The 128,263-nt window shown below is 56.2% G+C and overlaps 20 protein-coding genes across 20 annotated transcripts; 11 read left to right on the forward strand and 9 right to left on the reverse strand.

Moving 5' to 3' along the window:
• Nucleotides 1-3,744: 3,744 nt before the first annotated feature.
• Nucleotides 3,745-5,231, forward strand: NCLIV_066520 (conserved hypothetical protein; the record flags this gene model as incomplete). The annotated part of the gene is made up of 3 exons (XM_003886203.1): nucleotides 3,745-3,897; nucleotides 4,378-4,455; nucleotides 4,770-5,231. The coding sequence occupies 3 exons, from the start codon at nucleotides 3,745-3,747 to the stop codon at nucleotides 5,229-5,231; spliced, it is 693 nt and encodes a 230-aa protein (XP_003886252.1).
• A 4,400-nt stretch (nucleotides 5,232-9,631) lies between these two features.
• Nucleotides 9,632-12,349, forward strand: NCLIV_066530 (conserved hypothetical protein; the record flags this gene model as incomplete). Its single annotated transcript, XM_003886204.1, has 2 exons — nucleotides 9,632-10,748; nucleotides 11,259-12,349. The coding sequence occupies 2 exons, from the start codon at nucleotides 9,632-9,634 to the stop codon at nucleotides 12,347-12,349; spliced, it is 2,208 nt and encodes a 735-aa protein (XP_003886253.1).
• Nucleotides 12,350-13,676: 1,327 nt separating this feature from the next.
• Nucleotides 13,677-15,606, forward strand: NCLIV_066540 (putative troponin c, isotype gamma.; the record flags this gene model as incomplete). Its single annotated transcript, XM_003886205.1, has 5 exons — nucleotides 13,677-13,712; nucleotides 14,163-14,298; nucleotides 14,586-14,756; nucleotides 15,207-15,309; nucleotides 15,591-15,606. 5 exons carry the CDS (start codon nucleotides 13,677-13,679, stop codon nucleotides 15,604-15,606), a joined length of 462 nt encoding a protein of 153 aa, XP_003886254.1.
• Nucleotides 15,607-18,409: 2,803 nt separating this feature from the next.
• Nucleotides 18,410-26,043, forward strand: NCLIV_066550 (conserved hypothetical protein; the record flags this gene model as incomplete). Its single annotated transcript, XM_003886206.1, has 3 exons — nucleotides 18,410-19,467; nucleotides 19,792-23,947; nucleotides 24,340-26,043. 3 exons carry the CDS (start codon nucleotides 18,410-18,412, stop codon nucleotides 26,041-26,043), a joined length of 6,918 nt encoding a protein of 2,305 aa, XP_003886255.1.
• Nucleotides 26,044-28,072: 2,029 nt separating this feature from the next.
• On the reverse strand, nucleotides 28,073-33,185 carry NCLIV_066560 (conserved hypothetical protein; the record flags this gene model as incomplete). Its single annotated transcript, XM_003886207.1, has 2 exons — nucleotides 28,073-28,660; nucleotides 29,145-33,185. The coding sequence occupies 2 exons, from the start codon at nucleotides 33,183-33,185 to the stop codon at nucleotides 28,073-28,075; spliced, it is 4,629 nt and encodes a 1,542-aa protein (XP_003886256.1).
• A 5,630-nt stretch (nucleotides 33,186-38,815) lies between these two features.
• NCLIV_066570 (conserved hypothetical protein) lies at nucleotides 38,816-39,798 on the forward strand (the record flags this gene model as incomplete). The annotated part of the gene is made up of 3 exons (XM_003886208.1): nucleotides 38,816-38,946; nucleotides 39,470-39,517; nucleotides 39,702-39,798. The coding sequence occupies 3 exons, from the start codon at nucleotides 38,816-38,818 to the stop codon at nucleotides 39,796-39,798; spliced, it is 276 nt and encodes a 91-aa protein (XP_003886257.1).
• Nucleotides 39,799-41,353: 1,555 nt separating this feature from the next.
• NCLIV_066580 (putative ATP-dependent RNA helicase) lies at nucleotides 41,354-48,130 on the reverse strand (the record flags this gene model as incomplete). The annotated part of the gene is made up of 7 exons (XM_003886209.1): nucleotides 41,354-42,122; nucleotides 42,645-42,858; nucleotides 43,393-43,516; nucleotides 44,013-44,103; nucleotides 44,733-46,011; nucleotides 46,578-46,781; nucleotides 47,470-48,130. Coding segments are annotated over 7 exons (3,342 nt in total), but the record flags the coding sequence as incomplete, so codon positions are not given.
• A 1,966-nt stretch (nucleotides 48,131-50,096) lies between these two features.
• Nucleotides 50,097-54,378, reverse strand: NCLIV_066590 (UPF0361 protein DC12 homolog, related; the record flags this gene model as incomplete). Its single annotated transcript, XM_003886210.1, has 6 exons — nucleotides 50,097-50,281; nucleotides 50,715-50,821; nucleotides 51,121-51,338; nucleotides 52,132-52,292; nucleotides 52,855-52,979; nucleotides 53,813-54,378. 6 exons carry the CDS (start codon nucleotides 54,376-54,378, stop codon nucleotides 50,097-50,099), a joined length of 1,362 nt encoding a protein of 453 aa, XP_003886259.1.
• A 1,439-nt stretch (nucleotides 54,379-55,817) lies between these two features.
• On the forward strand, nucleotides 55,818-58,039 carry NCLIV_066600 (DEHA2F06798p, related; the record flags this gene model as incomplete). The annotated part of the gene is made up of 3 exons (XM_003886211.1): nucleotides 55,818-56,282; nucleotides 56,880-57,260; nucleotides 57,521-58,039. The coding sequence occupies 3 exons, from the start codon at nucleotides 55,818-55,820 to the stop codon at nucleotides 58,037-58,039; spliced, it is 1,365 nt and encodes a 454-aa protein (XP_003886260.1).
• Nucleotides 58,040-59,665: 1,626 nt separating this feature from the next.
• NCLIV_066610 (putative ulp1 protease family, C-terminal catalytic domain-containing protein) lies at nucleotides 59,666-66,075 on the reverse strand (the record flags this gene model as incomplete). Its single annotated transcript, XM_003886212.1, has 5 exons — nucleotides 59,666-59,849; nucleotides 60,345-60,820; nucleotides 61,046-61,290; nucleotides 61,479-62,028; nucleotides 62,419-66,075. The coding sequence occupies 5 exons, from the start codon at nucleotides 66,073-66,075 to the stop codon at nucleotides 59,666-59,668; spliced, it is 5,112 nt and encodes a 1,703-aa protein (XP_003886261.1).
• Nucleotides 66,076-69,801: 3,726 nt separating this feature from the next.
• On the reverse strand, nucleotides 69,802-70,506 carry NCLIV_066620 (conserved hypothetical protein; the record flags this gene model as incomplete). Its single annotated transcript, XM_003886213.1, has 1 exon — nucleotides 69,802-70,506. The coding sequence occupies one exon, from the start codon at nucleotides 70,504-70,506 to the stop codon at nucleotides 69,802-69,804; it is 705 nt and encodes a 234-aa protein (XP_003886262.1).
• A 1,915-nt stretch (nucleotides 70,507-72,421) lies between these two features.
• NCLIV_066630 (uncharacterized protein) lies at nucleotides 72,422-74,118 on the forward strand (the record flags this gene model as incomplete). Its single annotated transcript, XM_003886214.1, has 2 exons — nucleotides 72,422-72,831; nucleotides 73,572-74,118. The coding sequence occupies 2 exons, from the start codon at nucleotides 72,422-72,424 to the stop codon at nucleotides 74,116-74,118; spliced, it is 957 nt and encodes a 318-aa protein (XP_003886263.1).
• Nucleotides 74,119-75,971: 1,853 nt separating this feature from the next.
• Nucleotides 75,972-76,931, reverse strand: NCLIV_066640 (Diazepam binding inhibitor, splice form 1b,related; the record flags this gene model as incomplete). Its single annotated transcript, XM_003886215.1, has 2 exons — nucleotides 75,972-76,249; nucleotides 76,922-76,931. The coding sequence occupies 2 exons, from the start codon at nucleotides 76,929-76,931 to the stop codon at nucleotides 75,972-75,974; spliced, it is 288 nt and encodes a 95-aa protein (XP_003886264.1).
• Nucleotides 76,932-78,211: 1,280 nt separating this feature from the next.
• On the forward strand, nucleotides 78,212-83,620 carry NCLIV_066650 (conserved hypothetical protein; the record flags this gene model as incomplete). Its single annotated transcript, XM_003886216.1, has 1 exon — nucleotides 78,212-83,620. The coding sequence occupies one exon, from the start codon at nucleotides 78,212-78,214 to the stop codon at nucleotides 83,618-83,620; it is 5,409 nt and encodes a 1,802-aa protein (XP_003886265.1).
• A 1,501-nt stretch (nucleotides 83,621-85,121) lies between these two features.
• NCLIV_066660 (Homology to unknown gene, related) lies at nucleotides 85,122-90,288 on the reverse strand (the record flags this gene model as incomplete). The annotated part of the gene is made up of 3 exons (XM_003886217.1): nucleotides 85,122-85,469; nucleotides 85,954-87,153; nucleotides 88,069-90,288. 3 exons carry the CDS (start codon nucleotides 90,286-90,288, stop codon nucleotides 85,122-85,124), a joined length of 3,768 nt encoding a protein of 1,255 aa, XP_003886266.1.
• A 2,575-nt stretch (nucleotides 90,289-92,863) lies between these two features.
• Nucleotides 92,864-98,258, reverse strand: NCLIV_066670 (putative protease; the record flags this gene model as incomplete). Its single annotated transcript, XM_003886218.1, has 6 exons — nucleotides 92,864-92,978; nucleotides 93,413-93,507; nucleotides 93,868-94,638; nucleotides 94,815-95,072; nucleotides 95,675-96,022; nucleotides 97,236-98,258. 6 exons carry the CDS (start codon nucleotides 98,256-98,258, stop codon nucleotides 92,864-92,866), a joined length of 2,610 nt encoding a protein of 869 aa, XP_003886267.1.
• Nucleotides 98,259-102,469: 4,211 nt separating this feature from the next.
• NCLIV_066680 (hypothetical protein) lies at nucleotides 102,470-105,624 on the forward strand (the record flags this gene model as incomplete). Its single annotated transcript, XM_003886219.1, has 6 exons — nucleotides 102,470-102,983; nucleotides 103,274-103,376; nucleotides 103,702-103,774; nucleotides 104,010-104,130; nucleotides 104,479-104,639; nucleotides 105,385-105,624. 6 exons carry the CDS (start codon nucleotides 102,470-102,472, stop codon nucleotides 105,622-105,624), a joined length of 1,212 nt encoding a protein of 403 aa, XP_003886268.1.
• A 3,411-nt stretch (nucleotides 105,625-109,035) lies between these two features.
• On the forward strand, nucleotides 109,036-116,322 carry NCLIV_066690 (conserved hypothetical protein; the record flags this gene model as incomplete). The annotated part of the gene is made up of 9 exons (XM_003886220.1): nucleotides 109,036-109,126; nucleotides 109,806-110,265; nucleotides 110,516-111,244; nucleotides 111,454-111,801; nucleotides 112,375-112,543; nucleotides 112,903-113,062; nucleotides 113,434-115,310; nucleotides 115,665-115,787; nucleotides 116,053-116,322. The coding sequence occupies 9 exons, from the start codon at nucleotides 109,036-109,038 to the stop codon at nucleotides 116,320-116,322; spliced, it is 4,227 nt and encodes a 1,408-aa protein (XP_003886269.1).
• A 1,526-nt stretch (nucleotides 116,323-117,848) lies between these two features.
• NCLIV_066700 (putative flap endonuclease-1) lies at nucleotides 117,849-120,228 on the reverse strand (the record flags this gene model as incomplete). The annotated part of the gene is made up of 3 exons (XM_003886221.1): nucleotides 117,849-118,535; nucleotides 118,928-119,654; nucleotides 120,005-120,228. The coding sequence occupies 3 exons, from the start codon at nucleotides 120,226-120,228 to the stop codon at nucleotides 117,849-117,851; spliced, it is 1,638 nt and encodes a 545-aa protein (XP_003886270.1).
• Nucleotides 120,229-121,584: 1,356 nt separating this feature from the next.
• On the forward strand, nucleotides 121,585-126,411 carry NCLIV_066710 (Cation efflux system permease, related; the record flags this gene model as incomplete). The annotated part of the gene is made up of 6 exons (XM_003886222.1): nucleotides 121,585-122,555; nucleotides 123,208-123,966; nucleotides 124,642-124,732; nucleotides 125,062-125,218; nucleotides 125,728-125,813; nucleotides 126,328-126,411. 6 exons carry the CDS (start codon nucleotides 121,585-121,587, stop codon nucleotides 126,409-126,411), a joined length of 2,148 nt encoding a protein of 715 aa, XP_003886271.1.
• Nucleotides 126,412-128,263: the final 1,852 nt, after the last annotated feature.

Below are 128,263 nucleotides of genomic sequence, written 5' to 3' on the forward strand. Positions count from 1 at the left end.
TGTGGTGAATAGGTATTGGGAATCCGCATCTGTCTAAAACGGTCCGGGGCTGTGTTGCTACACGGTATCATGCCTGTGGGTGATCTTGTAGCAATCCTCAACACCCAGTTTTTGTTGACCAAAGAAAAAAAACTATGAGCCGGCTTTGTGTAGGCGTTGAGAAACGGCCACTCAAGTGAGTGCATGTGTCAATTTGTTCATCTGCGTAACCGATCCTCAGGTGCTCGCACTCGCAAATCTGGCACACTATTTTTCGGCTCTTCCCTTGAACTCTGAGAAGCCCGATATCCCCGCATCAAACGTAACCTTTCCACACAGAAAACTCTTGAGGTTCGGGAGAAGCTTCGGAATAGTTTACTGGCGAAACGGACGGTCAAACGGTTTTCCTTCCAACCAAAAAAAACGCAGGACACGTGCAGCGTCGGCTGATCTGCTAAGTAATCTCTGGTAGCAGAATTCGCCCGAGAATTGCCCTTAATATGTCGCGCATGTGCACTTTGTGGATTATTCAATAGACTAACCAACGCCGGATCTGTAGGTCGACATATTCATGGGGATAACCAAAACAGTCCTCGACGTAAAAGGCGCACTAGCATTGGGTTCTCTGTGAGCGTTTTGCCCGACGGGATTGGTTTTCCCCTTATAGAACTGCAGGGGATCCATTATGAATGACCTGGACTTTTTTGTTGCTCTCTTCTTCTCTTGTGGCGCTGCCGCCCGCAACCTCAGCGGCCTCTTTTCGAACACGTTCTTGTGTTGCGAGTTTTCGTCCGAAGAAAAGTCGAGATTTTTGGCTGGTCACGGGGGACAGTAGAGGCTTACTTTTTAAGTACATGCAGGCCTTTGGAATTCTACGTTTTCTGGGCATGCAACCATATTTTTGCCATATTATTTTCACTCCCCGTATCTCTCACGAGCAAGGCGACCGAACCGGTCCTTGACCTCGTATTACAACACGGCAACTTTAAAAGAAAGGCGGCGATACGGTGCATTATCTAAAGGGGTCATATGGACGAATCATTTTTCTTTCTCTTTTGTGTGGATGCAAAATCGTTCAAAATTATCTGAGATGGTCTAACGCACATCGATTTCATAACCCGTTCACTCTCATACTGCGAGCTGGCTACAGAGAAAAAGGATGCTGCTCCGTTTCGTTGCTGCCGTCTCTATCCAACCGAAGAATATTCTCAGATGTTAAAAACACTGTGGACGCATCTTTAGAATTGTAAAACCTCTATTTAGGTCACATGGGGGCGTTTGTTTGTGTTGAAAAAAGGACAGTTGGCAGCGTGTTAAACTGCTAGGACAACCATGCAGATATGTGAATACAAATAGCAACTGCGAATCAAATAAGTAAACAGGTGTAAGTGCTCGAATCCACCGGAATCAAAGCCCGTTCTGTTTTGAGCAGCCTTCTGGCTGCGTGTTGCCCATGTAGACATGCCATGGCTTCCCATTTGTTCAAGGATGCGGTAGGTGAAGTTTAGCTCTAGGGACAGAAACGTTTCGCGAACATCTCTGGGATGTCAGCAGCATCACTGTCTCTGCTGAGGACTTACGCTGAGAATCGTAGATTCGCACATGGAGGAGCTTCTCATTCTTTTTACGGCAATTCCTTCTCCGGCTGTCTCGGCAGTTTTGATCCCTCTTTGTCACCCACATTTCACGTGTTCTGCATAGGCCTACTTTCTACGAAGAGCCGCGGTTTTCTCCCTGAATGCCGGAAATGTGGTTGTAATGCTGTTGCACATGAATGAACATTCAAGGCAGTTTCTTCACGTGTTTGCGTGGGCGTGAAAGCTCTTCTGACTTCCATGAGCGCAGTTACATTTTGATTCTGTTCGCTAATTCCTTAACGTCATATAGCAATATGTCAGCAGGATGGAGGACGAGGTAGTTGTCCTTGTTCCCACGTCTCTGATAGACTCCGAACAAGCTAGCCTTCGCCGACACTTTTTCCAGAAGCGTTTGCCTGCCATCGTTTCCCCCCACCCTCCGGTTTCACCCCTCGGGGCAAGGGAAACAGACGACTGGAGCAGAAATCTGGCGACACGGCGACCACGACATGCTCGCGGAAACTTGGAAGAAACCAAAAGTCGAGGGACGGAACGGAAGAGTCATGCTCGTCAGGTTGTCTTACCGACGCGAAGACGGCCTGTAACACAGCAGCCCAGCTGGGCACGTCCTCTACAAGGCAGAACAAGAGAGACCGGCACGCGTTCAGGCACACAAAACAGGCAGTTTCACCCCGACAAAGGACAGGATGCACTGGGAGGTTCGTCGCAGCCTCGATCGAGAGAAACAACGAGGCCTGCTGAAGTTCGCAGATTTGGGATGGAGGACAGTCGCATGGTCTTCTTCCCATTGCACTCCGTTTCCAGCGACAACCTCACACCTACGCAGGTTCTGCACGGACGCAGAGAGAGAAGCAGCGACACCGCCTCGCCGGTGCATGAGGGTCCTGCAGTGACCGCTGGAAAACATGAAGCGCGAGCACAGTGGAAGGACGACGACAGTCGACCGTCGAAAGTCTCGCAAAAAGGTGAGACTCCGCACCGTCGTACGTATGGTTGTATAACAATACGTACGCATGTGGGCATTTGAATAAAAGCAGGTGGCGTGGGGATTGTGAGTATGCATACTTGTATGTGTTGGACGGGCACCCTCAGCCTGTCGCCAAATGCTTTCAGGCAGTAGCTTGGAACAGTCAAGCACTCTCGTGTTTCCCGTCATGTTCCCCGCCGGGTTGCTTCGAATTCATTGTAGACCTCGGGAAGCTCGGGGTTTGAAGAGAGACAAGGTATAAATAGCGACGGGCGGTTTCCACCGCGAAGTGCAAATAGACTCACACAGTCGTCAGTGTTCTCTTCATCGTGTGCGATCACAAGTCGCAAAAAAAGTCGAGTCGAACTCTGTAGGTACACATTGTCGTCCTCCGTGAGAAGGCCCTAGTCCTCAGTGTCCCGTGCTACCGTTTTCATTCGATTTCGCCCCTCCTCTGTTCCCCTTGTGCGAGTAGAAGACGACCCGATGGCAACTGAGAACCAAACATCGAACCCGCCCTCGGCGGGTAACACTATGGACTGCAGGCAGCCGCGAATGGAAGATATTCGCACTTTACACCTACGCGAAGACAGACCGGAAACTGCCAAGCAAGATCGGTTCGCGCCTGCTGCACTGGAATGCGCCAAGAATCGCCTGAATCTTCTGCATAGTGTGAGGCTTTTGTGTGGGAGAAAAACGTTCAAGTTTTGTTATTCGACAGAGGCCCATACCCCCGACGTGTGGTCCTTCTAGACACTTCAATAAGTAGTGTGTTCTGCATGTGTATACAAGTATAAGCACATCTGTCAACGCTCACCAGTGTAGGAAGGCAGTATGTCTAGAGCAACGACTTCGACAACGGAACAGAAGAACGCGGCCGCAACAACAACCAGCGGTTCGCCCGGCAGTCGTTCGCCTTCCGTGATGGGTTTCAGATTTTGCAAAACGCGCCTCCTGGTGGGAGTCGTTCCTTGGGTTGCAGGAAGCGTAGACCTCTTGATGCTTCAGTCAGCAGGCTCGCAGCAGGTCGTTTTTCTTGCATGCACGCGAGCGCCGGAACAAAACTGTCGTTATTCCACACACACTCAGTGTAAAAGTAGTTAGGTCTGCCTACTTACATTTGGGATACCGGATTTGGCAAGGTTCTATTTATCGATATCTTGGGGGTCTTCAATCAGGGTATCAATAGATTTCCGTTACATGCTTGCCATACTGCAGGATGGAGACCAGCCGTCAGCGATACCGGAAAGGAGGGTTGAAGCCCAAGTCGCTTCTCCAGAGCCACCGCCGGCCGTACCTACTTCGCTTGTCGCTACTGTGAAATCGCTCGCAGAGGAGATTCAGAATTTGAAGGTACAAGGCGCGAAGATCGGGCATACTACGAATCGATACAGCCTAGACAAACCAGGAAACGAAAACTCTCGAAACACTGCGTACAGCCCTGTCGGCTCGACTCTCTCACAGCAAACAGCAGAGCAGTGGGAGACGGAAAGAGGAGCGGCACGGCGGTCACCAGAAGCATTGAGCAAAGGGAACTGCAGACGTGGACAGATACAGATCGGTAAAGAGGAGAGCGGATCCAGCCGATTCCAGTCGTGAGAATGGCTTGTGGAACGTCGACATGAATCTGGCCCCAGGAGAGATACAGGAAAAAAGTTGCGGACGCCAACGGCAACGCAGCCCCATGTTTTGCTACATAGCTCTCGTAGCAGGTACCCAACCCTGGCAATGAATTTAGGGTAGGAAGTGACCGTATGCCTGGAACGCCCAGGCGAAAATCTCCTTTTCTGACAGTCTCTAGCACTACAGTTGCATGGTGGTTTTGATCATCAGGCAACTCAGCAACAGGCCCTTGCCCGGAAAACCGAACAAGAGGTGAAGCTGGAAGAAGATTTGCGGAAACTCGAGAAGGTAAGGTGTCTGAACTGCGCCTCGAAACGGGTTCGACCGCTGTTTTCCGGATTGCCCTCATATGGGACCAAGCGTGTGCCTAGGGGGAAGGTATCTTTCCGCGAGTGTGCGAGCCAAACACACACAGAAGAATGCGGTTGTGGTGCATCCGGTTCGCTGCGGTCTCTTCCTTGCTGAGCTTGTTTCAGTAAAGTGACTCCGTAGAGCGCTTAGGTTGCTGACGTCGCTCCTCGCCTCTTCTTCAGTCAGATGATCGGTATGTCAGAGAATTGAATTTCCTCGTTGCCCCGCGTGTTTGTTCAATGAAACTGTAGCATCTTCTCTACACCCATCCTCTAACGAGCGCTGCTGCGACGGCTGCGGCAAACAGAACTTCCGTGCTCCTGGAGCAGTTTCTTTTTGGAGCGTCCAACGGTTTACGAACGAGCAAAACGCAGTTCGGTCCCGGGACAGGACTGAACCCGTGGCCAGCTGAAGCTGTCCCAGAATCTAGCAATCCACCGACGGCGCAGGCGATCCTCACCTTGGCCGAAAAGCAACTTGCTGGTGTCGTTGCGGCGTCGAACTCCACAGTCAAGGAGCTGAATTGCGAAGTGCAGGTTCGTCCTGCAGCCCCTGTCGAAGCGCGCATACAGGAGAGGAAAACGTTTTCCTTACGTACATCTTGTTCAATTTCTGGACAGCTGGTGCAGTCCACCGCGGGTCCACGGGTGACGTTTTCAGTTTGTTTCATTGTCGAACGGTCTGTTGCACTCTGCATGCAGACAACGAAATAAGCTGTGTCGGCGTCCCGTATCCCCACTTGCCTATCTACACACATGGATATGTGCACACTTAGTCCTGCGGAGGGCGAAGTTCTTAGAGTGGAACCGCCAGCGAGGGGGGGTGGTGTGCAGCGTTGTCGCCTTCGGATCTGTGCACGGCGGCTGCTGGCGCCCTTGCTGGACATTTCTGCTTCCGCGTAGAGAATTCGGAGAGACTTTGAGGTGCTAGCTGAGCAACTTATTCACCGCGAGAACGTCGCCAGTCTCGCCTCCGAACTCGGCTTATCGCCCTCCTCGCGAAGGAGTCAACTTGAAGTGCCCGTAGGCAGACCAGCGCCTGCCGAAATTAGCCCGTGGGCGTTACGGCATTATGAAAAGGGTGAAGGGATCCCGGAGGATTCGAAGAATTCCATGTTCGATTCCTCGCATCTCGCGTCCCAACAGAGAAATGGCAGCGGTCTCCCGCCGCCTCACGCTTCTCGACGGCCTCCGGCCGACCAACCGCCTCTTTCTTCGACTTCGGGGGCGCCTCGACACGAACAATCAGCTGAAAAGGAAACGTTGAATACACATCTTCGTCCTCCCCGGACAGTGGAGCTGCGAATAGCTCCGCAAAAAGTTCACCGAAAAGCAAATCGGCTCGTGGAGTCAGGCGAACGGCAACCGGGGAGGCCGGTGCAAATGAAGGCTTCTGAGGCTTCAAGTTGCAAAAAAGGTCTGTATACAACGCCTCAGGCAAGAACAATTCTGCAAGATCTGAACGGCGTGCTCAAGTGCCTGACTGCTGTGAATGTGTTTGACCCCGCGGCTTCATGTTTTGTGGGCAACGCGACCGCAAAGGCCCTTCCTGGAGCCTCAGACGCGCTCCCTCGCTCTGCAGCCGGAACGACGAACCTCGCCGTTCCCGGCTCCTTGTCCTCCGGAGAGAAAGAAAAGTGTCAAGACACTGTGTCTGGATGCGCGGCTGAAGCGAGACACCGGAACGATCGGGGCCGAGAGAACGAACTGAAGTCCCCTCTTCGCCCACAACCTACGCCTCATCGGCGCGGTGTCCTTCCCAGCATCTCAGGAAACCGTGCCACACAAACGGCGAGGGTCGCCTCGGTGACTGCATCTCGAATTCCACGCCCACCTGCAAAGTGTGCCGCGGTCAGAGGAACAGCGAGCGTGATTCAACGGACTGTCTCTCCCCGAGGTCCGACCGGAGGAGCGCGACTGGCGGCTCCTCAGCAGATGTCTTCCCATGTGTTGCTGAACTCGCCAAGTCGACTTCACGGAAGAACACCCGGGGAGTGTGAAGCGCACAGAGACCTTGGCTTCGCTTCCCTGCCGAGCGGCGACGGCGGTTTCCTCGACACGGCTCCCCTTCCGCCGCTGCCCGCCCTCGTCGCCCCCTCGTTTCCTCACAGTGCCCCACCCCCCCTTTTTCTCGAAGAGTCGACAAGAGCCAAGCCCTCGTACTTGTCATACCTGTCTCCTGGTAGTCTAGAAGTGCCGTGTGCAGAATCTCACGACACTGAGGCGGCGCTCACGCCAGGACAGAAAGTTCCAGAGATCCGATCCAGAGCTCCAGATGAGCAGAGACTCCCGCGCAGCAGAAAGCCAACACACGTGTCTCCCGATGCTCGAGTCGCAGTGGCTGCGGGACGCTGTCCCTGGCATGGGACAGGCAAGCAGCGGGCCCTAATCGAAAGAAGTCTCGCCTCGCAGTCCTCCTCTTGCATTCTTAGGCGGGCGGTGGCGCGGTCCGCAGGGCGATCGCTGGAGCGCGCATCGGGCTTCCAACGCCTTGGACCTGCCTCTCCGCCCGCGCCTAGACGGGATCTCCGTACCTACAGTGTGGCGTTTTCAGACACGGATTCTCGGGGGGCGCCCCATTCAGTTCCTAGGAACAGAGCTTCGTCTGTGGGCTCCGTTCGATCCAGTTGTCAACAAAATTGGCGGGAGGGAACTGAAGGGGGTCGGAGTCCTGGTCAGCCTCACAGGTCCGGGGACTGTTTGGAGACTGCCAGGCTGCAGTCCTCCAGTCGCCGCAAGGAAAGAAGTGTAGGTTGTGGGAGGAGAAGCGGGCCAAAAAGAAAATGTCGGCGTTGCGAAGCCTGTGACCCTTCGCGCCTATCAACTCCACGAACTGGAGGGTCGGTGGAGCGGCTTCGAGGACCAGTCATCGGTCCCCCTCCGAAAGACAGGCCGTGCGCTACCGCCTCAGTGAGCGTGGCGGGTTCGCCGCATGGCGCCGCTGGAGCCTACCGAAGACTGGCTGCAGGCATCGCACCAGTGCCACGCCACGAGGCTTCAGCGTTGAAGGTGATACAGGTCGAGAGGGGGGTCAGCCCCGTGAGTTCGGATCCAGCAGATGAAGAGATCCCTGGCGACAGGCCGCTCAGCGGGTTTGACAGTGTTTCGTTGACGGATCGGCACGACGACTCCGAGGCGTCGACCTCTTCACTGTCTCTATCTCCATCTTCCTCATCCCTCCTCTCGTCATTCGTCTCGTCCAGAAAATCTTCCCCGTCAAGCAGTTCACCTCGCTGGTCCTCACGGGGTCGGCGCACTGGCAGCCTCTCGTCCACTTTCCCTCCCAGGAGAAAGCGGCTCGGCCCCAAAACCAAACGCCGTGGCCGCGCCTCCAGGCGTCTCCACTTCGGCGCCCGTCTAAACAGCGGGGAAGACTTCAGGGTGCTGCCGGGAACGAACTTCTGGCGGGGGGCGCGGAGAACTCGAGCTCTCTGGTCCGACGCGTTTCCCTACTCGAGTTGCCTCCCGTGGGCGCCGCTTTGCGTCGCCGGCGAGCCGCCGTGGATGTCCTGGAGGTCGCGAGTGGTTCGCCACGAAATGGGCGTCCAAACTCGAACAGGGGAAAGAGCGGTAGGGCAGGAGTTTGACTTTGCGTGTCTCGCCTTCTTAGACGATGTGTTCCCACACTTTTCCTGGACTAGAGGGGTCTCACTGCTGGCGCCGCGCTCTGCCGGAACAGGCGCCAGGTTGTATTACGAAGGAGGAAGTCTGCCGATTTCGAGTGGTGAGGTGATGGAAGGTTCCGCAGCTGTGCGTCGCCGCCTTGAACAGAGAAGGTCAGAGATCAGCAGAAAAGCATAAAAGCATGCTTGTGAGTGGCCATATCTCTCGTTTCGACTGCGTTTTGTGTTGCTTTCTTGTCCAACCAGGCGACTGCATCCGATTCGAGAACACCCTCTTCACGCGGAAACAGGCGCTCGAGTGGCGGAACTGTCAGTAACGTGCAGTCGCCCACAGCCACGGAGTCGATCAAAGAGGCGCTCGGCCTCTGGCTGCAAACGCAAGTCCTGCCTTCTGGAGGTGAGGCTGGAGAATCCACCGTTCTACGCCCACCAAGTGAGGAGTGTGGACGAGGCGAGAAACAACTCGCCGATGAAGAAAAGACAGACTCCCATCCCGAACGCGAACAGGGATGTACCCACAGTCAGGAGGACTGTCTGGTGAGTACATCTTTCCCGGGTCTGGACGGTGAAGGACAGGACCTGCCAGAAAGAGAACCAGAAGCTCTGGGCGCCTACGGCAGGCCAGCTGGAGCCGCCGAGCAGAGGCCGTGTAGCCCCACGACCCCAGGAGATCAACGCCAGGGTGAACGTCGCGACGCGAACGCGTCGCCTCTCTCAAGTCGCTCTGAGGACCTCACACAACCATGCAACAAGGATGGACGTTTGCCGTCTCCAGGGGCAGAGAGGCAATCAGAAGCCTCTAGAGAAGGAGGAAACACCGCGAGTCCAACTAGCGACTCGTCCCAATGCGTGGTTTCTGGCGATCTCACGAAGCAGTCAGTTGACGTGCTGCGGGAGGCGGGCAAGCGCCAGGCTCAACAAAGCGCGTTAGCAATCCAGGAAGCGCCTGGCCTCGGAGCTGAGCCAGCAGCACATCGGTATCTGCAGTTACCAGGTTACATCGGGTCGGGAGATCAAGCGCTTCCTGCTCCTTCTCATTCTCTGCGTCCTAAGGCCCCCGCAGCGACCCTCGCCTGCTCGCAGTTTGTCGCCAACAACCCCCCCCAGACGTCCTCAGTGGATCGTTCCTGCAGCCCCGTGAACAGTTTGCCCCCCTTTAGAAAGGAACGCGCCATCAGTCCTGTGCAGTTCAGTCCCGTGCACGCAGTGCAGCGCGAGCAGCCGATGGAGTGTGATGCGGGCCCTGCACTGGACGTTCACCTAAGACGCACAAATCGCGAGTGCGGCGGAAAGGAAGGACAGTCGGAAACCAGTAGACAGCAGCTGCGTGAATCGGCTAGCCGCACAGACGGGCATCGTGTTTGCCCGCTCCAAGGTCTTTGCAGTTTGCCGTCGGAAGGAGAAGCGATGTCGGAGTCTGTGGATCCCTGCACTCTGTGCGGCTATTCGGTTCACGTGCAGGAGGTGGGCACGAGTCCAGTCGTCACAAGGATGGAAACGCCGCCGTTTCAACGAAAGGTTTCAACGGGACAGTCTCTCGCGGAAAGCACGCAGTTTGTGGATCTTCGGCATCTTCGAGGCAGCTCCGTTGATGTCCAAGTGGCTGTCGAGGCGGATTTAGACTCGGATTCGTCTCCTGGGTGCCAGCGGCAGGCAGTGGATCGATCCGTGGGACCGACCACGTCTGGTTCCATTTCGTCTCCTCGTTCCATTCACGTTAGCTTGGAAGCTGTCCAAACACGTCTGAGTCCGCGAGACGCTTCGAGTAGCGGCCAATCTTCGCTAGGCAGCGCACGCCATGCGGCGGAAGAACGTCGAACTTTCGCGAGGGGTTCGCCAAGCCCAGCCACGCCTCTTTCCACTTCACACGGCACCCCCGAAGGCAACGGAAGCTCACCAGTGTTGCGTACCGAACGAGGCGCAAGTCCGATCCTCGTTCCTAGCTTCGGAACGTGCACGAGCCTGAAACGGGACTCGATCGTTGAGAAAGACATCCTGTTAGCGGAATCGTCTCACACAGAAAGGTCGTCTGTTTCAGAGGGGTCTTCGGGTAGCGTCAGCTCCGGCGAGGTGTTTCAAGACCTCCATCGAGGCCGCATCCTGGCTTATTTCTCGCACAGTGTCAAAGCTAGCTGTTCCCACCGTGTATCAGTGCCTGCGCACGGGAACACCGAGACTCCGTTCCGCCCGCGCGCACACACGAACACGCAATTTACTGGCTGGTTAGGGCACCAGGTGTGTAGGCAGTCGGAGCGGCGAGAGTCGCACGACCGATCAGCAACCGGGCTAGACGGCACACTCCTCGCTGCCGGGAATCCTGGGCAGAAACACCAAAGCGAACGGACTTCAAACGCGCCACCAGAGCACGACCTCGTCCAGCCACGGGCTCACATCCTCGATGGAACGAGAAACACGTTCGGGAGATCATTTGGCGGCGGAGGTCAGGTACTGTTGCAGCTATCGGACGGGCGTCTCGCACCGGCGAAGGAAGCCGGATCTCTTTTTGGCCTTCTCTCGCCTGGCGAAGTTGTTGAGGGTGAACGACCTGCGCAGGAGGAGCGAGATCGGCTTCAGGAGGCGACGCGACATGGCCATCAAGAGAACTTGCGTAAGATTGACTCTAACGGATGAGACTACAGGGAACTTCTGTTCCGGACACGGGAGCGCCAGAGTACCTGGTTCTGACTTGCTGAGAGTTTACGCAGTTTCTTCTCAAGGCGATTGGCCCACGGTGGTACTTACCGCTGACATCGGGGTAGGTTCCATAACGAACCCCCCTTTTGCATGCTCTGGCCCGGCACGTATACAGACCATAAAGCTCGCTACGCGACCGCAGCGCTCCTCCACAACTGACGAATTTGAAGGGGGCGGGGCTGGAAGCTTTTGCCACTCGAGATCAGCTAACCGTTTGGTCCGAGTTAGCACTTTACCTCGTTAAACTTCATTACAGCAGTACAGAGATGCCACTCTGAAACGACTTCAAGATCTTCGGTTCGCGGTAGTCCTCGTGTTTTCCCCCATGGCGGGGCCCACGTAGTGCGCTGCTTGTTCCTCGCAGTACCTCGGAGAGAGGAAACCCTCCCGTCACCGTCACCCTTTTCGTGCAGCTACTGCAAAGGAATGGTAAGCTCTCCAGCGTTCACTTCACCAGGTTCTTCTGAGTCTCTCTCCTCTGGCGAGGTTCAACCTAATTCGGAACAGCCTCCCCTGCCGGCTTCTCCGGTAGTCTCTCTGCACGAGGTGACTCTGACTCAACAGTCATCCCGAGACAGATCTCCACTTTCTTCGAACGCTCCGTCGAGGTGTAGCATGGCACCTCTCGCATTACCGGCAACAAATATTGGACCGCGTCCTATCTCCTCCAGCCTAAATTCACCCCGTTCCCCAATCCATTCCAGAGTTTGCTGCGGAAAGAGCCTGGCATTCTCGGATTCAGCAGGCGATAAACTCTCTCGAGTCTCGGACAGAAAGCTCGCGACGCCGAATCCTGTTCCTGCATCCTCACATGCAGAGGAGAACGCGCGTCAACACGTGGTCACAGATCCCGGGCCAGCGCCGTCCTCTTGGGCAGAATCGAGGCCTGCTGGCACCCCACACATTCTGGAGCGCTGTTGCAAGGCGTCTTCATCGGATGGAGAGACACATAACCTTGCATACTCGCAGTTTAAAGCGGCTCACGCCAAAGACGCACAGATTATGAATTCGCTTTCTCTAGCATCTTTACGGTCGGCGCGAAGCGACAAAAGTTCAGATACCCCCTGTCCAAGTTTCGCATCTTCTCCCCCCAGAGGTTTCGCTGTTTCTTCTCCGAAAGGCCTATCCCAGAGGAGAGAAACAGCTGCATTTCTCGTTTCGCGAGGAGGAGAAAAGGGTGTGCCTGGCCACTCGCCCCCTTCTGACATAGAAGAGCTACCTGATGCAGAATCTGAAAACCGGTTGGATTCGCCCAGGCGGGCTAGCCCCGATCGGGCGACAGCACTGCGTTGTGCCGTTTCCGCGATATGTGCTCTTGCCACGACATCTTTCTCTCCACATCGGTTGCCGAGTTTGCCAGATTCACCTCAGCAAGTTCCGCTTCCTTTTCTGTTATCTCCAACCACCGCAGAAGCAGACGCTTCATGCCCCGGGGACGAGTTTCCTGCGAAGGCCACACATTTAGTTGAGGGTTCTGAGCTGACTTTCGGCAGTCCAGTTCCAGGCTGGCAGTGACAGCGTTTTGTTCACGCCTCACAAGAAGACCTCCGTGATTAAAACAACGCCACTAGAATGCTGCAAAGCGTGGCGTCTGCACGTGTCAGTCGTTTTTCGACGTGGATCCCCTTTTTTTTTATCCCAATAAAACCAAAACAAAAGAGCCACCCCCTGCTGGCACCGAGGTTCTGAATGAACTTCCCGTATCAACAACGCGCGTTCGCACCCGGAAACATGAACTGACTGCAGTCCATTTTTGCCTTCTTTCTTCCGTGCTGAGTCTCTGGTATCTTGTTGGGTCTGTTCACATGCAACTCTAGCAAAACTGACCTCAGAAGCACAGAACTCTGAAGCAATGGCGCCTGCTTCGTACCATTTCGACGCAGCGCTCTTTCCAGCTTAGAATGCAAATCTGTATTACAATTTCAACTGAGACGTGTTCCAAAGCCTATGTGGGTGTATTGGTAGCGCAGGACCTAGTGACGAATCTATGATCTAGATGCATCGTGGAATATTTCCTGTAGACTCCGTGACCTGGCACACAAATCAGCAGTGGATTTGAAAGTAAAGGCGCTTGCGGCATAGTCGTTTGGCGATGACGACTGCCAGCTTGGGGTCCCGATGGCGCTGGAAGAAATCGAGGGAAGTTGCTGCCGGTGGAAAAAGCCGCTCAGGTTTTTCTCTCCCATCTTCAGCTACAGTTAAAATCTATACATCTGTATGGAATATTGAATGAAGAGTCTTAGTTAAAGGTACACGGCACAAACATGCGCGCTCCTCCTAGCCCTGAGGCTGTCAAGAGGCTACGCACACGCAGCAACACCCTCTTTGGCTGCTAAGTGTTTTATGCAGAATTCCCTGTGCGAAAGAAATGCAGAGACACCACAAAACCTGGCGATAAAATGGACGAGCTCAGCTGAAGCAAAAAGTGTAAAAGTGTGGAAGATGGCAGACGTGCCGCAACGGCAGCCGCGGACGCGCCAGCCCACTGAATGTGCATGTATGTCTCTTCGGCTGCAAGACACGACAGGAAAGTGAGTTCTGCCCCCAATTTTGCTGAGCCTTTCGTCACTTCTTTCCGCGACTAAAAACACTTTAAAACGTGTTGCGTCTAGACAGAGAGTTAAATGGTGAATTGTTCTCAATTTCTCCTCCTTTCCGCCTGCATGTGTGTTCCACTCGGCCTCGAGCTTCGCTTTAACGAGGCCGCTGGTTTGCTGATGGAACTCAACTTCAGATTCTGATCGACTAACAGAAGGGCAGTTTTTTCTGCTCACGCGACAGTGCCGCAGCACTGCTGTTAACCTTTTCAAATCTGTTGCAGTATCGTCTTGAAGTTACCAGAATGTTTATCACGCCCTTCAGTCTCTCGCGACAACGGGTAAGAGTACTGCAGCCGCCGTCGAGCGCAGCGTAGGGGATACCGGCCTTTCCTGTTCGGCCGCACACAAAGAAGACGCTTCGCTTCCAATAAGGAGAGCCTGTGATTTTTGGAATTTCGTCCAGCAAAGTACTTACTGAGCCGCGCCGTTTTTCGTTCCATGTCGCTAGCCCAGCAGCGGTGCCTTGGTGGCCACGTCGTGTGGTGTGACGAGATTTTCTCTCTGTCTGGTGAGACCAGTTAAGGCGCTCGAAGGGTACGGCAAAAGAGTGTAGTCTGAATTGAGCGGAACTGCTGTGTCTGGATGTTTGGAACACGCAGCGTTTGCTCTCTCCTCCATGGTTCGCGGTTTCCAAGCCTTGATTTCGCATACATGCGAATTTAGTGGTGACTGAATCTGTCGGCGGAACCCGTGCTTGTCCGTCGTGTGTATGTGCTTCATGAGGACAGCGCGCGGAGCTGAGGCATGCCTTTGACGAATTCGACACCAAGAAGGCCGGACACTTGAGTCTGGATCGATTTATTTTCTTGCTCAAGTCCATAGGCGTGAACATATCCAGGAGAGATTTACTGGCCATAACTGCAGGTGAGCAGAACTGTGTCACGGCGTGGTTCATATGCGCTCAGTTCCCTTGTTGCTCTACACAGTTCGGGTACCAGCGCGAGAAGTCCCTTGTGCTGCTGCCTCAGTGGCGTCACGCATCATTTCCCTGCTTGAATTTGCCCGTATCGTCTTCCCAGAGGGTGAACGCGGACGGCATCTTCTGCCACGGTCGCGACGGGGGCTACATCTGAGGCAGCCGGTGAAGTCACTTACGTGGTACTGAAGATCAGAGCATTATCTGGTCCCTTTGGGGCTGCTGTCTGACGCAGAGAATCGAGAAAGAGGGGATTTCTCTTTCGAAGACTTGATGAGCGTAGCTTCGGTTGTGTACAACGACGTCGCAATCGAGCGCGGGCTTGTGGACGCTCTCAGACAAATCTGTCCAAAGAATTCCAAAACAATTCCAACTGCATCGCTCCGGGAACACCTTCTGAAACTTGGTAAGCTTCTTGACTCTGCCAGCGTCACACCCGCTGTGCGTCACCACCCGTCAGAGTGTAGCCTCAGGTCAGCCCGCTTCCGCAGAGAACTTGTAGTTTCGTTTAGTTTAATCTGAATCTCTGCTTTGTACTCCCATTTCCGACAACTCTTACTCTCTCGGCGGGGGATGTATTTGCTGGCAGTTTGAAAAGGGCCGAGCTCGATACTGTGCCAGCCCCCTCGTAGAGCCAAGATTCAACGTTGATGGCGAGTTGTCGCGGGGAAGGCGCCTCAGAGTCGACGCATAGACCATTCACGGAACGGCAGATGTGCAGCATGTTTTTAAGGCATCTTGTGTCTGTTGATGCGCAAGCTACCTAAAGCTTTGTGCATTGGTGCGCATGTGGCGCGGCACCTAGGAGCCGGTTTGATTTTCGCGTGTTGTGACTGGTGCTCTGTTATATGTGCAGGAATGGGAATCAAACTCACCGAAGAGGAAGTTGACATGTTTCTGCGCATTGAATGTGACCCAAACGGCAAGGGCGTCGTCGACTTCGAGACTTTTATTTACAGGTGAGTCGACCTGAGCGTCTGAACGGTGTTCAGGACTCAGACTGTCTCTAGAAAAAAGCTAGATCATGAAGCGGGAGCGCTCTGACTTGCATGCTTCGTCACAAGACCGTCAGTTTTTGCCCACCGGGATTTCCGTTAGGCTTTCAGACCCCATGTTTGCACGCCAAACACTCACCGAAAGCGATCCTGTCTTCCTGTTGGCCGGCGTGTGGAGCGGAAGTGACACGATTCTGACAGTTCATTCCGACACATGCGAATATTGGTGTGTGTGGATTCGTCAGGGTTTTACGCGACTAGCTACATCTCGTCCTTTTCTCATGTTGACGGCAACTCAGGCCGGTCACCGGCACCTTACGTTGCAAGGCTGCGTCGGAAACGCGTATGTAGCTAAGCCCTAGGGCCCGACTTAGTGCACGGAACTTTACCAATCACGCCATGTGACTGCCGAAACCAGAAATACCCACTCTGGCGGGAATCTGGGAACAGTTACAAAACATTTATACTTTTTGACTTTTTTGCGCTCGCGCTCTGAGCCAGACCGTTTCGTTCATTTAAGCTGTGTTGCGGTTCCACCGGTTCCGCTGTGCATCGAAATCCGTTACCAAGCATCGTTTCCTGTTGATTCGCTGAAAAGCTCTGTTAGTTGATCTGCGGAATGCGGATTTTTTGCGCCGCCGGTTCGGCCTTGGCGGGCCTCTGCCACGGCCTTCAGATATCGGGAGGTACCTGACTGTAAACTAGCGAGGGAAGACATGCGTCTCGTTGTGCGTCCTGGGGCCGATTCCCGATGAATCGCACAGGTCGGATGTTGAAGATCCGTCACCCGACGCTCGACAGCTTGCGGAATTTCGATCAAGGAAGAGTGCACATCTCTGTGTCCCACGCATCATTGAGTCCCGGGGTGAGACTCCGCGGCGCGTTCTTGTTGCCTCTGGCTACGAATGAAGAAACAACCTGTTCATCGCCTTCTTTGAAAGAAAACACGTGACATTTTGTGAGACTCTGCTCACTGCAAACCAGTGTTCCACAAACGGTCAAGATGTCTGCTCGTTTATTAGTCCCCAAGATAGATTTGTCCAGGAATGTCAGTCTTCCAACTTTGCTCCTGTTTTCCCAGTCCAAACATTCTTTTACTTACTGTCGTCGATGCATCACCAAACACGTCGAAAGCGATGTGCCGTCTTGACGTTTTCTCTTTCTAAATGCAGTAACACCACGTCCTGACTCACTGATGACCGATCCAGAGTTAGAACCCTGCCGAGGGGTACTGCCTTAAACAATACCTTCGCAAGCTCCTACTGCGTGAAAGCACACCTCCCAAGACAGCAAAGGCCATCATTTTTGAGTACAACTTTCGATCGGCAGCTGCTTCGACCGCGCCTTCACCTCGAGTGGATATCGGCGCGTACCGAAGTCGACGATCCAGCAGGTTTGCCCCCCCAAGCTCGCCGCGTCGACGGCCGGCAGAAAGGACACAAGAGATTCCCTTCTTTTCTGTGCACGAGTAGCTAGAGAAACGAAAATGCCCTACACACTGTCCTTCCTGTGCCACGTCAGTACTGTCGAGTTATTCGCTTTCCGGCCCTTGGTAGGGCAAGAAACTCGGCGTAAGATCGAGAGCCCGTTACAGCCGGTCTGCGGCCCAGCCGCTTCCCGATTGCACCCGCCACGCTTGCCGAACGATGCATCTGCATCTGTGACGGGCGAGCAAAAATAAGCGTCGCAGGTGTGAGAGTTTCGCGTCAGAATCGGTTCGGAGCTCGTCTCAGGCAGACAATTTGCTGAGCAAGCTGTTTGTTGCCTGACTTGTTCGCTCCGCGAGGACTTGCTTGGCACACAGCCCACCTGTCGTTCCCTGAGAGATGCTTCCATCTAACCCCCCCTGTGCTGGAACTCGACACAGCGCGCACGTTTTCCTGGGAAAAAGGCTCGGTATTCACGCTGTCAGACATCGTAAAGGTGTCAGAGAGGGAAACGCTTGCTTTCTCTATACAGTTTGTTCAGGCAAAGCGACTTTTTGCTTCCTTGGGCCGGTGAATTTTTCCTTAAACGCATTTGTGTGTTCATTCCACCCTAGACGCACATCCCTTGCAGCCAGGTGTGTGTGTGTGTCGCCTGCCGTCTCTCTTGGTTTCCTGTGTCCCGCCGCTCCTTGTCCGCCAACGTCTTAAAAGTTTTTGCGCCTCCGCTATTTGAACATCAGGCGTCACGCGTGTCAACGGCCTTACCGTCATATTAAGTAACAGACGAAAAATGCAGGATTTCCTTCACTGCCGTTCACACCCCAACTGCACAGCCGACTGTGCGTCGTACCTACAAACACAGGCGGCTCGTTGCTTACTTTCAGGTGTTCACTTCCTCTGAAATTTCTTTTTTTCTACCATCAAAGTGTAGCTTCGCATTGCCATCTCTGAAGAGAAAGCAGATCGGTTCCGTACCTCCCTGGTTACTCGGAAGTGACCCCGCCGCAACACCAGTCGCCCGTTCCGTGTCTCACGCACCTGCTTTCTCTCGCTTCACACACGTGCCACGTGCGCTTTTCGAGGTTTCCTCTAGAACGGCGAGGAACTCTTTCTCACGGAAGTTTCCCTCTTGCGTCATATGGACTCGCAGAAACGCGAGAACCTGGCATGCGGGCATCGCGCCCGCTCAGCGCGGAGCTGCCGCGCTCTGCTGTCAGATCGAAATTGCTGAGAATCGGAAAGCAGAAACCACCCAGTGCTCCGACTTCTTCCCCCGTCATCTCTGTCAAGTGTCGCCACGCAGTCGTGTCAGCGGCGCGTGCCGCCTGAATCACGATTCCTCGGCTTTTTTCTTTTTTCAACGGACATGTGCCAAGGCAGGCTGCAACAACCAGTGAGACACCGTCGGAATGATGCACTTGCATTCTCCTAGGGGCCCGTCTTTTCCGTCTCGCCAGCTATCGAAACGTTGAACTTTTCGGGCACTGTGAGTCGCTTCGACGGCTCGAGAGCGGTCACCACGGACTCAGCTGGACGTCTCAGCTGAGCGGCTTACCGAGTCGAATGTCACTGAACTCCACCGTAGCACCACCTCTCCGGCAGCTTTCCTTGTTGTATCTCGCTGGCTGGTCGCGAAGATGTGGCCAGCTACGGCGCCGCCGGCGCACTCTCTAGAGCGGCAGCGCGATGAAGTGCTTCACGACACCCCTCTTTTTTCTTCTCTCCACTCGTTTGAAGCGCAGGTGGACTTTCTAGTCTCGCGTACACAGACGAAAAGAAGGAAGAAGGTCGATTCTTCCCCGCCTCCCTTTCGGCCGACTCCGTTCACACAGGGAAGGCCAGCTTGTTCAAGGTCGGTTTCTTCGTCTCTGTCTGCCTCACCGGCGCCTGTATTCTGTTCACCTTTATCAAAAACGACTCCTGGAGATGGCATAATCCCCCCCTTGCAAGGGTCCTTTTTTGCTGGCGTTCCTCTCCCCCAAAATCTCCCGGCGTCCTTCACCTCTGCCCCTTCTCCGTTCTTTCCAGGGCAGACAGAGCCGCCTGCTTGCGCGCGTCTCGCGGGGTGTGCGTTTCGGGTTCGAACTGGAAACACGACCCAGAAAGATCCCGAAAGAAAATGCGCGGCCGGATTCACGACACAAAACGCCCCCTGGCTTCGAGATGTCGACGCCGTAGAGAACAGCCTCGCTGAGGAACTTCACCGCGTGAGGTGCTGCGTGGCTGCTGGCGAGAAAGCCGAGAGCTTCTTCTCTGAAGACCGAGGGCTCCTTTGTCTTGAAGAACCCGCTTGTGGTTTCGACGAGGAAGAAGACGCTGACGACGCCAGCGTCTCCAACCCAGGAGAGGGAACCTTCCTCCCGTCTCTGCTGCTGAGCAGCCGAAGAAGGGCTGCGTCTCGCCTGAGACTCGATTGTGGAGCGGATAAAGCAGTTTTTTTGGGGAGAGACAAACAGGTGACACGAGCGCCGAACACCTGTCGAGGTTTCGCGTCCTCACTGCTAGACCCTCAGGCTCCATTTTCTCTCTTGGAGGACCGGAACGGAGTGGCGACGAAAGAGCCGTGGTACACCGGCGCTCAGAAGCGGCGCGCCAACCTCGCGGGAAGAACATTCGAAACAGACGAGCGGAGGACGACAAGCTCCTGGACCGATGCCTCTTTCCGTTGCGCCGTTCCGGGAACTCCCAGAAGCCGGTGAGCTCCAAGTGCACATTTTCTCATAAAGCGACAAACACCGCGCGCTGCGGCGCTTCCGGGGAAGTGGGCGTGACATTTCTGTCGTTCGGGGCGGGCCGCTTCCTCTGCAGTGTTTGTACGCTTCAGGCAGGCGTGCGGCGGTAAGACTTCAGACTCCCTCGTCCGTTCGTTATCTCGGTTCGCCAACCCGCTGCATCCCTCTGTGCGACTGCCTCTGCCTACTTTTGCCCCACACGGGGCGGCGTGCGGGTGTTCAGTCTCTGTACCTCTGTGTCCCTGTCCGAACGGTGCCGGAGAGTTTGGTGCGTCTCTGCGTGTCAGAACTGAGGAGCTGCGTGCATTGACCCGGATGGCGTATCGTCGCTTTGGAGTCAGTCGTCTCTGGCCCAGCAAGCCTCGGAGAAACTTGGATCTTCCGGACTCGGTTCTGCACCCGTTTCCGTCTCTTCCCATGGACTGGTCGGCGAAGAAAGGTTTCTTCGCCACGGCGCTCCTCTCCCGTTTGTACACCGCCAACACGGACGACACCTGTGCTCCGGAAGGCGGGGCGATCTGTCTGTGGGACACGGCGGAGCCGCGAGGCGTCCACGACCCCCACGCAGGTCGGTTTCTTTCGCTGGCGTCTCTAGAGGCTTCCCATTCTGTCTCTTCATCTCGGCGAGCTGACGGGGGACTTAACCCCGTCGCTGCGTCTCAGCCGCCAGTCTTTCCTGCGGAGTTCCCGGGACGGCGAAGCGCGGGCGAGGCCGAGGAAGGCGGAGGCGAAGAGCGCCAGCGCGAATCCCGAGTGAGTGCGGCAGCGTACCTCCCGTCTCTCGCAAGCCAAGAATTCCCCCCCTTTGGGTACTTTTCCGCCTCTCAAGACTTTGCCGTTCTCTCGTCCTCCGTGCGGCCTGCCTGCGGAAGTTGTCACTCGTTTCTCCGCACCTCTTCCGGGCCCCCGGCCGACGGACTTGAGAGCCCAAGCGCCCTCGGCGGCGCTTCAGGATGCTGCTCGTCAGGTCTGGCCTGCGGCGTGTCTTGTTCGTGCTGTTCTCTCGGGTCTTTTCCGCTCCTCCCGACGCCGTTCCAGAGAGGCGACGAGAGCTTCGGTCTCGACGCTTGCTGGCGCGAGGGCAAAGCGCGAAGTTCCCTTCCGCAGCCTTCCTTCGTTTCACCCGGCGTGGCCACGCTGGCCCGGACAAGCGAAGCCCCGCGGGAAGGGCCGGAACGCCTTTCCGCCGCTGCGTGCTCGTTACCAAGTGCGTCGGGGGCCGCGTCTTCGGGCACGCCTCTCCAGGCTCTCCCTGCGTTCCTCCGTCCTGCGTCGCTCCCTCTGTCTTCTCCTCCCCCGCCCGGGTCTCCAGCGCGCGCAGACCTCTCTGCGTCCACGACATCTCGACCCGCTTCCTCCCCGTCCCTTGCTCCCCCCCCCCCTCCGTCGGGGCCGTCTCTCTGTCCGGCTTCCAGCGCCGCCACCGCTGCCGCCTCACCTCCCACCTTCAACCCCATGGTCACCGCTGTGCGCTTCTCGCGCACGGACGACGCCGTTGTAGCGGTCGGGTTCGAGAACGGCCAAGTCGAGATCTGGGCGCCTTTTCCCGCCCTCGAGGGCTCGCTCTCGACGCGCCCCGCGCGGATGACGCGGCCGCTCTGCTCCTCCAGAGAGGCAGTCTCCGACGCGCGTCTCTTCTGCGCGGGCTGGAGCAGCTTGGCCCCTGCGAGGCGCGCGCGGGAGAGAAACGGGTCGAGACACCTCCAACCCGAACGAACGGGGCAGGTAGACACGCGCCGCCAGGACAGAAGCTGGAGAGACGACGGGGAGCGAGAAGCCGCGAGAAGCGGCGGAACTGAGGCAGAGGGAGAGAAAAGAAGGGGAAGGCGGTTCACAGGGCGACGGGAGGAAGGCGAAGGCGGGGTATCCAACGCGAGAGGAGCCGCGCGAGATTGGGGCCTTGCCGAGGAAGAGCTGCGAGAAGGGGAAGGAACCAAACACGCCGAAGAGCAGTCGAGGCACTCTCCTTCCAAGACGACGCCATCGAAGCCAGAAGAAAACAGCCCCGTTGTCTCGCTCACATGGCACCCCTCGCTGCTTCTTCTCGCGTCGGGCCACGCCAGCGGCATCGTCGTCTTGTGGCGATTTTGCGGGAGCGAAAGACAGACGCGGCGCGCCGCTGGAACTCCGAGCGAGGCCGACGCTCAGCAGTGGACACAAAAAGCCCAAGAAGAGGACGCAGGCCTTGTCTTTTTCCACAAACGCTTCCCGCCAGAGGCCTGTCCTCACGACGAAGACAGGACTGCGACGAACCCTCTACAAATGGTGCGTCTCCACGTTCTTCGAGTCGACCTCGTCTCATCGTCTCCGTCTTCCTTATCTTCCTTATCGTCTTTCTCTTCGTGCCTCGCTTCGTGTTTTTCTTCGTTTCGGTCTTGGGCGTCCTCGCGGTCCGGGCACGTCTCCGTGCAGTCGCCGGTGGGTCCGACTTGCGCGCGTCGGCACTTTCCCGCGCAGAGTGCGGATAAGAGACTCTGGCGGAAGGAAGACGCGACGGGCGAGAGCAAAGAGCATTTCACGGAGTGGCCTGTCTCCCTGGCGTGGGACGCAAAGGGCGAGTGTCTGGTGGTCGGGGGGAGTCGCGGCAGCCTGATTTTTTTCGCGCTCTCGCATCTCCACGATTACCTCCGAGAGGTCGATCGCCTGCAAGCGCGCCTGGCGGGGCATCTGGAGGAGCTGAAGAGGGACTGGCTTTCCGAACGCGGCGGGCCGGGCTTGTCTCCCGGCGCCTCTCGCGCGGGAACTGCGTCGCTTCTCAGTCCTTACAGGGTGGACAGGCTCGCAGCGCGCGACACGGCGAGAGCAGCCGACGAACCGTCCCCTCTCGAGGCCGAAAGCCCTTCGTCCGATCCAGGCGAAGGAGCCAGCAGCCCCAGAGAGAGGGAAATTGAGGCAGGTCGGCGTCTTGGCTGCTGCTTGTCCCCGTCGCTCCGTGCAGTCTCGCCTCGCGGCCCATCCCCGAGGGCCAGCGACGCAAGTTCTCCGCGCCGCTCAAGGTTGCATGCCTCGCTGCCTCCCATCTCTTCGTCGCCGGGTGCGCTTCCCTGTCACGCTGCGTCCGCGCTTTGCAACTCGCGGTGCGCGCAGCCTGGCCCAGCAAGCAGGCGGGAGCGGGGCGGGGCTCCGAACGAGCCTGGCCAAGGAGACCGTCCCTCTGCCGCCGGCCACTCACCTTCCACGAGTTACGCGAAACCGTCCCTCCCCGACTGTCTCCCCTCGCTCGCCACGGTCAGCGACGTCTCCACGCGCACCGGGTCCTCGCCTCCAGATACACCCCAGGGTGTCTGTACCGGGAGCGGGAGAGAACCGGAGCGGGGGTCGGGGGTGTTTGCAGCCGACTGTCTGTGCAGGGAATCCGACAGAGGAGACGACCGAAAGGAGGCGGGCCGAAAGGAAGCCAGGCAGAACGCAGGCGACAACGGCGAGGGAGGGAAAGAGAGGGAGGCGGCGTGTGCAGAGAGGGAATGCGTCGTTGAGGAGCAGAGAGTGCAAGAGAGCCGCCAGAGGAAAGAAACAGACAACCCCTGTCTGGTGCACGAAGGACCAAGCCGAAGTGGTGAAACAGACGCTCTCTGTGGCTCTCGAAGGAACGACGACGGCCTTGTACTTGGCAGTGAGAACGCCACGCATCCGCGTCTCGCCTCGCCGATCGGCGAGCCCAGAGGGTGCGCGAAACACCTCCGCGGGGAAGAAGAGCGATGTCGAGGGGGACCGTTGGATTCAGCCTCACCCGCTTCGCGAGCGTGTGGAAAAGCGGAGAGGGACGCCTCATTCGACCAAGCGTCACATGCGACAGAAAGATCACGTTGGGTTTGGTGGCAAGACGGGACCCGTGGCCAGCGAAGGGAAAGAGACGAGGAGGGAGGTGAGAAAATCTACCCGCAAACCCGGTCAACGGAGGAGAGCCGGCGAACGGCGAGTATCCAAGATGAAAAGGAAGCGTCCAGCACGGAGTATGTACACCGCGCGAGCACGTTGCTTTCGCGCTTTCGACGGGCCAGAGAGGACATTCTCTTCTCTTTTCTCCCGGAGATACCGCCGGGCGGTGCCGACGTCAAATCCGAGCTCTGCGCCCCGCTTGCGCCGGCCTCCCTGCATGCCTCAAAAGAACGCCCACGCGAAAACGGCGAGGAAGAAGAGGAAGAACAAGGATACGAGTGTGTGCTCCGCCGAGGGTTCTGTCGGGAGGTGCTGGGCATTAAAAACATTTTGAGGCGCGCGCATGCGGGGGGCATCACCGCGCTCGAATGGTGCGTCCACGACGCATCTGTCCTTGTCTCGGCAGGCGAAGAATTCAAAGAGACAGACGCAGGGGCCGAAAAGAGACCGGAGAGCCTGAGGGACGAGAGACACCTGGCAGGCAGCAGCGTCGCACTCTGGAGAGTCAAGGAGGGAAGGCGACACGAAGCAGATCTTCTCTTCTCCATTCGCCTCGAAGGACTTGTAAGCTCCCAACCGAACCGATCGGCGGGGCTGATGAACAACCGGGCATGTAAAGATTTAAAGATAGAGAGAGGCATATCGACTGCATGGCTTTGCAATGCCTCCGCCAGCTCCTTCAGAGCTTACAGCGCTTCTTCCCGTCCACATCGAGAAAGCGTCCACGGCGATGTGCACATGGACATATATATATATATATATATATATATATATGTGAGTGTGTATGTGTATGTCCCCATTTTTTCCTCCTATCCCTTTCCTTCTGTCGCGCGTTCTCTCGCCCTCGTTCGTCATTCTCCTTGCTCTCTGTTGCTCTTTCTCGTTCGAGGTGTGAGTCTCTAAAGGTTCTTTTACCCGTCGCGCTGGTCGACTGTTTCGTCACTTTTCTGTTTCAGGTCACGTCGTTTCTCTGGAGCCATTTGACTGGGGAGTTGCTGATGAGTCACGCGAGTTGCGCGCGACCCTGGGCGCCGTCTTTGTCTTGCTACTCGCTTCCTCGTGTGGCGGACGCGTCGGATTCGCCTGTCTCCGCTCCGTCGCCGGCCCCGTTCAGCTTCTCTTCCGCAGACGAGACGGTTCGCGCGTTCCAGCGCGAGCTCTCGGCGTCCGGTTCGCGTCATGGCCCGCCGGGCTGTGAGCCGTTTTTTCGGCGATCGACGGAGACCGCCGCCGAGCCGCCGTTTCAGGGAGATCGCTCAGCGTGCGCGTGGAAAAAGAGCAGCAGTCGAGGCCGATGGGGGGTCACCGTGTGGAGATACGTGGACGAGGGCTGCTTGTCGTTTGCGCGATCAGATCAAGATCTCTCTCTGCCTCGTTTCGGATTCGGCGATCCTGTCAGTGGCGTCAGGAAAGCGGCTTTCCGTCTCCCTGCTCTGGTGAAGGTTGGGGAGTTTGGTACGCCGCCGTGTCTCAAGACGCGCCCTGCGTCTGCGCCTCAGACCTCCTGGCTCGTCGACGCCACGGGCCAGAATGCAGGATTTCATCCGCAAGAAACGGTGTTCTCGAGACGCACAGACGGCGGCGCTGATGGACAGAGTCGCGACCACCCCGCGCAATCGAGCGAGAGACACAACCTGGCGCAAACCGCTACCTCAGGGACAGAAGGTCCGAGACCGCAGTTCACGCCCTCTTCTGCTGCGTCGTCGTCTTCGTCTTCTGTGAACTCCTCTTCCTCTTCTACTTCCGCGTCTTCCTCTACTTCCGCTTCCTCTTCTTTTGGAGCGGGCGAGGTGGGAATTGGCGCAGGCCGGGAGAACGGCGAAGACGTCGCGCGTTCTGAGCCCCGAGCGCGGCTGCAGACGCCGCGGGCTTTCTTTGCCGAGGAGGATGTGTCTCTCGGCGAAAGGGGCGGTCTGTCTCCCAAGGCCTCAACCGAGGCGGCTCTCTACCTGGAAGTGGACAACGCAAGCTGTCTCATCCAGAGTGCCGACGGCAGCGTAGTCGCGTACTGGTCTCTGCCGACTGAACTCATCACCGTCTGGGAGTTCCCCGCGCCGCAGGCGACTGCAGCGCCTTCGCAAGGCGACCGAGACGAATCGGAAGAACGGGGCGAGGCCGAAGAAACGAGCGACTCCGACGAACGTGACACACAAGAGGGGGAAAGCGTTGAGAGGGAGAGAACGCCCTGCCGTGGCGAGACCGGAGAGTCTGAGGGGCGCGCGAACGCAGGACAGAGAGATCCGGGGGCGGTTTCGCTTGCGGCGCGTCCCACGGGTGTCGGAGGGATCGGCAGTTGCTGCAAAGGCGAGACTCGAGGCAAGTTCCCGGCGGTTGGTTTCGTGTCTCCTCAGCTGCTTTTCGCTCGTGGAAAGGCGGAGACGACGCTGCAACGGCGCAGGACGTTCCAGGGTTTGCCGAACCGACTGGAGGTGCGCGACGTCACAGGCCGAGAAGAAACGGAGACGTTCGAGCGCTTCCTTCAAACGCCCCGGTCGAAGGCTCTTTCTCTCTGGGAGGTTGCTGCACTGGAGAGACGGACGCAGACGAGGCCAGGCAGAGACCGAGACGCGACTTTTGAGTGGGCAGAGTGCACGAAGGCAGACGTCGATTTCTCCGACATCCGAAGCGAGGGCCGAAACGGACTCGCAGCCATGAGGTGAAGGTGTGAGCTGAAAATGGCAGAGAGGAGGGGGAGGGGCGGCTGGGCGGCTCGACCATGGATTGCCACATGCGTAGATCATCTCGAAACGAAAGGTCGGAGCGCGGGAGAAGAAGGAGGACCTCTGCTTTTCGAGACAAGAGGAAATGGAAGAAGGAACTCTGTAAGTGGAGAGAACCGAGACGCAGAGATCCTCTCTCTTTTGCGGCTTTCTCGAAGGCGCGCGAATCAGACAGAAGGACAGAGTGAGAAACCAAAGGAGGGAGAAAAGACGAGAAGAAAGGGAGAAGAGATCGCACCGCTCGATGTAGAAACGTCTGTGTGGAACTGTTTTCTCGCGTCTCTTGAACGAGGCGCGACTTCAGTAGAGATGAAACACTCCTAGCTTTGTCAGGAAACTCGTGGCAGGCTTTCCGTTTCCTTTTGAAAGGAGAGACGAGGGATCATGTTGCAGCGGAAAGATGTGTCTGGGTTTAGCAGGGGCGCGAACCGCTGCGAGGGAAAAGCGATACGCACTTGGGATCTGTCTCTTGTCAAGGATCTCTGTGAAACATGTCACCCCACACAAATGCATTTTATGTCTTCGCCTGGCGCCTCTCGCGCCGCCCTCGGAGACAGCGCAGGTTAACGTGCCACGGAGAAGGCCCCTGCATGCGCGTGTCGGGTCCTTTCGACTTTTTGACAAATTCTTGGCTGATCTCAGTGCGCGTTTCCGCGCAGTGGAGTCTGTGCACGCAAAACCTAATCAGTGAGAGGAGCTTCGCCCATCTCGCCCTCGCAGACAGAACCGTAGAAAGTAGACACGTGGAAAGGATCTCTTGCAGAAAAGGAGTATCTACAGAGAGGAGGCGCGTCACACAAAAAGGCGGCTGTGTCTCGCAAGGCAAAGAGCTGGAAGAGGAACGATAGCTAGACACTCGACTGCATGCACGCTCGAACGGGCCTTCCAAGTTTTGCTCCACTCAGCTGTCCGCGTTTCAAACGAGGAAGAGAGAAACTCGAGGTTCTGCGCGGAAGTGGCAACGTCCAGGTGTGCGCTGTAGGGACGCGCAGTCTCGTGAGAACTCACAGCCTTCCTCAGAGACAGGCTGCCCAGGGAAAACGGAAAGAGACACCCTCCGTGCGGCAGGGCGTTGCCTAGCTGTGTGTCGGGTAAAGAACGGTTTCCACAAGTTGAAGCGACAAAAGTTTCTCTCCTTATGGGGCGAAAAAGATTCGCTGCTCTTCATTTTCATGCCTGGCGCGCCCCTTTGAGAGGAACTCTCAAACAGCTGAGTAGACACCTGAAAAATTCTGGGCACTCTCTTTTCGACGGCTTTTCTTTTGCTCCGTCGCCCTCGTGTTTTCTCGCTTTGCACGTCTCTAGTGAAAAGGAACAAAACACAACTGCTCGGTGTGATCATCGCCGCCCGAAGGCGCTCTTTAAACATGTCTCCTTCTCTGTCGCCCGTGCTGCGTTGCCTCTTCTTCATTCACCTGCAAAGCGAATCACCGCTTCTTTCTTTTCGATTTTCTAGAGTCCACACATCTGAAAAAACGTCGACGTTGGAGCGAAGTTCTGCTGTCCCCCACGCCCCTCTTTCTCACTCTCGGGAAGGGGAAGGCGGGGCGAAAGAAGACAGCACAACACCGTCTTATCTTTTTTCTCTCCTCACCACGCATTGGCTTCAGTCTCTGCACTTCCTCTCCACGAGGCTTCTCGTTCTTGCCTCTCGTGGTCACTATCTGTGTCGATGAGTTTTTCCCTTCGTGTCGACGCCAGCATGTCCAGCTGGCAAAGCGAAGCAGCGCCGACAAAAACAAATCTTCTGCTCCCCCTCATGTCTCATCCACTCAGCATCCTCTCCCACTGATTCCTCGCCACTCTCCAAGTTCTCGTGTGTCGCCTCGTCTTCCATCTCCCTTTCCCTTCTGCCGCAGCTCGCCCGCTCCTCACTCTCCTCTTTCCTCACCTTGTTCTGTTCTAACTTCTTCCTCCTGGCCTTTTGACCCCTCCGCGGCGTCCTCGGGCGAGCACGGGCGTTAGTCCTCTACCTCTGTGTCTGCTTCGGGTCCGTTCCCATGAGGCACTGCTTCTTCCCTGACGTCGCCGGCGTCTCGTCCTTCACATTCTCCAGCTTCGCCGGCGTCTCGTCCTTCACATTCTCCAGCTTCGCCGGCGTCTCGTCCTTCACATTCTCCAGCTTCGCCGGCGTCTCGTCCTTCACATTCTCCAGCGTCACCGGTGTCTCGTCCTTCACATTCTCCAGCTTCGTCGGCGTCTCGTCCTTCACATTCTCCAGCTTCGCCGGCGTCTCGACCTTCACATTCTCCAGCTTCGCCGGCGTCTCGTCCTTCACATTCTCCAGCGTCACCGGTGTCTCGTCCTTCACATTCTCCAGCTTCGCCGGTGTCTCGTCCTTCACATTCTCCAGCGTCGCCGGCGTCTCGTCCTTCACATTCTCCAGCTTCGCCGGTGTCTCGTCCTTCACATTCTCCAGCGTCGCCGGCGTCTCGTCCTTCACATTCTCCAGCTTCGCCGGTGTCTCGTCCCTCACATTCTCCAGCTTCGCCGGTGTCTCGTCCTTCACATTCTCCAGCTTCGCCGGCGTCTCGTCCTTCACATTCTCCAGCGTCGTCTGGTGTGTGTATCTCTCGCGCGTTCTCGGTTTCCCCCTGTTTCGTGTCGCTCTGCTCCGATTCTTCCGTCTCCTTCGTTTCTTCCCTCGGCGTTTTTTCTCGTTCATCACGTGTGTCTTCGTGCTTCATGGCGTCGGCCTCTCCGTCCGCCGTCTCCTTCCCTTCTCCTGTTTCCTGGACGCCTCTTTCGTCCTCAGTTCCGCTGGTCGGGTCTTCTCCATCCCTTGCGGGACCAGGCAAAGGCGCGGACTCCCCTGGACAAGGACATGAGGAAGATGCAGCAGCCGAAGACGGTGGAGAAGACGGAGACAAAAATGAAGAAGACGAAGGAGAAGACGGAGACACAAATGAAGAAGACGAAGGAGAGGAAGACGAAGAGGAAGCAGAAGACGGCAATGGCGGTGTGCACTCAGAGGTAAAGGGTGAGAGAGGCGCGAATTCGACATGCTCCAAAGACACGCTCGCCCTCAGTTTTTCTCCAACTTCTCTCAACACAGGGGCAGAAGAAGTCGAGGGATCTCCAGCATTCTCAGCCTCGTCGTTTCCACTGAGAACCGTTGCCATCTTGGTCGCCTTTGCAGCGTCACTGACAGTGTGCACCTCAGACTCGCCGCGCGACGAGATGCCGGGATCAACTGGAGCGAGGAAATGGAATTCTTCACATTCGGCCTCGGGCCTCCCTCCACCTTCTTTCCCTTCTTCCACGCTTCGTCTTGCTTGCTCTTCGAACCGTTCTCCTCCAGCCTCGTCTCGACTTCTCTGTTCTTGTTGCTCGCCTTTCCGTCGCGGTTCCTCTACGCTCGATGGAGCAAACCCCAATGCCGAGGAAGAAGACGGAGAGGAACGCGTGAAAGAAGCTGAGGAAGAAGAGGAAAAAGAGGAAGAAGCCGAAGACGAAACCGAGGACGAGGAGGGAAAGGGAGAAGAGGAAGAGGAAGTCGGGCACGAGGAAGAGGAAGTCGGGCACGAGAAAGAGGAAGTCGCGCACGAGGAAGAGGAAGTCGGGCACGAGGAAGAGGAAGTCGGGCACGAGGAAGAGGAGGACGACGACGAAATGGAAGAAGAAGATGATGATGAAGAGGAAGGAAACGGACTCGCTCCATCTCTACATGACACCTCTGTCCTGCCAGTGGAGATCTCGCCGTGTTGTGTGCAGAGAGCACTGAAACCGAGAGACTCAGATTCCTCTTTGCTGCTGGCATGGACGCCATTCATGGACCCTCCCCAGGGTGGAGAAGATGACGCAACAGGCGCAGCATCTCTTAAACCCGGCGAGTGCTGGCTTGCTGCGCGTCCTCGCTCTTCTTCGATTTCACCTCCCTTCTCATTCAGAAGCGACTCGAGACGACGGAGCGCGTGCTGGCCGTCACCGACCTCGAACTTTCGGAACGCGGGATCTATGTCGAGTCGCTGGACAAACCCCTCAGTTGCGGATGCATTGCGAGAGACGATTTCTGATTCCAACACAGACCCGAGTTGGCGTCTCCCTTCTGCGTGGTCAGTCTCGTGCTCGCGGCTGTCGGGAACAGATGTCAGGCGGCCCTTGCTGTGTCCGTCTTCCTCATGTACCGCCTCCGCTCTGGAGCCGCTTACGAACGGATGGCCCTCTGTCTGCGGTGTACGGACACCCCGCGAGTCTGACTCCACAAGTTGGTCCTTCTCCTCTACCACTGGGTGTGCCGCCCACGCTGGCTGGACAGCAGCCGTTTCTTCGTGAAGACGCCTTTTGTCTCCGAGCTCCGTCTCCGCTCCACTCGCAAACGGGGCGCGCGCTTGCTTCTCGGCTTTGCTCGCCAGCCGGGAGTCGCCCGCGGCCTCCTGCGCGCCTGACCAGCAGCTCGACAGCGAGCCCAATTTTGATGCTTGCGCGTCTGCAAACTGTCTCTTTGCCTCCTCGCCGCCTCGCCTCATAATTTCCGAGCGAAGCCTCTCAGCCGCCAGAGTCGCGGCTGCAGACGCGTCTGAGAGCGAGGCTTGGATCAGCTTCTGCTCGAATTCCTGTTCCTGCTTCTCCGCCAGTTCTTCGCGGATACGCCTCGAGGGAGAGAGAGACCGATGCGAGGGGTTGGTGTCTCTTTCTCCCCACACGGATCGCGGGTCCTTCCCTGGTCGCCGCTCTTGCGGTGCCTCGGAGACCCAGAGAGACTGGACTGCGCAGGCGTCCGTGGGGCGCGCGCCATCCGGAGCGTCGCCAAAATTTTCTCCTTCCGCTTCCCGCACGCGCGTCGAGATGGCTGCTTCGCCACCTGCAACCTTGTTTCCGTCTGGGGGAAAAGAAGAGAAGTCGAGATTCAGGAGACTCGCCAGATTCTGGTCAAAGTCCGCCGGGCCCTGTACGTACACCCGCGGGACGTCACACTCCCTGAGAGGCTCAAAGAGCGACACGGGAAGTGCGTGGCCACACGTTTCCAAAAAGTGCAAGCGCGCAGCTTCCTCGCCGCTCCGCGCCCGATCCAGCTGCTCCTGAGCTGCCCTCGCCGCTGCGGTGTACGCACACCTGAACCGCCGCCGACGCTGGCACTCCTGGACCGCCAGGGCACAGGCGCGCGGGACTGCGTACAGACGCCCGAGTTGGAGAACGGAAATGGCCACCCGTTGGGAAGCCTCGTTGAGCAGCAACCCGACGTCGCGGTGGTGTTTCACTTCGATTTTCCCTTGGAAGGAGCGACGCAAAGCCGAGAGGAACTCGTCCCCTCTCCGTGCCCACAGACGCGCCACGCGCTCTTCACTCGCGGCCTGTTCTTCGGCGACTCGGCGCAGCTCTTGCAAAGCGGCCGACTGCCGTCGCTGGCGCTCGTGGAGCTGATCGGGAGAGTACTGCGAGTACGCAATCGGAGGCGGGGGCAGCGCCTCGAGGACGCGATGGAACAGCATTTCTTGTTCTTGTCCGGCTGCTTCGATCCGCCGGCTTTCTTCCTCGATCGCACCGCCACGCTCGGCCACAGTCACCGCCCGACGTCCTGCGGCGGACGCTGCCTCGCACGCCTCGCTGCATCGCCTCTCCAGCTCTTTCAGCTGTACGTACATCTGCTCCCGCTGGGCCTCGAGGCCGGCCACGTGCCGTTCGATCGTCGCCAGGTCCAGCGCGTCTCCGAGCGTGGAGGGCGCCGGGGCGAAGGAAGGCGCAGACGCGGAGAAGGCGGGGTTCTGCTGAGAGTCGTCGCACCCAAGTGCCGAGCAGTCGCCGGCCTGGGCATGCAAACTGCGGGGAAGGATGCATGACGCAAAGAGCGCAAACAGGGACGGGAGGCCGTCGAAGAGCGGCTGCTGGAGACGGCGGTCCTCTGCGAGGCGCGAGCTCAGAGTCGACAGCCAGCGCGACGCGACGTCCAGGTGTCTCTCCAGATTCCCCTGGACCACGAGGGCAGACTGTCTCTGCAGCGGAAGACGTCGAAGCAGGGCGGCGGCCGCCTGCGCCCGCGCGCGGCCCGCCGCCAGCAGCTGGGCAGCTGTACGTACACTCGCGGCGAAGTGCTGCAGCCCGCTGTCGGTGCAGAGCGCAGAGGCCGTTTGGACCGCTCGCTGCTCGGCACTCGACAGCCGTTTCTCGAGGGAAGGCGACGCATACGGGAGCGGGAAGGGGACGGCCCGGCCGAGCCTCGACCCCCACCCGCGGTGCTCAGACACCGAACCAGGCTCCGTCAACAGGGATTGCGCATGGTAGGTGTGGAGGTGGGTGGAGGCCGGAGCGAAAGGGGTGGCTGCGTTCGCCCCGTCGAGACCATCTGTCTGTCCCTGTCGCGCCGCCGCAAAAGCAGAAAGTGCATCAGGCTTCTCGGCACCGGCGCACGTAGTGTCGCCTTCTCGCGGCGCGTCAACAGGCCTGACAAGTGCCGCATCGAGAGGCGAGAAAAGGAGATCTAGGCGGTAACAGAAAATCGGACCCGGCTCGCCAGGCTGAAGACACGCGCCCGACGGGTGTGGGGAGCTGTCTCGATGTCTGTTCACTTCGAAGGCGAGGGACGTCGAGGTCCGTTCTAGGATCAGGACGACGCTTCCTTCTGGAAAAAGAACGTCGGCGCCTGCGTCGGCTGCCGCGCCCTTCCGTGAGCTTGCTCCGCCTTGACCACCCGAAGCGAACCAAGAGGCGAGACCCGAGGCGGGGGCGTGAGGACTCGGGGGGACGGGGCTGACGGCCCTGCCGCTCTCCCCTTTGTCCGCCGGCCCGGAATACCAGCGAGGGGATGAGGGAAGAGGCGACAGGCACGCAGTCGACGCAGCGTTTTCCGCAGAAAGTTTGCCGAAAGACCCGCTGCGAGTGGAGACACCCGGAGAGGGAAGAGCCGGGATGACGTGGCGAGTCAGAAAGTGCTGGAGGGACAGCCACGTAGGACGCGCGCCTGGCGGACTCTCCGGCGCCGATGAGGAGCGAGAGTGAGGAGAAGAGAGGAGAGGGTGGCGGAGGTCGATCGTGTAGACCTCGCCAGTGAAGCCGTCAACGAGGGGAAAGGTGTGGGGACAGACAGGCGGAGACGCCGCAGCCTGGCAGGCAGAGCTCGGGTACTTCCCTGCGAAGAAATCCATTGGAAACGGCGAGGAGGAAGGTCCACGGCGACGAACAGGACCGAAGAAGCAGCGGCATGCACAGTAAAAGAAGGGAGAGAGAAGGAAGACGCATAAAAACGAAGACGGAAGGCGGCAGGAAGGTGACACGGGACGAGCGGCCGTCGACAAGGCAGACAAAAAGGACGAGAGTGGGAGAAGAGGAAGCAGGCGGAAGAGAGGGAGAAAGGGGAGACGGGGGACAAGTGAGGAAACACGAGGAAGGGGTGAGGGACGACGAAGGGAGACGCAGGGAAGAGTGAGAGAGCGCAAGGAAACGAGTACCGAGAATCGAGGACAGAAAAGCCTGTAAACGCCTGCCTTCGGAAAGCAATCGTGAAAACGAGGCCAACGAGGAAGACGGAGAAGACGAGTGGAGACGACAGCGAGGAAATGTTTCTCGATTTGAAACGCGCAGTGCTGCCATCGAGACGGCTCGTGACGGAGAAGAGAAACAGACAGGGAAGGGGAACAGAAGCAGCCAAAAGAAAGGGGCGGGCCTTGGGACAGGAAAACGCTCCGGCTACGTCGCGCCGCCGGTGTACAGACACCTCCCGGGCTCCCTGCGTTTACGAGCTCATGAGCGCTGCGGCTGGTCCCTTTGCTTGTAACTGAACTGCCGCTTCCCGAAAAGGCAAAGCCGATGCACCCAGATCGGATAGAGACAGTACGTGCCGAAATGACGAGCGAACCCCCAACCCCTGTGGTGAGAGCCTTCGGGAAAACCAGAAATGCAGCCCTCAGTGAAGCAGGGGCTGTTCCCGATCAACTGGGACACGGCAGCTCCGCCTTTCGCGCCGGCAAGGCAACTCCAAGAGGGAAAAGAGGGACACGACAGAAGACACACTTTAAGATATAAGGCCGTTACAGCCTGGAGAAAATGGAGGGAGATAGTCAAGAGGTGGAGTTGAAATCGCATTGGCAGGAGATTTGTGTTAGCAGACAAAAAGAAAGAAATCCTGGAGAATACAAGGAGAGAGTTCCTAGTGCTTACTTCTACCTCTCCGTATGTGTACACATGTATACACCAACACACAAAAATCCCAGATGAATCTCGGTTTCAACAGAGCTCTGCGAAGGACAAATGCCATCCGCTCTCCCCTAATTGAGCAGTGGCGGGTTCTCTCGCATCCGATGGGAAAGGGTTCTACCCCGCGAAGAGAACAGGTCAAAATGCGCTGTTGACGGCTGGCGAGTTTTTGCTGGCAAGACCGCCGTAACAGCGCTTGCTCGATGAAGCCCCGCGGGGACGAGCATCTGGAAAAAAAGGCAACTTTCTCCTCATCTGGATAATGCGGACGGAAAAGGAACAATCCAAAAGAGCGTAGCTCTAACCGTAGCACACGGTTGATAAAGGAACGAAGGTGAGTCGCGGAGGCACCAGCCGCGACTCTCACATGAGACTGGACGGCGTCGGGAAGAGCGGCAAAGAAGCAGAAAAAAAAGACAAACGGGCGGAACGGCTTTCCGGACCTAACGTTTGTGAAAGGAAAGATCTGTTTCGGTTGTTTCGGTTCTGCGCCGTGTCACCGTAAACGAGAGCGAGTTCCATGTGACGTTAAAATGAGGACGAACGAATTCGCGGCGATTCGACAAACTGAATGCAGCCAAGAGGTCGGGGGGAGAGGGCGGCACATGTGCCGGGGAAACCGGAGGTTTGCGCTTGTGGTCCTTCAGCGATTTTTCCTAGTGTGAAAAGACACATCTGAACCGAGAAAAGACACAAACAAACACCAAGACGCACGCCACATACTCGGCCACGTGAGTAGAGAGCGCAAGTCTCGCAGAGAGTTTGCGTGGCACGGTGCCCGGATTCGTCCAGCTCTCTTCTTCGCAAAACGCAAGGACCTCTGTGCGCTTCCACTTGAAACGAAGAGAGTGCTGGGAGACACCCGCTTTACCAAGATTGCCAGCGAAACCCTCAGATATCCGCAGGCAGAGACTACTGTGGAGCCTCCGGCTAGGGGAGAGTTCCGCGGTTCGCCCCGCTAGTCACTGAGCATCAGGCGAGCACTTGTTTTGACAAGGGAGGACCTCAGGAACGCGTTTTGAGGGGTGCTGCAGTTCCCTTGTGAATCAAAGCGATGAGGCAGAAAGAGGCTAGCATGTTGCGTGCTGCTGCCACTGGTGTGTTCGCAAAGGCATCGCAACCTCTGGCAGAGGATGTTGCTAAATCCGTGGTCTCGTGCACTTCCCATGACGGTGTCTTCAATGGTTTTTGCAGTCTGGAGAAGCAAACACAAGTCTTTTCTGTCTCCATGTATGTGTCAGTAGGCGTTGCTCGAGGGTTTCGTTTGCGGTGCTTTCACGGGTTTCCTCAGACACAGATCGATGGATCTGCATCCGGAACATCAAAACTCTCGTTACAACCCGCCCCGGTTTTGCCCATTATTCTTAAGGCCTCATCGACACAGCTCCCATTTTCCCGGGCGTTCTCTCTTGCAAGAAGAGGTGAGGCCAGATGGTTCAATGGGGCGCTCACCTGAGAAACAACTGTGAAGCTACAGCAGAGAGGGGAACCCTGAGAAAGCCCGAAGCAGTATAGCTGCATTTCGGCTGTGTCTCTGGGGAGACAGATCGACGCACTGAGAGTCAGTCGTTCACGTCCACTCGTGATATTTCCAGGAAAAAGAGAGGCCTAACACAAATTGGATGCGCGACTCCCAAAGGTGGATTCCCTAGGCAGGACAGGCACACAAATTCGCTGATGAGCGAAGACGCTACTGGCGCTGATCGAGTCCTGCAACACGGTAACCCTCCAGTGGTGGTCCCGTCGACTGAACACGTTGTCACTCAGACCGGACAGAAAACGAGACAGTCTGGTCTCTCGTTCCCAGCAGGCTGCGCGTATTCTTGTTTCTTGTACCAAGGAATGTGTTGTCCGGATCTGTATATATATGAGCGGGCAAAACGCAGTGATCTGAAAGCCACGGCTGCCACGATGCCGTCTGGCGCAGAAACAAACCTCTCCGCTGCTACCCTGCGTACCCTTTGGAGTCTTCGCTACGTGTCGCATGTTGTATCTCCTCACCGGAAACATGTGGTTTCCCTGTTTGTGCTGTCCTCTTCACACGAGATGTCGCGGCACTTGCTAGTGCAGAAGCCATCCAACTTGATGTGCAACGTCCACAGGGAATCCGCATCTTCTAGGGGACCGTCGAAACGATCCCGTACCGTTCGTCTGTTCACGTGAACGCCGGAGTGTGTGGATGGCGCACAAATGCCTAGTTGCCGCACACGCCGGCTGTTTCACCACGGGAGTTGCGCGGGTGTGCCTGAAACAGTCTAGAGGGAGCGCGGGCTACTCGCCTCTTTTCGTGCGATTACCCGAACAACAGGCTATCCGATATCGATGCATCGGAATCTAAAGATACAAGGAGCGACATTTCCACGAAGCTGCACGGTAAGAGCTCCTTTCACGAAAGGCAGCGTAAGCAGTCCGGGCGGCGATGCAGCAGAGGGTTCTTTTGACGAACTGGCGCAAAACGGTATTTGTGGTCAGGATGAAACGCACAGGAAGCCTCGATCGCTTCCGTAATTTGTGTCAGCGTCTACACGAACAGGTTGTACGCGAGACGCTGGAATTCCCGCGAAAAACAAAGCGACAACGACACTGACGTGTGCCCGCTGCAAGGAGCTCTGGAACAAGGGCTCTCGAGGCGACGACAGCAAAGAATAGCTCGTTCCGCCGTTTTACTAACAGGGAGAGGGGTCGTACAGTTGACTGGGTTTCACCCCCCAGAAAAACGGCACACGAATGCCCCGTCTGTTTCTTGAGGTCGCGTCCCCTTACACATCACCCAACTCCTCGGCGCTCGCGTACCGGAAGACAGCCTGGTTACGCCTATGCAGCAACCAGCCGCCTGGTACGCTTCTTTTTAACAGCAAGAGCCCAAACAGTTGTTCCAAAGTCCAGGCAAACTGCGCAGCAGATCCAGAGATCAACACCGTTCTGAAAAAAGTGTGACGTGTGAAAGGGGCTGGAGGGGACTGGTGGTTCACTCTCTGCTCTCTTCTGGACAGACAATCGGTGTTTGCGCTGAAACGCAATATCTCGGTGGCAACTGCGGACTTCCCCGCACCGCAACCGCTCCCCCACTCTTCACCTTCCCTCTGTTTTGAGGAGAGAAGCCGAACAGAGAGAATTAAGGAGCTCCCGCGACTCTCGGAGAGTGTCAACCGGGGGTAGCTCTCCTGGCCACACAGCCTCTTCTCGCAGAGCCACGAGATATACAGTGCAGCTGGATAACCGGTTCCTCACTTCTCTAAAAAAGCCGCGTTTCACAGAATGCTGAGAGGGTTCTGCTAAGGTTCTCCCTTTCTCGCGCCTGTATTCTTTGAAGAAACGCTGTGCTTTCTGTCTCGTGTGTAGGCCTTCGTGCGCGGCTGGTGTCGCGCCGGTTCGTCTCGCGGCGGTTGTAGGGCAGTTGAAAAGCTGTTTTCGACACGCGCTGCAAGGAGAGAGGGTTTCACGCTCGGGACCTCTCTCGGCTAGTTTTGGCGTTTCCTGGACGAACGATTTTCCGCGTTTCCACGAGATTTTTCTTCCTCAATAACGCCTTCGCTTCTTCGTGTCACTCAGTCCCGGCGGTCTCTCTCCTTCGTTTCCAAAATTCTGCGCGCGGCTTTTCCAGCGCTCTCTTACATCTCGCGCTGTTTCACTTTCCCGTCTTCCCCTTTTTGTTCACTGTGTCTTTGCGGGGGCGTTTTCCCTCTGAAGCCGTTCTTTTTTCTTTGGAAAAAGGTGAAGGTGCGCGGCCTAGGCATTTCTCCCGTCCAGTCTCAGTCCTCTTTCCCGAGCGCTCTCTGTTCGTCTCCCGCGCTACGAAACGTCCCCTCCCGTCTCGCTTCCTCGTGCTCTCTCTGTTCTCTCTGGTTCCCGTTTCCTCGTTCGCCTCAGCTTTTCGTCTTGTTCCGTCCGTTTTTTCCTGTCAGAAGCAGCCGACCTTTTCCGCGCCGTCACACACTACCGCAAAGTCCACTCTCGACACTTACAGCAGCCGCGTCGCTCACCTTTCATCGGAGGCTGCCTGCGAGAGTTTCTTTTTGTTTTGGTTTTCCAGTTTTCGACTGAACTTTCCCGAGTTTCCCCTGGCCTAAGTCCGTTTTTCTACTCACGGCAAAACTTCCAACGAGACTCCCGCTGTTCCCTCCAGCGCTTCGGCCGCCCCCGATCGCCGAGCTTCCCTGAAACTCCGGCTTTTCGCTCTCTCGCTTGCCGTCTTCCTGTCACAGGCATTTTCCCCCCTCTCCACATAGCTTGAGCGCGTTTTCTTGGCGTTTTTCTGGTCCTTCGCCTCCTCTGACGAAAGCCTCCGCCTTGCAATAGACTCGGGCCGAACTCGCGCGAATCGTTTCCAGATAAAGGAACTCCGAATTTCAATCAGGAATCACGTTCTATCTTTTCCAAGACCAGACCAGTCTCTGTAAAAATCTACATATATATATGCTTTAATCATACATGTATATATGTAGATAGGACATTTTTTGAGGCTCTTTTTTGTGGTCGGTCTGCTTTGTGTGGGCCATCCGCTTCTTTCCGAGGAGGCCCTCTGTGCGCCTTCAGTGAAGTCCTGGAGAGGCGACAGGACTCGTTTTTGATTTCCTTCACCATGGCAGTCGGAACCATCTGGATCGGCACGGGCGTGTGCGTCGGAGTCGGCGTACTTCTGTGCATGATCCTTCCCTTCATTCTTCTGCGCCCTGAGAACACGCGGAACATTTCCAAAAAGGAAATGATCGGGTGAGCATCGGCGGGAGGCCGAATCGCATGCGCTCCCCACGCTGCAAAAGCAAAAAGAGGCGACCTCGCGGAATAGGACGTGTCCGCGAACTGGGTGTGTTCTTCTTGGGTGTCTGTTGAGGCCTGGATCTCCCACGTGGCCTGGCTGTGGGCTGTTTTTTTTGTTTGCCAGTGCTCACCGCAGCGGAGAAAAGGAACGCGCAGGAGGGCAGGGGAGAACAGAAGAGACGATTAAAAAGTTGAGAAGGATATAAAGGAAAGGACGAGGCGCGACGCCGAGAGGCGAAAGCGAACGCACCATGCGACAGAAAGGGCGTTTTAAGGGTGCGTGTCCACGCGCCTCCGGTGCTCTTTCCTTCGGCGCCATGCATTTTGTGGCGGTAACTGTCCTCTCATTCATGGGGAAGGAGGCAGGGAGAAAATTTTGGACGTTTCTTCTCACTGGAGGCTTCGTGCAGGCGAGAAGAAGCAAAACGACCTTGTTTCACGAACGTTTCTTCTCTTTTTTTTGTTTTTTTTTTAGGCTCATGATCACCCTCGTCACGACAGCCATGGTTTGCCTCTGGATGTTGTAAGTCCCGTTCATTCAGTCACTCGCCGCTTCTTCTTTCTTCACGTTTTCTTGCGCACTTTTCGTAGCTCGGCGTAGTGAATGTCGATGCAGGGCTCTCGTGCGTGTGGCTGTTCTCAGTGTCCCCCCGTGTCTCACTTTTCTCTCGTCTCCTTTTCGCTTCTGCCTTTTCGTGTTTCCTCAGCTGGGTTTGCGCATATGTGGCACAGATGCACCCGTTGATCTATCCAGAGAGACCGAAGGAAGAAGGCACCTACAACCTCGATGAAGGAACACTGTAGGCTCGCCGCCCACCGCCCCGCCAGGCGAAGACGAAATAGACAACAAGAGAGGAACCCTCACGCGCAGGGGCTGCAGAAAGTCAGGACTTCCAGATCAGAAGACACGCGCAACGGAACTTCTCGTTTTTCTAGAAGTCGGACTCGGCCTCGAGGCACGGGGGAGCTGACCAGCTGGCGCGGGCCTCTCCCCCGTGCTCTGAAGAAAAGCATCGATGACCCAAACCCCGAAGTGTATAGACAGCTGAGCGCGCGCATGTCCTCCTCAGAGGGGGTTTTCGCACGCGTGCTGTCGCAAATCCGTTGCGTGCCGCAGAGATTCCTGATCGTGGGGCAGTTTTTCAAACATGTGAATGCTCTGTTCTACAGGAAACGCTCTCTTTGCTTTGTGCTGGGACTTTTTGGTTTTGGCTTTTGTTTTCCCTCGTCTCCGCGGTGTCGTAGACGCGCGGATTCATGCGAATCCATTGGACCGACCCTTCAATATCTGTTCGTTTCTTTTGCATCTTCGCGCCAGAGGCACACTTCGTCGCCAAGTCCGTCGACAGAAACTGCCCACAAACAGCTGACAGTGCAGACATCCCACGGACGGTTTTGATTGCCCTAGGACTCACTTGCCCGGCGGTGCTTGTTCGTGCTGCCGGGTGTACATGCAGCGCCACGACGCGGTTTCGAGTCCCACGACTGTGGCCTTTTCGCGCCACACCGAATCACCACGTACACTGCAGAAAACAGCTCCGTTTCGCGAGTATCGGTACCCGTTTGGGCGTTTCTTGTGAGTTCGAACAGTGGGGGAAGAGTTACTACCTTTTTTTTGCCGTTCTACCGAGCCAATCACTCCCCCCGGTTCCCCGAAACGAAGTGTCAGTCTGAGCATGTTAACGGGAAATGGAATCAGTCGATTTGAGGACGGTGCTTCGCTCCACAGGGCGAGCTAAAAAGGGCGAGGGGAGGGTGTACAGCCGCGTATGCCGGGACACTTAAAATCGCCATCACCGGCGCACTGTATTTCCTGATCCATCGGTCTACCCTCCAGCGGAAATCCTGTTACTCATGACACCACGATGAGTGATTTGTCTCCACGCTACTTCGCACGTGTCCCCCCTTTAGCAACACAGCGCAACTTAAGGTAACTGGTCCATAAACAAAAACAACTATAAACATATACATATACATATATGCAGTATCTATGTGGGGTAAGTTGGTGAGATGGGATCTCGCGGGAGATGCGCGGTCGATTGACAGGAATTCGCGACTTCAGGATTTCCAGTTTGCATCCCCGACTGGTGTGGAATGGTGGATTTGTTGCCTACGGGAAGAACCCGAAAAGTGCTTTCCAGCAGAAAGGGAGCTCTGCGCGAAACGCAAAAAGCGGGACGCAGCTTGGGCGTTTTCTCCCGTGGAGTTGCCAGTCGCGGAAAGATCATATAACCCATCAGACTTATCCGCGAAAGAGCGACACTTTTGAACTGCGGCTGAGGTTTGCTCGCGCGTGCAGTGTGCCCCAACTCGGTTCGGCAGAGCGAAAAACACCCAACACCCCTTTTCCTGTCAGGTTCTAAGCTGCAAACTCGCTCTGTGACAAGTTTCGGATTCTTCTCGCGTGCGACACGCCTCCCCCTGCCTTGTTGCCTGTGCCTCGCTGTGCCTCACCCTTCTTGTTTGAGAAAGGTTTTGAGAAACCGGCTTTTCTCCCGTTTGCCAGCTCTTCTCTTCGGCCTTTCTTCCTCGCTTTCGCGCCTTCACCCGCGGCGTCTGGCCTCGGCCGCTTCCGTGCCCCAGAGGAAGACGCGAAGCTGGCCTTTTCCCGCTTCCCGCTTTTCCCCGCGAAGCGCAGAAGGTCGCCCTTCACGCGGAGCCGTTCAGCCGCCCTCGCGGCATCGGGGTCGCTGGCCTTTGGCGTCGACAAACTGTCTCTCTTCTCTGCTTTCTTGGGCCCCGAACTCCCCACATGAGTCCCGGGAACCACCTCGATCTCCGCGCGGTCCTCAGCGCGTCCGCCGCGCCCTTCCTTGTCTCTCCGGCCGCCTGCCAAAGAGCTGCTGGCGCCAAACTGCGGCACCTGTTTCCTCGCTTTCCTGTCTTTTGGCGCGGGCCGAGAAGATCGCCCGGCAGTGCCAGGCAGCCCCTTCTGCCCCGGTCGAGATCCGAAGCCGCCCGCAGCGCCTTTCCCGCTGGGGACAGGGCGAGGAGACTCGCCCGTCTTGAGACGCATTGCGGCCTCGCGCGGCGTCTCGTTCAACCCAAACGAAGTTGCCAAATGGCCGGTGTGAAGCGACGCGTGGGAACAAACTGCCCTAGCCTCCTTTCCCAGACAACGCAGGGCTCTGCAAGAAAAAAACAGACTTCCAGTGAGCTTTGAAAAACGACGCCGCAGAACGACGCCAGTCCACGGGTCTCATACACATACATGGGCAAACAATATATATATATATATATACGCGTATATAGGTTTATGTGCATGTGTATGTGTGTGTACATGTTGATGTAAAAAAACTGTATGAAAGAAAGTAGCCAAAGACATACACTTCAAGACGGATTCGGAACGATCTGTTCGATTAGACACTCCACAGAAGCATTTCCGTAAAGCGAAGAGGCATAGGTGAATTTACATGCAATTGTGTACACTTGCATCAGTATGCGCACTTGACAAAACGGGGGGCGTGAGTGTCTTTCTAGGTTTTTTCTACGGGAGTTCTCTGCGTGCCTGGAGGAATTCGCAGGCGAGAGAACTTATGCGCAGGACAGGTTCGATTTTCACAACGGATGTGAACAGGACGCGTTCTTGTTTCTGTCGCCTACGATGTAGGGCAGTAGGTGGGGACGAGTGCATGTCTCTGTGTCTGTACCTGAGGGTGCCTAGGAAGGCTCTGCGCGCTGTTTGAAGGAGAGAAGGCCGTTCAGCCACAAAGGCCGCAAACTGCTTGACTAAGAAGGATGTTGGATTTTCGAGGTGACGCAGATATTCGGGCATGTGCGACGCAAAGAGGGTCTCCAGCATCCGCGACTCGTCCATCTCCTGGAGAGAGGAGAAGCCGCGCTGCTGCAGATACTCCGCATAACCTGGTGAGCGCCACGCAAAAGAGGCACGAGGAGACACGAGACCGGGAAATAAGAGGAGAGAAGACACACGGCGGAGGCAGGGGCGAGGAAGCAAAACTAAAAGGAGTCGTCAAAAGCACTCAAAGGACAGAACGCGTGTGATGTGACAGGAAGCGAACTGGCAGAAGAGGGGATGCGGTCTGCTCCGGCCGCGTGCAGCTCATGCGGCGAGAAGAAATGACGGCGAACCGCGCGCACAGACCGCCTTGCGATTTGGGTCACATCCAGAGAAGCAGAAAAAACGCTGTTTAGCAATCGAATTAACACAGACACAGTAGAACCTAGGATATACGAATATAACTCCAGTTATGAGAAGGCTTGCCGCCCCCCGAGACACGACGGAGCTTCTGGCGGCTGCTCTGTTTTTGCCTGGCTGAGAAACAGAGAGGCAGAAAGGAGCGACGGCTCCTCTCCCCCGCACAGCCGCGGCGTTTTCGTCCACATCGACCTGTGTCGGTTTCGATTTGTTCCCTGCCTTTCCACCGCGCGACTTACCGCTCTCGCAGTCGAGAAGAAAGATCAAAGCGTTGCCTTCTTTCCCGAGCCTCGCGGTGCGCCCAATCCGGTGTACATACTCCTCGACCTGCTGTGGGAGGTCGAACTGGGCGATCCAGGTGACCTGTTTCAAAAAGCAAAAATCAAAGAAAGCCCTAAAGGAGGGGACGCGCGAGCAGACAAGCGGGATGGGAAACCCGCGAGAACAGGCACATGCGAGAAGACACCAGAGGCGCCCTAACCGAGGAAGATGCCGACGGCCCGTGGCGACAACTGAAGCAAAACGAGAAAACGGGGATTTGCAGGCTATCCAAAAACAGCCGCAGTCGAGAGGAAACGACACGAGAGAAGCAACGGGCGAAGCCAGAAGCGAGGACCCGCGGGGCAGTGACAACCAAGAACGCAAGTAGGCAAATAATGATGATACCGAAAACCCCAAAACAACCTGCATCAAGGCCCAGCTGTTTGGCTGCCAACAAGACGACAGCCATGGCACGGAAAGAAAGACACAACACCTAGGCATCTTATGGTGCCTGGCGAAACCACAGACGAGCCGCGGGAACATGCGGCGGGGACTATAGGCTCTTGTTCTTTTGATAAAACGTTCGAGAGATTCTTACGTAGGGGAGATTAAGTCCACGCGCCGCCACGTCAGTGGCAAAGAGAACAGCGGCGCCAGGAGCTTCGCTGAATTCCTTCAGATAGCCCAGTCTGAGAGCCGCCAACCACAGAAACACAGGAAATAGAGAAAACGCGCGAATATCCGGCTCAGCAGAACGGGCAGACGAGAGGAAACAAGAGTAGCGCGGTTTTCTCGCCAAATGCAGTGAGCTAGAGATGGGACGACGAAGCAGGCGCGATACGAAAAACGGATCCCCGCGAAAATAACGCCAGTTTCCGAATTCCGCTACCGGGCGTTTTTCAAAGGTTATAGCGGCACCGGGATTTATAAATCCTCATCCATTCAGTGTACATTCATCCACTTTGTCAAGTGTATGTACACCTGAGTTCAGCCATTTTGGCCCTGTACATACACCTGAGTTTCGGCTGTACATACACATGAAAAACGGGATGCAGGTATCGTCCGGAGCTCCGCACGAACGCCGAAGCGAGGTGCCGATCAGTTCGCTGTCTGCGTGTCTCGCGTCTCCCTCTGTCTCCTCGCCTCGCTCGCTTTCGTGTTCTCCCCTGAGGACCTCATTCACCTTGCATCCCCATTCTCTTCCAAAAAGCGTTTTCCTCCCTCCACTGAGCGCCATGGCGCGTCCCACTGCGATGCCGGCCCCACGAGCCGATCCCCGTGCACAAGGACGCCGCGCCCAAACGCAGCCATGGCTCACCTGTCGTCCCTTCCCATTTGCCCGTGGAGCTTGAAGAGCGAAACACCGCTGAGCACGTGGTCGCCTAGCAACTCGTCTCCCGCCTCGTCCTCGTCTTCGTCTTCCTCGTCGGATTCGCTTTCGCTCTCCGTCGGAGCGTCTTCCTCGCCACTCAACTCGCGCTTTCTGCGTTTCTTCTTCTCCTCCAGCCCGCGAGCTGCGCGCCTGAGCGCCTGGCGCGCCGCCCCTCCCTGGATGCGTCGCAAGAACGCCAGTCGCTCTTTCTGTCTCTGTCTCTGCTCCCGATCGAGGATCGGCCCAGGCCACCTGAGTCGCTGCAGGAGGGTGTGGAAGTGTTCGACGGCGTCGCAGCACGAGACGAAGACGATGGCTTTCCCGTTGCCGGTCTTTGCGACTTGGAGAAGAAGTGCAAGGAGCGGGAGGAGTCGCATACGCGGCGAAGACAGCTGGAGATAGTACTGCCGAAGCTGTGACGGGACGTGGAACCGCGGTTCTTCGCCGGCCGCCTCGTCGCCTTGAGCGCGAGCTGAGGAAGAGTCAGGCGCCGCGGGAGAGAGCGCGCAGCAACACGGGAAACGGAAACTCCTCTCAGTCGACGACACGGCGAGGCCACGTCTTTGAGGGGATTCCGCCGCTTTTCGGGGAGAGCCCCGCGACAGCGGTGGAACTTCAGTGTTTGTCGCTGCGAGGTGCGCCAGGAGCGGTGTGTGGTAGCGATCCAATGAGACCCACTGCGGTTCTTGCCGCAGGCAGAAGGCTGCGAGACGCTCGACCTGAGGCGTGAGAGTTGCCGAGGCCATGATCACCTGAAAACCGTCGCGCCCAGACAGAGCGGCGGCAGCGGCTTCCGACGAAGTGGCGTCAGCGGAATCGGAGAAACCGGGGTTCCGTTTAGTGGTGTCCACGCGGGTCTTCTTGCCTGCAGGCGCGGCCGGCGCGTCGGAATCCTCGTCCGACGCTTCGCTCTCGTTGTCGCTTCCTTCGCGCGCTTCAGCGTCTCTGGCGTCTCGGCCTTGTTCCTCCAGAATCTGCTGGCGAAGCGCCTTCATCTCCAACTGCTCTGCCTTCTTCTCTGCGAGCATGGTCACGATTTTCTTCAGCTTCGCCTCGAACCCCAAATCGAGGAGCCGATCCGCCTCGTCAAGCACCAAGAGATGAAGCGCGGACACTTCGAAGCAGGATGTCGTTGCCAGGTGATCCAGCACACGCCCAGGCGTGCAGAGAAGGATGGTCACCCCCGCCCGCAGGCGCCGCTTCTCGGACTGCTTCTTCTCGCCACCTGCGACAGGTGAGAGGCGAACGCAAGGCGAAACGTGCGCGAAAAAAGCGTCCACCCGCGAAAACAAAGAGACACAAACACACACAGTCCGAACGAAAACGAGACAGAAAAGACGAGGAGAACGAAGATGCAAAGAAAAGAAGAAAAGACAAGAAGCGAGCGACGGAAAACTATCACGAGGTCGAAGGCGGCGCCACAAATCGGACACGATAAGCCTGCAACAGCGAGAAAGAGTGGAAAGACCCCACCGAGGGAGGACGATATGCCAGGCGAGAGGCCGCTCCTCTACACACACATCGACTGAAGTCTCGTGGACGGTCTTCCTCTTTCATTTCTCTGCCTCTCCTCTCCTCTCGTGGTAGTCTCGTCAAGTGCGTGCGTTTCCGTTTTCGGCTATCCGTCTCTTCGCGCCTGTTCGTCTTCCTCCTATCCTCCTCTTTCGTATTCTTCCGTTCCCCCTTGTTCTGTTTCTTCTGCGTCTCGCGCGCTCTCGTCTTCTGTTTCTCCCCCCTGTCGCTTCCGTTCCCCAATTCCTCGACGCCGTCCCTTTCCTTCCTTCTTCGCACCTGTGACGGCGGCTACGACGATCCAGGGAAACAGCTGGGCCAGACGGCTGATTTGCGTGCACGCCTGAACGGCGAGCTCGCGAGTTGGCATCAGAAGAAGGCCGCGTGTGCCGTCGCTGCGCTTCAGACTCTTCCCCGTCCTTTCGTGCTCCAAGAGAAGCTGCTGCAACAGGGGCACGACGAAACAGAGAGTCTTCCCCGAGCCTGAAAAGCCAAGACACCGCACCAAAGAAGAAAGATGCATGCAGTAGAAAGAGAGAGCGATCAGGTGAGACACCCATGCGAGAGACACATGGGTGAAACACGAGTCGACGGACAGAGGCAACGGAATGGGGAAGATGCGTTTCAAATGGTCTGCCGTGCCGCTTTCTTTGGCCAGTCAAGAAGCCTTTCAGAAGCGACACGAGACACCAGCGAAAGACACCACACAGAGACACACACACGCAAGGAAACAAAAACAGAGGTTCGTCTCCCTGCCTTTCCACCTTGAGAAGGCCAGCTGGGGGCAGAAGGAAGGAAACGCGTTCAATTAAGGGGAAACACAGAGCCGAGCGTCGAAGGCCTCTCGGCAGTGTCTCGGAAACGCTCATTTTCTTCTTCTCCCACCTGCAGCGTCTTAACGGCCTTTTCTGTAAGACGCCAGGATCCCTCTCTCGCCGTGACTGCCAGTTGATCTTTCTCATTTGAACCGATTGTTGTCCTTGATCCTGTCTTTTTCATCACCCACTGTGTTATACAATGAAGGCATGTAATCTGCGGCACATGTCTTGAATGCGTGTTGGCGACAAAAAGTGTTCTACCAAATGCCATTCTTTCGCTGCTTCGTTCCAGTTCGTCTAAATAACACTGGTACGTTTCCGCTCGGGCATGTCGCCTGCCGCCTTCCAAGTACCTGTGAAGCACTGAACGAGGGTGTCGTGGCCATGGAGGACCGTTGGAATTGCGAGATGTTGAATCGCGGTTAACCGACGGAAGCCGTGGTGGTTGAGCGTCCTAACTAAACGGGTGTGAAGAACACCCTCCATTTGTGAAAATGCAGACGACGAAAACAAAGAGTCGTCGCCACAATCCGATCCATCCTCTCCTCCCTCTTCTTCTGCAGCTTCCTTTCCGTCGTCTCCATCTCCCTCTTCCTCTTCTCCCTCTGCATCTTCTCCTTCATCTTCTCTCTCTTCATCTCGCTCGTCTCCTCTCTCTTCTTCCCCTGCGCCGCTCTCTTCTTCATAATCTCCATCGCTCTTTTCTTCGCTTTGTTCTTCGCTCCCTTCGTCGCTCTGTTCTTTTCTCCTGTTTTGTTTGCTGCTCTCAGCTGCTGCGAGGGCGCGTCGTGGCCCGGACGGGAGTTCGCGTTGGACGCCGTAAGCATGCGAAGCGTTTCGCGAGCCTCGTGGGAAGATTCCTCGTCTTTTGTTTTTTTGCGTCTGCATGCGCCTCCGTTCTTTTCCGCCGTTCGGGAGAAGCGAATTGCGGCGCCGAGGAGACGCCGAGGAGGCGCTCAGGGGCACGGCGGCAGGTCGTCTGAGGGCGCCGGGAACTTCGTCATATTCACGCTTCTGACGGCAGACGCTTCGGAGACTCGGTGTAGTCTCTACGCCTTTCCTCGATGCGTGTATCCGCATCTTGTTGGGGAGAAAAAGCGCCTGCAGGGGAGAGCCGGGACAATGAGGAGGGGACAAAACATTCGGGCAAAGAAGGGAGACGGTCACGGCGGAGAGAGGGTGACGGCGGAGAGAGGGTGACGGCGGAGAGAGGGTGACGGCGGAGAGAGGGTGACGGCGGAGAGAGGGTGACGGGAATGCGAGACCGAAGACGAAAGATCAGGGACACGAGTTGAAAAAGATGAGATAAGGAACGCAAGGAGAAAAGTTAAAGGAAAAAGAGAGAAAGGAGTGAGAAATCGCGACACGTGGAGGCTACAAGAGACGGCCAAACCCGGAGAGGTCGTCTCGGAAGTGAAAAGGAACAAAAGGGGAGAAAGACGGGAAGGAAGGAGGAGAAGAAAGAAAAAGAGAAGAAAGGAGACGAAGCAGTCCGGTTTGATCAGATCCGTAAGGCCGCGGTTCTTGGAGAGTCAAAGCGTCGATTGAAAGTTTGCGTGGCCGCAAAGAGCGCGTCGATGACGCCCTCGAGGACAGGGAACGGATGTGTCACTGAGGAAAGCAAGAGAGAGGGAAAGATTCTTCTCTCTCTAGAAAGGAAAAGAGAATCGAGACGCAAACGCCGCGAGACTAAAAAGAAGAGACCGGGAAAAAAGAAACGGGTGGCCCCACATGCAAAACTCGCGAAAAACGCGGTTCAGTTGAGCGCATGCGCTGTCCACGCGCCACGCTCTTTGAGAAGAAAACCTCGGAGGTTCAATAAAGTACGCTTCAAATTTGTTCTAGAGAAAGACCGGGTACTTTATTTTCTGAAAAGGGGTAACATCGAAGCTCCAGAGGCGGCTCGAGACAAACAAGAAAGGAACGCATGCGAACCCTCAGCAAGAGAAAGCATCTCTGCGAACGCTGGCGAGACTCCGGCGGGAGAGAGGAGGAGAGATAGAAAGAAAAAGAGAACTAAAGAGAGATAGAAGGAGAGGTGGAAAGATGAAGAGAAATAAAGAGAGATAGAAGGAGAGATGGAAAGAGAGGTAGAAGACAAGGCAGATAGACAAAGGTAGGAGGAGGGATAGAAAGAGAAAGAGAGATAGACAGAGATAGAAGGAGAAAGCGAGATAGAGAGAGGTAGAAGGAGAAAGCGAGATAGAGAGAGGTAGAAGGAGAAAGCGAGATAGAGAGAGGTAGAAGGAGAGAGCGAGATAGCAAGGTAATATGCGGGAGAGAAAATTCGCTGGTAGAAGCGACGAAGGAAGCGGTGTGACGCCAGAGGTTAAGGCCCAGGTTGTCCTTCAAAGATTCTGCAAGGCAGAGGTCCCCAACCCTTATGAATGCGTTAAAAAGAAGCGGAGATACCCCCTTTCTCCTCTCAGCCCATCGTGGGCATGCACGCACAGAGAAGGAAGGGACACGGTTGAGGCTGCGTCTCCTTTCCTTTTACGGCAAATCGCGGGGGAGAGCTCAGGTCGGTCTTTCCGAGGCAAACGCAAAAGTTTCATCCAAGAGTGCCCTTAGAAAAATGCCAAGGCAGAGGCAGAAGACAAGCGTATATGTGGTTTTTTATTATTTCGCCAGTGAAGAACGCTTCCTGGCACGCGCGTGAAGCGGCGCTCATCACCTGGATTCGGGAGACCACAGTGCCCCCACTTTTTCCCCCAAAGGAGCTCAAAAAGTGAAACAAAAAGGCGACGCACAATCATCTTCGTTGCCTACACAGTCCTGTTACAGTTTACCTCTGTCTCGGCTGTAGAGACGCATAGACGTAGACTTATTCGTAACTAACTAAACATAGACGTAGACATGCATGTATGCGTGCAGATCATATATAAATATATTTACATTGCCGCTGTCTCCTATTCCTTCTGTTAGGAGCTGCTCAATCGCCTCTCTGTCTCTGTGTGTCCCTCTGCGCCTCTCTGCGCTTTCATTTTTTCTTTTCCGTGGCAGGCTTCAGGAAGAAGTCGAGGGTCCGCATCCCCCGAGATTTGGGCAGAGGCGCCCTTGAGCCGCCGTCTTTTCCTTGAGAGAGAGGAAGGACACAGTCCGAGCTCTCGTAACGGCTGTTTCCCACGCGCGGCGTCACCGGATAAAACTGAAGAGCCGTGCGATCTGAAGCGAGAGTCAAAGAGGCAGAGAAAGACAAAGAGAGACAACGAGGCAGAGGCAGATGTTCTTCATGGCTAGAAAGGCACAAGCGGCGCAGCTGCTTAGGAACCAAAGCTGAGAAAGGAGGCAAGGCACAGCGCACTGGCAAAGAGCACATGGGAGGAGGCAAGAATCTGTGAAACGCGCTCATCAATTTCGTAGTATATATAGAAACATACTAAAATAGACGCATATATATATATATATATATACATGTGTGCTTATACATACGTGTGTATATGTCTATATACATGTATATGTCGAGAGGCTTTACAGGGACATGCAAAGATACGGCGGGGCGTTTGTTTTCAGAAACAGGTGTAGTCTCGAAGTAAAATGGATCCCTCAAACGGGCCGAGAATCGCGACGCGCGACGAGCGAATGCCACTACTCTCACAGAGCTGTTTGGAGCGGCTGAGGAGTTGCGGAAAGATTTCCGAGAAGGCGTTTTCCTCTGTGTTTAGCCACGTCGAGGCGTCTTCCGGAGACAGAAGGACTGGCATCCTGCGATCGCGAAAGTCGTGGGAGAGAAGGGAGAAGGAACGGAGTATCAAGAAAAGGAATCCGGGTTTTACCTCCCCAGTCCAACGGTCTTTGTCTGCATCCCCAAAGCTGTAAAAGAGGTGAACAAAGCAGTTCAGACGCACAAGTACGACAAGGCGCAGAGACACCAGTGTACTACAGAAGACAAGTGGGAACCGGGTCGACCGAGGTGCGCCGTAGTTGCTCGTACCGAGGTATGGGTTTTGTGTATCATCGACTCTTTTTACCTCTTGCGGGTGTTGCCTGTTTCTGTCTCGCACCTGGTGTGGATTTCCGCCATCGGCGTGCTCGAGCTTTCCATGGTCAGAATTGTCGCCGAGCAGTCGCGCGTCTCAGGTGAGGATCCAGCTGCATGCAGCGGATCGTCGTCGAAGAGGCCCGCGAACAGCAGAGGAGCTTCGCACTCCTTCAGGGCGCTCGGCCAACCAGCGCTTTTCCCCGGCGCGCATGCAGCAGTCTCTGAAGGCGATTCTTGCAGCTGAAAAAACGAACCGACAAGGTGTATTCTGCGCATCGACAAACGCACGCGCGTCCACCAATTGCGACACATGGACATTGCTTAGAAATACACGACCCGGGCCTCAAGTCGATACGCAGACAAGTACACACACGTAGCTACACAGGCCTATGTATTGCACACAACATACATGTATATATGTGTATCTATGCATATACTACAGATACACTTTGCACTGTTTAGATTTAAACGCGTCTGTGGATATCTACAAATGAACGGACATGAAATTGTGTTTGTAAATGGATACTTAGATGAGTTCTGAGAGGTGCGGTACGCATGGCGAGACGCCATCGTTGTGGAGAAGCGCAATCGGAGAGTTGCGAATCTTTCCCAGCACCGGTTGCCGCGTCTTCAAGGAGACACGAAATCTCCCGTCATCGGATACAACATTCGGGGGTGGACAAACGAGAGGGAAAAGGCCACGCCTTTGCGGTGTTCTGACAAAAGGCAGCGGGGACGCAAAAACAAACAGAAAAGAAAACTGGAAACTCCCGGCGAAGAAACGGCTGAGAAAGGCGACGTCGAGGAGGCAGACGCGGAGGAACGCAAATGCCGAAGGCGCGGAAGAGAGAACCAAGTGTCTTTCGAACGGCGAGTAACCGATGGCGGAACGAAACATACAGAGACACAGAGGAATGCGCAGAAGCAAATGGGGAAAGCACCTTTCTGGAAAAGCTCGCGTTCGGAACCTCGCGTGAACGGAGGCAAAGATGGCGTGTGCGTCCTTTGATGTCTTGGGTCTTTCTCTGCGCACCTGTTCTCGCGGTCTTTTATGCTCGACTTGCTCGGTTTTCGTCTCCTCTCCGTCACGCTCGCGTTTCCCACAAACGGCCCTCGGCGTCTCTTCGCTCGGCGCGCCTGCCTGGACGTTTCGTATCCCGCCAAGTTCAGCGCGACGTTTTGGAATTGTCGCATCTGCACCAGCAAAACCGCAAAGCCGACAAACAAGCACATGGAACACGATCCATAGTACACGTATATTCATATATTCATATATATATATTCATATATATATATATATACATTCGGAGAAGAAGAAGAGAAAGAGACGGAAAGAAAACACGATCAGGAAGGGAGGAAGGGAGAGAGAGGAAGAGGCCGATGTTCACTGAGAGAGCGACAAATGGAGCAACGCAGACACAGATGGAGAGAGGGAAACGGAGGGAAGGTTTGTATACGCAGTTTCCCCCATTTACAGACTTCCATGTATACATATATATATATATACATTGGCATATACAGAGCACGACGATATGTGTATGCATGTGTACACAGCTCTCCGGTATCGAATTCGTTCACCTGGTTTACGCATTGAACGAGGCGCCGCTCATTCGCGCTCCTCAAGATCTCACAATCACACAGACAGGGCGTGTTCGCAGAAATCGACAGAACTGACCATGCAAAAGTGGAAACGTTTACCTGGACTGTCTGGAGCAACGGTGACAGCGAAAAGGCAAAACGTTATCTGAAGATGTACCTGGCACAGAGGATTTGTACCGAATGAAAAACGGCTGTTTCTTCGTTTCGCCCGGAGATTGTGGTTTCTTCCACTCGTAGAAGCCGTCAGCGACGACGACACATCGTCGCTTATCGAGGAGTCTCCTGAGAGCAGAAGAGAAAACGCACTTGCCAAAAACAGGCTGTTTTCCTCTCTCGGCTGATCTTAAAAAGCGCGGACGAGCTCTCATATATTACCTGACGCGGGAAATGCTTCTTGTGAGCTCGAGCACGTTTCCGGCAACCGACGCGTTCTCCGTTCTGCTCCGTCCTATTTTCCTTCGCTCTTCTTTTCGTTCTCGTCCTCGCGTGCTCCCGGTCTTTTCTGCTATCGCTTTTTTTCCTTCGCTCCCGCTGTTCCTCCCTATTTCTCTCTGCCTTCCACTCTTTCCCTCTTTCTCTCTAGCTGGCTCCTCCCTTTCTGCCTCATGACCCTGTAAGTTCCATGTTTCATCTGGTGTCCGTACACCCTGTATAAGGATAGCGAAATGAGAGTCGCACCTTGCGGTCGCTCTTTTTCGCCGTGCCGTCCTCCTCCTCACGTGTCCTTACATGGCAACTGAAGCTAGTTTCCCTGTTTTTCACACCATACAATGGGATTCCTGCGTTTCTACAAACTACCCTTTGCTGGGGTGTATGTACACCATCTCCGTAGCCTCCGTCACTCCCTCACTTTGCCACTCAGCCCGTTCTAGTTCTTACTGCGCTCTGCAGGTGCCGGAACCTGCACGGACGAGGAAATAAAAAACTGTCTCCCCCCCTTCTTCCCCCCCCCCCCCCCTTCTTCCTCCTCCCCTTCTTCCTCCCTCCCTTCTTCTTCCCTCCCTTCTTCCTCCTTTCTTCCCCGTTCTTTCCTTTGCGATTGGGTCGTTTTCGTTTCTTTCTAGGGCCGTTCCTGTTGTGGTGCTTGTGCGTCTGCAGGCGTCTGTTTGCCTCACCGATAGAGTCGGGACTGGGTCAGGCCTTCTGCGCGCGCGTTGAAAGTATGGTAGGAGAGCGCCTTTTCCCCGTTTGCGCCGGGCGCTTGCCCCGGCACCCTCAGATACCACCTAGCCGCTCGCAAGCGACGCTGCCCAGTCGCCTCCTCGATGATCGGCACTGAGCACGTCGGGGAAACGTTGAACCGTGGGCGGGGAAAATGAGAGTCGAACGCATCCGTTTCACCCGGAAACGCGCAAGAAAAAGAGGAAGAGGGAGAAGAAGAGGGAGAAAGAGCAGAGAAGGGTGGGATTTTTTTGTCCTCTTGGGTGTCGGTTTCTTCTTTCGTTGCGGTTTTAGCCAGGTGCGAGGTTGCGGCTGAGGAAGGGACGGAAGGCGCAGGGGCCGCGGCTGCTTCGTGCTTCACGGTTACGGGGCAGCGAGACTCCTCGCTCTTCGCGGGCTCGACGCTGTCCGTTCCCTCGGCCTTCTTAGACTCGGAAGATGCAGAAAGTGGCGAGGAAACGAGACCCGCAATTCGACGAAGACGCCGAGGATGCAGCGTGCAGCTCATTCGCCCGCACATCTTGGACACAGACTTTTATTTCCCAAACCTGGAAACTTACACAAGACACTGACACATGCCGATAGGACAGTTACGTGCCGGTATCGAGGGCAAAGCGAAAAAGTTAGAGGAGAGGAGAGAAAGGCGAGAAAGAAGGGAATTAAGAGAGAAGGAAAACGCTCACTTTCAGCCAGGTCCTCCGCCACGCAGGCCTCGGCTCGACAGCGCGGCTGAAAAGGGGATGCCGACAAGGACAGCAGAGGTGGTCCCCTCCGGGTTACCAAGAAGAAAAGAGAGAGCCGTGCGTTGTGTGTCAAGGGAGAAAATCGGATTTGCGGCAAGACAAAACAAGGGAAACCAGGTCAAATACACAGTCAGTATTTGAGTCGCGCGAAGAGAAAAAGAGCCGCGCGGGCCGCTCCCGCAAAGCAGGCGCGGTCGAGAATCTTGTCTCAAACGCAAGAGACCCGAAGCTGGAGCAGATGAAGCCAAGGATGAAGAAAAGAAGTGAGTCCTGTACACCGTGTACAAAAGAAGAGAAAAAAGAGACCCTGCAGAGGACGTGAGGAGGTGTGGTAGCCTCGAACGCAGAGAAACACTCATGCGCAACGGGGGTCAAGAGCGGTCCCGAATCGGAGACTGCGCAGTTTCGGGTGTACGTACACATTGCGCTTTCGCCACCCACTTGTTCCTGCTCCGGTGGTCTCTTTTTAGCGCCGTTTGTGCTTTTCGTCCTCTGCTCTTCCTTTTTCTGGAGCCTGTAAGAGCACAGCGTAACGGCGAGAATTCCGCACCGGGTGTCTCGAAGGAAGAGGCGGGCGAGCGCTCGGAGACCGACCGGCTGCATGTACTCGCGAGACACCAGCTGTCGCGCACGGCGCGCGCACGGTCGCAGGCTGGACTGGACTATAAGCCGAGACCGGACGGGAGAAAGCGGCGGAAAAGGCGGGCCGGGCTGAAGAGAAAACCCCCACTACTCTCGACATGTGCTGCGAGAGAAGAGAGACACACGGGTCCTCCTGACGTGCGACTGTTTTCCCTTGCAACAAGTCTGTTTTCTCTCTTCTCTTCTCTCTTCTCTCGCTTTCTCTCTCGCCCCTTTTTGTTCGCGGCGCCTCTCCCCTTCTTCCCCGTTCCCGTCTCTCCTGGGTCTCTTCCCTAGTCCACCAAAACCTCCGTGTGCTGTGCGGGGCTCCGTCGATCTCTCTCCTCCCTCTTCAGTTTCTCGCCTCCACTTTCCTTCCCTTCCCGTTTCCGTTTTTCGTCTTCTCTCCTTCACTCTCTCGACCTCCACAGTCTCCAGCCTCCCCGCCGTTTCCTCGTCTTTCTCTTGCGCTCTCCCTCTCTCACACCCCCTCCTTGTTCTTTTCGTGCTTCTCCTTTTTCTCTCCTGGTTTTTCACGGCCTTCCTTTCTAGGGTGTCTCCGATCCGTTTTTCTTTCTCGCCGCTTCCGTCCAAAATGAACTCTGGGGGCAAGTACGTTCCGCCGAGCCTGCGCGGTGGAGCGCAGCCTGGCGCCGCGCAAGGTGGCCTCCAAGGCTCCGCAGCGCCCGCGGCTTTCGCTCCTTCCGCTGTCCCTTCCTCGCCCTACGGCGCCGCAGGTCCGGCGCTCTCTTCGTCGCCCGCCTCCTCCCTGAACGCCGGCGGTGTCTCCCCCGGCGATGACGTGTCTCCTCAAGGCGTGAGTCCGAACCAGCGACGCACAGCTGCTCAGGTTCTCGCGGGCATGTCGGGGACCGGAGCCTCTCGACGCGCGAAGGCTTCTTATCCGCTGCGCGTCGTCGAAGTCGACAGCCTCGTGCTCATGAAGGTTCTCAAACACTGCAAGGAAAACTACCCGACACCCGTGAACGGCCAACTCCTCGGGATCGACTGCAAAGACAGACTGGAAGTCACCAACTGCTTCCCTCTCCCTCAAAAGAAGGTGAGCGAAAGGCGCAGAGAAGGGGTCTGGACGCATCGGAGGCAGAGGGCCGAGAAGGAGGGAGACGTGCGCAAAAGGAAGGGGACAGACGCCGAGCGGATGAAGAGGAAGAACGAGCGGGAGAAAGAGGGGGAGATGAGGAGAGCGTTGAGTGGGGGCGCGAAAGGACCGCAGCGACAGAGCGAAGAAGAACGGAAAAGAGGCAGACGGGGAACAAAGGAGGAGGAGACGGAGAAGGTGGCGTGAGGGAAGAAAAGAGACAGGGCGGAGGAGGGTTCGCGAGGCTGTGTCGAGACATTCGGCAAGGCAGGCAAAGGCCTCGAGGGTCGATTTGGTTTTTGCGAGAGGAGACGGCAGATAAATGCATGTCCTTCCATCCGGTCCCTTTTTTCTCGCCTCCTGCCTTCCACTCGTCCCTTCTTCGTACTGTCTCGCGCTCCACGCGTGGGGACGAGATCCGGCGTGTGCGCATTCATCGGGCTGTCAGAGGTCCTCCGGTATTTTTGTCGTGTTTCCTCGGGCGCACTCCTGTGCGGCGTTTTGGAGGGCCGAAGGTCGCGATGCACCACTTTCCTCTCCGCCTCTCTTTGTTTGCAGGACATCATTGCGCAAGTCCAGCGCGAGAAGGGAATTAGCGAGAAGGATCTGGAGGAGAGGATCGACGAGGAGTTCGACAAGTACCAAGACAAGATGGCGGAGCTTATGCACGACGTGAACGTGGACTGCTTCACCGTCGGTTGGTACCAGACGCTGTCTTTCGGGGACCTGAAGAACAAGGACATCATCGACTCGCTGGTGCTCTACCAGGAAGCGATCGACAAGGCCATTGTGCTCGGCTTTGACCCGATGCTGAACTCGATGGCGAAGAAGGCGTTCAAGGCGTACCGCGTCAACCCGGAGTTCGTGCAAAAGTACCAGGAATTCGAGCAGGATGTCTCCAAGTACAACAAACTCCGCGCGAAGGACATCCTCATTGAGGTGAGAAGTGCGCGCAGAAACTTGAGAAAAAAGAGCGCACCAGAACAGACTTCCACGGCCCATCGACCCAGACTTCGGATCTCTCCGCGCCGCGAGTCGGGTCCACCGAGGGGCGTGGAGCACTGGAAGAGGACTGCAGTTCGGGTGTACATACACCTGCCTCGGCGTCCGCGAGAGTCGCCGGCGTATGGGGGCCCGACCGCCTTCGCCAGCTGCGTCTTCACAGTTTTCTGTTTGACTCGGTGTCCACTTTCTCGCAGGTCCCCCTCGTCGTGGTGAATCCGTTCCTGGTCGAGGCCTTCCTGATGGACTGGGCAGTGCACGACCCGCTGCAGAACCAGGCGGACTTTGACAGCTTGGAGCTCGACCAGAGCGTGTACATGGAGAAGAACTTGTCGATGCTTTCAATGTCGCTCGAGGCCTTGGGCGACGAACAAGACAAACTGCAGAGATACCAGAGAGAGTCGCTGAAGCAGCAGCAACTTCAGAAGCAGCTCCTGGAGCGTCGGCGCTTGGAGAACGACCAGAGGCGACTTCGAGGCGAGCCGTTGCTCCCGGCGGACCTGGATGGCCCGGCGTTCCGCAAGATTGATCCGCCTTCCCAGTTGAACACGCTCATGATGAGCAGCCAGGCGCAACTCCAGTGTGAAGACATCAACGCTGCATGCAGCGAGACCCTGGGAAAGATGTTCCTCCTCCACTGGGGCAACCTGCGAAAGAAGCAAACCCCCGCTGGGTTGAGCGCCGCTGTCGCCGCGGCCGCCGCCGATGCAAAATGAGCTGTCAGACAGCGAAGAACAGAGAGGAAGAGAGGCAAAGAGGGAGAACGAGAAGCAGGACGCAGAAGGCGTCATGGCACGAGGGGGTGTAGAGACCGAGGGCTTTTTGGAAAGGAGCGAAGTGGGTGCTGCGTGCGACGCGTTTCGGGGGGCATTGAGTTTGGTCCCTCGAGCGTGACTTCGAGGTTTGTTCATCGTGTCAGGGCCATCTGGGCACGTCACGGAGAAGGGTGAGCTCTGAGAAAGCCGGAAAAAGGCAAGTACCTGCGAAGAGAGAGCGGGGAGAGACGTTCGTGCGGCAAGCGGACGAGACAGCGTGGAGGGAGCGGGAGGAGGACTGGTCGCGCTACCCCCGCCTCGTTTTTGCGCACGTGCAAAGAGCAACGTAGGCTCTTCTTTTGTGGTTCACAGAAGCTGGTTTTCGTGTTCATGCTCGTCCGCTGAGAGTGTCTTGTCTTCTTTTCCGGTGTAGACATTTCTCAAACAGATTTCTAGCTCGCGCGTCACGGGCTGTGTAACCGGCACAGTGGTCCTCGCTGGAAACGCGCGGGTGTCTGTCGACACACGCGTCTCCGAGCAGGCGCGGTGCCCAGCCTAACCTCGAGTCGAGGCCGCTCTTTTGTGTTTCTCGCCTCGCTCATTCGCCGGTTGCTGCTGAACTGCACACATTGCCTGGAAGACAGAAAGGCTGCACTGCTGGGAACGCTCGCCGTCTCGAGATGTGTGGGCGCTCGTCCCTGCTGGACCTGCCTGCCTAGGCGGAGCGAACGCCGGGGGGACAATGACGTTTCGCGACTGGTCAAAGTAAAGAGGAGGGCAGACCCCCGGATGTCCCAGGACAAAAACGCGCTTTTTAAACGCGCTTTCGTCGCCAACTAGCTGGTGCACGGGGAGCTGTCGAGACACCCGAGACCGAGGGCGAGAGCCTGCATGTGGCCATCGGCGATCCGAGGCTGGTGCCTACTGGCTATCCTCCGTTCTCAAGTTCACACCTTGTGCTTGCACTTTTTCTTGCGACGGCAACCGAGGACAGCGCTTCTAGTGACGGCTGTGAGGTCCAGAAGGATGGCGCTTCGAGGCGATCAGCCGCGGCGAGCGCAGTCGTCTCTGATTCGATCTACAGATAAACACCGTTTCGAATTCTTTCTAGGGCGGTGCGTGCGGCGCGGATGGACCGCAGAAGATGGAACCTTCCACGAGAGGTCTGGGTAGATCAGAGTCAACTTCACATGCATCAGTGTGCACAGGTAGTCGATATGGTGAAGGCCCCACAACACAAACCCTTTTTTGTGCAACGTGTTCAAAGAACCCTTCGCATCAGTTGTCCCTCCTCTTTCTCTCTAGTCCTCTGTTCCTTTCCTTCCCTGTCGTTCGCGTACTTCATCCCTCTACACGGAGATCCTGTTGAAACAGGTTCAACCTCTCAAGACGAATCCATTGCCTCAACTTATCTTTCCTCTGAGCCTTTTCTCGCTCATGCGACACTCTCCCCTCATCTCCACGGTCGAGTTGCTCTTGCATCCACTACTTCATCCCGATCGACGAAACAAACGCCTTCATCCAATTGACTAAACCGCTCCAAGCAATCACATGCCTCAGGTTCTTTTCCGAGTAAAGCAGCGGCGGCTAGCGGCTCGGCCTCAGCCCGCGGCGTCCCAAATTGAAGACAGCGGGGCGGCGTGCAGTCGTTTCGGATTTGCACGGGGGCTCCTCCACCAACAGAGCTCTCAGGTGCTCAGTGTCTCGGGGAGTCTCTTCCCAGTTGGGGTGTTCGCGAATGTACGAAAGCATCTTGAGGAGCTGTTTCCGTCTGCAAAGAGTAGGAAGAGAGACAAATCGGGGCAGTGCCACGCGCACGGACAGCCAAAAGAGCTACAACGGCCAAAGCCAAGAGCCGCCACGCCTGCATGCATAGCTTCGTGTGTGTGGCTAGAGCTCTGCAAATATTCACACCCCTTTCTGGCAGTGTTGCTGCCTGTCAATAAATCTGTTCGTGGATGCCTGTCTATTTTTCCAGCGATGCGACGCTATCTCTATCGACAACACCCATTTCCACATCTATATCTCTGCATGCACACCCCCACCTACATATACATTGATACAGACAGGTGTCTAGAGAGATTTCGAGAGGTTCATATACACATCTATGGAGACAGAGAGATACACAGAGATTTACACAGATTTAAACACATCCATTTACATATTCAGATGTTTACGCAACAGAGAAGCGACGGCCGAGGGTACACGATTTTGTCTCGAAGAACCGACGCAAAAAGAGAATGCTTCGACGCTCCTTCCTTCGTACCTGTGCGTGACATGTCGCTGAGAGAACCAGGGGGTGGACGGCAGTGCGCGTTCGGTTGCTTTTGAAGACTCGAAGGGGACAACTTTGACTCTCGTCAATTCCGCGTTTCCCGTCGTCTCTGCCAGAGCTCGTGGGGCCTCTGAGAGCAGCCTTGCAGTCGCGGCGGAGCCCTCCGGGCCACTGCGGGCGCCTGGCGCAGGCTGAGGTGTAGAGACACCAGAGCGGCGCGTGGCGTGCGGGGGTGGAGGCGCGCAGAAGTGGTGTTTGTTCTCGGCGCAGCAGAGAAGCGCCTGGAAGGCCTCCGGGTGGAGCACCAAGTGGAGCACGAAGGAAATGACAAAGACACCGCAGTCGAACCCATTTTCTTGCTGCGGGATCGCCTTCGGATGCGGCACTGCATCCTTCACCCAGCAGCACGGCCCGGTGCAGTAACTCGAGCCTCGGGGAACGTGTGACCCACACTTGGCCGCAAATTCCTGAACATACCAAAGAGAAACAGGATATGCAAGGGCCTTTGAACGCACACGCAGGCGTCCATGCATACACAGGAGACGTCCCATGAGCCAGTGCAGTGTTTGCCTTGTCGGGGAGTGGCGCAAGGCCGAGAAGGCCCTTCGCGGGGTCTCGCGGCGCCATGTTTTAAGACAGCGAGTGGCGAGCGTTCGCAGCGTGAGAGTTTCTTAGTCGTGGAGAAGGCATACATTCTTCAGAAAGTGTTTAACTTGTTCTCCGCGTCCGCGGTCAAAGACGCGCGAGCGGCGGCAGCCTCGGAGCGAGTCCAAGTGAAGGAGAAGAGCCTTGGCAGCTCCGTCTGGCAGCGGCAGCGTGCACGCACGGTCCTGCTCGACTTTCTCGCGTTTGATCTCGGTTTTCGCCTCCGTCTCGAGCCCGCTCTCCTCGCCAAAAACCCGGCGGAGCCTCTTCAGGGGTCTGCTACCAGGGCTAGCTGCGAGCGAGACACCCCACAAAGACATGAGAAAAGAACAGATGCGCCGAGAAAGAAGCGAAAAGGACGAGCGCTTGAAAGACCCAAATCCACGCGCCGGCTAGAATCTGGATGGGCTTTTTCCTCCCAAAGGAAAAGGCAGCGAAACACCGCCCGCGCACATCTCTCTCTGGCTGCTGGCTGTTTACCAACGGTGGAGGGCGCTTCGCCGTCGACGCGGGCGCCGGAAATTGGCGACCTGAGTGTCTTCTCCAAGGCGATGCCGGTCGCCGCTTCCCCCCTGAGTCTCCTCCTGAGTTGTTGTCTCGGTGAAGCAGGGGCTCCAATCGCGTCTCCGTCCGGCGTTCTGCCCATCGCCTCAGAGGCTCCTGGCCGTCCGGGGTCGGCTAAGGCCCCAGGGCGCCCTGCTGGCCACCCCACACCGGGCCCCGGCCGGACAGTCGCCAGGGCCCGAGATGGAGACAGGGCCTTCGCAGCAGTCGGTCCGCCTTCGCCCTTCACGGGGGGCGGGTTAATCGGCGCAAAGGCGTTCAAAACCACGCCCAGAGACCAGTGCATGTTGTCGTGGTTGATCGGCATGAAGACGACGCGCTTGAGGGGTAAGGCCACGGCCTCGTGTTTCAGCCACCGCGTGTGGTGTTTGTGTGCACCTTCGTGGTCTTCCCCGAACTTTGCCAATGACGGCAAGAAGAACGAGTTGAAAATATAAAACTCCGACCGCTGTCGCGCCGTCATCACCTGGAGAGACACACAAGAGGCTCGAGGAGCTCAGCGAGTCTGACGGACCCACACGGTGGCGCAACGGCCAGGCGAAGGCCGCTTGGAGCGCGAGGCGACACAAAAAGCGGTTCAGGGCCTAGCCGCCTCAGAGGGGTTCTCGAATGCTTCAGACGGAGACCCCGACCCGAAGAGCCGGTCGCCGCAACTTCTGCCTCGGCAAAGAATTTTGGCAACTTCGCCACGGCACAGGCTGCGTAGAGAAAGTTTGGTCGCTGCCGCGCAACACACGCGGTCGCAGAAAGAGAGAGCGCAAAAGTATCGAGTTCGAGGTGGCCGCGGCGGAAAGAAAGCGAGGGAGAGCGGAGAGAATAGCATCACCGTGGCATAAGAACCTGAGGAGCCCCTTACATGCTTTGTGATGAACCGGAGGAAGAAATCGAGGATGGAGTCGTCGATGTCATCGTTCTTCTTGAGGCGGCGTTCGGCGTCTGCACTTAGAAGATCTGGGAATGGCGACTTCTTCTGGATCAGTTCTCGGTTTTCCTCCCGCACTGCCAATCGGGTGCACATGGCGCTTCGCCGGTCTCCTTTCTCCGCTCCCCTGGCGCCGGGCTCCACTGTCTCCTGAGGACCCTCTTTCGCGAGGCTCGCTTCGCCGTCTCCTCCCTCCTGACTTTCGCCGGCTCCTGCCACGGCGGGGTTGAGGAGTTTTTCCTCTGCTCCATCTGTCCCTTTCTCTCCATCTGTCCCTTTCTCTCCGTCAGTCCCTTTCTCTCCATCTGTCCCTTTCTCTCCATCTGTCCCTTTCTCTCCGTCAGTCCCTTTCTCTCCGTCAGTCCCTTTCTCTCCATCTGTCCCTTTCTCTCCGTCAGTCCCTTTCTCTCCGTCAGTCCCTTTCTCTCCGTCAGTCCCTTTCTTCTCGTCCTTTGCTTCCCCATACACGCAGCCTGCGTCAGCGATTTCCACCAGGTCCTCTTCCTCTGTCTCGGCGCCCCTCCGGGTGTCCCCGCAGGTTTCCCCAGTTTCATCCGACACTCCATCTGATTCTTTAGCGCGTTCTTTTCCCTCCGTCGTGTTTGTGTCCTCGCCGACCCCCTGCTGCTCTTCCTTGTCTTTCGCAATCGCCTGGAGTTCCGTCTGACTCGGGACGCAAACGGCTCTCAGGCTGCGGTTGCCTTCACGCGGCAACGCAGCAGCCTCCACCTCGTCCTCCCGCGGGGCGAGACGGCGCGCCGACCCAGGCTTGTCCACGCCGCCTCTCCCGCTGGCGGTGGCGACAGAGCTGATCCGGCTCGCCGCTGCGCTTCTCGCCCCCTCGCCCGGCTCCAGGTGCTGCAGCCTCCACAGACGGATGGCACTCGCCAGGGACTGGGTAAGGCGAAGACGCTTGGAGACGCACGCTGCCGAGCGCAGGAGAGACAACAGAGACAAGGCGAAAGTGGGGTCCTCTTCAGCCCATCGCCGCTCCCGCGTCACTGAGCCTGAGCCGTCGCATCCGGACAGAAAGAGAAGCTGGTCCTTCCTCCTGAACGGAAAACAAGACCGCCCTTCGACTCCCTGCGGCGCACGCAGTCCTTGGCACGCAGCCTCTGACCCGCGTTCTCTCTCCTCCGTTCCCGAATGCGGCGCCTTGGTTGTCATCCTCCCACAGACAGCACCTGTCTCCTCGCAGGCGCCGGGCGTCTCCGCCACGGTGAGCTCTCTCCCGCGAGGCCACTCGCGCCCAAACAGGAGCGGAGACACTGCCTGCAGGAGCGCGTCTTCTCGAAGGGGGATGCTTGCGCTTCGTCCGTCGCCGCCTTCGGAGCATTCGAGGTCCGTTCCAGAGAACCCAAACGAAACGAAATTCGGCGCCAATTCACGCGAGCGACTTCTCGGCGCCGCCCCCTTCGAAGCGAGCGGCTCTCGTCTGGCTGCAACTGTCTCTTCTTCGCGCTTCGCCATCCAGGCCCGCAGAATCCGAAAGAGCTCGCGGGACGCCCCGCGAACGGAGGCTTCAAATCTTTCTCGGCGCAACTTGATCTCTGATTTCCGCCTCTCTCCGATACACTGCAACTCCGTCACGGCTCTACCGACCCCTGGCGCCTTCTCCGCCCTTATGAGAGGCGCCTCTCCCTTGTCTTCTCCCTTTACCCCTCTCTCTTCTTCCCCTTTTTTCTCTCTCTTTTCTTCTCCTTGTTTCTCTCTTTTTTCTTCTCCTTGTTTCTCTCTTTTTTCTTCTCTTTGTTTCTCTCTCTTTCCTTCTCCCCTTTTCTCTCTCTCTTCTTCTCCCTGTTTCTCGCGCGGCACGGGGCGCTCCATCACCATGGGCTCGCTGCAGCGAGACCTGGCGGCGCTGAGAGGCGGTGAAAAGGAGACGCCGAAGACAAGGAGACGGTCGCGCGCAGCTGCTGACGCGCTGTCCGCCGACAAAGCCTGCGCTGTCGGTCGGCGTCGCAGCCACGAGGGCAGGTCTTGGGGACGAGGGCCGAGGACAAGAATCAGGTAGGAGTATGCAGGCGCATCTGTCACTGCCTGCTCACTCCCGGGTGTCTCGTCAAGTCCCGCGCAGTCCCCTCGCCGTTCGGCGCTCTGCTGTCTCTTCCCGCGGCTGCCCACGTGGCGGCGCTCGCCCCGTGAGGCATGGAGTGTCTCCGCAGCGGAGGCTCGCGCGGACGCATCCGCGTTTCCGGCTCCAGCTTCCGAGCACCCTTCCTGTCGAAAAAAGCCGTCACTTCCCGCCGGCTCCGTAGAAACGGAGCCCTTTCGCTCCACCTCCCGCTTTCGATCCAACCGAGCACGCGTTCCGAGGAGCCGCACGCCTGGTCTCAGACGCACAAACGCCATCACGATGTCTTCAGATCCACAACGTCGTTTTGGAGCCGCGCCGCCTTCCTGGTTTGAACACGGCCCTTTGGCTCGGAGGCTCTCTTCCGTTTCGTGCCTGTGTTTGTCGGTCTCCCGGGGCCTTTCCGTCGCGGCCTCGAGATCGTTATTTCTCTCCTGCGCGCGGGAGGAAGGAATTCCTCTGGCTCTGGGGGCTTGCCTTTCACCGTCGCGCGTCTGTGCTTCCCTCGGAGTCGCTTCCCTGCCTTTGTCGAGGATGGTTGGAGACCCCGCAGGGACGCCGGCTTCGGTCGTAGGCGGGTTCGGTCGCGAAGAAGCTGCGGGTGGTTGAGGCAGCACAGAGGTCGCAGTCAACCCGTTGGAGAGAGTCGCAGGATCCACACCAGTACGGAGGGCGTCACTCGGCGTCAAGGTCGGAGCGGCGGGCGACGCCCCGTCGCAGCAGCCAGGCGAAACCAGGCATCGATTCGGAAGCTCTTTGGAGGCCCACGGATGGGTGGGGGTCGTCGCGACTGCACAGAGAGTAGGCGCGAGGGGAAGCGAGACGCGCTCGGGGCTCTCGCGGGACGGATCCCACGATCGACCTTCAGTGACCAGTCTGAGGTTTCCACAGGTTTCCGTAAGGCCCGAGGCCGTAGAGGCGTGCAGGAGGGCCCCTGTCTCCGTCCGCACGCGAGCTGCAAAGACGTGAAGCACGTCGCGCGCCTTCACCTCCGCCAGGACTGTTCGGTGCAAAACGTGGAGACCAGCCAGTGGAGCGGCGCACTGCGCGACAGACGAGGCGACGAGGGCGAGGCCGCTTTCCGAGATTTCCAAGTAGAGGAGGGACGGAGGGAGAGAGGCGGACGCGGAGTTGAGCGGCACGCACAGAGGCGAAGGCGACGAGCTTTGGAGGGGCGACGGCGCAGGAGCCGCAAACATGGATCTCTGAGGAACGGCTGTTCGTGACTGGGTAGGCGGCGTCTGCCGGCGACTGTCTCTAGGAAAGTTGCGAGAAGGGCGATCTGAGCGACAGAAAGCCAACTCCGAACGCGACTCGCCGGAGTCGAGAGCAGCGGGCGAAGCCTCGAGAGGGTCACCGAGGCGAGTCTTTTCGGTGTGTTGAAGCGCGCACGTCGACGCGAAGTTCCGGCAGACGGCGCCATCTTTAACGGCTGCACAGAGGAGAAGGAATTGCTTCTTCGGCTCGGGATTTTGTCGACCTGTGGCTGCCCCAGCCCTCCCGGAATGGCCCTTCATCTCCGACCGCGACTCACGGGCGCCAGCCGCAGACCCTCTTTCTGCTGGATCTTCTTCTCTGTCTGATTTCGCATCGCCGGAAAGAACTGGAAAACCCCGGGGGAGGTTCCGCCCCGCATTGTGCGTTTCGGAGGCGAGAGCCGCGTCGGGATGTGGGGAAAATGCATTCACGGCTCTTGGACAACGCCTCTGGGATTTGTGTGGCGGGCCGTCGGCATCTGACCTGAACATATCCGCAGATGGCGCCTTTCTGCAGTTTCTGGTGGTGGGCCTGCGCGCTCGATATCATCCACGGAGAGAAACGAAGGGCCCTGAGAACGCTGTCCACCGACTGTACGAACAGGGCGTTGCCGCAGGAGACCAGAGAGTGTCGGCAAAGACGAAGAACAAAATAAACCCGTCCGATCGCGCCTCCAAAAGGCGCAGTTCTCGGCTCTGGGGTCGGACGCGGTCCCTCTGGCGCGCTACAGGAAACTGCGAGGAAGAAGAGACTTATCCGCTCAAAGCGGACGGTAAAGAGGGTACGAGCAGTTTCGTGTCGGGGTTTCGCCTCTTGCAACTTGGCAGGGATTCTGGACCTGTTCTGCGCCGCCCCTGCACTTTGAGCGAGACGGCTGTTCAGGAGAGACATGCGCGGCTCTGTGCGTTGTCACCGCCAGAAACGAGCTCGAGGAGTGAGGCGGACGCGTCATGGACGGTCCGCGCCGACTTGAGGCATTCTCTCGTCAGTAGCGAGAGTTGAGGGCGCGGGATGGCGCGGAAACGGAGCGACGACTGTTTCCTCGGGGAGCGGAACAGACGACAAAAGAGGAGCACGAAGAAGAAGCGAAGAAGGAAACTTTGGCGGCATGTGTGTGCGTGTCGGCGGACTAGCAGACCCTCCCGAGAACCCGGAAGCCCCAGAGCTCGACGGGGTGTCGGGAGGGGGAAGGTTGCAGAAGATAGTGGGGGGAGGCGAATCGCTTTGAGGAGAGAGATCGTTAGCTTGTCGAGAGAAGTGGGGGCAAAAGCGGAGGCGGGGAAACGCGCAAGTATCGCATGGTCGTCGTGCTGGGGGAGGCGGTCAGCCGGCCGTGCGAAACGCTGAGCATCGATGTGGCGAACGAGTTGCTCACAGCGAAGGCGGTTAGAAAGGACCGAAGAAACGGAGCAAAGAGACAAGAAACCGCGACGAGAGAACGGCAGTTGGGAAAAAAGGAGTGGACTAAAAGCTTGAAACGCCCGCTGTTTGTCGAGCAGGGCGTGGCAGGCGCGCGTGAGTCTCGCCACGCAAAGAAGCCGAACAAATCGGCTCTTCTTCATTCAAAAGGAAAAGGGAACCCCCGAACCGTTTGCAGAAGAATAGCCATTGAACGGAAGGCTGAGCTCGCGTCAACCGTTGGGAGTGTCTATTGAGGAACAGGAAAGATGGACGGTGTGTCTTCTCCAGCTGGAGTCGAGACTGCGCCGGTTCTACAGGGGCGTTTTACGCGTTACGCAGCATCGATTTGTGTCCGCTCAGGACTGCGCGGGAGGTTCCGAGGAAAGGTCTTCAAGTGGACACATTCAACGGAGCGCGAAAAGCGTGGTCCTCGAACCATCTCGAAAGTTAATGGAAATCTGCAAGCGAATTTCAACGCGGCGAGCAACCAGCCGGCCCACCTGGCACACACGAGAGACGAGCGCTCCAACTTTGTGGAATGCTGAAGAGGGTGTTTTCTCAGTGGTGTCCTTTTCGCTCCAGAATTGCTGAAGAGTGAAGATATGTTCTTCACGTGCATGAAAATCCGCGTTTCGTCATTTGAACGAGGAGTCCGTCTAGACGCAGCGAACACCTCGAACTCGGGACACCGGGCCGATACAGAAGAGTCACCCGCAATAAATCAGGGAAAAGGCGAAATCCTGGGGACTTCCGAAAGTGTTTAAGCGTCTGACTGCTTTGCGACTGCCACTCCTCAGCAAATTCAGTGGAATATGGCATGCGAGAGAGTGGTAAGCGTGCATGGGTGACGGGGAAATCGATGGGGGCACGCGACTGCGGCGTGGCGCAAACGGAGATGGGCGTGGTTTCATCATGCATATTGAAGAGGCAGATATTGTTCGTCGACCTGTCGCGTTTCTCTCGTGTGTGTGTTGAACCGTGATGTGCTTCAATCCTTTTTGAGTTCACTGGTTTCACCTCCGGAGCCCTCCCCCCGAACGACGGAAGCCCTACCATAGTCGACCGCTGGGTCGCCAAGATCCTGAGACGGGAGAGGAGGTACTGCGTTGTTGTCCCTCGTAATACCCTGTTCGCCTCGCAGTACCACTGAAAAAGCAAAGGCTGATACACCCAAATTCGGATTGGGGCCCACCGTTGTGTCCACTGTAGGCGCCTCCGCGTGCGAACACCAAAGTGTCTGAAGCTCAAGTTACAGGGCGCCTACACAGGGCAGCTAGATCCGTCCAGCAACGCGCTTCTGCAACGCAGCAAGTTTCCTCGCCTGGTTCGTGCTGACTGCAAGTGGCAGCTTTGTTTCTGCTCGTATGTTGCAGGATGTGCACTTTGGGGGGGAAGGTACGCTGGACGTGGGCTTGCCACGAATCGGCCGAGGGGTGAAAAACAAGCTGATGCTGCACAGCTGCAGCGATTTGCGCAACTCGCGATAGGCCACAGACCTCGCTGTTTCATCGATCAGAGGTTGGTAGACTACTGCAGATAAATGCGCGGTCGTAACGCCTACAGCCGAAACGAAAACATTCGATGGGCACGTGCTGCGTACGGGCTACCGCCGTTCTGGGGATGCGACCGAATCGTGGAGCTCTCTCTTTGTTCTTCAGATCTTTTGCATACGTGTACAGCGTTCCAGAAACCCTGCAACTATGGTTAGGGCGAATCGCTTCTTCGACAAGCACGCATTTTTCCCTACGAATGAAAAAATCGGTACGGCGACAGCTTTTTCCAGATCATGGTGAGGCCGCCATGTGAGCGTCTACGCCGCAGGAGCATATATAGTTTCATTGACATGCGCATTCGGACACGAAAATGCCCAAACTGAGAGACGCTGCGTGGACCGGGATGGTAGGTGAACACCTTCGACAAAACGTGCACACGAGTGAGTACAGAAACGTGGGGAATCGCAGCTGATGCGGAGAGGAAAAGTCTGTTAGAAGGCAAGGGGCGAATGTCTTGCTTGCTCAGGCACAGGCTGCGAGGTCAGGGGGAAGCCATCCTTGAGTCCACTTTAAACACTTGAGTCTTTGCACATTTCGACTGCATGGGCCACCGTATGCAGTAGCCACTGTTTCGGCTGACGCGCCTCATTCTCGAGGGAAATCGACTGAACTTTCTGGCATTTTCCCATCAATGTGTGGCAGACCGTTGGCCACCGTAGACACGCGTGTCGGTTCGAAACGGTTGCTTGTCTAGAACTTCCCGGTATGTCCTTTTACATGCGTAAGCAGCAACGCGCCAGTCCGCATGTGTTTCTGCGAAAGGCTTCCGTCATCTCTACAAAGTTTTTTAGGTCGTGGAACTCTTCGACGTCAATGCGAAAACGGCAGCGTGGTCCGGAGCGCAGGAGGGCCGATGGTCACAGCAAGCGACTTGCCGACCTGCGGTCTTTCGTCCGGTGGTTCACGGGTCACATCAGCCAAATCGAGAAGATTTTTAGGGCTGGAGGAGTTGGGAGACCTGACAGGAACTGTTCCTGTTTCACGGTTCACGTATAACGGATGCGAGATTGATGAGCGGCGCGCTTAAACGTTCTAGTACCACATAGTTAACAGTTCCGGATACTCTAAGACAGCAACGAGAACCCGACCGACGCTTCCAATCACATGCCACAGCGTGTGATATATGACATGGTGGCGAAACACTTTGGTGCGCATTCCAAGAAGCTTGAACACACAACAAGCAAGGGTCAACCCCAGGCCAATTGCGCCAATGCTGATCGCTTTCCGGAACCATAAGGGGATGTTGTAGAAAATCTGTAGACCCAACATGGCGCTGGCGAAATACCGGTCGGCCATATGGACCCCACAGATCCACAGGTTATCCCGCATTCCTGCAAAGGTGTAATCTGCGTTGAATGAAAAGATAGCCGTCAGGATCCACAGCCACGCTTCCCACGTGCACACGGGAAATAACGCAAGAGCAGGTAACAGGTACAGAGCCGAAGACAATGCGATCGTGCGCGACCGCCGACGTCCCCATTTATACTCACGACAATGCAGGTAGAAAGCAGAGATCAGCCTGAGTCGTCGCCTAACTCTCTCTGCGAAGCTTTTCTTCTCGCGAGGTGGATCTGTCTCTACACAGGGCCCAGACGTGTTCGTGGCCTCGTGGGATTCATCACTAGCGACACAGCAACGCGTCGCACGTGGTGTAACTGAGCTTCCATCAGACGCGCTGTGTTCGCCCTTCTCTCTGTTGCTCCTTCGAGCAGATGGGGACGTCGAGTGCTTCTCCATGTGGATAGGTAGAGAAAACGAACACCAGAACTTGGGGTAACCTACCCTGTATCTGCGCCCTGAGCATGAGACAACCCGTTTCGTGAAGGCACGCGTGGAACAGATGTGACAGTTCTCCAACGCAATTCGGGGGCAAGATCTCCAGAACCGTAAAAGATGGTAAGAGCAGAGACGAAACAATTGCGGCAAAACGCGTCATGTGTCATTGGACGCTAGGGCACCCCCCCCCCCCCAAGTGGACAGGAATACTCTCCACAGGAAGCCGTCCACGACGATATTTTGCAAGTCGAGATGGATTGCATCAACACAGAAAATCTACGGAAGGCGCACGAACATCCCGCCGCCTTGAGGCCAGGCGACAGGAACTTCCTGGCCCCTCGAAACGAAGCCGAGTTCAACAAAGGAGGGCCCTTGGTTTACACTCATGTGTCAGGACGGGACCTGGAACCCTCAGTCCCAGTGCACGCTTTGCCGTCCACCTAAGCATGCCGCCATTCATTTTCTGATTCCTGAGGCATTTCCTCACCCCGTGTTGGCACTTTCAAACAACGGACGAACACTGCCACGCAGATTGCCACACTGCGTTTTTGATGTGGGCGCCGCGTAGCTGCTCGGGGAATCAGTGCCGGCGTAACAGAGCGGTACGCGTAGGAAATGAACGTCACGTGCTGCCTCGGAAGAACAACTAAACAGCCGGTGAGCTACAACCAGAAAAACACAGGCGTGTTACGGCACGCATCTTCGGAAGAAAAATATCATCCCGGCCACCTGCACATCAATTGGGGGGGGGGCGGGGGGGCTCACGTTTTTTCGCGTCTTCGCCGGAAGCCTCTACCAATATATCGACGTCACGCACACTGCACGACAAGAAACCCGGAAACTTGGGCGGATTCGTTTCAAAATGCAGTTCACAGAGGCAGAGTTCACACGACCAGGATGCGATTCATGTTTGCCACGCGACGGCTGCACGCGAGCAGTTCGCTGGCAGGGACAATTTTAGCCAAAAATCTGAGCTCGCGCTCCTTGGACGGTTGTCCCCCTCGACACGGATTTCGCCCAATGTTGTTCCCAAACGTTCTGCATAGCGGTCGCCAACCACAGTGTTGAACACACACATGCAGCGTGCACAACGCGTTAATCCCTCCCGGCCGTTGCTGGCAACCACTGTAACTGTTGTGAACTCGGGTGAAAGCACAACGAACGGCGCAGGCTGAAGCCGAACCGTCAAGATGGGCGAGGCGAAGCGAATTGTCCTCCTCTCCCTCACTCTCGCCTGTCAAAAGCGTCCAGCACGCGCCGGCACTGCGCAGTCTCTCTGCACATCGATGAACCCACCCGCCTCTGGTCTTGGCGATTTTTTTTGGCAATCGTTTGGCGGTTTGCAGGATACGCGCGGACGTTCGGCGAAAACGCCCCAGAAAAGGAAGCGAGGATGCGCGTTTGTTTGCAGGTTCGCATAAGCGTGCGCCAAGTTGAGCCTCCCCTTTTCCCGCACAAAGCGTGTTGCCACTGAGGGAGACGGGAGACGTAGCCGTGTCACCGGCTTAGCGCACGACCGGTCTTGCACATGCGGATTCCTCGCCTCGTTCCACACACGCGACTGCTTCCCCGAGCTAGGAGCTCAGATTTGCGCGCCTTACCCCAGGCTGCGACGCGCAACTCGCAACTGGTGGCGACGGTGAGTATCACGGCTCCTGGAAGGAGTTCCGCGCGCCTCGTGGCGTCGACGCGGGTCCGTATAGTTCCGACTTTTTGACGCAGACAGCTTTCCTTCCGACGATTGCCGGAGTTTCAAATGAAACTGAGCCTCTCTCTTTGATTAATTCGCAGCGAATTCCAGGTTTTTCACGGTGTGCAAATTGCTTCTCGATTTCGTTCCCTAACTTTTTCGTGACCCGTCGGGAGACCCGGGAAGATGATGAGGTCATTCAAGTCCATTCTTGTACCCCTGTCGGCGGTTGTCGCAACGGCCGAACTCGGGTTTCTACCTAATTCTCATGTTTACGTCGTGGGTGCCGAGACAAACGACGTGGCACTCAGTCTTCCGGAAGACGTGCAGGAGAACCCGGAGGGACACAGCGAGAGCTCGCAAGAAGTTGACGTCTTCGGGGAGGGATGGAACAAGTTTGAGGGTCCGGGGTTCGGAGAATTCCCAAGCGTTGACTTCCGACACCTGTATGCACAAGTTCAGGAGATGATGCGGGCGTTTTCGGGTCTAGGCGTGGAGCCTTTTGGCCGGCCTTTTTTCGGGGAGTCTCCCGGTTCTCCCGCCTTCCCCCGGCTGAGAATTGCGAAACCCAAAACCTCGCTCAAGCGAGTTGGCGCGTAAGAAACGGAGAGACGAGGCGCTGAAAAAAAATGTCGACACTTTCCCCATACACAGGCCTTCCATCCGTGTCCACTCAGTTACCGTGTCGCTCTTGGGCAGAAAAACCGAGTACAGATTCCGTAAAGCACACAACAACGAAATGGATGCTCTGTTGGAAGAGACAACTGTGGCACAGTACCCCCGCCCAGGGGACTCGTGGGTAGAGAATGTCCTTTGTCGTGAAACAGTCACCGTTTCGAACGGATGGGTTACTTTTGCCTTCTCACGGCAAGTTCCGTTTCTCGAGACGCTGCGCTTCACGTGCAAGAAACGGTACGCAGGAAACCAGTCCAGAGCCAGGTGTGGAGATCTGTTTCTAGGCAGTGCGGCGCCTTCGGAGCCTCCTTCTGGTTTCCGCTGTAGTGTAGCTCCACAAGGCCTCTTCTCACATGGAGAAGACAGCTTCCATGTGGCACGGAAAGGCGCTCCTCCCGAGGCTGAAAAAACGTGTTTCCCTCTGAGCTAAAAACCATGTACGGTCGCCTGCTTCAACGAGAAGTCACTGCTTGACAGATACACGTGTTTCCTTTCTTTTGACGCGCTGCTGTTGTCCCGTGCGTCTTGAACAGTCAATTTGCTTTTCGGCGACGGTCGGGTTGTGCACAGTTGTTGCTGGTCTGTGCAACGCTCAGGTCGGCTGTAGTTTAATTCCATTTCTTCTTTGGTGTGTTCTGGATGTGCGTGTCCATTACGTCAGGTGCCGTTACGTCATTTCCTGGATGCAGGGCGTGACGGCGAACAACGTGCGCGTGGTGTTGCACTTGCAGAGTCGTCAGGTTGAGGTTCAGTATCGCGCATGCACTCGCCATGATGAGAAGACCGAGCACGGGGAGAGTCACAGCGAGTCGAGAGAGCAGTCCTCTCAGTCCGTGTCTGTGGACCCTGAGTGCATTATGACCCGCGAGGTTGTCGCACAGAAACTAGCTGGGTGGGCGGACAACGGAGAGAGTGTACCGCCAGGCTCTCCGAAAAAGCTGCTCATTACATTCCCTTCTCCCGAACACATCAACCAGCTGATCAAGGAAGGGCACGTTCCAGAGGGGGCTCTGGAAAAAGTCAAGGGGGGAGATTTTTCGGATTTCACACCGACACAGATGTGTCTGCTTTCCGGCAGAACTCCTCACGAGTGTGCGCTGGCGGAGGGCCAGCAAGTCGAGCTCGAGGAAACGCCTCTTCCCTCGAGCCCGAGCACTCCCGATAGTGTCGACCTTCCTCGTTTCTCGAACCATAACGGAGAAATATAAGCGCCACGTGTAGCGATTCTGGCGCTGTGCTAGGGGGAAGTGGAAGCCAATTGCTTCGTTTCGCCTCCGCAAGACATGCGTGTGGTGCATTGGGGTGCCGCCAGTGTATATCACTGAGGGAACGGGGTGGGTAGCAGTTCGCGAAGACCAAGCTACCGGAACTCTGTGGGAGAAAGGGAACTTTACGTAACCTTGATGCGAACAAGCGCATCGTTTCCGGGAGACTGACGAAAACAAGCAGTCGGTGTACGGGGCCCCATGTGTCGTGTTCTGGTTATTGCAGTACGCGCAGCTCTCGAGACGACTTCAGTTCTTGTGATTCGTAGTGTGTTCCGAAACGGTTTTTTGCCACGTGTTGAAACCGTCCATTGTGCATGCCACTGTAGCTCTGCTTGCGTAGGTTGTGTTCATACGTAGACACGTACGAACATCGCAAACGTCTCGAAGCAAACTTCGCCGTGGACCAGGTGTGAAAACGACACTCGAGAGACAGGAGTCAACCACAGGAAGCGTCACGCGGTCTGTGAAGCAGACCGCCAAAGCCCACAAACTGTTGAAGGAGGACACGCGTGTGTGGTGACTGTCGCCTTACGTGCAACTAGCGTAACTTGCACACGTTCCTTGGGAAACACGCGTGTATACCTGCTCGCACATGCGTAGCACATTCAACGGTACAGATGTGGACACATACGCACAGCGGCACGCATGGAGAGGCGCACGGGAATCTCTCCCAATGCACCGAAGACGACCAGAGGCCCCGTCTGCCGTTGGGTAACTCCACAATTGCTAGACGGACGACAGAATGGCCATATGTTCAGCTCATCTGACCCACTCGACCGCACAGGCATTACTCCACGTAGAGGGGCGAAAGAGAGATAGGTAACTGCGTATGAAGGACAGCTTGACTGCTTCAGCGGTGACCTTCCAAGACTCTGTCCGAAATACCGGCCTTCGTCCTCCGATTTGCGGCTTTCTGGAGTCGAAGAGTAAGAATCCTGGTATCGGACGGGTTTCCCTCCCGCTCCGCTCCTGTCATAGAGAGACGCGGTCTCTGTAAGACATCGTCCGGAAGCAAAATCATTCGTCGGACTGATGCCCACCTGTTCTGCGATGTGGTACGACGTAAGTCACTTCATGCTGTTGATAGATGTGAATTCCTCCAGGAAGATGTAGACCTCCCGCGTCTTTACTGGGGTGTGGCGTTCGCGGTCTCAGTAAATTTCAGTGCGCTCCCTTCGTGTGAGGCTGTACAGCTTTTTGAGAATGTGCGACAGATTCATATCTCGCTGGGTGTAACATTACCGTTTCCTTTGTCGTGCCGTAGACTAACTTGCCTGCTTCGACACGCCTTCACACATTCTTTTTGCATACCGGGCGCACAAAACGTCTACGACAGGACATGGCGTCGTCCCGGCTTCTTGCCAAGACGCTGCTGTGCGCTGGCTCATCTTCCTGCGCCCTTGTTGAACTAGGAGTGACGCTTTTTTGATGGAACAAGTGCTCTGGGCAAGTTGCCCGTCCTGGCATTGCGTAAAACGGCTGCTTTCAGTAGCTGCGCACGGCCACGCTCAGTGAAAAAGTGATGAGTCCTCCGAAGAGAGGAAAATGTTGTTTTTCCAAGGCCAGACCAATATCACGCACTTCACAAAAACAAAATTGTTTCAACGGGAAACGACGGGAAACTGTTCCTGTTGGCTCCATGGCGTTGTACGCCTGGATGTAACACCACGTTTATGTCTGCAGTTCTTTGCTATAGGAAAGGACACCGTTCTCTCAGTGCGCCTTTCCGCCCAGTTCGCTGTGATTCACCATCCAAGGAGCTATTTGGACGCTGCATGTCTGAGGAGCCTGCTCTACGCGCTCTTCTCGCGCCACGCGGGCTGAATTCTATCTAAAGCTTCCACGTACTTCTTCATCGCTTCATCTTTAGACATGCCTTTGACAGACATCCAGGCGCCGTGTTTCAACTTCGCCTCGAAAGCAAACAGGCCTGGAGCCGGCTCATTGCAGTCGCCTACAGTCGCCTGCTTGTAGTACTTGTAGAACTCCAGCTTCTGGTCGTTCGTCGGGTTCAGTCCGCTGTCTTTTCCAGAGGTCTGAACGTACTTGGCGGCCCTCTCGAATTCTTCTTCTGAGGCCACAGACAAACACGAACAAGACAACACTCCCCAACGCCAATTGACTGGAAGCCCGAGTTCATGCGGGTTGCCGCCAGAGAGCCCGTATCGGACACCTCGCAAGAGCAGCTGCTGAAAAATACAAGGATGGGTATGGAAACCAAACACAGATACGAAAAGCTGTAAAGCTAATGCTCATGCGAGAGCGAAACTGTTCGGAACGCTAGGTTCCTCGTCACACGACGCCCCCTGCTGCCGTATTCTGATGCTCCGACCCATGATGCCGAGTCCGCAGGTGAACCCGAGCCGAAACAACCATGAATGAGCCTTTTGTAAGCATGTTCCGATGCGGACAGCACACCTACGGAAGCCACTTCTTGTTAAAGTGGGCCAGAAAACGAAAACACAACAAGCTTGTCCTGGGGTCAGGCGGCCAGTGTTGACACCGCTGCGTACACGCACGCCACCAGCGTATCGTAGAGCCGGTTAAAACACGCGCGGTAACTTTGTCCTACGTCCGCCATTGCTGTAATCTATTCGCCTGCATCCCCTGTCACACTCGTTCTACAGACGGAATTGGTGGTTTTAGCGGTTGGAAGAGCACCAGAAGTAACATTTTGCCTTTTAGTAGCCATCTGGTCGAGTGTGCTGAGCCCGCGAGCGGCTTTATGACTCCTCCCACTTACGCGAGGCCATCGTGGCTACAGGCAGGCAGACGAAGAGTGGGGTCCCCAAATAGAGATCTTGAGAAGAACGGAGCTTCCTCAGACACAGGCAGGAAGACTGAGGCCAGTTGCTACGAAAAAAAAAGTGTTCACCTGGCTTCAGCACATCCGCGTCGCTCTTTTTGCCGCGTGCCTCATGACGGAAAATACATGCACGCCCCAGGTCCCTAGAGGAATACCTTTTTTCTCACTCAGGGTCGATTCGCAAACCAGGCGACCCAGGCGCCCCCGGTTTCCGTGCTCGCGTTTCCCTGAGGGCCGCTGTCCAGCTCCAGCCTGGACCCGAATATAAGCCGAACCCACCAGGGGCCCGTCGGTGCATGCCACTCGCAGAGGGTGCCACCGCGAGCACGCGTCTGTGACCCCCGCCCTTCGTGACGATGCGATTGTTCGACGGAACACGACACAAAGAGGAGGGAGGAGCGCTGTGTTCCCCCGACATACGGCTACGAAAACTGCCATGATTCCGTGCCGGAGGAATTCTTCATCGCCCGAAATGCTGAGGAAAGTGTGCCCTACCACTGCGGACTCCTCGGCCTCGTTTCTCTCATCCCAAGACGAAGCTTCTTGGGCTTGTCTTTGTGGCGCTGCAACGCCGTGAACGAAGAGGGACCACGACGGACATCGCTGTCTTGTCGGTTTTTCTTTTGCCTTTTCCCATGTGAGTGTCGCAATTTTACATTGAGGAAGGACCCGTTGTTCGACAGCTGGCCCTTGCTTCCGTTCGAGTGACTGACACAACGGAGACGGTTTCTTTTTCTCTGCTGGAGGGTGGGACGTGAAAAAGTCGCCGGTGGCATATGGGCGATGGTCACCGCAGGGAACCGCTGCGACAGTTAACACAGCCCCCCAAGTTTTTTCGGTCCACACGTGCACACATGTGCCGCCTTTTTCCCAAAAATGTCTGCGATCGCATTCTAGCTCGCTGGGCCTCTTGCCACTCCCATCAATCCCCGGCAACCACTGGACGTTTTTGTCGTGAGGCCGCCAGCCCCGGGGCGCATCAAGCGTTCTCCTCCGCCGTGCAGAGAGGCGCACTCCATCCGCGCCTCACATACTTTCTTGGATCCTTTGCTAGGGTGTAGAGACAAACTGAACGTCGTGGGCGACTACACAGGGGCGCAGCGCATTCGGCTGTATGTAGCTGCGTAGGCGCTCTTGGAGGCATGTTTCGAGCGCACATTTCTTGATTTTTTGTCTTTGTGTGAAGGAGCGCTTTTCCCCTCTTCTGTTGTCCCCTGTTTCGACCTCATGGATCTCCCGTCGGGAGGCTCCGAGGGGGAGAAGGTGGGAGGCCCGATGCTTTTTCCAGGAAGCGGGACGTGCCCGAGTCCTCCCGATGGCGGGATTGGCGTGTCCACCGTCTGTGCCGCAGATTTGCTTCCGGCGCCTCAGCCAGGCGATGGAAAGGAGAGACCGAGCCTGCAGCGCTCAACGTCCCTCTCTGCTCCTCTGTATTTCTCGCTGCCTGTGCCTCTCTTTCCGTGCGCCGCTCCCGCACATCTTCCCCCGCCTTCGACTCTCTCGGGCTTGGTAAGCACGGCCGATGACTTCGCCTCCTGGGGTGTCGCTCTGGAAAGCCTCGCTGCAGCGACCTTCCGCGCGTCTCTGCTGGAACTCCTGCACTCTGCCTACCTCCCCTCACGGCCTCGGCTTATGTGGCGAAGGGTAAAGAGGCGACTGCGCGGAGATGGCGAATGCTGGGGCGAAGCAGAATCCGCAGAGGGTTGTGAGCGACAGGCACGCGAGAAGGAGGGAACGGCGGGCGCCTCTCATGAGGGAGGAAAGCGCGGGCCAGGCGAGCGTCGGCTGTCTGGACACTGCGACGAAGGCGATGGCCCAGGTGCGGTGCTGAGTCGTAGCGTACGGTCTCCGGCCGTGCCACCAGAAAAGGCAACGGAGTGCGGTCTCGAGCCTGAAACTGAATGTGGCGCAATGTGGGGAAGGAACGGAGGACGCAAGGTGACGGAGATGATGAAGAGAAGAGAACTGCTGTTGGAAGACGTCTGTTCGCGGTTCTTCCTGTGGTTTTATGTCGACGTTTCACGGAAGATGATCACTGATGGGCTGAGCTTGGCGCGACGAAGGCTCCCGGTGGACTGGGTGTACAGACATTACGGAACGCTGTTGACCATGCCGGAATGCCACTTTGACATTTACCCTCCGTACTGCATTCCAATTGCACACGAGAGAACGGCGTCGTTCCTGGGCGACATGGAGGGAAAAGAAGGCAGCCCTGCCCAGTGCCGCACTCCTGTGTCTTCCGATTCTCTCTCCGAAGTCTCCGACAGTTCTCAGGAAGCGGAGCCTGAGGAGGACGGCGGGGAAACACTGCCCCCGGAGGCTTCCTCTGCCTCGCTGGAGGATAGTCTCGTGGATCTGACCAAGAGAAGCTTTCCGGAAGAGGCCGATGAAGCAGTTCGAGAAGAGGTCCCGGCGAAAGACGCACAGGACAGCGGCGTCGAGGCGCTTCCGCACATCGAGGTGGAGACCTCTTCGGGTGTACATACACCGGAGGACTCTGTGGAGTCGGGTGTATCGGACGTGGCGCACTGCTCGCCTAGCAACCGTCATGCAGCCAGTCTCGAAGCACTTCTTCCGTCTTCTTCTGAAGCAGGCTGCGACTCTCGCCTGAGCCCCGCGGAGCTCTCCACCACAGAACTGCACGATGAAGACTCCGACGCCGGCGACACAGGGAACTCGTTCCCCTTGTCAGGGGCGTGTCCCGCGCCCGGTGCGCCGGTCCCTCTTTCGGCTGGGCCTTCAGTGCTCGAAAACTCGCCCGCCTCGCCGCTCGGAGCTGCTGAACCCTGCGCAGCTTCGGATGTCTCTCCACGAACCGATGCGGGCACGCCGTCGCGGTTGCCTTTTGCTGTGTCTCCCGTCGCCAAGAAGCGAACGTCTTCCCCCATTCACACGAATGGAGAGGTTTCGCCGCAGCTTTTCTCGAGGCGAAGCGAGTCTGGCTCTCCCTGGTCGTCTCGGACGTGCAGGGCGTCCGTTCTCTCCGAAGCGTTTGACTCCTCGAAAAAGGACGAACTTGCCTACAGCCTCAGCCGGATCCGTCAGGTCTCCTCATATTCTCCTGTCTTCTCGCCCTCGTACGCAGACTTCCGAGATCTTCGCGCAGCGGTGTCTCGAGGGGACCAAGACGCATGCGCCCCCCCGCAACAACCTGCGACGGCGGAAGACTCGTCCCGGACCTCGTGCGCTTCGCAGACCGCAGCTGAGCAGTGCCCAGAGAATCTGACAGACGGTGCCTCAGGAGACTCTTCGACAGGGTCCGACGCGGAGGAGCCTCGCGAGGACGACAAAGACGACTTCCTGATTGTGTTATCAGAGAGCGAAGCAGAGGAGACCGAACGGATGCACCAGCTTGCGGCCACGATGCGAAGAAGTCTGCAAACGAAGGGACGCGCCTCGCCGCGGAACGAAGGCGCAGAGGGTCGGGAGACAGCGCGTGCGGCAGAGGCGGAAGCTGGCGCGAAGCGCCCGGGGAATTTGGGGAGAAGTGGTGAGCCGGTCGCTGTGCCGGTGAAGAAGGGGAATAGAGAGAGCCTTTCCAGCCGAACGAGGATGGCGCAAGAGCACGCGTCCGAAGAGGCGGAAGAACAGGAAGAGGACAACCAGCCGATAGTGGAGAGAACCGGGGAGGTGGAAGAGCGGCTTCTGCAAGAGGAGACGGTTCACGGAGCGCGTTCCAACGAAGAGACAGCGACGCGCCTGCCTGCCGATGCGGGCAGTGCCGTCGCGAGCGCGTCGAATGAAGAGTCGCGAATCGAAGAGCCCCACGGCGAGAGGAAGCGAGCGAGATCAAAGGGGAAACGCGACTCGGGACTGGCCGCCGGCTGTCGGAGGTCCGCACGCTTGAGCAGTGCAGCCCGCGAGAAGAGCGCCGTTCGCGGCGTAGAGCGGGAAGCCAGGGGACGGGCCGGGTGTATGGACAGTGAGAAGCGTGAAGGGGGAGAATTCGTCGCGAACGAAGGGGCTGCCGGCGCAGAACCGTTTTTTCCCTCGAGTTCCGAGGAGAAGTTGGGCGACAGCGCAGAGAGACGCGGCAGAGTGGCGCGCAGAACAGGGACGGACAGAAAGGCGAGCTCGCGAAACGTTTTGCTGCGCAGAAAGTCTGGGGAGGGTGCCGCATGCGGCGCAGGGCGGGGCGAGTCGCTGCCGGAAGGCGCACATCACGAGACGTTCCACGCCGTCCCGTACAGAGCACGCAAGAGAAGAAAAACCCATGAACGCGTTGTTCCGGAAATCGCAGAGGACGAGGAAAGACACGAGTCGAGCCGAGACGCCAAGGATATGGAGACGCCGCAGCGAAGCCAAGAGCGAAAACGCGAGGAGAGACGCCGGAGACTGTCGAATGGCCGAGACGGCGGAGAGGTCCCAGTGGGAGATGGCGGCTTCCTAGCTGCCGGGGAAGATGTCGAGAAGCTCGGCAAGTCACCTCGAAGCGACTTCGAGAGGGAGACGGATTCCGAAGCCCATCAGGACACGCGCGGGGGGAGTCGAGGCTCTTCCCGAGGGCCGGAGAAGACGCGCTTCCTCGAGAAAGACGACTCTCTGGGTGTCGCCTCGCCAGAGAGACACGAGAAAGTTTCCTGGCTCGGCACAGACAGCGATGAGGACGGCGAGAACAGGGACTCGAGTCCCGCGACCTCCAAGAGGACCGTGGACCTACTCTCGCCTCCCCCGTCCCCTGCGATGAGTTGTCGGCAAGACGCCGAGCGAGGAGCTCGCCCGTCTGTCTCTCTCGCGGTCTCCACCGTTTCAGGGCGCTTGGAGGGAGACGTTGGCCAGCCAGTCAAAGACGAGCCGCGCGCTCATGTCGCGGGGTCGCTCGCCTGTGAACTCGAGAGTACAGAAGACAGGCAAGAGCCGCCTGGCGAGGGCCCTGTGGCAGTTGCAGCCGGCCGGACTCGCCCTCTGTTTTCGCGGTTTCCCCGCGAAGCGCATGCACCCTTTTCTTCTGACAGAGACAGCGGGGCGTTGAAGGCCTCGGCGCTCCAGGCGCAGATGATGGAGATCTTCGGAGGCAGCGCCTCTCAGGCGTCTCAAGCCCGCAAAAGTTGTGAGTCTGTGCCTGCTCTCGAAGGAGAAGGGAGGAAACGCGAAGACGCGGAAAGTCGCCGCCTCTCGACGCTCGGAGCCTCGGCACCGGTTGATCTCTGGTCGCAGTACGAGAGCGAGCGCGCACAGACAGAGCGCCTTTCCTCGGAGACAGAAGACGCGAGTTTCTCTGTTTCGCCGAGGCGAGAGGATCCAGAGGAAGCGCCAGCCAGAGCAGAGGCGGGAGAGGCGCGCAGGGAGTTAGGGGGGAAAAGCGAGGAGCGGGAGGAGGCGGGGCGCCGCAGTGCGGAGACAGAGCGCGATCTAGGGGCCGAAGAGCAGAGAGAACGGATACACGAAGAGACAAGAATTCCGCGGTTCCGAGGGTATCGCTTGCACACTTCCGGCCGTTTCCTTCGCGGTAGCGGACCTTTCGCTCAACGCTATCTGCAGGAGGTGGACGCCCGGTTGGAGGCGATTGAGACACAACTCGCTGCAGCCAAAGCCGCGACAGAGACACATCGGGCATGGGGTCGGGTTCCCTCCTTCGCGCGTTTGCCAAGGCGGTCTGTGGCGCCGGGACTCGAACCGCCGTCGTTTCCCCGAAGCGACGACGAGAGCCCCGAGGCACTGGAAACTTCGCCGCGGGAACGGAGACCCCGATGCGCTGTCGAGACACCGCATCGCGCATGCACAGAGCGCGCAGAGGTTTCTCTGGAGCGCAGCCCGGATACCGACAGCGAAGTCGAGCAGAGCGGTGGAGAGCGGACACCTCAGCTCGCAGAGTTCGATCAGAATCCGGGACGCGAGCGGCGTGAGAGCGGTCTCTCGGGTCTTCCCTGGGCGTCCAGAGAAGGGGCTTTCCCAACTGCGGACCACGTCGGGATCGACGACGTGGACCAGGAAGGCGACGCGTCTGAAACACGTCTCCATCGTGGGACTCTGCGCATGCGCTCGGACCAGGAAGCGGCTTCGCCCTGTGCACGCGGAAAGGGAGGAGGGAAGTCGCTCTACCAGGGACGTGGCATCCGGACGGGGCTGCAGAGGAGACAGCCCGTTTCCTCAACTCGAAGGGAAGGATCTCCCGTTTCGCTTGCGACGCGGCAAACGCTAGGGGGTCTCCCTGGAGCGCGCGGCGGAGGCGGTTTCGGGAAATCAGGGGCGGCGCCTCGGGCGGCGCATGCGGCGCCGCGCGCTTTCGGCCGCGGTCCTTCCACTGAGGCCGGGAGAGAGGCTGCCGTTCGATCCCGATCCCTTCGCGGCGGCGTCGCGGCCTCTCGGGGTGTCTCTACACCTGGCGCGCGTGCAGCCGGCTCGACGCGGCTGGGGGACATCGCACCTTTTGGTCGTTCTCAGCGGGAGGTGGGAAAAGCAGAGACGCATGCGCCCGCTCCGGACGCCTGCCGGCCGAAACGGAGTGCTCCTTTGCCGCGCGTCGCCCTCTTCGCGACTCAGCGAGAGCAAAAACAGGCCAAGGCGCACGGTCCGCTCAGAGAGACGCAACCGACTCGGCGCGGCGTGAGCCCAGCCGCTAATGCGCGCCTGCCGCATGCGACAAAGCGAGTCGGCAGCGCAGCTGGGGGGACTCCAGCGAAAACAGGTGTGTAGAATAGGGACAGGTGGAGGCTTTTCTGAGTTCGCAGAGAGAAGAGAGATGGATCGGGCCTGAAGCCGTGTGGCGCGTGTGCGACCAGAGTGCCTTCTTCGGCGTGGGAAAGGGACGAGTTTAGGGAAATCTGCGTGGGGATTAAGGGAAGCAAATCCCGCACTGCCGCACCCTTGGCAAGCGTGCAGAGCGAGGAAGTTTAGGGCGCTCGACAGACGAGCGAGAGCGACCGCGGGGTCTGGCGAGTGATCTAAAGATGTGCAGAGAACCTTCAAAGACATGTTTGCGTGCATCTTGAGTTGTGCGTGTGGCAAGCAGAGAAGGACGTCTCGGTGCGCACGTGGGAAAACCTTTCGATCGACAACGCTTGACCTGAATCTTGTGAATCGCACGGCACACCGCCACCTTCAGTTTCGACTGTCCGTACACGCGGGGCCTCGGGCACGGTGAAGCCTCGCAAGTCTTAGAGGATTTCGGCGACCTTTCTCACTCTCTCGGAAGACTTTCTGTACAAATATGGTCTCGCGCCACAGGCGCTGTAGGCTGGACATCAAAAGACGAACTTGCTCACATCTTCTTCCGACAACCCCCAATATAGACTGCTACAAAGAAGTTGCCATATCCTCCGTGTTCGGAGATACTCTAAATCTTCCCCATGTAAATACAGGCCTGACCTTACAGAAGTCTCTGGTTTGTTGTATTCCTGACAGACTATCGATGCGACTGCCCGTGTGCAGAACCGCTCATCAGAAATCCCGGGCCTTTCGTGCACACACACACCGACCGACCGAGTGGCCTATATATTTGTATGTATTTATATATATATATATATATATTTATGTATCAATATATATATATATATATATAGTCAGGCACTCGAAAGGATGCCTGGCGAGATTCGGCGTGCCCAGATGGCCCGAACCCTCCTCTGCTTTCGGTCTTTCCCTGTTTTGCGGCTGGGAAGCACAACCTCGGGAAGCCCGCTAGGAAGGTCTGATGAAAATCGCGTGTGGCGTAAAGTACGGTGCGTCTCCGGAGAAAATCTGGACGGAATTCCAAAAGCTGAGAGAAGGCTCTCACCATTCCTACCCACCGTCTCCTTTCTTAGGCCAGGATAACAGAAATTCTCTTCGTTGCAGCGCACTCTCTGTCCCTACTTCCGGGTGACGGCTTCTCTTTCGGTTAACTCCCACCTGCAAGTACTGTCGTGCAGTGCAACATCCATTCCGGCACGACCCATAACTGTTGTTGCACCAGCGAAATTGAAGAGCAGAACGAGGCCAGCCGATAGAGCAACTGTTTGGGTAGCTGCGTTCCAGCGGGCGCCCTGCGCACCAACCTGTTCATTTCGTCTGTGTTCGGAAGAGAAGGATTTGTAGGCGAGAGAAGTTCACATGCTTTTCGAAACAGATGCTTCTCAGACCCCTCCGAACAAAGAAGCGAACAGACACCCCCCCCCTCCCCCTCCGGAGACATTTTTTCTGCAAACTGAACATGGAGACGTCACAAACCGAAGAGGTTTCCGAGGAAGATGCGACTGTTCCACATGGCGTGGATGAGGACGGTCGTCAGAAGGTTCTGCGACTGTAGGTACACCGCCGTCCACGTGAGTCCCAAAACCCACAAAGGCAGCACAGTTTGCACGTTCATGTGGTGAACGGCGAAGAGAAGCGAAGAGAGCGTCGCTGCAGCTGGGAGAACCATGACCTGCGAGAAGAGAGGGAGGCAGAACCCGCGGTAGAGCAGCTCTTCCCACCAGGGGGCTGAGAGGCACGGGGCCAGTGCCCCGACGAGGAACGACCACCGCGTGTTGAGCGTCGGATTCATGATGTGCTGGACAATCGTCGGACCCTGCACAACGCGAGGAGAGAGAGGGGTTGAGCGCATGCAGATGTGCTGCAGGTGCTCCACTCGAACGCGAAGTCCCGGCACCAGCCGACAAGTTCGCCTTTTCCCTCTCGCGCGCATGCAAGACGGAAATGGCAAAAACCCGAGACACCGCAGTCAGCGGAGAGGCTGCGAGGTCGACCGGTTGCGGCCTTTCGGGCGGCGAGGAAGTGCGAAGAAACGACCTGTGCACCTTGCGCGGGGCTGCTGCGTGGGGGCAGTGGAGCGTCACAAGACTCGAGCTCGCCACGTGTGACACAGACGAGCGCTGGTGTCTCTTTGAATGGATTTGCACTGCGCTGCGCAGGGAGAAACGCGGAGACACGCCTCTGAGCTCGAGATCTGTTCCTCTCGCGACTGAGCTCTTCGATTCCACGAGGCACTGCCGGGCCTCCAGTGCGAGGGATGAGCAGCCCGTGGCAGTTCTCCCTCCAGTGTACAGACTGACCTGCGGTTCGTCGGGAAGAAGATCCATCAAGGCTTCGTTGACGAACTCAGTCAGGTTGAAGAAGAGACACGACACGAGATAGCCGGAAACAACCCACCAAGCCCACAGTCCGCCCTTCCCTCGACCGCGAAACGTGAACCATCTGGAGTGAGCGCGCCGTGCGAACATCGGCCGGCCACGCGTCCCCGCGGCAGCGCTACAGTCTGTGCACGTTCCTGCCGCGGTGTCTAGGCAGCTTCCAGCGAAGCGCGGCGCGGCTGCTTCAGCCTTCGCCTGACCGCGAGACGCGCGAGGTGCCCGATGCGCCTGGCTCTCCTGGCCACGCCCGAGCGCGCGCGGCCGCGCCTCCTTCCGCCAGAGTCTGCGGAAAGCGTCGCACACTCGACTGAAGCGGCCGGACGAAGAGACCGACGCCGTCTGTATCCCTCGCCCACGTGGCGCTTCCTCGCCCCCGATGTCGGATGCAAACAAACAGCCTTCAAACACCCGCGCAGAAGCTGCAGACCGGCTGTCGCCAGGCGCAACGCCGTCCAAGTTGAGACGCGCTTCCGAACTCGCCTCGCTCGCCAGAAAACGTTCTCCGCCTTCTTGCACTCTTGGCCCACCTGGAAGCGACTGGAGGAAGGAGACGGGGCGAGACGGCCCGGGGGCTGAGGCCGAGGAAGACGATGCCACGCGCAAGCCCTCTGTAGATCTTTCGGAAGCTGCGTCAGTCTCTTCGTTTCTGTCGCTGTGGCCTTCTTGAGCGGCTGGCCCAGCTGCTGGCGCCTCGACGCGTCCCGCTAGCGTGGCCGATTCCCCCGTGGTCTCCCGGTCGATCCCAAAATCTGCCCTCGAGAGCTTCACGGCGTCGCCGCCCGTTCCACGGCACAAGGGCGGGTCGACGCCTGGCCGGGGCGCGTCCGGCGTCTCTGCATGCAGTCGGGAGGCATGCGCGTCGCTCGGCGGGGACGCCCAGGCACTCCGGAAGAAGTGTTTCGAGGACAACTTGAAGAGCGACATTCCCATGAACACCCACGCGAGATGCGCCAGCAGAACCTGGAGCGAGCGATGCATCGCGAGGTCTAGAGACACGACTCCTGCTGCATGCAGAAAGTAAAAAAGAAGGTCCAAGCCGCACGCCACGTAGCCCGAGAGCACGTAGGAACCAAAGAGGGCGAGAAGCAGCGTCGCGCTCTTCCAGAACGCCGGGAAAGGGCCCTGAAGCGCAAACACGGAGAAAAAGTCGAAACGAGAAGACTGTTCAAGAAGGGGATGGGGGTGACTGGGAGGTGTACGGGGTGAGCTACTTGTATACGCAGTTGGAGTCGCCGAAAAGACGGGAAACAGACACAAGAGCCAAGAGCCAGCAATTCCCGCACATCGCACCCACACACATGAGAGAGAAAGAGAGGAGGCGCCTCTCCGCAGAGACGGGAAAGGAGAGAGAGGGACAGCACAGTGCTCAAGCTCGAGAGGGTTCACAGACGGCACCGATAAGCGGTTTCCGCAAAAATGAGAAAGCGGAACAACCAAAAGACCGGCTCCAACGCATGCGACTTCCACACAGGCGCGTCCTGCTCTTTCACGACGTTTCACAGTTTCACATAGACACTCCAGGCTTTTCCACACTACGCAAAATAACTCTCTCTCTCTGTCTCTCTGTATGCCTCGGTCTTCCTCTCTTTCGCGAAGATGTGTGCCATGACTGTTTCTCGCCGTGCCTCCTCTTTGCTCGTAGGACGAGGGACTCGGGCCGAGAAGATCGAGACCTGGCTGTTTTGCCTCTTTCATAGCTCCCCGTCATCTTTTATCTTTTCTCTTGTGGCATCGGCCGTCAAAATATCTCTGCTGCCTCCTCGCACGCGAGTCGGTGGACGGACCGAGGGGCCAGAGCCTCTCCATACTCTCTCGGATGTCTCTCAAGACTTGCCAGTGTGTCTGTCTCTAATCTCACAGGTGTCTCCAGGGCGTCTTCTCTGAGAAAAGAGAGATGCCGCCGCGACTGTCCGAGAGCATCAAGCGCTAAACCCGCCGTCGTCTGTTTTATATCACGGCATCTCGCCTTGTGTCTCCAATGTACACGCGGTCTTGTTTCTTTTCACGAAAAAGCGGAGTTGCTAATGTCGAACGCACCTGCCAAGGCAACCTCTGAGAAACGGACGAAAGCCGTTTGGGCCGATCCCCTTTGCACTTTGTCTTCTCTTCCCCGTTCTCAAAACACGCAGAAGCGGCTGCATTGAAAAGGTTCCTTTTCTCCGCCGGCGTGGAATGGTCCGCCCCCGCGTCACAGCTCGCCCCGCCTTGGCGGCCGGAGCTTTCGCGAGGCGTTGAAACACATGGAGAGAGGTTCTCGCCCGAAGCAGAAAGCGGCGACTCAGACGACGGATTCGCATTCGAGGAGCGGCCTGAGAACGACGGCGTCGCAGCGAAGGAAGCCGAACGTGCAGAAGATTCACTACTAAAAGAAGGACCAGAAGAAGGAGTGGAGTTGCAGTCTGCGGAATCTCGAGTCGCAGCGTTTCGTGAAAGAAGCAGCGCGCCTAGGGCAGCCCACCCCGCGAGGGAGTCGCCCTGGACATGCTGGAAAAGGCCGCGGCGATTCGGCAAGAGTTGAACAGGCAAGACGAATGACTGCTGGGAGATGTACGCAAAGTGCACAAAGTAGATGGCGAGGACCAGCGCAGCTTGCGCCAGGAAGGAGTCGCGGAGCCGGGCATTCGCTTGCGATCCGAGCGCAGAAACGCGGGAGGCAATCTTCCGGAAGACGCCTCTCAAACGCGCGAGACCAAGCGCCTCTCTCCGGGACGCGTCGGATTCAAGGGACGGAGGCGCTGCCGGCTTCAGACCGCCCGCAGAGAGGAAAGACGCCGCGCAGGTGCGGAGCTTGGAGAACGGCGAGCAAACCGTCGAGGCAAATGCATGCACCCAGCGGTACCAGGCAGATGAAGACTGCCCGGGAGACGGAGACGAAGAAAGCGAGGCGCGAGAAGACAAAGAAAACCTGGACGAGGAAGGAGGAGAGGAAAGAGCAGAGAAGAGAGGAGAGGAAAGAGGAGAGAAGAGAGGTATCGAGCGATGTGGGGAACTCCGTCGAAGAGGCAAGAAGAGAGACAGCGAGGGAGGGGAGAAGGAGAAGAGACGAAAGGGGGCTCCGCGGTCGGCAGCTGCACTATGGGCAGACGATGTGACACGGGGAGGTTTTCGGCGTATCTCGCCTCGAGTGCCGAAAGAGGGAAGCGAACGCGACGAGGACGGGGAGGAGACAGAAGAAGCATCCCGTGGTCCTCCGAGTCTCTCGCGGAAGTCAGGAGAACCAGGTGAATCGGAAGATGATGGATGCGAGTCAGAACAGGAAGTGGGGAAGTCTCCGTGTCTCTCCTCGAGGTTCCTGACAGTGTTGGAAAGCTGCGGTGAGCGGGCCGTCTCACTCGTTTCATTCCTTGGGGCGACAGAGGCCTTTTGCGACAAGCGAGGAGACAGAACGGACTCGCCGGAGACGCGTCGCGAGGGCTCGTCGGCCGTCGACAGCTGCTCCCCTGGGTGTAGTCCCTCTCCCAGAGTCTGGGAGTCCTCGGCTGCTTCGCGTCTCTCTCCCCTGTCGGTTTCATTTCCAGAGTCAGCGATTCGGAGAGAAGCAAGGCGCGAGAAGGCAGAAGAGGTGTACGAGAACCGCGAGTCTCCATTCAGCGAAAACGGAAACGGCACACTTGCCTTTTCGGCACTGGTTTCCCCTGCATGCTCGAGGAGCTCCGAAAAGGAGTATCGCCGCCTGGTTGGAGGGGGAGCGCGCGAAAACTGGAGTCTCAGAGGCGACGGAAAGAAGGCAGGCGTCGACTGCGAAACTCCCAAAGAGTGCGCCGCCGTCTCCTGTCTCCTGCCGGGTGTCTCTGCTCCACTGCGTCGCGCGAGAGCGACTGTCTTCCGAGAGGCCGGAAACGCGCAGAAGGCGACGGGCGACACGGGGGAAGCATGCACCAGAATGGGAAAGACACCGGAAGGACCAGCAGAGACCGGAGAAGCCAAAGAGGCGGAAAACGACGGCTGTGGCGAACAAGGAAATTCAGTCTGAGGAGCGGTCACACGAGAAGTCGGAGGGCGGTAGACAGATGAAATTGACAAAGCGGAGGCGGGGGGGAAGGGAGAGACGGGAGACGAGAGACGAGGGAGAGGAAACAGAGTCTTCTCTCCAGACGGGCGAGAAGGAGAGGGGTGAGGCAGAGCGGGTGTCCAGCGAGGATACGGCACACGCAGCGACAGCGGGGACGTGGACGGTTGAGGAAGAAAGATGGCGAGGGACGAGACTTCAGACAAGGAGAAGAAGAGAAGACAGAGTCCCAGCGGGAGCGGTATCATTTTTTTTTGTTTGGCCGAGAAGGGAAAGAAACACTTCTTTTGGAGGGCGAGAAAGCCGGCAAAAGGGAGGGAGGCCTTGCAGCAGGTGCGAGCGAGAAAGACACACTCGGATGCAGAGAGAGACGCAGGTTTCGAAGGACAAAAGAAGAGGAAAAGGGAGAGGCTCTGCGGTAAAAAGGTGTATACCCATGTCGGTTTCTAGGTACAGGGGAGAGGTTTAGACTGGCGGCGCACAGAGGCATACAGACCAGGGACGGGACGTGATCCAAGAAAAGGAAGGGTTGCGGGGAGGTAAGGGAGAGGGGAAATCAAGGGAGACAGGACGGTTTTCCCCGTCATTTCGTTCAGAAGACACGTCGCTGGTGGTGGAGAAAATGCAGCAGACCAGCCCGAAAAGACGCACAGAGGCGGGGGTCACCGAACGTCGACGGCGATTGTCGTGAAACAGTTCAAAATGAATCGAATTGATCAATGGTAAACAAAGCAGGAAGGCCGCCTCACTCCTCTCGTGGAGCCTCTTCCGCCGCGTTCCCTGGCAACACACTCGGAGCAGAAACGGAGGCCTGACGCGACTGCATTGAAGGAAACGGCGCATGCGCGAGTTTCTGGATTTGAAGGGGAAAATCGGAAAGTCGAGGAAGCATAGCCTCATTTATGCGGCGAACATCGGTCCCCGTTTCCCGACTTGGGGGTGGCCTGTCTCTAGACGCGGCACAACGCGTACAGGCGCGTCTCCGTCTTGTTGTGGAGACACGGAAAAGACGGGAATCGAACACCGCCGCCGCGCCTGGGCATCCAAAGTTTCGCCTTGCTTTCCGAAACAAATGCAGCGGGTTCCTGGTCCGAAACTTGGATTCAAATACGCAGAACGACGTCCCAGCAAGATCGTCATTCCCGGGCGTCCGTGGTGAACCATTTACACCGCCCGCCTGAGAAAGCCTGCGGCCTCTTCCCTTCCTCTTTGCGTTTCGTGGCCTTCCAGATCCTGCAAGCGACACAAAAGACGTTTTTTGACGTGCATTGTGTCCTTAAAGAGCGATAACCAACCCCCAGCCCAAAGATACGGTCCCAAAATCCAGCTCTGCGCATGCGCAAATATCAAAGACTCCCCGACTTTTCCTGTCTCGTGACTCAGCGAAAGAAAAGAGACAGTGGCTGTGTGGAAGACAAGTGCTGAGAGGCCACGGGGAGCGTTTTGTGCGAGGCCTAGACTTTTTTGCGCCGTTTTCCTCTGATGAAAAAGGCCTCGCGCGCGTCAGCGTATAGCTCGCATCTTTCCTGTCAGTGAAAGACGGCTGCGATGCCGCCGCTTTGTCGATCCCGGTCGGTGCGTTTGCGTCTTTTGAGCGTTCCTCAAATCCCCTCGAAACGGTGCTTTCCCGTGTCGACACCTAAAGCAACGCGGTTTACGCTCCGGAGCGACGCCAGAGTCGGGATCCTAGGATTTTACGAGGCGTCTGTTAACCCAAACTGAAGCGAGCACTCCCTCTGCTGAAAGATGCATCAAGCCTAAAGTAAAGCGGTTAGTCTTGGCGGGTAGGGCTGTGCCGTGCGAGTTCAGAGCTTTTCAGTTGCTGCTGAAAAGAAAAACACGCTTTTGAAAGACACAGTTTTCCGGCGTACAGGTGATTTTGAGCCAGGTGTGCCGCTTTCAGAGTCCTCGCTCCCGCTCTGGGGCGTCACCCTTGAGTTCACCAGTTCGGTAAAACTGGAAACTCGCCGCTTACGCAAACGCGTTCTTTCTGGCGAGAGAGAACCACGCGTTGTTTTCAGGCTAAGGGACCTATCGTTGGACGTCTCTGCACATTTGATTGCAGGTGAACAGTTCTTGTTCGCGGATCAGTTGTACGGAAACAATAACAATGTCTACTTACGAGTTGATAATAACAGTACGCGGTCTAGCTATGATCTTTATGTTCTTAATGCCTTTTTCTGTCTCGAGAACCAATTGGTTCCAGGCTGGAGAACCACGCCCGTTTCGCTTTTGCCGTTGCGACAGAAACCCGCAGCTGGAGCACACAGCCGGTCTTCGGGGTGAGTGAAACGTTGCTTCTGAACGACCGCCCCAGCGTCGCTGGGTTTTTTCCGGTTTCTGGCGTGTGCCTGGCCTGATATTCCAAAAGGCGCTGCTCTGCGCATGAGTCGCGAAGACACAGCTCTTTTTGACAAGTCCAGGAAATCCGCCCGGGTCGGCGAAACGTTAACAACCCTCGAGAAGCTGCGAGCGCATCCGTCAACAGCTTGAGAACAGGTTCACAGAACTGAAGCGAGGGAAACTCCGCCGCATTACCGCGCGCGTCTTTTTCCACCCAGAGAGTCTCGCGATTGTGACTGTGAACTGGCGTCTCGCCGACTGACCGATTTTAGCGTTGAGGTGCGTGCCTTCCAAATGATTATCCGCAAAGGAAATGTTCGCCCCCGTCTGTTCTCCCCGTAAACGGACTGGGAGGAGCAATCTCAACTTTTTTTCTTTTTTCAACTGCTCGACCTTCGAGGTGTGCAAACCAGAAGCCGATCTCGTAGTCGGTACTCCCCCCAGAAAAGAAGACGCTTCTCTCTTCTAAACCTGGGACTGCTACCCAGCGTGTGTTGACCGTTGCGCAGCAGCGAGCGCTCGGATCAGCCGGAGAACCCGGGAGGGAAGAACTTGGTCCGGAGCGGAAAAACGCTTTTCTTTTCCGAGGTCGGCTCTCTGGTCTTCTCGCGGTTTGCGCGACCGCAGAACCTCGCAAATGAGCCGCAAGTCTTGTTCGCTGCGAGTGCGCATGCAGGACACAGTGACAGCACCGATGGAGCCTGATACTCGGAAGAAAACGCTCGGACTGCGCTCTGTCATGCAGTTGACAGTGCGCCTCGAGTTTAAACCAAAAGATCCCTCCATTCCTGTTTTCTGGAAAAACCGACGGACATAGAGTGCAGTCGTGTGCGACAGCACAGGCGTTCTCTCCACTAAGCGGTGAACCGCCTAGACGAGATCACGCGGAACCGATTAACCGAGCCTCCGGCGAAAAACTGGCGAGCCCTAACGGGGCCTGCGTGGCATGCTCAGTCGCGGAGGGCCAGCCAAAGAGTGGAAAGAAATCTAGACGGAGCGACAAGTCCATGATTGTCCCCACTAGCTCACTTGTTGCGAAGGAGTTCCGCGACATGCGTGAGGAGCTCGAATCGCCGCAAATGCTCCAAAAGATCTCCGGAAGAAAGGCCGCCATCCAGGAGATCCTGAAAGAAGCAGAGACACCGCGAAACACAAAGACTGCCGCAGCGGGACTCTCTCACTCCTCGTGCATATCTCACTGATTGTCGACATCTTCCCGCCGCGCCCCATCCGCGAGCACAGACTCGTACACCTCCATGTGTACACACCTACATCGCCGCACACATGCAAATAGGACAGTTGCATTTCTGCGTATTTGTGGAAACCGGGTCGAGACCCGTCGGGGACGCATGCCCGAAACCGAGAGTTGTGAGTCACGTGGAAGGTCCAGGGATAAAACAGCCACAGCGGCTCGTTCCGCAGCGAGGCGGGCGCCGAAACGAAAGAGAGAAGAAGAGAGAAGCCGACCAAACGCGCCTCCCTACCTTCAGCTGAGAAACGCTCGGGGGCGCCCGTGGCTGGCGTCCGGAGTCTCCGTGTCGCCCGCGCCGTTGAAAGTGGAAACTCCTTTCCGGTTCACCTTCGCCGTGGTGCGAAAAGTAGAACACCTCTTCTGTCCAGCCCTCATCCTGTGTCGGAGCGTCGTCCTCTTTCTCTCTTGGTTCCTCCTCAGCCGCAACGACAGGCAGATACCTGTGGAAAAACTCCACGGGTAGCACTCGGTAGAGCCTGCCGTCGACGTCGACCGGTCGCCTCAACGGCATCACCCCTACCATTGGGAGTGTCTCCTCTTTGTTCTTTTGTGCGATCGAAAAGAAGTCTTTGTGTTCCCTGACTCTTCGCCGCAACGGAACCGCCTTCGGGGAAGCCCCTGACGCCGCAGGCCGTTTCGCCTCGACGTCGCCGTCGTTCCTGATGTGCACGATCCCTCCGTCTTCTGTCTTTGACGGTCCTTCTTCGCCGCCGTCCCTCGCGAGAGCGAACGCCTCCTCCAGAGAAGGCAGCAGCGGTTCTGGAGTGACCCAGACGTCGCGGCCTTGAGGCGTCAGTGTCAAGGCTTCAACCTCGACGCTCCCGTCTCCGGCCGGTGACAAAGACGACCTCGGCAGTGTGCGGTGCACAATCAGCGACACGAATGGAACGGCGGAACGGCGAGAAGGAGAAGGAGACAGAGGCGCCGCGCTGCCGGACACGTTCTCTGCGTGATGTTGCAAGTGAAGAGACAGGAGAACTTCCACCGGCGTCACGCGACGTCTCTGCAACACGACTCACACAGAAAGAAAAAGGACACAGTGAACGAGGTCGAGAGGTACACGGCAGCAAGCAAATGGGACTGAACAGCTTACCGAATCGGCGGCCGGCCAGCCGAAAGACACACTTCGAATTGGGGAGAAAACAAAGAAGAATCGACGAAACGCCGCTGGGTGCCTACCTGTCTTTCAGTCCCCTCGGCGGGGTTTTCTTCGCCTTTTTCTCCGACCGATCGGCCTTTTTTCGCCTTTTGAGCGGCGTCCTGGACGTGCCTCCCCGAAACGCCTCCTCGCCCCCTTTGGGCTCTAAAAGACGGCCCACTGTCTCCGTTGTCCGGGCGACTCGGCGGCCGCAGGGACGCCCACCCCACAAGTTGGAGCCCCAAGTGCCGCGCTGCGCGATCCGCAGCTTCTCGAAGGGGCGACGCTCCAAGCAGGAACTGCACAGCAAAAGGAAAGTTCGACACACAGCTGAAACATGAGGATGCTTGCAGCGCGCGTAAGGCGAGGAGCCAGGGACAGCCTTGAGTGTCCATACAGAGCGCTATATCTCCGGCCCACGTGTCAAGAAACCGGTTCTCGTTAATTCCCGCTGCTTTCACGAACACAAGACGCGATACGGTATAGCTCAAATCGAGTAAACAGAGCCCTATTTAGCACCTAGAATACTGAATATGCACGGTATCTATACATGGTTGCGAGAACCACTGTGTCTTCGCACCTGAAACGTCTCATCCCTAGCAGCAGGACACGTCAAAGGAGAAAGGCAAAGAGGCAACCGCGCCATTATCGCCTCTCTTTTCCAGGTGACTCGACTGCGTAACGAGGAATGCCGTCACGCGGGATTCCCCTCTCATCGCAGTCTCTCTCTCGCTTTCTCTCTTTCTTTCTCTTTTTCTCGCTTCCTCTCTTTCTTTCTCTTTTTCTCGCTTCCTCTCTTGTGCGTCACGAGAACCTACCACAAAAACCCAACACCAAGGTCTTTGAATTGCGTGTAGATTTCCCGTCTGTTTTTCGTCGTTCCTCTCTCTCTCTGCCTTACATTCCGAATTGCTTCTTCTTTCTCTCGCGGGTTCCGTCCGTCGCTCCCGTTCCCGCGACCGGGGGCGAAGACGAGGACCGCCTCGACGTGGATCCGGCACGCCGGCTTCGCCTCTGACCGTCTCTCTGCCGCCCTCTCGCCGTCCTTCGCCCCGGCGCATGCCGCATCTCGCTCTCTCTCTCGCGCTCCGTCTCTGCCTTCCCCCGACCCCGAAGGCTCGACCGAGCCGTAAAGCAGCGCGACTGCCGCCGGGGCAGAATCTCCGGCGTGCGGGGAGGCGCCCGAGGGTTCAGCGGGTTCTACGGGAGCGGCCAGAAGGCTCTGAATTGCATGTGGAGAGAGAACCACCTAGACGCGGAAAAGAGAGACAGGAAAGAAGAGGTAAGGAAGAAGAGGCAAGGAAGAAGAGGCAAGGAAGAAGAGGCAAGGAAGAAGAGGCAAGGAAGAAGAGGTAAGGAAGAAGAGACAGGAAAGAAGAGGTAAGGAAGAAGAGACAGGAAAGAAGAGGTAAAGAAGAAGAGACAGGAAAGAAGAGGTAAGGAAGAAGAGACAGGAAAGAAGAGGTAAGGAAGAAGAGACAGGAAAGAAGAGACAGGAAAGAAGAGGTAAAGAAGAAGAGACAGGAAAGAAGAGACAGGAAAGAAGAGGTAAGGAAGAAGAGACAGGAAAGAAGAGGTAAAGAAGAAGAGACAGGAAAGAAGAGACAGGAATGAGGAGGTAAGGAAGAGGAGACAGGAAAGAAGGGGCAAGGATGATGAGACAGGAAAGAAGAGACAGGAAAGAAGAGACAGGAATGAAGAGGTAAAGAAGAAGAGACAGGAAAGAAGAGACAAGAAAGAAGAGGTGAAGAAGAAGAGACAGGAAAGAAGAGGTAAAGAAGAAGAGACAGGAAAGAAGAGACAGGAATGAGGAGGTAAAGAAGAAGAGACAGGAAAGAAGAGACAGGAATGAGGAGGTAAAGAAGAAGAGACAGGAAAGAAGAGGTAAAGAAGAAGAGACAGGAAAGAAGAGACAGGAATGAGGAGGTAAAGAAGAAGAGACAGGAAAGAAGAGGTAAAGAAGAAGAGACAGGAAAGAAAAGGTAAGGAGAAAATGCACCGGCGACTCACGACCGACAGCAGGTCGGAGAGGCGACAAGCAACGGAACGCGAAAGACGAAACGAAACAGAAACGGAGACAAACGCGAAGAGGAGCGGGAAGCGACGCATATTCGCGAGAAAGTAGTCAAGGGATACAGCCTAGACGCGGCGGCCACAACCCCAGAGAAGCGAAAGAGGTTTTTGGCGCGAGGATAAACCGGGGAAACCGACGCCTCCGGAGAAATAAGAGAAGAAGGACCGTGGATCCTTCTCGTCGTGGACGCTAGGGCGGGTTGGAGGGCAAAACGAAAACTCGAATGTTGTCGTTCAGTTGACGATCGTCCCTGCAAATGAGCCCAGAAGGCGCTTGCTTTCGTGCACAAATCGAGAGGGGAATCTAAACGAAACCGCATGTTGAGGGAAGAACGGAGATACGTATTTTTTTTGGTTCCCTGCCTTTTCTTGCGTTCCTTTGGACTCACTTGGACATCCTGTTCACCATCGAGCGACAAGGGTCGGACGGTGTCCTGCGTCTCTCCTGCCACGTCCTTCTTTTCCGCAAAGTGTCTTCGCGTCGCGTCCCATCTGTGTTCTCTGGCATAGCGACATTCCCTCCGATCTCCACCTTGCGTCTCCCGCCCCGGCTCGGCGTTTCCACTGTCTCCAGGAGAGACAGAAGAGAAACGGAGCGCAGGGAGATCCGACGCGGCTTCGCCCTCGCGACTGCGAAGAAGCGACGCGCCGTCGACTACCCGCGGGAGGTGTCTGTACACCCGAGAGGAGCCGCCCCGCCTTCCGAGCGGGAGGTGGGAAGAAGACGGAGAGGACGAGCAGAGAATTTCGCGGGAGGAAGGCTCCTCGGAGACGGACCACCAAGCACAGGAAGACGGAGGCGAAGAGGAAGACAAACGCTTCTTCTCCTCTCCAGAAAAAGACGGAGAAGACGAGGACGACGGGGAAGACGAGGATGACGGGGAAGACGAGGACGACGGGGAAGATGAGGACGACGGGGAAGATGAGGACGAAGGGGACGAAGAGGGAAAGGGAGACGGAGAAGAAGACCAAGAAGAGAGCGGTGAGGGACGAGAGGACAGTGAGGCAGTCAAGGAGACTCGGGGCGAAGGAGCGGTCGAGACCACTTGCGTTGAAGCTTGAGGGTCGGAGGGCGTCTCTGCCTCAATTCTTGCTTTCTCCTCTGTCGCTTTCCGACCTGCCTCACCTCTTGGCAGAAACGGGGAAACGTCGCGTGGAGAGGAAGCATGAGGAAACACCGAAAAGGAAGTCGAAGAAGAGAAGCCAGCTCGGTAAGGAACAACCCGCAGAAAGTGCTGAGACACCTGGGAAGGCAGAGACAGAGCCGAAACGATCAGAGGAGACGCAAGACACAAGAGTGCATGAAACAAGAGACGCTTCCACCTGATGGAGACAAAAAACAGAAGCAAAGAGACGGAGAAGAGGGGAAGGTGAGGAAGCGGGGCGGTGGAGTTGGGAGGTTCGTCCTCCATTCTCTCCAAAGAGCGACGCGGAGAGACAGGAGACACGGAGTGTGTGGCAGGGGCGAACGCGCCAAGTAGGAGAAGAAGAGAAACGCACGAATGCAGGCGCCTAAAAAAATGACACAGGAAGACGCCGAAGAAACTATGCCGAGTCCAGCGGTGTGCTCGAAGAGAGAGTTCTTCAGTGCGAGTGCTGATCGGAGACGGCAGAGAGAAAATCTCTGAGCAAGACACGGGAGACAAGGGCCAAGAGGCGGAAGAAAAGAAGGAAAAACGGGAAAAAATCCAAAAGGAGAAACAAAAAAAGAAGAGGCACGAAGGAAAAGGGTGGCGGCGAATATTATGGGGAATGTGTCTGAGAGAAATCGAAGGAAAATGAGGGAAGTAGATGGAGACAAAGCGGAGGGTCGATTTGCAGGGAGACCTCGCTAGTGAGCAGCCGGTCAAGAAGGAACAAGCACGCTGTGAAGAAACAAAGACACAGAGAAAGAGATCACCTACGAGGAAAACGAAGACAAGAACTAAGAGAAAGCGAATTGAGGAGAGAGGAGACATGGAGAAAAACCGCGGCGCACACACTCAAATGTCGAGCGAGCGACACGGAAGCTTCGGCGCGATTCTCTGCAGGGGGAAGAGAATGCAGCTGCATGCTCGTTTCTTCTCATCAGATCTCCTGAAGAAAGCACCTTTTCTTTTCCCCTCATTTGTGTCTTTTGCTTTGTCCTGGCCTCGTCGCCGTCTCGGAGCGCTCGTACCGGTGTCCTTCGCAAAGATGCCGGGCGCTGTGTCTCGGAGAGTTTTTCGCGTCGACGGCGGGTGTTTGCGATCGGCGGAGCGTAATGCATGGATGACTGTTATCACTCGTATTAACAGCTTTAATGTTACATCAGATACGTAGTATCCTCCAAGTAGCCAAGACACCAAATAAGGAACAGAGAGATACACGACAGACGACGAAGGGGGAAGAACTTTCATTTTAGGTGAATCTTGCGGATCCCCGTGACGCTTTTTCTGCCGCGCCCTGTAAATACTAAGACGAGGTTACATGCGCTCATTTCGTGCGCGGCGTGCGCGGCTGCAACAAACCGGCAGAAGATTCTCTTCCCACTGGGAGAAGTGTATCAGGCAGGACGTTGCTCAGCCAAGTCAGCGTTACGTGTTTTGGCAGGGAAAGTGCTTTCTCGCAAACGATCTGGGAGCCGGAAAATTCTCATATCATGTGGTTTGGAGCTTTCGCGGTCGTGTGCTGGGTACTTGCTCAGACGCTACGACTCTTTGCGTTTTGAGGCATCCGACGAGACTCTCGCCGTTCCATCGCAGAGCCGTGTGCGAGCAGACGGATCTTGGGGACACCGTTCTTCCCAAACCATTCCCGTTCGCTTGTTTTTCGGCCTGGCTCTGGGTTGCAAGCGCACCCACTCTCACTCACGAGCTACTGGAAGGAAGCTCTCTAGAAAGGAGCAATAGACTCAAACACTTTCAGAAGCCGCGCACTGGAAATCGCGCCACACGAAAACCTGCTGCCCACCGTGTAGCCCCTCAGCGCGGAAGGATGTTCCTCGCTGGCGCATCATCGTGCCGAGTTTTTCGGAGATAAGTTCGTTGCGAGAGGACGCAAACGGTTCACAGATTCAACTCCGTTTTCACGGCTGCGTGAAGAGGATTGAGGGCGCGCGGGACAGACACAGTTGGAGGTTTCGGGTATGGGCCGCCGTACCAGCTTTCTTGCAGGATCGAAACTGCGCGTCAGCACAGTTTCGATCCTGCGGGGGGAGAGGTCTGCTTGCGACTCTCTCGCCACGCATCTGAAGGCTCGTAGAAGAAGAAAGGCCAGAGAGCAGCAGCAACTTTCCGGCACACAGGTATATCTTCTCGGCGGGGAGCGGCCTAGCTTCTTGTCTTCCGGGGCATCTACGCCCGGACGCCACGCGTTGCAGTTGCAGACCTGTATTTACGCGTTTGGCTTTTCACACTCCGTCCGGCAAATTCTGTAGCATTTTCTCGTTGGTCTCGAGGCCACTCGAACTGGTCCGCGCGGATCCCAATCCGTAGACGTTTTGTCCGAGCTCCAGTGGCTGTCGTCTGACGCGTTCCGATTCCTGACGGGGCAGCCCAAGGAGATGCGTTTGAGAGCACACAATAAGGAAGCAAATGCGTCCAGAGTTTTTGCGCGTGGGTGACTGGAACGCTTTCTGCAGGAGCAGGATCATAGTTGCGAAACTTTTTCCGTGCAGTCTTCTGGGGCAATTCTATCGTTGCATTACCGCTTTTGGCGAGTCGCCCCTCTGTGACGCGCCTATCCAACATCGCTATCCACATACACGTACCAGAAGGGTAAACTCTCTCGCCGATTTTGGGATGTTACTGTCTCCTATCCACAACTGGTCCGGCTGAGGACGTGGAAAGGCAGCCGGGAGAGGAGATTGGCTAGACACGTGCACCAACTCCGAGAAAAGGCACATCTTGGCATCCTCAGATTCGGACTCCTCAGCTGTGCGCCTGGTTCTAACTGCGGAGATCGGCAGGCGATCTGCTGGTGACCCGGGTCCCCTGAATCCGGAAAACGCGTACAAGGAAAGGGAATGCCACGTCCTTCTTTTTTTGCGTCTCGACTGCCAGGCTGACACAGAGGAGCCAAGGTCACCACTGGTTGCCTACGACTCTGCACGGCATTTCCCCCTGGTACACCCGCGATCCCTCTGACTCGCAATGCACTATGCCTTGACTGCTTTCCCACTTTGTGTGACGAACTTGTGTATCCGTCGTGCTTTCTACCGACGTGCAAACAGTGAGGAAAGATGTGGCAAGAAGGAAATGTTCTACAGAGGCCTTTCTCGGCGCCTCCGCGAGAGAAAACCGCAACGCCACACACAGACTCCAAAAACGGGCTGTTTTCCTTGATCCGAGACGCCCCGCGTCTACCCTTGAGGCGTCCCGGAGGGGGCTGTTGTTGTCGCTCCGAGATCCCTCCCTTTTCTGGTTGTCAACTGAAGGCCCTTTGTTCCAGTTTTTTTCGTGCGCTTTAGAGCTACAGAAACGCGGTCTTCGGGCACCGTGTCAGCGCGTCTTTCTTGCGCGGCAAAAAGCCCGACCGACGGCACGGGATCCCAAAGGGGTACGACGTCTGAACGGAGGTTTTTCTCTGTTGTGCAATTCACTGCGCGCGAAACGATTCATTAGACGAACCCTGACGGCCTTTTGGTGTGGAGCTCTCGACGCTGAACCCCCCAGGAGAATTTACCGCCTCAGTTCCGTTGCCACATCGGAGACTGCAGTGGTTTCAGGGAGAAATCGAGCGACATGCGTCGCTAGATTTCTTCCAGTGAAGCGGTGGCGAAGAACGACTCGGATGGGGCCAGAACCGCCGCCAAGTTTCGGCCCACAACGCGACTTTCTTTCCGATCCACCGCGTGTTTCGTAAGTCAACGCTCAGCGTTACAGCGCCGAAACTATATACCGTGTATCAGCTTAGATGCGCGGGTGGACATCGGTGATCCTTGCACGGTTCGCGCCTACTACAGTCCTCAGTGCTTTAAGTCAACGAGTCCTCTGTTTTCAACAGTTGAACCGCTCCTCCCTCCGCCGGTAAACTCGCGCGTGACGGATTTTGACAGCTGCATGCCGCGAAAACGCTGGATGCATGCGTTCGCAGTCCACGACGGCGAGAAAAACGCTGCATGTAAAAAAGCCCCCGCTAGATTTGAGGAGAGAGACGCGTTTCCCGCGTCACTGGGGCTCCTGGCCACTGATCTAAAGAAGGGAAAACGACTTGTCTCGTTTTCTTTTTGGCGCGGAGACACCTTCGCACTCCGGTGTACATGCCGCGAGCGCCTGCGCGTATACTAGCTGAGAGTGGATCCAGGCAGGCGGCCTCGTATCTCCTTCGAAGAGACGCTCTTTGTGTTTGTTTCTCTCCGGCTCTTGTCCAGCGGCGTCTTAGATTGTCGCGCTTTGCCTCCCCAACGCATGCCTCGGTCGCGGTAGCTTGCTCCGTTCTCCGCTGTCCCTTCGCCTGTCCCTTCGCCTGTCCCTTCGCCTGCCTGTCCCCCTCATCGGTTTGAGTGCCTCTCTTCTTTCGAAGCTCGTCTCGACCGGTGTTGTCGATTCTGTCCCTTTCGTTTTTGCGCTTCTTGTCCTCCTTCTGCCACGGTCGCTTCTCACGGCTTCTCGCGGGGACCGTTTCGGCTTTTCTCGCCGAATATTTTTTCAGCGGCGCGCGCATGCACAGGACCATGGCGCATGCAGCCCGGTCTCGACAGGCAGCCACGCCCCGCGCTTCGCCGTGCAAGGAGGGGAACCCTCCAGCCGCTTCCGAGGCCGGAGAGAATGTGAAGAAGTCCCGGAGGCGGGGAACCGCGGATTCGCCCCGCCGTAGAGACAGCAGACAGTCGGACGAAAAGGGGAAGAAGCGGCGTTTGCCTGCATCCTCGCCGGCGGTTTCAGATTCCGGGGAACAGGATGAGGGAAGACAGAAGGCGAGGAAGAGAGGCTCGAGGGAAGAAGTCGCGAGCAAGGTGGCGAAACCAGAGACGAGGACGAAGCAGCCGCTGTCGACGGCAGGCATTCTGAACAAGAAGCGGAGACAGCAGGTTGCATTTCAGCTGCTGCAGGCCAAGAAGAAGGACAGAGCCAAGAAGAAAAAGGAGACGCGCGCGAAGGAGAAGCGTGGCGAGACAGTCGAGAAGAAAACGCCTAAAACCATCGAATCGATGCGGCGCTACGACCCGACAGTTGGTACGTTGAAATCAGAGGCGAAGAGACAAATGCGTCGCGCGCTCTTCGATAGAGGACAGGAGGAGACGACGGTGATTAGGCTCCTCGCACGTGTCTCCGCTTTTTCCATGAACCTCTGCGACAGCAAGCGGAGGCTAGAGACGAAGGAAGAGTGACTGTCGCCACCGCCGTTTTCTCGCTCTTCTCCGTTTCTTTTTTTGGTCCTGCGCAGGACGCCCATCAGAGAGGAGCTGGCCTCTCGTGCTCTGTCGGTCTCTCAGCTTCGTTCTTTTCCTCTGTATGCGTTGCAGTCGAGGAAGACGAAGAGGAAGTCGCGGGTGACGAAGCAGCCGACGAATTCGCCTCCTACTTCAACCGCGAAGTCACGCCGAAGTTGATGATCACCACAAACAAGTGAGACGCCTTGTTCGTCTCTTCTTCTCTGTGTTCTGCTCGAGGAACAAGAGAAAGAAGAGAAAGGAGAAGCGCAAGCGGAAGCGCAAGAAGAAGGGGTACACGACAAGGAAGTGTGTATGCGAAGACGAGAAAACGAAGATCAAGACGAATGGGAGAGGCGAAGGAACTGGAAAACCTGCGCAGTGAGAGGAGAGGGCAAAGAGAGAGAGGCATGCGTCAAGACGAGACTCTCACGAAAAGGCAGCGCTGAAACGCGCCGAAAAACCGCCAACCCACGGCGTTTCTCTGCCGCTTGGTGCGTTGTGTCCCCTTTTTCGCTCAGACGGGTAACGGCTGATATGTACAGCTTTCTGAAAGAAGTGCTGTACATCTTCCCAAACGCGTTCTTCTACAAGGTAGGAAAGCACGAGAAAAGGAAACGGCCCGAGGAACCTGACTGTGACTCCAGTTATGAATACAGACGACCCTGAGTTCTTTATATGATTGCTCTCTGAGAAGGCACGCAGGGCGCTGCGCAGACCCAAACAACTGCATGCAGTGAAGAAGCGGTCTCAGGCGACTTTTTGCCGACGGTTGATGCCTCTCCTTTGCGTGCATGCCTTCTTTTCCGCTTTTCATCTTTCTCTTCAGAGAGGGCCATACCACATCAAGAACATCTGTAAATTCGCCATCAAGCAAGGCTTCACAGACCTCCTCATTTTCAAGGAAAAGAACCACCGACCCTACGGCCTTTACATCGTCCATCTTCCAGGTACGCGACTGCATGCGGGGTTTGCAGCTTTTTCCGGGCTCTCGCTTTTCCTGGCCGGTCTCTCAAGCAACCGACGCAGCAAGCGTGGGTCCGCTTCGCCTCCACAGTTTTCTTTTTGTCTCCTTCGTCTTTGGAGCATCCACGAGTGAAGATACGTCGCCCCACCTGCGTCTGTCCGGTAGAGTTTGGCTCTGAAGTTCTGCGTTCTTTCGTCTCATCCGTCTCTCATCGCACGTCGCTTCTCGTTTCTCTCTCTTCGCTCTCAGCTTTCGTGAGCCGCTTCTCGTTTCTCTCTCTCTTCGCTCTCACCCTTGTCTCACTGCTCACGTTTTTCTGTTGCGACATCAGAGGGGCCAACATCGTACTTTCGCTTGTCCAGCGTTCGCCTCGCGCAAGAGATGCACGGAGGGGCAACGATGACAACGCACCTTCCTGAACTGTTGCTGAACAACTTCACCACCCGACTGGGCCGCCGCGTTGCTAGGCAACTCGCAGCCCTCTTCCCTCTGGTAAGAGACCATCTCCCTCGAGAAGCGAGGCGTATTCGTGTTTCCCTCGCTTCTCTTTGTTGTGCCGATGCAACGGGAGAACCACACAAACGTCACCCCCTTCAACTCGGCGTTTTCTCGCCTTCTGCGTATTATATATCAAACCATATGCATACATATACATATATATATATATATATATATATGGACATGTATATATACCTCGCTGTTGTCTGTACGTCTCTATGTCTATCTGTACGGATGTCTATACGCCGAGCTGCGTATATATACATATACACATATATATATATATATATATATGTATCTGTATATATATGTGTAGGCACCATTGGAAATGTGTGAGCATGTATTTAATCGGTGAAACTCTCTTTCTCACTCCAGCCGTTTTTCGTTGTCCCTCTTCGTGCCCACCTGTGATCTTTCTTCTCCCATCGGTCGCTCCGTTTTCCGCCTGGTGTATCGTTCGCATGCTAAAGAAAGCAGGAACCGCGATGCAGGTGGGCGCGAATGCGCTTCAAATGGTCTTCTGCGACTTGTGCAAACCGCGTTTTCCACAAGTTCGTGTTGTCTCTGCCTCGCCGTGTGTCTGTTTTTTCGAAAGCGGGGGTTTACCCTACCCGCCTCCTGGTCTTGTGAGTTTCTGGATCTTGTTTGTTTTCGCTGCGTTGCGACGGAGACGCGCTCCTGTTTCTCTCCCCTCGTCATCTTCCGTTTCTCTTGTTGTTTTGCTTCTTTGGGTTGGCAGACACCCGAGTTCTCTGGACGGCGAGTCGTGACTTTCCACAACCAGCGAGACTTTATTTTTTTCCGACATCATCGGTACATCTTTGAGGACGGGAAGAAGACACGCCTCCAGGAGATCGGTCCTCGCCTGACGCTGAAGCTGCTCTGGATGCATGCGGGTCTTTTCGACACCAAAGAGGGTCTGTACGAGTTCATCTGGAGACCGGACATGAAGGTCGACAGAAAGAACATGTTGATCTAGGTCCTCGTTCACTCACCTTTTTCTTCTTTTCTTCAACTCATCTTTGTCATTTACTAGCCCCTTCTCTCAACGGGTCTTCATCCTTTTGTCTCGCCTTGCCTCGTGTTTTTCCCTCGCTTGTTCCTTGTTCACTTCTCGTCAGACAGCAACTCTGCTGGCCATGAGAAGCCGCGCACCAAGTCTTTGCTGACAGATGTTCAAATTTTCGATTTCCTTTCTTTGAAGCATTCGGAACTCACAGCGAATTCGACTGCTGTGCCCTCAAAGAACAGAGATCCACATGAATGCTTCCCCCACGACACAAAATTACAAATTTTTTTCGTGCATGCGATGGCGACTTCCTTGCACAAGCGTTGCGCGCGCATTTGTGAGGAGGGATTTTTGCATGCAAGTGGAAAGCTTTTGGACAAGGAGAGACGCACGGCGCGGCCACAGAGGGATTGGGATGGAAGCTCTGCTATTCGGACACAGACAGGAAAGGACAAGGGACAGCTCGCCAAGGCCTTGTCAGGAGACGCTCGCAAAAAAGAAGAGGGCCGGCTTCCCGCCCGTCAGGTGACCGGATACTTCCCGAGAAGTCGCCCCCGCGACAGCCGACTGCTCTCCTCAGATTCACATTCATGGATGCTTGCACTGTTCAACACATACGCATGCAGATACACATAAACGTATACACATATGCATATACATATACATATATACATATATATATTATATACATCAGATAGAGATTTCTGGGTATATATGTATTCTCGTTCTATGCCTATGCACATTTATGTATTCAAATATGGCTTTGAATGCGTCTATATATACCATCTCTCTGTCTCTCTCCCAATATATATATATATATATATATATATATATATATATATCCAAGTAGATGCAATCGAACTCACTGGCGAAGGCGATCGGTTTTGACGCCTCCATACCGACGACGTCTTAAACAGAAAGACATAGGAACAAACGCATACCAGAAAAAGCAGAAACATACTTAACTTGTAGTCGGGAAATGTATTACCGGACCAGTTTCGCGCTCTCTCTGCAATTTATCCGGTTCTCGGGAAACCCTGTTTCACGGCTGGGCGGTGGGCTCGGTTTTTTGCCGCGATTTGAAAGAGTTTTCCAGGCAGCGACCGAAAAAGACCTGACATCTCTGCAGCGATGGCGCTCTCTTGTCGACACAACAACTCAAGCACGTTTTGTATATGCTTTTGCTTAGATACAATCGCTCGATGTAGAGAAACATATACATATATATATATATATATATGTCCATACATATATGTGGATATTTGTGTAGATTTCTTGGTTTTGAGTGGAGGCGTGCATCTATAATTACAGGAATGTATGCCAATTTAGGAGAGACTGATCTGGCGTGGATTCCGGATGCTTGGTAACCGTCTTTCCCGTTGCGTTTTCTCGCGGCGTTTTTGCGCAGCGCACACAACTAGCGAGCACCCAAGACAGCACTTTCCACAGGTGACTCTTTGTGGACGTTCTCCGTGGAAAGCGGATGGCAAGAAGCGAAGCAGGAAACGAGACGCTTTCGAGGCGTGGACAGCGGGGAAAACCTTTTCTTTTTCCCGAATCTACAGGCAAGCGTTTTGCGGCAACGTTTCCGCTTGCATCCACGCGTCTGTGGAGCGCCTTCGTGCACACGGGCATCTGTCTGGTTCTGTCGATTTCCCGTCCTTTCTTTGTCGTTCGAGACTTTCCAAAGTCGAAGAAACCGAAGTGGAGGAAAGGAACCGGGGGCGCAGAGGGAAGAACCTCCACGTCTTCCCAGTTGCGCCCGTCCCAACCGGTTCGAGTCCGCGTACCCTCCAAAATGTGCATGCACGGTCTGCCACAAGGACGGCCGAAACGCAAACTTCCCCTCTCTGCGCAGTCTCTGCTTCTCAAGCTTACAGAGACGAAACAAAGATCGAAAATAAGATCCCTACGGAGCGTTCCCTTTGGCGCGTGTGCCGCTCCGCGTTTGGGTGTACAGACAGCCGAGGTCGGAAGCCAAAGATCCCTGCACACGTTTTCTTGGTCCGGTGCCGTCTTTGCGCATTTAAGTCTCTCCGCATTCGTCTTTTCAAGAGTCGCCTCAGGCCTCGCTGCAGCCGTCTCGACTTTTTCTCATTTCTCCACGCGGGTCTCTGTCGGTTTCTCTCCACAGAAAGCCGCTACTTGTGGTCTGGAACGCTGTGCACATGGCGTAGCGAGATGCGCCGATCGAACAACGCCGCAGCCGTCACGGACACTTAAAGGCAATCGTTAAAAGCGAAAAGACTGCCGCGCACACCAGTCTCTGGGGCGCTCCGAAGGCTTCTCCGTTTTTCAGCCTGCTCTTTCGCGCCGACTTACAGGAAACAGCGCACGGGAAACGCGGCTGCGCTCCCCAAACGCACGCAAACGTGGACATCCGTTTATTTTGTTCGCGTAAGAGACAGCAAAGCGTCTTAACACCCTCTCCAACATATATACACAGTGATTTACATATATATATATATATATGTATATCTATGTATGGGTGGTATTGCGTAGGCATATATATATATATATATGCATACCTGCATGTATGTGTCAATGCATAAAATGCATCTGGCCATCGTTCGCGGTCGGAGTATAGATTTTCTGTTTGTTCTTTCAGTCACATTTCTTTTGCGGCTCTCCGTATTCGCTGTACTGCTCTCGTTGAGTTTCTTTTGCCTGCCTCTCCTCTCCGTCCTCTCCATGCCGCCTTTTCCTACATTTGTCGACTCCTCCTTCACCACCAGACACAGCGCCTACCTCTGGTGCACTTCGGGCCGTCCAGAGGCCGTTTGTGTGCCGGCGGCGTGAAACGCTGCGCGCTCGCGGACTCGCTTTCTGTCCTTGGCCGGTTTTTAGGATGTGGTTCTGGAGATCGCTGCAGCGCATCGCGCGAACATGACCGTCTTTTTTTTTTCTCTTTTTTTTGTCCGAGGAGTCACTAGCGCTGTCTTTCTCTTCTCTCCTCTCAGGCGCTCAGCCCCAAAGACGGTTTGTGCCCGAGTGCCTCCCGCGAACGAAGATCTCTGATCTGTCGTGCACCCTCTTCTTTCTTCGTTATCGACCCTCTTCCCGCTCTTGTCTCTGAACTAACACAGAAACACGAGCCGTCTGGCGCCGCCTCTCCTCTGTCTATTCCTCCTCTGTCTCTCTAGCCTCATCCTTCTCTCTCCCTTTTCTCTCTCTTTCCTTCGATCTCCATCTCTCCTACTTCCTTCTCTCTCCTTCTCTCCTACTTCCTTCTCTCTCCTTCTCTCCTTCTTTCTGTCCGCCGAGGAGAGAGAGTCACGGAGAAGAGAAACGAGAGGGTCGCCGAGGGAAAGGAGACCGAGAAGGGAGGAAACTGGCCCAAAGAAGGGAGGACGGAAAATGGGAAAACACGGTAAAGACGAAATGTATTCGGAGGTTGGAGAGAAGAGAGAGAAGAGCACCGCGTCGCATCTTTCGTCTCTCAGCAGCCACAAACCGGAGTGTGCGCCGGAGGGTAAGAGTAAGCCTCCTCTCTCATTTCGCGACTTGTCGATTTTCACTCACAAAATCTCACGCACTTTTGCTCGTATGCAGCGCTCCGTCAGTGTCCCGCGACTGCCTTTTTTGTGACGCCTCTCTTTCTTTTTGACCACAGGGCGCGCCCCCAGCCCTTCGAACGACACACTGTCTCTCTCTGTTTCACTTTCTTTCTCCCATCTGTTCTGTCTTTGTCTCTCTCTCTTTTTCTTTCTCGTCATCCTGTGCAGTTCTTCCGTTGGGTCGTCCCCCCTCTCTGCCGTCTCTCTCTTTTCGATGCCGAAGGCCTGCCTCGATCTGACTAGCTGAAGCGCTGGTGTCTTCTCTCTCTTCAGGACTGTCCCCCGTTTTCTCTCGTTTTCCCTCTCTCTGTCTCTCGCTTGGCAGCACTCTCTCCCCTTTGTTCCCCTCTTCTTTGCCGCGCCTTATATCAGATCCTTCGAGGGGGGACGCCGCTCGAAAGTCGCAGGAAAGAGACGTTTTGTTTCTCTCGCGCGCTGCCATCCCGACAGCGCCACGTCCACCCACGTCGCTGCCCAAATCGCCTTCATCCACATCTCTCTTTATCCAGTGCTATCCATGTCTATATCCTTTTCTATCTACGTATTCACCTTTTTCTCTTGCGTTTGCTTTCTATCTGTATTGTGTCTGCGCAGATCTCAGCAGGCTGTGGACGGAAGGCGAAGCAGCGTCTCTCTCGGCGCATCTTCTTCCAGGGCGTCGGCGAGTTCTCCAGTGGTCCCTCCCGACTTTGCTGTCTCGCGCGTCTCGCCCGCAGTCCATCGCCTTCGCCGCAGTTCTCGTCGACGCATGCGCCCGGCAGCCGATCTTCGCGGAAGACAAAGGCGATCATGGCGACCAGGCAGTGGGAAGGCAAGGCAGCGGTGAACGAGGCGGAGACAGCCGCGCAAACGCAGACGCCACACAAAGCGCGGAACGGCAAGAACACGCGGGCTCACATCTATGCCCGCGTGGCTCAGGAGACAATGCGAATCAGGGAACGGATGTCTCTTCTTCCTCTTCTTCGGAATCTCCGAAGGCGACGTGGGGCTCTTGTTCCGTGCTGAAGGAGACCGTCCAGAAGGCAGCCGCGAAGGCGCAAATCCTCGTTGTTGCGTAAGTGACGTGTAACGTTTTTAGGGTGGAGCGTGACAAACGGTTCAAGGGCGTCATGATTTGAGGCCAGTTGGTGCAGAATATCAATAACACGAAGTCAGTTAAACAATACCCCCGGCTGACCTCAAAAGCACTCGAAACGCGCAGGATGTGGCGTTCGCTCCCGTTTTTGTCGCGCGTGTACACCTGGACAAGAAAAGGGACAAAACGGGCGTTCGCGTTTCGTCGTGTCCCTGTGTGTTCCTTTCAGCGTTCAGCAGGTCCAACGCGGACACCGCGAACTCTGGAAAGAGTGTCTAGACTCAATCGTCAGAGATCTCCCTGCTCCGTCTTCCTCCTCTTCCTCCTCTTCCTCCTCTTCCTCCTCTTCCTCCTCCTCTTCCTCTTCTTCCTCCTCTTCTTCCTCCTCTTCTTCCTCCTCTTCTTCCTCCTCTTCTTCCTCGTCTTCCTCTTCTTCTTCCTCGGAAGAGGAGGCCTTTGAGGGGCTGTTTTCTGTGTTGCCTCGGCGCTTCGAGAACCAGCTTCTTCTGGTGTACATACGCCGCTCTCTCGCCTCAGACACCTGTCTGTTGGAGACCGCAGCTGTGCATTTGGGCGCTCGGCGTGGCCCGAGGGGAAAGCGGGACGGCGAGCGCGCAGCCAAGGTGTCTCCTGTCTCTTCGCTGTCTCCTGCGTGCATGCACCGCGAAAGCGACAAAGACGCGAGCAGCAGGCAGGAGCCGGACGCAGGCGACTACGGCGCAGTTTTCTACGGAGGCGTGGCTGTTCGGCTGACGCTCTTCAATTCCGTCCTGAGCTTTGCGGCTGTCGATGTCTTCCGCGAAGAGGACGAGAGTGAAGACGAACGCCAGCGAAATGAAGTAGAAGGGAGCGAAGGGGAGGCGAGGAAGGCCCGGAGGAGCAGAGCCCGGAGAGACAGTGAACGAAGAAAGGCGATAAAGGCGCTGCAGTGTCAGCAACTTTGCTCCATCCTAAACGGGTAGGTCTCTATGACAATGGAAAGACCAGGCTTCTCTATCTTCGATTTCTTTCAGCCGTGTATATATGCATGCATCGATTTTCTGTATCCGTGTGCCGTGCATATTTACACGCTCGTATGGAGAGAGATATCTGTGTCGGGTGAATCTGCGCTGGGGGGCTCGGGTTCGCTCTCTGCATATGGCGAGCGTTTTCTGTCTCTCTTCCCAGTTTGCACTTTAAGGTGGACAGCGGCTGGCAGCCAAGTGTCTCCTGCCTGCCGCTGCTTGTCCTCGGAGCTCCGAATCTTCTGCCGCCTGGCCCCGGTGTCGTCCACATCCCCACCGGCGCTTCTCCTTCCCCTAGTTCTTCTACGTCGTCGTCTTGTTCCTCCGGTTCTCATCCGTTAACCCTAGCCTCCTCGCCCCGTTCCGAGCCAGCCGCTGCCCTGGGGTGGAGAGAAGACAGGGAAGACTCGTCGCTTTCTGCTCCTTTCTTCCTGCGAGTGAAAGCCGGCGAGAACGCAGTCGGCAAAATGTCATTGTGGCAGGACACGCACGCCCGAGCGGCCCTCGAAAGGTGCGTCAAATGCACATATAAGGATATATCCATTTCTGCGTATTCGCCTGCAAATATCCTATCTCCAAATATAGATCTACGGAGATGTTTGACGCTCCTGCTCTTGCTTGATCTTTGCTTCGCTCTTGCATGCACGCCTGCACACAGGCGCACGCATCTGAAGGTTTCTCTGTTCTCCGGTTGGACAGCGAGGGGGGGGGGGGGGGGTGGAGAGGCTGCCGAGCTCCGTGGCCTGGAAAATTGTCGGGTGTCTCATCGTTTTTCTGAGGCCGTCGTGGGTGCAAACCTTTCGCTCTCTCTCTCTGTTTTACGAAGGGAAACGCACTCGTCGCCGCAAAACCATCGCAGAGAGACAAACTCGCGTAACTCAAAGAGGAGGAACACCAGGCTGGCATGGCCCACGGGGGGAAGAACTCGAACAGGAAGAGCACGAACTTACGAGAACGGCACGGATGACGGACTCGCGAGGGACCCAAGACGGATTTTAAAACACGAGAACGAGAGTGAAAAGACGGGAATTAACGCGCCAATGTGTGTTTCCTGACTCTGTCGTTTGCTTTTCGGTTTTCGCAGGGAGGGGGAAGCAGCTGGCGCTCTTCCGGCCGGTGCCCTGCACGAGGAAAGCACGAAAAAACGGGAAAGAACGTGGAAATGCACCTGGGCGCAAGGCACGTGGGCAGTCGAGGTGGCCGACGTTGCCATGCTGAGAAGCGCATGCAGAAAACTCACAAACGTTCTCTTGGTGAGACGTTTAAGGGAGACACAGAAACGGAAGAGAGAAGAAGCGACGACAGCGGAAGTTCTTCGCGCTGTCGTTCCCTCTCTTTGCTCGAATGCGCCGCCTCGTCGAGCACAGGGTGTCTCTCTTGTGGTTATCCTTCCCTTCCTCGTGCAGTCTTTTCCTCTTCGCACCTGTTTACGCGTTCTCGCTCTCGCTTCTCGTTCGCCATCTCTTTCACGTGGGTCCTTTTTGTATGGACCCTCGTTTTCGTCTCCTCACGCTGCCGTCGCCTCCTCCCTCAGCCTGTCAGCACACGTTCCGTCTTTTTTCTTGCCCTTGCTCTTTTCTCTCCTTTTTTCGCCCGGCGACCGGGTGTACAGACAGCTGCTCCTGACGAAGTCAGTCGCGTGAGCGTCGATCCGCCTCTCCTCGACCTCCCGCCTGTTCGGCCCTACGAGCCTCTCCCTTTCTGCGTTTGCATTTCAAACGAACATTCTTGCCTCCCCGCTTGCTACTCCATCTTGTGCCTCAGCGCGTCAGGTAACTGCGCCGTTTCGCTTCTCCCGTCTCCGATCCCCCCATCCCTTTCCGTCGATCCATCTCTAGTCATACCTCACTCTTGCCACGAATATATATATATATATATATATATGTGAGTACACGTGTTGTGATACCGACATCCATATATATATATATATATATATATATGTAGCGATCTATCTCTGCCTATATGTATATGCATCTGCATTTGTGCATGCACACGCATCTCGACCGCTTTGTGCAGGTGACGGCGTGTGCGTTTTTTCGAGGGGTTTGCTCTCTGTTTTCTCTGCTGCAAAGAGCTCTGGGAGACTCTTGATGTCGGCGCATCTGCTTTGTCTTTTCCTGGCATCTCGCCGCTGTCTCCTCAGGTCGCTCTATTGTTCCCTTAGTCACTCGGTCTCGTCTCCACTCAACAAGCGATAAACGCACAACATTTCCCTCCCTAGTCTCTTCTTCTGCTTCTTCTTCCTCTTCGTCCTCCTCTTACTCTTCTTCCTCTGCTTCTTCTTCCTCTTCTTCCTCTTCCTCTTCTTCCTCTTCTTCCTCTTCTTCCTCTTCCTCTTCTTCCTCTGCTTCTTCTTCCTCTTCGTCCTCCTCTTCGTCCTCTTCTTCGTCCTCTTCTTCTTCCTCTTCGTCCTCTTCTTCTTCCTCTTCTTCCTCTTCCTCTTCTTCCTCTTCTTCGCTTTTTTCTTTCTGGGCTCAAAGTGCGACGCTTGCAGCCCGAGCTGTACAGACAGAGAGCGGCGGACCCTGCGCGTTGGCTGCGACGCAGTCGGAAGAGAAACGAGAGTCTCCGTTTTCCGGCTCCGAGACCGATCGAACTGTCTCCGGGGACTCTCAGGACGACGCGTGGCCTGCCGCCTCAGCAGCCGCTCCGCAATTCCCCGGGCGCACCTCGCGAGCGTTTTCCCCTGACTCGCGCGCGTCAGCGGAGTCTTCTTTCTGCGCTTCTCACCCGCAAGAAGAGGCGCCCGGAGGGCGCCGAGGCAATCCCAACATGCAGAGGAGCGAGGCGCGCGGCGAAGCCGAAGAAACACGCGACGGTCGAGGATCCTTTGCACAGTCGCGCGAAGCCTGCTCACGCCGCGCAGATGGGACACGCGCCCCGCCCTCCCAGCCGGGCGAGGACGCGAAGGAAGAGGAGCGACGAAACGGACAGATTCGCCTGGAAAAATGGTTGCATGTGGACCAGCCGGAAGGCTACATTCCCTGCGGCGGCTCAGTGCTTCTCCACCTCACTCTGAATGTCCAGGAGACCATCTTGGAGGCGCAGGATCTCGTTTCTGCGGTTCTCGTGATTCGCCTCGCGGACAGTGGCCAAGACATGTTTTTCTCCCTCTCAACTTCTCTCCTGCCGTCGCTACTCGGCGCGTCACTGACGGAGTTGCAGGCGCTCGGGCCTCGATCCATTCGCGCATGTCCGCCGGCACCGCTTTGCGTTTCGGCGTCGTCGAGTCGCAAAGAGAGTCCTCACGACGCCGGCGAGGAAGGGCCTTGCGGACCGCAAGCAGCTGTAGCGGCGGGGGACGACCGGAGAGGTGGGAGGAAACGGCCGAAGGAAATCTCCCGAGACACCCGCGAAACGGAACGAAAGACGCCCCTCCCGAAGGAAGCTTGGTGGCTGCTGGTGTACATCTACGACCGCCTACAAGAATGGACAAAAGGAAAGAAAAACAGACGCAGGAACGCTCCGCAACCAAGTCGTTCTTCCTCGCTGTCCTCTTCCTCGTTAGCCTCTTCGGTGTTTGAATCGGAAAGAAGTCCCGGGAGTTTGCGACGCTTCGACTTGGCGCGTTTCCTCTCGAGCCCCAGCAGCGTCTCGCTGCTTCGCCCGGCTTATCTTCGGGGAAACACGGCCTTCTTCCGGCGTGAAGCGGAGGAAGATCGCGAGCGATTTCGATGCGGCTGCCGGGCGTGCACCGCTCGCCAAGGGAAGGCGGAGTGTATGGACACAGTGCGCGCCGCAGCGGGTGGGGATCACTCGGAGAAAGAAAGAGGCTCGGAGGACGAGGAGGCAGGCCAAACCGAGCACGCGAGTGGAAACAAATATGAAAAACGACAAAACGCGGACGCTCTCTCTACTCCAAATGGAGATGCACTTCCCTCGCCTTGCAATGCGTCGGGTTCGGCCAACAGCGAAGAGAGAAGAGAAATCAAGTTGCGAGAAGAAACCGAACTAGTACGCATGTGCATCGAGAGCGGCGTCGCGATCCCTCCAACCGTCTCCGTGGATGCAGCTCTCACGGTGGGCCGAAAAAGGAAGAAAAACAGGGAAAGAAAGCAGTCCAGTGGAGTGGTGGTGTACAGCAATCATAAAGAACTTGGTAGTGGCTCTGGAATCTGCAGAGCACACAGTGCCAGTCTCAAAAAGCTACAAAACACACATTCATAATATATATATATATATATAGGCGCGTGTTTACACATGTATGTGTATGTATACACTTACACAGAAGAAAGTTTAGAGGGTTCGTAGAACACGCCGGCGTCGACATGGCTGTACTTCAGTTAAAGAGGTGGATAGATCTGCATACCCCAGTAGATCTTTCTTTTCAGCGGTACTTTGTACCGGCGTTTTCTTCTGTTTTGTTGTGTTTAGGTTCTTGCGAATTGGGGATCGACCGTGGTGATTGTACCACCCGAGTTTGCCGTTCGAGAAGTGGAGGAAGACGCACTTCACGTTCTCTGTCGGGCGATGCTTCTCAGCTTACCGACCGTTCAAGTAGGTTACAGAGGCGCTCTCACGCAATCCTCTCACCCGCTTCACATGCATGCAAAATGCGTGCAAACGTCCACGTGCATGCATTTATATGCGTGTTTATACAAGTACGCATGTATGTATGTGTTTTCGAATAGGCGTATATTATGTTGTTTATTTTGTGGATAAGGCGTTTCTTCTCTCGTGTTTGCAGAGAAATCTCTTCCTTTCGATCGTCTCTCTCTGCCGCGATCTGCTCCGGTTCTCCTGCGTCGCCTCAGCCCGTCAGAGGGCCGCTCGGCCGCAGGAAAGGGAAACCGAAGGCAGAAAAAAGGAACGGATACACGAGCAGGAAGAGGAAGAAAAAAGAGCAGGAGAGCGAGAAGAAAGAGAGGCAGACGGAGAGGAAGAAAGAGGGGAAGAAGGAGAGGAAGAAAGAGAGGAGAGAGAAATCGATGGCTTTCTTTTGCACGCACTGATTGCTTGGTTGGGGAGATGGCTGACTCCTGAGTCGCCTCCACAAGTGGCGTCTCTCGTTCTGGAACATTTTTTGCGTTAGACGAAAGCGAGACGAGAGAACGAGAAGCGGAAGAAGAGCGAAGCGCGATGCTCGTTTCCTTCGCCTCTCTTCCTCTCGCTCTCGAGACGGAAGCCTCAGAGGAGAAACGAAAGGCGAAGCGAAGAAAGGAGAAGAAAAGAAGGAACGAGCGCTTCCTGCTTTGGCAGAGGGTTCGTGTTGTCCATATTTTTGGAGAGGGGAACCTTCTGAAGTGGGAGGGAAACGCCCGTTGCCGGAGCAGAGAAAGTACACGCGCGATCAGGGAAAGACCAAAAAAGGCACACGCAATCTGAGATGGCTGAGGCTTCCAGCACTCGCAGGCGACTTCCAGGATATAGCGGGGCTGTCGCCTGAGTTCTAAGTTTGTGAAACAGTTAAGTGGACTTGAGTGAGCATGTGATTTTCCAGGTTTTGTGTTCCGCCGAGTCGACAATTTAATACCTTTCCGTACCTCTTGCTGAGGCTTCCTGTCCCCCCCCCCCCCTTGCGTTCCTCGCTCTCGTTTTGCTCCCTTCCCTCTGTCAGTCTCCTGTATAATCTCCCTCTCCGGCGTTTCGGCGCTCGGCCGCCGCCTTGTTCCCTTCTTTGTTCTCGGCGAGAGAGAAGCGGAAGAGAAAAGGAGACTCTCCCAACCTCTGGAAAGGCGTGCGCCTCCGGATCCCTAGCGAAAGAAGGAAGCGCCAAGACGCTCCATACCACTGTTTTCATCCGCCGGTGATCTCCCCATGCATTATCAATCATATATATATATATATATATATATATATATATATATATATATATGTGGATAGATAGACACTACGTATAATGATTGCATCTTGTTTTGCATAGGCATAAATACATTCACAGGATGACACGCAGGTCTGCCCACCTATATCCTTCTATAGTTATTTATGCACCTGGAATATCTATATTAAATATGTATGTAAGTATATCTAGATTTCGCGCGTTTGTAACTTTTATAAACGGGAAGTCGGCGGCAAGTTCTTGGCTTTGGGCTCTTGCCTTGAAAGGTGTCCTTGACCGGGTGACACAAAACAGATTCGGTAAACGCTTTGGCTGCATGTGCCAGGTTTGACAAGAAAAAACGAGAAGATCCCACATGCACCGCACATGGAAAAGAAGCAAAGGGGAGCGCGCGCGAACCGAATGAAATGAAAAGCTGAACCACCAGAACCACAAAGACGCTCGGGGGACCCGAGACATCAAAGTGGAAAGAGACTCCGTTCCCGCGATTCTCCTGTTTCAGCCCTCGTCTCCTCGCATCTCCGGTGTGCTTGTGATCTGGCGCCATCATCGTGCACACATCTATACGTGGATCCGCAAGCATACAAACGGATACATATTCACATATATATATGCATATATATATATATATATATATATGCATATACATACATATAATATATATATATATATATATATATATATATATGGATGCACACGCCTGTGTGCATGCTGGATCGTTTGTCTCGAGCGGCTTTATCAGCCTCGATCCTCTCTCTCCTTTGTCTGCCACTCGAAGTCTAAGCACGTGCCTCACTGGGCGCGACGTTTTCCTCTCCTTCGCCCTCGGCAAAGAGGTCGTTTCCGTAGGTCGTCGAAACGCCCGTTTTCTCTGCAAAGAGAAGCGACAGACGCTTCCGGTTCCCCGGTGAGCCTGCAGCTGCTTCGTCACATCCTGAACTCTTGGAAGTCTTCTTGCTCTCGTTTTCCGTCGCTTCCTTATCCACCTTCTCTGTCTCCTCGGTCTTCTCTCCCTGCTCTTTTTCCTCTTTCGCTGTCTTCGTGTCTTCCTTCGCCTCTGTCTTCTCCGTTTCGTCCTTCGGTTCTGTCTTCTCCGGTGTCTCTGTCTCGCTTTCTTTCTCTGCCTCTGTCGCGGCTTTCTTTGCTCCCTCGCTCTCTGTCTCGTCGCGTTTCACTCTCTTTTTCGCGCGTTCTTCGTCCCCGGCGTGCGGCTTGTCGCGCTTCGCCGCCTCACCAGGTGTGCGTACAGCTGCCTTCGCCTTGGGCGCAGCAAACCCCCGGACGCTGCGGCTCTTCTTCTTCTCGAGCTCCTTTTGCTTCTCCGCTTGTTGCTTGTGCATCAACGAAGAGGACTTCGTCACGGCCGCGCCGAAAAACGACTCCAGTCGCGTCTGGGCTGTCTTCCCACGCGCCTTCTTCAAACGCGCAATGTAATTCTCGACGCGCTGTTCGTTGAACTGGTTTTCCTGCACGAAAACATCGCGGTTGGGAAAGCGACACGAACGGTCTATTTCAATCGAAAGACAAAACAGACCCCGGACGAACGCCTCTCCTTGGCCGCCCGTCTCCTTCCCTTCTCTCTGGTCCGCTCTTCCTCTTCTCTCTCTCGGACGACTGGCTTGAACTTGCGATCGTCTTCCTGCATCGAGTCCGAGTGTTTTTACTGTGATAGCAGAGCACAGTTAAGATGACAACCCTTGTTGCGGGAGGAGAACCGGTTAAACAGACCGCGACTTAAGATGACAAAGATTCGCTCCCGTTTCTTCTCTCCCCTTCTCCGCTCCCCCCGCTTCTCTCTCTTCGCTGTCACGGGGCCTCTCTCTTCTGCTTTCGATCACCCTTGCTTCCTTCTGCGTACCTTGACTAGGAAAGTCTTGAGGCCTTCGACGTCGACTTCGCCCCAGGTTAGCTGGATCTGGTCGGCAGGCGTCACGTCTGGGTTCCGGAAAAACGCGCGTGCCTCCTGGAAGCAGAAGGCCTCGGGGATCTTCTGTGGATCCACAACTTCGAGAATCTTCTCGACTGATCCGTGCTCGCGAATCAGGCCGTACGCAGTCTTGGCGCCGACGCCCTTCAACGTTCCGCAGTAGTCGCATCCGCACAAAATGCAGAAGTCGATGAACTGTTCCTGGGAAAACTTCAGTTCCTCAAGAAGCGTAGGCAAATCGATCACCAGAATCGCAGACGCCGAGGCAGACGAACCTGTCCTCTCCGAAAACGTCAAGTTCCGAATCAGCCGCGTGGCCCCGAACGTGAGCGCATCCGCGTCTTCCGTCGCGGTCGCCCAAACCTTCTTGTGCTTTGTCAACTCCGCGCACTGCGCCTCCGCCTCGCAAGGCGCCTCCACCACAGGCAAGCCCATTAGCCGGAGCAGACGCTTGATGTCGTCGTTGTGTTGCTGAGACACGCGAACGGAGCGCACAATCTGTTTCCGAAGCTCTTCGGCGTTCCCCTCCTCGCGCGCCTTCTCCGCCGCCACCTGCGCAGACTCACGCACCTCTCGCCGCTTCGCCAGCTCCCCAGACTTCAGCTCGGGCGGCTTGCCGTCAAACACATACACCGGACGAATCCCCTGCTCCAGCAACCTGCGAACAAAGTGAAACCAATGCACAAATCATGATTGACACATACATTATAGATAGATAGATAGATAGATAGATAGATAGATAGATAGATAGATAGATAGATAGATAGATAGATAGATATATGCAGAATGTGTGGATGCGTTCGTCCAAACGAAGCTGCATATACATATACGCGTGCATATGTGAAGATGTATCTGTGTACACGCAAAATAGAGAGATATACACATATTCATATACACACATTCAAATATATATATATATATATATATATATGTTTATATGTATTATAGGATCTCAGCATATGTGTATGTACATTTGTGGGTTTCAATCGGAATTGTGGATTTCTTTACCGGATGGCTCTGTTTAGCATTCCGGCGATGTGCGAAGTGCAGTCGCCGGCGTCGTTCGTGAAGTTCCCAAAGGAGTTTCCGTCTCGAATAGCAACCATGAATTGGTAGAGAGACATGGAAGCGTCGATGGCGATGACGCGTCCAGTGAAACTTCCCACCTCCTGTCGCTTGATAGCGCGCGGGGCGAAGTCTCCCACGAACTTTCCCAAGCCTCGAATCCCCATTTTGCCGAAATACAGGCGCGCAAAAACCGCGGAAATCAGGAAAACGAGAGATGGAGACGCGCCGAGACTTTTAAACCGAGTCCCTAAAACGCACGCACGTATACATACATATGACTATAAGTTATACGTATGTGTACACGTATGTGTATGCATTCTTAATGTATATGTGTTTGCGAGTGGGTATGAACAGGCATTTACACATTTCTCGTCGATGTGTTTTGAGGGCGGCTAGATATACAGCCAATGCAGGGAAACAGGGAGAGACAGGTGTGCGCTCCGACGCTTCGCGAAGAGCGCTTTCCGCAGAAGCGAGAGCAGCAGGATGTGAGACGGGGTTTGAAGGAAAACAAGGAAGACGAGGAAAGGAAAAAGTTGAAACGGAACGAGGAATGAGAGGAGAGAGACGAGAACTCGCGCGAGACGAGGCAGAGCGGTGTCTGTGTGTCGTTTGCCGGTTTCGGGTGTCGAGGAGTGGCGCGTCCGCTCGCAACAGAATCGGTGTGACGCGAGAGGTGCGAGTCAGAAAACAGAAAAGAGCGAGAAGAGCCGAAAAGAAGTGGAGCAGAAGAGAAGATGCGGTGTGAGAATCAAAGAGAAGAACGCGAAAATTGCAGGATTCGTGGAGGGTGAGCAGAGAGACGGGTGTCGCGCGCGCGGGGGTGGCGGGGAGAAAAGTCGGGTGTTTGTACACCCCAATTGCTCGCGCTGTTTCTCCTGTTTCTATTTTTCGCGCTTTTTTTCTGTGATTTGAGCTTGTTTCTGGCGGACGTTTCAGGTCCGCAAGGCCTTCGTTGATTTTTGACGACTCTGTCTCCCGGTTCACGCCACGCGGCCATCTGCCTAGAAACTCAAAACTTCCGAGGCGACTCGCCTCTCCGCGCTGACGTTCTCTCGCGCGTCCTTTGCCCCCAAACAGCCGCCGTAAAAGACAACACCCAACGCGAAAAACCGCGTTTCTACGCACCTCTCTTTCTCGAGCCCAAAAGCTGTACGTACACCTGGGGACGCGCACGACGGGTGCTCGGGACGAGTGCGTCTTTGACTGTGCCTCCTCCGGGTTTTCCGCGCGTCGTCTCGCTCGTGGCGAGCCGATTCTTTGTCCCTGCCTTCCTCTCTCCACTGGGTGTTCTTCTCATCTCTCGTTCGCGTGTTTGGCGCGGATCCCGCGAGATCTCAAAACTGTTTCTCTTATGCCTGTTCTTCTCGTTATCTGGCCACTCGCCTCTGCAGTTCTCTCTCCGCGCTCCTTCGGTTTCTTCTCCGTCTCCTTCGTCTCCTCCGCTGTTGCTTTTCTTCTCTTTCCCATCTCTTTCTTTTCCGCGTTGTTCGCGCACTGTCTCTCGTCGGTGTGTCGTCATGCCGCGATCGAGGAAGCGCGGCGGCCCCAAGCCGGCCGCGACGTCGGAGATGATGCCTGCGCCGTCGTCTTCGTGTTGGGCCGAAAAGACCTCCCGTGAGGCGTCGAGCGCAGCCACTACCTTGCCGCCTCTCTCTGGAGCGCCTTCGAGCTGTTGCTCCCGCAGCAACACAGCGTCGATGCATGCGGGCGACGAGCGCGTGTCTTCAGCTCCTGACCCTCAAGACGCGGATCTCCTCACTGCCTCGGCGTCGACGCCTCCGCTCGATGTTCACGAGCACGAGACCAACCACGCGAGCGGAGCGTCTTCTGCGTGCGGCGAGAAACGCCCTCCTGAAGAGAAACAAAGAATGTCTCGAGACGCGTGCGGTGCCTCGCCTTGTCACTCGAGCGAGACGCGTTGCGTGCACGGGAATGACCCGCGAGCTTCTGCGTTTGCTTCTTTTCTTGCCTGCGACGGCGATTCGCGAGAACTGAGGATCCAGACCGTCCCACCCTCCCCGCTGGGGGCGCATCAGGAAGACGCGCGGCCACAATGGCCGTTTCCGCCCAAGTACCCGGAGACGAGCTGCGCAGCCCCGCAGAGAGACGCTGCGCCGTTCCGCGACGCGCATGCGCCGGCGAGCCTCGACGCGACCTTTCCTGCAGTGTATGTACACTCGCGCCACAGTCCCGCGGAGGGTTCGGGCGCGTGCGAGGACCACGGCACGCGGTGTCCGGACACCCGAGGGTGTGGCGGGGGCCGAGGAGACAGAATCCGGCGCGAGAGCTGTTGCGACGCGCAGCGAAACGAGGCTGGGGAAGGCCGCGAAACTGGGACTCAGCGAGCGCGGAGGAAACTCGTGATGGCGTCGATGGTCTGTTGCGTCTTCATGTTTGTGGAGATTGTCGCGGGTGTCCTGGCGAACTCGCTCGCGCTCATGACCGACGCCTCCCACCTCCTCTCCGACCTCTGCGCGTTTCTCATCAGGTGAGAAAACTTCCGTAGCAAAGAGAACCCGCACGAGAACAGGCGAAAGGGACTGAGCAAAGACCGGGCGACAGGCTGCGAAACACGAAGAACAGGAGAAAGACGAGGGCGAGACAGAGAAGAACCGCGAGTGAAAGGAAGGGAAGCGAGAAAGGAAGACGCGGCGAAGCAACGGGCAAGGCGCACCGCGCCCGAAAGAGGAAGAGAAAAAACAAAGAGGAAGAGGAAAAACAAAGAGGAAGAGGAAAAAAGAGACGCGTTTCCGTTCCTTTTTGGGGTCGTCGAAACTGGAAATCGTGGGACACCCAGAACGCCTCTCTTTTTCCCCGTGAAGTTCTCTCTCTCTTTCTCTCTCTCTTTCCCTCTCTTTCTTTCTCTCTCTCTTTCTCCCTCTTTCTCTCTCTTTCTCTCTCTCTTTCTCCCTCTTTCTCCCTCTTTCTCTCTCTTTCTCTCTCTCTTTCTACCTCTTTCTCCCTCTTTCTCCCTCTCTCTTTCTACCTCTTTCTCCCTCTTTCTCCCTCTCTCTTTCTCTCTCTTTCTCCCTCTCTCTTTCTCCCTCTTTCTCTCTCTCTCTCTTTCTCATTCCTTCTCTCTTTTCTCGATTTTCCCCAGTGTCCACCTTTTCGCGTCTGTTTGCTTGGTGTGCGTGCAGCTTGTTTGCGTTGTGGGTTTCGGAGTTGAAGGGGAACCCGTCGATGTCTTTCGGGTATCACCGCGCAGAGATTCTCGGAGCGCTCTTGTCGGTTTTTCTGATTTGGGTGTTGACGGCGGTGTTGATCTACGCGGCGTGCTTCCGCGTCTTTGATCCGCCGCAAGTCGACGGCCAGCTGATGTTTTGGACAGCGCTCCTCGGGACGCTCGCGAACTTGTTCATGACGCACATCCTGAAGGTTCACACGCACGGGATCGGACAAGTCCACGCCCACGAGAGTCACGACGCGGAGTCTCACGGCTGCTGCGAAAACGGCGCGCTCCGACCGCTGCGGAACTTGGAGCGCGGGCGGTGCGACGGACACGAGTGCGCGGAGTCCTCAGGTCGCGGCGAACTCGACGCAGCCGCAGGAGAAAAGCGCGAAGCGAGCTCCCACGGATGCTGCGACAGACTCGGTTTAGGGACAGCCTGGAGTCGCCGGCCGTCTGCAGCGAGCGGAGCGGGAAGTGCGGATCTCTCGCCGGGTGTCTCCGTGGAGATTCGCGGCGTCGACAGGCCGAGTCGGGAAGGGAAACGCAGACCCGTCAGCGCAAGCAGCGCCGGAAGCACGTGCGCGTCCGGAGACATCTACGTGCGTCTCGATGAAGAAATCGACTCGGAGCGAAACTACGAAAACATGAATCTCCGAGCGGCGTACATCCACGCCCTCGGCGACCTCCTCCAAAACATCGGCGTCATGATTGCCTCCGCACTCATCTGGTAAAACATGCAGACCCACACACACACACACGCGAAGCCACAGTCTTCCCGCCTCAAAGGCCACGAAACGACACTCTTTTACATATATCTATCTATCTATCTATCTATATCTATCTATCTATCTATCTATCTATCTATCTATCTATCTATCTATCTATCTATATATGTTGATGCATGCGAAGTGCTTGGCTATACCCGAATACATGTACAGACCGTGCGATACGTGGATGCTTGTTTGTATATCGGCGCACAGAGGTGTTTATTCGCAAATAGGCATCCTTTTGCGTGTACATCGTTGCTTTCTAGGCGCCGTTTTAGATCTGTTGTGTGGGGTGGATATGTCGTGCGTCGAGTATGTATTGGAGAGCGAGGATCCAGGATTTTGGGTCATCGTGGGAAAATGGGGAAGACGTCCGGCAAAACCCGTTTCAAGCTTTGCGGATGAAACACATCCGCGTGCACTTTTTTATCCTCTATATTCGTGTATATATGTGTGTATATGGATATTGTTTTTAGCTGTTTTGTGTCTGTGTATAGCTGCGAGTCTGTGCGAGAGCATGGTGACGAGCTGAGACAGCGCCCTGTTCTGGGAGGGCGGATATACGAAGCTGGAACCAAGGGGGAGAAAAAGAGAGAGGTTTGTTTTCTCCAGAGACTCTGTTCGGTTGTCTGCAGGTGGCGACCTAACTGGGCGATCGCCGATCCAATTTGCACTTTCATTTTCTCCATCTTTGTGCTCTTCACCACGCTGTCGATCCTGAAGGAAGTAAGTTTTTCGCGACACGCCGAGCGTCCCGTCGCTTGCACGTGAAGGCCCGACACACGGACTTTTTCCAATGGAGAGAGAGAAACGCGAACTCCAGGCGCGTCCGCTTCTTCCTCACCCCTGTTTCTTCTTTCCCCGTTCATCTGGTCTCTGTCTTCGCGCTCTCTTCTCCAATTTCTTTCTCTTTCCTCGGGGTTTGTGGGTCTGTCTGCGGCTCGCTTGTTCTCACGCGGTCTTCTCGGGGCGCTTGAGTGCGTGCCTGGCAGTGTTTACGTTTTCGCGAAAAAACGTGGTGCCTTCTCGTCGCGTCGCGGATTCTCTTCGCGCAGGCTCTGAATGTGCTGATGGAGGGAACGCCTGTGGGGATCGACGCGCGAGCGCTGCAAGAGGATCTGTTGCTCATCCCGGGCGTCGTCGAAGTTCACGACCTCCACGTTTGGTCACTGTCAGTCGGGAAACCTTCTCTGGCTTGCCACGTCGTCGTCGGTGAGGAGGCGCGAGGAACCCGCGACACGCAGGCGCGGCAAAGAAACAACAAGGGCGAGAAAGGAACAAAGGGAGAGACGGCGAGAAGCGCGGGGGAGGACTGAGAGAGGGCCAGGGAGAGACAAGAAGAGGAAGTGGAAAAAGAGGTGCCGCGCGCGGGGCAAAGAAGTGCGCATTCTGAAGAGTGTGCAGGTAAAGAGCGACAGACGCCGCGGTCGCGAGAGCAAAGCGCGTCGGCGCGCATTGCAGCATTCTCACTTGCTTGCTCTCTGCCAATGTGTATTCCCATGGATACGCGGACGTGGTCACGTACACAGAGATGCACGCGTCTATATACACGCATATGAAGAACTAGATATGTATTCACGTGCGTATATAATAGTGATATACGTGATTAAAGCCAGTTTCGGTGTGTTGACGATTTTTTGCGGCGGTGGGGAGGAATCGGGGCGTGACATGAGTGCTGCTCAGCACGGCGGCTTCCGTCCTTTCGCTCACGTGTTTCTCAGAAAATGAAGACGTCGCCCGAAGCGTCTTGCGAAAGGCGACAGTCCTTTGCCAGCGCAAATACGCGATTCTTCACACGACAATTCAGGTACGGCTGCTGTTCGGCTCGAGGGGCAAACACACTTTTTTGCCTAATCGACGACGAGGGAAGAAGGAACGAGCCCAGACCGAGCGCTTCCTTTTTTCCTTCCACAAAAAGGCTTCCCGCGCCTCGACACAAAACGCCTAATAGACATGCATCGGAATGCCCCTGGTGTGCGGAAACCTCCTCAGGAACTTTCTCCTTTTCTCTCTCCTTTCTTCTGCGTCTCTTTGTCTCACGTTCTCTCCCCCTTGTTCTCTCTGTCTCTTGTTCTCCCTCTCTTTCTCTCTGTCTCTTGTTCTCCCTCTCTTTCTCTCTCTTTCTTTGTGTGTGTCTTTGGACCCCTTCGAAATACATGCCTCATTGTTCACGTAAATCTGTATGTCGGTGAACCGTCCACATACGCTTGCATACCTTTGCATACAACGGCATATTTATATATATGTATATATGTCAGTGTGTATGTATGACGAGTGTGCTTGTGCCGATTGGACGCGTTTTGTGCCTTGCATTTTCGCAGACGGACTTCTCTTCGGACAAGAAGACGTGCGAAACGGAAGCCCACCAAAAGTGCAGCGATCCGATGAAAGTTTTTCGCGGCTAGCGAGCGCCGCGGCGGCCAGGTGAGCGGCGTTCAGACCCTCGCTCCTCTCGCCTCTCGCGCGACCGACGCCTTTCTGTTACTCCGAGGCAAAAAGACGCGAGTGCATCTCTCTCTTTCACTCCTCCCGAGTCGACGCAGGAACCTGAGCACCGCCGCGTCTTGTGCCTCTCGCTCTCGGAGTGCATGGCTACCGCCCGTGGGTGCACTCTCCTGTACTATATTTATATATAGTGTGTTTCCCGACGCGTCGGCGTTGACAAGTCCACGCGGGTGTCTGCGCGTCGCGTCCTCCCTGTATGCAGCTTCCGTGTCACCGTTTTTATTCCGAGTTTCTCTTCTTTGAATCTGCACACGCCTTTCCCACTCGCTCCTGCCTCCTGTCGGCCGCTGGAGGGACGCACACCCCCCCTTTCTGCCTGCGTCTTCTGAGGCGCATCTCGGTGCGCACGAATGTAGCGATTTTGCGAGGACACCGGTCGGTTGCGCTCCAGCAAAGAGCACCATTTACGCCGAAAAAAGACGCAAATCTGTTTTTTGCCGGTGGGAACCGCGCCCTAGCGCCTTCAAGCCCGGCCCCCCCCCCCTCCCCCCCCGTGGAATCCACACTCACAGCCTCTCTGCGGCGACACGAACTCAAACTGAGGAAGGAAAAACCTCGAGAGGGCGTCGAAACAAAAATTGTCTCTTTTTGTCCGCCATGAGATTGCTCCGGCGATAAAACACTATGCCTATTATATGTTTATATAATGCATAGTATATATAATTCATCGTATACATAATTCATAGTATATATATATATATATATATATATGCATATGCGCGTAGATGCATCGACCTATTTGCGGCGGCCCGTGTATAGAGTTATGGACGTGGATGCGCGTTTCCGTGTTAGCCGTGTCGCCTTCGTTTCGAGGCTCTCTCGAAGACTCCAGAGGACTTCTCGACTCCTTTTGTCTCTTCCGCATGCGCCGGCAGGCGTGTCTCTTCTGCCTCGTCGCGTTCGCTTCCTTCCCTCTTCGTTTTGTCGTCCATACGGATGATGTCGGACCCTGGGACTCTGTGCTTGCAGAGGCGCGTGGTGTCACGGCCACGCATTCGCGGGGGAGGCAGCAAGACTGTGTTTCGGCTCTTCCCGAGTCCCCCGCACCCCCCGAGACGGGCGATCTTCGCCCAGCTGTCCCCACAAGCAAAAGCGCCGAAAGATATCGGCATTAATGCATCGGGACATACCTGTACACAGACGTAGCCTTCGGTTTCTATGTGCACACAAAAAGGTGCATAGATGCAAACGCCAGCACAGACACAGGGCGGCACCGTTCGTAGCGCCGTGGGAGACCTCGAAACAAATATATACATATATGTATATATTAGGTGTATGTTGATACGTACGCACTGAGATACCTTTTCTTGTAATACAGTGTGATGTGCGAGTTTTAGAAGGGCAGTACATACAGTTGAATCTGTAGGAACCCTCTGCCTGGTTCTCTTCCCGCGACATCTCCACGTTCCTGGTCTATCGACAGCATCAACTTCCTGGTGTCTTTTCCCTCTCTACCTCTTTCGCTTATTCTCTCTTATCGCTCTCGTTCTCCCTGCGTGTGTATCTCTCTGTCGCGCGTTCGCGTTGCTTGTGGTTTCCATGTTCTTTCACACACGCACACACGTCCGCCGCGTTTTCCTGGAGAGCGCGACGGAAACCATTTCTGGTCCAAAAACGCCTGGACTCGAACAAGCCGGCTGCAAACCTCTTCCCCGCTTCAGACCCACAGACCTGCTTCTGTGTCTACAAAAGATCGAAACGGATAAAAGCATGCAAAAATTCAAAAACGCATGCAAATCCTTTTTGTAGCGA

The sequence above is a fragment of the Neospora caninum genome, chromosome XII, assembly GCF_000208865.1.
Source record: "Neospora caninum Liverpool complete genome, chromosome XII".
In the NCBI taxonomy this organism is placed as follows: Eukaryota; Apicomplexa; class Conoidasida; order Eucoccidiorida; family Sarcocystidae; genus Neospora; species Neospora caninum.